The sequence below is a fragment of the Cricetulus griseus genome, chromosome 6 (assembly GCF_003668045.3).
Source record: "Cricetulus griseus strain 17A/GY chromosome 6, alternate assembly CriGri-PICRH-1.0, whole genome shotgun sequence".
Taxonomy (NCBI): domain Eukaryota; kingdom Metazoa; phylum Chordata; class Mammalia; order Rodentia; family Cricetidae; genus Cricetulus; species Cricetulus griseus.
In genome coordinates this window covers 24,604,095-24,725,990 of record NC_048599.1, presented here as the reverse complement: position 1 = coordinate 24,725,990, position 121,896 = coordinate 24,604,095, and the positions used below count along the sequence as shown (strand labels likewise).

The following is a 121,896-nucleotide window of genomic DNA, read 5'->3' as shown; positions in this document are numbered from 1 at the left end:
CTCACCTCAGGACACAAGACCATCATCTAAAAGGGTGGGGGCCTGGGTTCTTACTTCGTTTGCAACCCTGCCCTACTGGATTCCTTATTGAACGCTACCAGTTCTAGCCACCAGTCATACAGCAGCTTCTGCCTGGGTTTTGACTCCCAAGTTTTGGTAGAGGCCAGGTGCTGAAGGTGGGACAGTGCTCAGGCCCCCCTGGATATGGAAACCCCTAGAAAGTGGCTCACATCCCAGCAACACTTGTATGAGTGGGGCTTTTTAGGTTGTCTTTGTCATGTAGCCCATGCTGTGCTTGAAGTCCTGCAGTCAGCCTGAATGCTGGGATTACAGGAATGTGCCTCACTTTTGTTTCAGCTATACTCTTTTGCAGTATTGGCTATTTAGAGGGTGTTTGTTGAAGGGAGGATAGAGATTTCACAGGTGTTCTGCTAAATTCTTTTTTGTTTTTCAAGACAGGGTTTCTCTGTGACTCTGGAGGCTGTCCTGGAACTAGGTCTTGTAGACTAGGCTGGTCTTAAACTCACAGAGATCTGCCTGCCTCTGCCTCCCCAGTGCTAGGATTAAAGGTGTGCGCCACCACCATCTGGCTCTGCTAAATTCTATAAAAGGTATTGTTTATCCCCTACAGTCTCCTAGAAGTGGTGATAGATCATCCTGTTAACCTACTGGAAACTGACATATTTGTCCAAACTCATGTCACTTGAATTATGCAAATCTCCACTTGCAATTTGACTCTGAAGTACTGCTCCTGGATTTTGAGTCTCTTGGGCTTTCCTCTTCTGTACATTGCCAGTGTTCTTTGACTTCCTCTAATGCCCGTGCCTCTACCCTTTTCCTTTATGGAACCTAGCATATGGCATCACCATACTCTGCAGCAGCTCCACTGTACTATCTTCAGTGACCAGAGTCATCCTACCCTGTCCAGCCCCATTTGGTCTTTTTCTTCATGAATCCTAACCTGGACAATGGCCATCATTCCCTACCCTGCCAATTTAGTCCACATCTTCTACTCCTAATTTTTCCATAGTAGTCTGAACTTTAACTCAGATATGTTCAACTTCTTGACATTCTAACAAGAGGTTACCATCTATAAAGAACTATGTGATTAAGTTACATAAAGGGAAATAATCATGTTTTTAAAGTAAGCTTGTAATTTTGTTGTACCACATTCACAGCCATCTTTGACTGGCTGCTTGCTGGCCCTTTTTCATATTACTTTGATTTTTAAAAAGTTTCATGGTTACTATAACAAATATACAGTCTCTGAGGACAAAAGAGGGCATTGGGAACTGGAGTTAGATAGTTGTGCGCTGCCATGTGAGTACTGGGAATCAAACTTGAGTCTTTTCTAAACTACTGAGCCACCTTACCTTTTCAGCCCTAGACTCTACATTAATCTGGTCTCTTTCATATTATGCACCAGGGCTTTGCTGTTCTGCCTTCCTCCCATTTTTTGAGATGGGTCTGTCTTAAAATCAATCTGTCTTTATCTATTTAATCTATACCATCTATACCCAGGCTGGCTATGGGCTCTTGATGGTATTGCTTAGGTCTCCAAAGTATTGGAGGTTACAGGTATGTGCTATCACACTCAGTTCCCCAATGTTCACCAATATGAAGTTGAAAACTATCGTTTAAATCACTAGCAGATACCAACCAGTCATCAAAATTGCCCCATACCATCCCCTAAGGAGGCCCACCAAGAAAAGAATTGGACAGAACATACATAAACACACAAAAGTAATGGAGCACTAGTTACACAAGAGGCACTGATCCTTGCTTTATTCATGAAATAATAACCAACATTGGGAATTAGGGGCAGAGGTACAAAAGAATGAAAAAAAGAAAAAGAAAAAATTGCAGTCATAACAGTTGTGATCAACATGGCAGTGAGTGGTGGCAGGCAGTTCAGCCAGCGTATGGCACGTCTCTTGACCTACTTGGTCAAGGGGAAGTGCCCTCTACCATTTCACAGCCAAGTTACTTGGTAACACCTGGCCTTACTTGAACCAGGGTCACAGTAATTAAAAATAACATTGTCTTGGCTGAGTGGCTGTTCTTGGGATGTTTAGCAAGATTAACAGTCTGATGGCAGGAAAGTGAGGAGCATCATGTATGTCCTTATCCTGGTGGGTGCAAGTAAGGCAGATTATAGCACAGACCCACAAGGTGGACCCTCCTGTGCACCGATGGAGAATACCTCGCTAGCTCAGTCCTCAGAAGCAGAGCTGGAGGTAACAGCAAGACCACACACGCAGCAGCATCTCTTGGTTTCACAGCCACATTCAAGTTAGTTTAGTACAGAAAAGCATTTGAGGGGGGTCTTTTACTGACCTAGAACACAGGTTGGAGAAGCTTCCTTAGGTGCTGCTACTTAGACCCTAAGATTTCTCTGTACTACACAAGCTTTCTCAACAAACTAACATTAGTATGTCAGGTATAGGATATACTGGCCTGTAACAAGAATTCCAAAGACAGGGAACCTAGCACCTGGTAGTTCCCTTGAGTGACAACAGCTGAAGTTTCAGCTGAAGTCGGTCTCAACTGTTGTCACAGGAGGGAAATGAGGAATCGGCAGTGAGGTAGTAACAACCCTCACAAAAGGAAAGAAAACTTTCATTCTAAAAACAGGCTGATCTTCCAGCCACTCAAGTCATATCTGCTCTAGCCATGTAACTCAAGAGAAGTTGAAAGGGAAAATGGCTGCCCAGTTCCAGTATTTGCCAATACTCAGTTTCTGAGGACAGGGAGAACTTGCCAAAGTCCAGGAACCAAGTTGGTTGTTTTGTATTTTGCTAAATTCAACGAGCATTTTTATTATAGAAAAAAAAAACTGAAGGACAGATCAAATTGAAAGAATCAGTTATAATAACTTTAATTTATCTTGCACTTTACAGAAGTCTATGAACGATTTTAAAAAGCACCTCCTTACCCCATCACGTTTGACAGTTGTTAAAGTGGGCAATGAGTATGTCAACAGCTTGAGTGTCGGCATCTTGCAAGGGTTTCAGATCAATCACTTGCCAAAGAACTTGGCAGCTTTTCTATCTTGTGTTTCAACTCAGTGGTACGTCCACTCTGATGGTAACCTGTCCAGCCAAATCTCCACCACACATTTTGGAAAAATCAATGGTGATTAGCAAATTAGTTAGCTTTGGCACGGAGCTGTGCTCGCTTGCCCGTGACAGCCTGGAAGCCAGTTTTGATGCTGGCAACAGAGCATCGAGAATGACAAGTTTCACACTGTAAGAAATAGAGTCGGGTGTCCTTCTGTAGGATTGTGTCCGGTGATCGGCATGTGTGACAAGTGACGTATTCCTCTGCAAGAAAAACAACACAGCATTATCTGCTAGATACAGTAAGGCAGAGGCTCCTGCTTGCCCACAGAAATGCACCTGTCTCCAAGTAATAGCTCAGAGGACAGTTTACCCTAGCCAGGCAGGGAAGCCTAGCTAAACAGCTATTCTAGGGGTAAGAAAATGCAAACTAAGCTGTCTGCCATGTTTTTTGGCAGTATGATACAAGTTGAAAGGACTTCAAATGCTCCAATTAGGGAAGTTTGCCAGATGCCCATTCTTGGTGCTATCTATGGATAATCCACTTAAGCCTTAGGTGAGAACAGGCAAGGCATGCCAATTTTAAATGTTTTGATAACAAAAGAGGCTGAGGCAGGCCATGCCATAACCAGAGGCAGGTCTTTAGCCCCAGAATCAGTCAGCAGAGGCTGCATCATCTTGGCTTTCTGCCTCCTCCTCACTATCATTTTCTGTCTTTCCCTCCAGGGTTTCTTTATGTAGACCAGGCTGGCGTCAAACTCAGATCTCTTAAGTATTGGGACTAAATATGTGTGCTACCAGGTGCAGCCCCATTGCTTTCCCAGGTTCATTACAATTGGACCTCCTCAAAATACCAGTCTCAAGAGAACATTCAGAATGATACGATAAAATTCAATTATACACTTACTGATATATCTTCTCAAGACATTTTCTATTTGTTTCTGTTGGAATCTTCCTTTGATTACAAGCTGGTTATTACCATCTATAGAACCACTATGAAAGAAAACAAATAAACCCATTACACTTTGGTTCATTTTCCTGAAGGAGCCCAATTCCAGCACCTTCATACTTAATGAACTTAAAACATGTTCAATTGTGTAGGATAATTTCTGGGGTGTGTTTCTGGTTCTTCAAATTTTATTTCTATTTTTTAGCGACAGGAATTGGTGTGTCCTAGGCTGGCCTCTGCCTTCCAAGTGTTAACATTACTTGAGTGAGCTGCTATACTTGGCCTCAAATTTTTTTAAATATTTCTATCTTTTGCAAAGATTTTATTCTTAATTATGTGTGTGTTATCTGTATAGAGTTATGTATGTGCATGGGAGTGCTGGTATCTTCTCTTAACTGCTGAGCCATTTCTCCAGACACTCAAAATTATTGAGATTGGATTTCCTTGAGTAGTCATGGCTGTCCTGGAACTCACTCAGTATTCTCAAATTGGCCTCAGAGATCCACCTGCCTCTGCCTCCTGAGTGTTGTCACTATCAGGCTTCTCAAAATTTCTTACTTTAATGACGTACTCATACTTCTTTTTTTGGGGGGGAGGGGGCAGCTTCGAGACAGGATTTCTCTGTGTAGCTTTGCAGACTAGGCTGTCCTTGAACTCTCAGAGATCTACCTGCCTCTGCCTCCCAAGTGCTGGCATTAAAGGCGTGCGCCACCGCCGCCGCCACCACTACCACCACCTCCACCCAGCTGATTTACTCAGGTTTCTTAATATTTAGTCCAACTTTAGACTTGTAATTGACTTTATGTCCAAAGCAAACTGATCCCTTAACTGTGTAGGTTTGATTGCCTGTTCAACTTAAAAAAAAAAAAAGAAACTTATTGAATGCATACCAACTGCAAATATGAGGGAGGTATAAACATAAAAAAGTTGTACATTATTTTTAAAATTCTGAAGCCAAGCATGGTGGTGCATACCTGTAATCCTGGCATGTAGGAGGCAGAAACAGGAGGACTGCCACTGGTTTACTGGTTTAAGGCAAGCCTGAACTACATAGTGAGACCCTTTCTCAAAAATCAATATATAAATAAATAACCTAAGCCAGACACAGTGGTGTGAACCAATAATCCCAGCCATCAAGTAGCTCAGACAAGAGAGCACTACATGAGCCGAGCCTATGAGTTTAGAGCCTGGTTGGGTAACATAGTAAGACCCTATCACAAAATAACTTAAAATTAAAGCACTACAGTTTGATAGTCACATACAAAGGCACAGCTGAAAATATACTCAAATTGTGAGCTGTATGTCAAAAAACTGTTACCCAAAAAAGTAAAACTGAAATTCATGGTACAAACTGTCAGTGATAAACTCAATGATTAAAGCAGCTGACAAACACTTGGGAAAGTAAAGTTAGACATTGTTTGTTAAAAATGATAAATCAAGCAAAACAAAAAAAGATAAATCACAACGTAAAACAAAATTAAGTCTTACAGTTGAATTTATATTTGTTCCTATCTTAACATAAAGTGGATTTTTGCAGAAACTGATTTTCCTGAGGATTTACTATCACATACCATGAATTGTAATCCTTGATCCCTCCCTATCTAGGCTACCCTGACTCCAATGTAGGACATTTTTCACTGTCCATTAAGAAATGGGAATTTTGCCCAACTTTAAAATATTTAACCCACTGACCTTTTGTTCACCCTAGTCACAACCTGCTAGAATTACCACACCTCTACACCAAGTGCAGGTTATTCTGAGAAGTAAAGAAAGACTTGGCTAGCTTTTCTTATGCTTAAACAATGAGTATAATTAAAAACCATTACTGTAACAATCCTCTGATAATTAAGATGAATTTTTTTCCTGACACAAAAGTAGTTCTTCTGAAGTGTCAAATATTACTCTTTTTGCACACAGTTTCTTACCTTGTACCCAATTCTGCCAATAAAAATGCGAGGAGATGTTTGGGTTGACGATGTAATCTAAAAAGAAAATCAAATACTTAAAATCTTTCTTAGAAATCCTAAAACAAAGCAGAAACCATGCTGTTCATTATTTCACTGTGATTACTCAGTTATTAGGAGTCTCAGTGAATAGCTCACTTGTGCATAGAAATAAGTAGCACTGGCTATAATTTCAACACCCAAGAGACTGAAGCAGGACGATCAACCTTAATTTCAAACCCAGCCTAGGGCAGTGAGTGCCAGTTTCAAAAACAAACAGGCTGGAGAAACAGCTCAGTAGTTAAGAAAATTAGCTGGAAAAAAAAGAGAAAAAAAATTTGCTGTTCTTCCAGAAGATGAAGTAGGTTTGATTCCCAGCACACACAAGGCAGCTCATTCATCTATAACTTCAGATCCAGGGGAATCTGATTCCCTCTTCTGGCCTTGTAATCAACCATGCATGTTGTACACATATATACAGACAAAACACCTTTACACATTAAAAAAATAAAAACCAAAAAAATAATATATGCTACTTTGTAGTTTGGTACTCATAAACTATTTATTACATGCTATTTCTGTTTTTGTTTTTTTGAGACAGGGTTTCTCTGTGGCTTTGGAGGCTGTCCTGGAACTAGCTCTTGTAACCAGGCTGGTCTCAAACTCGGACTAAAGGCATGTGCTGCTCCCCCCCCCCCCCGGGCTATTTCTAAACACACCTACCAAGTAAATATCTAAAATCGTGAAAGCATAACTTTAAGATCATAGTTAAGCTATGATTATCTACCTAAGTGAATTTACATATAACCTTTCATTTTTGTACTGTATCTTTTCTAATTTCTAGTGAATATATACTATTGCTGCCATCAAAAAAGTAAAGTATGCTGAGTAATAAAAATGGATTACCTAGCCGGGCGTTGGTGGTGCACACCTTTAGTCCCAGCACTCGGGAGGCAGAGACAGGTGGATCTCTGTGAGTTTGAGACCAGCCTGGTCTACAAGAGCTAGTTCCAGGACAGCCTCCAAAGCCACAGAGAAACCCTGTCTTGAAAAACCAAAAGAAAAGAAAATGGATTACCTGTTCTGTAACAAGCAAGTATGATTTATGAAATTGAAAAACCAACAATAGGATAAAGTGGGTGGCTGGAGAAAACTTGCCAGAAAGGGCAGTAACCCCAGCCCAGGGTGCAATGGTGAATAAAAACTAAAAATCTCATCCACTGGGTCCTAACAATCCAGGAAGCTTCAATTCAGCTTAGAGTTCACTGCTTACTTGGCAGGACAACCCCTGGCTTGAGAATTATATCCAGTCTCTTCATTCCTGACTCTGCTTAGGAGCTACTCCATCCCCAACCCACCATGTGTGTTCAGGTGTTTTGCCTGCATATCATATTCCCTGGAACTAGAGTTATAGACAGCTGTGAGTTGCCATGTGGGTGCCAGAGTCATCTCTCCAGCCCCTAGGATCTACTCTCATTATTCAGTATTGACTTACCTTTAGATGCCAATATAAAATGAGCTCTGATAGGCAGACATGAACTGTGACTTCCCTCAATCTATGCCCTATGTACTTTTATGTACTTTTTCAACCTACAGAAAAAATGACCATAAAAAAGAAAATGTGGTATTCGAAATGAATGGTCTCCACTAGCTCACTTACAGTTTACAGATATCTGTAAAATTGACAAAAGAAGTTTTCTTGGTTCCTACTCGGACAACCTGTGGAGGTTTCATAACAAATTTCCTCTTCTCTCCAGCAACCATATCCGGATTCTTTTCTCTCATGATGTTGAACACTCGGTTCAGCAACTATAAGGAATGGGAATTCAATCACATCCTTAGTAATAGCAAGAGCATAAAACTTCTATTTGGGTCAATTTGCCTTAATAAAGCTATTGAAAGCAGCAGTTCATTACTTACTAAGATCTGGCCTTTATGGATGATGCTCAGTTACTCTACTGATTTTACAGGAAAGCATGTGACACAGGGGAAAAACTGAAGAAACCACAAATGAGCAAACTCCAGACTACCCTGACCTCAAAGTGGACACTTGTCACCAAGGTCCCACTGATTCCCAGAGGGCTCCATACTATAGTGACAGCCACACTCTGAGCAGGCTGCCCCATAAGTTGGTATCAGGAATTGCCATGCACTGGCCACATGGCCTACTATAATCTGGTTTATCTCCAATCTGTATCTCAGTGGCTCTTCCAATGCAGGGGGATCTATACCTACTTTTCTCTGAGCTCAAATGATAGCCAAAAAGAAAAAGAAAAAAAAAAAAAAGATTTTGTCTCACCTCCTCATATGTATAGTCTCTTTCTGAGCCTGCCCAAGCAGGCCCAGTCTGGTTACTGAATGAAATGCCATCGTCTTTTTTGCTGTCTTCATCTTCTAAAGCTAGAGATAACAAAGAGTACGAATGAGCAGTGGGCTTTGATCCAACAAGGGGGAGTTCAGAACTAGAGAATGAAAGCTACAGAAACTTCCCTTCCCTTTCAAAGTGATAGCTGCAGTAGCTTCAAGTACAAAGGGACCACACAGAGAAGCCACTTTCCTTTATAGACAAAAATATTACACTTCACACAAGATCTTTAATGAGACATCCATGATAACAGTGAAATGTTTCTTGACAAATACAAGACAAGACATTAAGTACTTAAAGGAGAGTCCAATTGTTTTCAAACCTTTGAGAAAATTGTATATATAAAACCCATCTGTTTAACTATGCTAAAAAAAAACTTTTTAAAAACCTATAGCATATAAAACTATAAACATTAAAAATTTTAAATACTTAAAACTCAATTACACTAATTTTCCTGTGTGAATCAGATGATTTTTCTGTATCATTTTTATCATACTTTAATAAAATGAAATTGTTTTTGTCTAGCATTATCAAGTTAAGACACTCTTGTCAGATTTCATTATCATGCAGTGGAAATAAAAGGCAAGACAAGTATTTTCTAAAAGCTCCTCAAGCTAGTCAAGGAGACCCAGATCAAAGGCTTATGTAACTTAAAAACAGGATGTTGAGTTCCCAACATTACCTTCGTCTTTTTCTAGTATTTCATCTTCATCTGGGAATTTGACATTCTTCTTTTTCTTCTTTTTATTGCCAAGCATAATATCCAGGTCATCCTCTGGCTCAGCTGGCTCTGGAGCATCACTTTCAATCTTAAGATCCTAAGAAATTAAAGTACGTCTCAATATTTTGATAGTAGATTTTTTGTTGTTGTTTTTTGAGACAGGGTTTCTCTGTGTAGTTTTGGAGCCTATCCTGACACTCGCTCTGGAGACCAGGTTGGCCTCTAACTCACAGAGATCCGCCTGCCTCTGCCTCCCAAGGGCTGGGATTAAAGGCGTGTACCACCAATGCCTGGCTTCCATCCTGTATTTTATTCATACTAAATGTTTAGAATAGGTAAATCTACAGAGGCAGTAGATTAGCAGTAGCTGAGGCTAAGGTTGGGGTAACTGAGAAGAACTAGAAAGTGACAAAGATCATGGGCTTTGTTTTCCAGAGGATGTAAGTCTTCAAATTTATGACAGTTACAGAACTCTGAATCTGCTAAAAATCATTTACTTTAAATGGATGAATTATATGGTAAGTGAATTATACCTTAATAAACTTTCTTGCTTCAAAGTGGTGGTTTCACCACTGCATTTGCAGGTATACTTGTTTTGCCCTCAACCGTTCTCCATCCCTTTAAATTTCTAAATATGACAGTGAATGGAAGCAATTTTCCTGACACCAAATATATAATTATTTTTTTGCACATTTCTCTAACTCTGAAATACAAAGTAGGTATAATACTTATTACTTGGAATAATTAATCAGATACCCTATGTTTAAAACTTGGCTTTATAGTTTAAGGGCTTTCACTTCAGACACTAGTAGTTTCACCTACACTTTTGCTAAGCTATAAATTCAAAGACCTTCAGCCTATATTGAGTAATTTGCTAAAACTCACAGCTCTCAGCAAAGTTTTATTGATATATATATATATATATTGAGGAATAGCCAAATGAAAATAATGCATAGATGAAGCTATGAGGAGTAGGGAGTTGAGAAGGAATCAAGAAAAGCCAAGTATCTAAACACGCTACCCTATCATCACTTCTGTGGGGTTACCAACCTGGAAGTTTTGTCCACATTGTCCATCCACAGAAGTAGCAGGGGCCATTCAAAGTTCCAAACCTTAATAATGGATCTTCCTAGTGTCTAACCATCCCGAGAGACTATACGGACACCAGATTTCTCAAGAGCAAAAGATATGTATTACCTTTGAAGACTGCAAGGTTTTCAGAATTGAACGTGGGGTACCAGAGCTAAAGACCTAATTACTTTTTATTATATTTATCACATCAGCTTAGAACCAAACTATGAAGAAGTTACCGGGCATCAGTTCAATAGATGATATCATGAAAGAGGGAAAGACACAACTCATGGGGAATCAGTGCCATGTGACGAACGGATAGACATGATACAGCCTGACTCCAAGGTTACTTGCTTACTTGCTGTAGGCTTGAATGTGAAAAAGGCACATTAAGTCCTAAGAGATGAATCATAAGCTCCACAAAAGAACAGAGGCTCAGCCTGTTTCTTGGCTTCTAGTTTCTGACCAGCTTATCCTGCTCCCTAACCCAACATGATCACAATTACATTTTTTGTGTGTCTATGTCTTGAATGATTATTTACAATGGCTATAGTAATAATTTCACAGATCTTAGCAGATAAACTCAAATAGACAGGGATAAGTAAAACTCAAACATGATATCTTAAATCTAGCTGTGTAGTTTTAGTGCCATATTAATTAACTACACGATACTGTATAGGAGATCAAACAGTGACCTAGTCTCTGTGATGATGATCAGTAAATACATACATCAGCAAGGCTGTAGTCATTCACACTGTCTAACTAGGATACTTGTAACATCCTTTTAGGGTATAACCCCAGAAGCAGAGAAAAGAGTATCACAGCATTTAACAGAAATAGGAACCCATCAGTAACCTTTTGGGACAAAAGCTACTGGAGGAAATCAACCAACAAAAGTATTAACCAAGATTACAATCATTTAACACCAATTCTAGGAGAGTGGATGCCCTCTTCCAGCCTCTGAAGACACTGCATGAATGTGGTACACTATCACATCAAACACCCATACATACAAATAAAATAATCCCCCCAAAATATTTTTTAAATAGTCTAAATTATCCTTGAAATACACCTCTGGGGGAAAAATAAAACAAACAAAAACCACCAATAAAAAAATCTTACTCATTTCAATGCAAAGTAAGCACACAGACTCAATTTGCTGAATGGATTGTCATCTAAACTACGACCTTGTTTCCAAACAGATTACTGAGTAAATTACTTATTACATGCAGGCAATACTTCACTTACTTGGGTTTGAGCATCTACCAAAGAAAAACTTCAGTACATACAGTAAAACAGAGCCCTTGATATGTGACTGTTTTCTTTTCAATATGAACATATTTTGTGAATACACAGACACATATACACACAAAATTACTATATGCTCATTTTATAAATAAATGTGTGGGCTTTGTTAAAGTGATTTCTGCATAGAGCCTCTGTGTATGTGTGTGTATATACATGTATGTATCAGTATACACTTGTCCATGTTTGTGTGTAGAGAGAGGCCCGAGGTTGACTTTTGGATATTTTCCTCAATTGCTTCCCCATGTTATTTTTTTGACTGTCTGGACTAACAGTCAGTGAGTCCAGGGAACTACCCCTTTCCACTCTGCCCAGGGTCAGGGTTACAGGTGCATGCTGGCAGGCAGGGTTTTATGACGGTCCTGGTGATCCCTCATGGTTGCCCAGTATCTTTAAAATGGTAGCTCTTGAGCAAAGAAGAACCATCTTTCAGCTACTTTGTTTATCCATCTACCCTCCTATTCACCTTCCTACTTAACTACCTACATTTTATTCAAATAATTTTCAGATTTTGTATTGGAAATCAATCTAAGAGGATGACAATCACAGGGAATCAAGTCCTTACAAGATCATATCAGAGCACTCTCCACAGAATTTCCCAGAGAAGCCTAATTTTCTTATTGAATCTCTGCCATCAGCTACCAACTTCTGCACTGGGGGACATTCTTTGCTGGTACTAAAATTTCTCAGTCACAGAGACACCTTTCCTTAGCTCAACAATTTTAACATGGTTAAAAACAATGTGCATTTTCTGAGTCCATTTTAATGACACAATACAATAAGACCTAAATCCCTCTGAACACAGACACGCACGCACGCACGCTTTTTTTCAAAACAGGGCTTCTCTGTGTAGCCCTGGCTGTCCTGGAACTCAATCTGTAGACCAGGCTGGCCTCAAACTCAGAGATCAGCCTGCATCTGCCTCCCAAGTGATGGTGAAGGATTAAAGGCATGTGCCACCACTGCCTGGCTCCTATTATAATCTTTTATACCATGTAGTCAGATACATTCCTAGGAAAATTACCTTAATAGTGGCTAAATGCTAAACAACCAAAGCAAAGCTACTAAGAGATGAGATGAAGGAGGAAACAGCTATTAGCAGCCTTTCTAGAATTCCAATTTTACCTTCAATAAGAAAGCTACACTACCTTTACACCTTCTTCAGCTTCATCAATGTCAAATATCTTTTTTGTTTTTTTCTTCTTTTTCTTTTGATTAAAGAAGTTCAAGTCATCCAAGTCATCAGATGCATCTAAAAATAGATTAAACAGATTTCCAGTTATTAACAATTAGAAAGCAAGGCACCAAATTATGAGTCACACCAACTCTTTTCATGTATTCTTATGGTGTCCTACTGCTACCACCAAAGTTATGGTTCTGAAAACAATGACAAATCAACTCAAAGCTTTCTAGAAAAATTGTTAGGGGCCTTGGCTGAGAACATCAAACTCAATAATCTGACCATGTAATGACAGAAAGTGCTCTCTGGCACAATCTCCAGACTATCCAACTGTATCTCTTTACTTCCCTCTGTTCTCACCCTCCTTCTATCCCTCAATCTCTGGCTCCAGCTCTACCAAAGCAGTGGAGGAACTAAGGCTTCCACAACAACTGTGACTGACACAACTACTCACCCTTTTTCCTACTGTCTTCTTCATCAGCTTCCACATCTTTGTCTTCAGTTGGTTCTGGCTCCACTTCTTTTGTTTCTGAGGGCTGGGTTTCTTCTGTCTGGGCATCACCTTCTTCATCTAACATAAAAGGCTTCTTCTTCTTCTTTTTCTTTTTGCTCATAGTAGGATCAAAAATCATCTGTTTAAATTAAAAAAGACCAAGGGATTATTTTCAATGATGCTCACATTCCAAATATGCTTTATTCTTTTTCTTCTTCCTTTTTTCCCCCCCAAGACAGGGTTTCCTGGTGTAGCTTTGGAGCTTGTTCTAGAACTAGCTCTTGTAGACCAGAGATCTGCCTGCCTCTGCCTCCCAAGTGCTGGGATTAAAGGCATGTGCCACCACCGTCCAGCTATATGCTTTATTCTTAAAAAACTGGATACATTAAAATCCCAAAAGGGGGTGCTGGGAAGATGCCTTAAATTATAAAGCCACTTGCCCCCAACCACTTGCTTGTTTGCACACTTTCTAATTCAATAAAAGACAAATACAGATAAAAGACAAATACAGACAACAAAAATACAAAACAAAATAGATTTACAAAAAGTCCATCTACCCTCTTTTACATTATTAGACATGGGGAGTACCTCACACATGTCTTCTAATTTATAAGTCAGCACAAGCTATAAATAACTTCATTTTTATTTTCATGAGCAAATTTGGACCTGAATGAATCATGAAGTTTAGGGAAAGGACCTTAGCAATAACCTATGTTGCATTTCTGATTGATGGGTGAGATCAACAATGTCTAGGCAGATAATCTAGAGTGACTAAGACCAGGTGACCTGAGTCTTAGTTTTTAAAATTTTTATCTGCTGAGTAGTGTTTGGAGGAGCTGGAGGTAAATACAATCAAGATATATTGTAACATATATGAAATTGTCAGAGAGTCTAGCAGTGGTGGCACACTCCTTTAATCTCATTACTCAAGAGGCAGATCTATGTGAGTTTGAGGGCAGTCTGCAGAGTCTACAGAGTGAGTTACAGAACAGCCAGGACTACACAATGAAACCCTGTCTCAAAAAACAAAAAGGAGGGGATGGAGAGATGGCTCAGTGGTTAAGAGCACTGGCTGCTCCTCCAGAGGTCCTGAGTTCAATTCCCCACAACTACATGGTGGCTCACAACCATCTATAATGAGATCTGGTGCCCTCTTCTGGTGTATATTCATATATGCAGGCAGAGCACTGTGTACATAATAAAGCTTAAAAACAAACAAACAAACAAAAAGGAATCAAAGAGTAAATAAAATATTGAAGTTCACTGCAATTTTAACTTTTAAGAAAACCTAAAAACACCAGGCAGTGGTGGCGCACACCTTTAATCCCAGCACTCTGGAGGCAGAGGCAGGCAGGCGGGTCTCTGTGAGCTCGAGTACAGCCTGATCTACAAGAGCTAGTTCCAGGACAGCCTCCAAAGCCACAGAGAAACCGTATCTTGAAAAACCAAAAGAAAAAAAGAAAAAGAAAACCTAAAAGTAAGAAAAATTTATCAAATTCTAATAACTTTCTACTTGTAAGAAAATTTCCTTTATTGTTTTTGTTATGGAATGTGAAATGTTCACAAGCTATAGAACAAGTGAAAAATTAATTTCTAACCAGTAGATTGTTTGCAATGATCCCTTGAAAGAGTTTGAACATATAGGGCATATTCCTGCTATTGAAGAAAGCAAAGTCTTTAAACAGAACTGAATTTGAATACAATTTTTTTTTTCCCTTCCATGCTTAAACTTAGCAGTTTGTTCATCGTGTAGTGGCCAAAAGCACAGGTCTGGAGCCTCATTACCTTGAGTCCAATCTTGTCTCAAAACAGTAAAACTTTAAAATTTTTGGCTTGAACATTTCTGAATTCCTGACACCATTAGGGAATCTTCCCCTTCTCATCAAGGAACATTCACATTCCTGTGACATTTTAAAGGTAATGCTTTTGCTAGGCTAAAAGGAATCATGTTTTACTGAGTTTGGGGCTTAATTTCCCTGTGTTTTTTTTTAATGTGTTTACTTTATATCAAGAAATCATTTAAAGAAAAGCTACTTTTTAAAATAGACTCTTATTCTCTATCCTGCCTACCAGTCAGAATAATCCATTCTAATGAGATTTATAAGTCACTTCCAAGTACAGATTTTCAGTTAATCCTTAAGTTGGCAGTCATAAGGGGTTTGCCTGTGACACTTCTCTAGTCAAAGCACTAGGTAAACCAGAATCACATCCCATGTTCATCCCCCCTCTCTATCAGTAAATTCCACCTGAGAATAAAGCCAAAGGAAAGGGTTCTGGTACCCTTCAATTTACTGCATGGCCTAACCTCCTTGGGCCCTAATTTTTAATTTATAAGTCTAAGGATCAAGCTACATACTTTAGATTTTTCAAGAGACTGCTGCTGGTATGAAAGCTGTTTCCACCATCTCTGCTTGATCAAATCATGTTCATTCTCTAGAAATGAATTCTTACCCCACACCTTTCAAAAGATCTCATTATACCAAAAAAATGACCTCTCAACCCCCCCTTCATCACTACAGGTGTTAGCTATTACCTCTTCCTACATACACCACAAGCACTTTGCCATAGATCGAATACAGCAGTTTACAGGCAGTTATTTTTAAGTTATTAAGTTTGGAACATGAGTAGAAAGAAAACAAGGGTGAAACACTTCCTCTCAGAACTTTTCTAATGCATACATAATACAGCAGCTAAGAGCAATGTCTACTATCTCTTTCAAGCAAGAATCATCTATCATCTCCTTCAGACTGAACTACTTAGTAAGCTTGTGAGAGCCTCCTGGTCCATTTACATGGAGGCAGTATCGCACAGATCTGGGATTGTACTACTGGCTCAGCCACTTGGAATTTGATTATAGGCATCGTACAACTCTAGTTTTCTCATTTCTAAAATGGACCTTATTTAAAGGAACTGTAAAAATCAATAAAAAATAGGATTTCGTTTCCTCCAGAATCAATCTCAAATTCCTCAATGCAGTTTTCTAAGCCCTCCATGAACTAGCCTGTGTCTGTTTCAACCAACCTGGTGAATACTTCACTTTCTTTAAGTACTTTTTCCTTTCTTGACCATAAATGCCTTGTAATCCATTTTCTCACTGGTTGAGAAAATCCTGATCCTCTCTAGAGTCTACTCAAAAGCCAACTCTGTAGCGAGCCCCCAACTGTTCCTCTTGCCCCTCCAACTGTAACCCCTTTTTAAGTCGTTTAATTTTATGTGAACTAGGATAAATCTTGGAGGGCAAAAAGTTAAAACAGGAAAGGGGGCTTGATTCAAGCCCGGTGGAGAAAAACCCAGTCAGCTTCGAAGCCGGACTTCCCTGCTCGCTTCGCGTGTTAAAGGAAACTTAGGGACTCGCGCCCGGAAACTTTCCTGGAAGGGTGGTCACCTTTTAAGACTAAAATATCTTTTCCTCTGGCCCTCACACCGTGTCTAAGAATTAAAGTCTCGAGCGAGGAAAGGGAACGAGATTCGCCCGGAAAGGCCAGCCGACAAAGTTTTTAACCACGGTACTCCACCGGAACCAAGGGAAGCTTCTCAGGGCACCTGAGCACTGGGCAATGAGAGCTGCGGCGGCAGTGTCTGAAAAGATGCCGGGGCCGCCGGCCCTAACTGGGTTTAATCGTGGAAACTAACTCGGAATCCAAACCCTTTCAGAGAGGGCGACTCAACGTGCTTCCCATTCCGAAACGCCGATCACCGTAGGAGGCCGGCCTCGACGCTCTCGCCCTGAGGAGAGCTGGGTGCGGCCAAGGCCGAGGATCCGGAGTCCTCGTCGGCTCCACAGCTCCGGGCCGCTTAGGCCCGGCTGCTCCTCCACATGGCGGCCGCCCACCGCTAGGCCGCAGGCCCGGCTTCCCACACCGGTGTGGGTTCGGCTTCCTGCCTCAGTCCTCAGCTCTAGCTCGGTGCTCAGGCTCTCACCTCGTCCCCGGACATGGCTGCGGTTCTAGTGGGTTCGGCAAGGGTGGGACGTCAGACCGGTCAGCTTCAGACCCCGGACTCGGCGAAGCTCCTACCGACAGCTCTCCCAGGCCCGCGCTAGGCTCTTGCATCAGCGAAAGGGAACGACACCCCGCCCTCCTCCCAAACGTTGTAAGTGCGCCTGCGCAGAACTCGCCAACGCGCAGGCGTGCGGCAGAGAGAACCTCGCGTGTTGCTTGTGGCGCGAGTTACCAGGCGACATCCCGGCGCCGGGCATGCTGGGACTTGTAGTTTGCCTAGAAGAAAAGGGCGCTTGAGCTACAGCAGTTTCCGAGGCCGTGAGCGACTGTTTTAGCGCCAGTCAGGAGGTGCGGGTTCTTGTGCCGCTGGTTACCTCAGCGGTTCGGGAAGCGCTGAATTGCTTGTAGAGTGGATTTGGGGCCATTCTTCCGGAGTTAGGTTAGTGAGACTCTGTAATGTGAACCCGTGGGACTTATTGCCCACATGCCCCTGGGGTGTTCTGGCATTCGAGGAATTCTAAGGGAGCTGGAGGCATGCACCTCATTAAAGGCGTTTTTACGTCGTGAGCAGTTTTATGTTGCTGGCTTTTTACTTCAGAAGTATCTTCCCTGGTTCCCCTGAAGTAAACCGAGAAACAGCCCTGTCAGTCTGCCAGGAAGCTTCGAAATACGTCATAACTCGCTTAAGGAAGGGATATGTTGAGAAATGTGTAGAGTAGGTAATTAACTTGTTGATGAACCTCACACCACACAAGGAAAAACACTACAATGTCCTGGTAGATATAATCTGGGACCGTGGTTTTATGTTCTTTTTGGCAAAAGCTTCTTGGTTTTGTTTTTTGGTTTTTTGTTGTTGTTGTTGTTTTTCGAGACAGGGTTTCTCTGTGTAGTTTTGGAGCCTATCCTGGCACTCGCTCTGGAGACCAGGCTGGCTTCGAACTCACAGAGATCCGCCTGCCTCTGCCTCCCGAGTTCTGGGATTAAAGGTGTGTGCCACCAACGCCCGGCCAAAAGCTTCTTTACATGCATGACTACTTGTTTATGAAGTCTTTGCTAGACAATTCTGGATGCATCACCCAATTTCCCTGGGGAGATACAGCTGCCACTTAGAGAGGTCTCATTATCTCCAGTGCCATCCAGTCAAAGATCATGGAGGGCCAGGCAATGGTGGCGTATGCCTTTAATCCCAGCACTCAGGAGGCAGAGGCAGGCGGATCTCTGAGTTCAAGGCCTGCCTGGTCTACATCTCAAGTTCGAGGCCAAACAGAACTGTTACACAGAGGAAACCCTGTCTCAAAAACCAAAGATCACAGAGACTACCCTTGTAGTTAGACAAATCAGGCTTGTGATCACAAGAAACACCAAAGCATCACTGTCTGAAAGAATGCAGTCTGGACTTCTCAGGTGATTGAGGGGATTTAAGCAAGCAGATGCTATCAAGAGGTGGGAGTAATTGTTGGGGTTTTAATGCTTCTGCATAAGAGTCAAGAGAGGATTGGTGAAAACCCCTCATAGTACACGGGGAATATTTAGTTATTTTTGTGGTTGGCCCTAATATTCTTGGTTTTATTTCTGTATTCATACATGATTACAGGGTTTGTTCGTCTCTCTCTCTTTTTTAGAGATTTATTTATGTATACAGTATTCTGCCTGCATGTATGTCTTCAGGCCAGAAGAGGGCACCAGATCTCATTATAGATGGTTGTGAGCTACCATGTGGTTGCTGGGAATTGAACTCAGGACCTCAGGAAAAGCAGCCAGTGCTCTTAAGCACTGAACCACCTCTCCAGCCCTTGTCTTTTTTTTTTTTTTTTTTAATCTACTGAAATCATAGAGTGGTCTGTCTAAGTTTGGCATGGTAGCACTTACCGTCGTCGCACTTGGGAGATAAAGGCAGGAATGACTCTGCATGACCAGCAGAGAGAGAGAGACAGACAGACAGACAGAGACAGAAACAGAGACAGAGAGAGACAGAAGAAAAAGAGAAGAATAAGAAAAAGATCTTCTTAGTGTCTTTTACAAATCACTTTGCTATGCACTAAACTTATCCTAAAAATAAACTGAATTGAAACAGTGTTCTATGAAATTATTTAATTCAGCACACCCTAGATGATAATATCAGCATTCCCCCCCCCCACTATCCAAGGCTATTCTCTTTTTCGTTATGATCCATAATGCTTTGGGCTTTAAAATAACTGAAATAACCCACAAATATTTAGTGCCCCCTAAGCATAGCATGTCCTTGCCTCAGAAGAGCTATAATTTAGTGAGAGAGATATTTTATTAGTTTCCTTTTTTGGATGAAGAAACTGCTTGGATAGCATAGGAAAAATTATCCACACTTATATATACAGACAACAAAAAAGAGAACCCAGGACAATTTGATACTGGTGGCTGCTCATTTACCTTGAGGATTTGAGTTGCTGCTGCCATAGCATAGTCTTCTTTAGCTACCAGCATCTATGTGTGCCAGGATTTCTTACCAGCAACACTATTAGCACTTTGGACCAGACAACTCTGTTATAGGTTGATGTTCTCCTCACTGAGGACATTCAGTGCCTGGTCTATATTCATAGATCCTAGTAGCACACTCCTTCCAGTCATGGCATTGCCAAATGCCAAATGCCACCTCCTGGGAGGTGGGGTAAACATCACCCCTGATTGAGAGCTACTCACATCTTGTCTCTTCCTGGGTTGTTGAGCTAGAACAAGTATTCTTGGCTAGTCCTCAACAGAGTTGGGAGGCCATGAAGAAGAGAGAAGCAAACTGGACTAAGTTTCTGAAAAGCCTGTTCATTCAATGATAAAAACTGAAAGGGGAAACGAAAGGAAAGATGATAGAAATGGAGAAAGGTAATTTACAGGAAGTCACCCTTTCATGATTTAGTTCATGAAAGTTAGTTGATCCTAAAAAATATACTAAGGTGGTTGTGCTATCCAGTTTAAGGTCAACTTGACCCAAGCTAGAATCATCTGAGAGGAAGGAACCCAACTGAGTAAATACTCCTAAGATTAGGCTGCTAGGCAAGCCTGCAGAGATTTTCTTAATTAGTGATTGTTGTGGGAGGGCCCAAACCATTGTGGGTGTCACCCTTGGGCTGGTGGTCCTGGGTTCTATAAGAAAGCAGATTGAGGGCTGGAGAGATGGCTCAGAGGTTAAGAGCACTGACTGCTCTTCCAGAGGTCCTGAGTTCAATTCCCAGCAACCACATGGTGGCTCACAACCATCTGTTATGAGATCTGGTGCCCTCTTCTGGTGTGCAGATATACATGGAAGCAGAATGTTGTATACATAATAAATAAAATCTTAAAAAAAAAAAAAAAAGAAAGAAAGCAGATTGAGCAAGCCCACATAGAGCAAAGCAGTAAGCAGCACTCCCCTACGGCCTCTGCATCAGCTCCTACCTCAAGGTTCCCAGCCTGTTTGAGTTCCCATCCTGACTTCCTCAGTGATGAACTATGATGTGGAGGTGTAAAACAAATAAGCCCATTTCTCCCCTAGTGGCTTTGGTCATGTTTTTTCATCATAGCAACCATAGTACTAAGTATGGCAGCAGTCTTCATCAGGCCTTCTTGTCCCTCCACTCCCTATTTGGGAGATATTGGTATACATAGCAAATAGTCAAATCACTTTGTGAAAAAGATTTTCTTTTCAGCATGATACCCAGTGTAACTATCCTCACATGTCCACTTGAAGGAAATCTTGCTTCAGAGATTTCATCTTTCTTCCAAGGAGTTTGCTTTCCAAGAAAAGCCAGGATCCCCTGGTGAACTAGCCAAAGTCACCAAGCAATGATACCTAAGCTTTTCCAGTTTTCTAAGAGATAGAACCCATTTGGCATCAACACAAATAATCATTGTAATTTTATAGCTTGTTTTATTTAGCAATCACTATAAAACGTATAAAACACAGCCGGGCATTGGTGGTGCACACCTTTAATCCCAGCACTCGGGATGCAGAGGCAGGCAGATCTCTGTGAGTTCGAGGCCAGCCTGGTCTCCAGAGCGAGTGCCAGGATGGGGTCCAAAACTACACAGAGAAACCCTGTCTCGGAAAAAAAAAAAAAAAAAAACAACATATAAAACACTTGGTAATTTTCAATTCATACCTATGAGGGAAATCACTATAGATTTTCTACTTTCTAAATAGAGAAGCCAAATTATGGACTCTACAAAAGTAGTGAGAAGTCTTGAAGTAGTCTACTGGGCTCTTTACTCTGGACCACTCTTTATGCCTAGTGTCAACCCAGTTCTTCAGCTACTGAATGGTAAGTTAATGGTGATATTTAATCAACCCTATACTAAAGTATGTTTTTAATGCCCTTGGAACAGTCCTTATATTATTCCAGATCTTGGGGTACCCCCCAAACCACCATGGAGTCTGTACTCATATGCAAAAGCAAAGAGCCTTTGTTCAAGCTCAAGGTTGGACTCTCTGTCTGTCCAATGTCGTGGTTGAGAGCAGAAAGTGCCCAGCCCAGGCTGGGTAAGGTGTTTATGATAGTAGAAGTTGAGGGTGAGGTGATTGGGTTCAAGGCCCTGATTGGCTGACAATTGTCTAGGGGTGTCTTGGTGAAAGGGGAATAGGTGTGTGCTGGGCTTGAGAACATTTGGTGATCTTATCTAATGGTTGGGATGTTTGGATGCTGACCCTCTCTTGATGGTGTCAGCTTATGCCTTTTCCTGGAACCTGGTGCTGCCTGCCAGTAAACTGAAACTCATGCCTACTTTTCAGCTCACTTTTATTAAGCATGCCATGACAGCAATGTGCCCAAGCTCATTGGGCTGTTCTGGGCTCCACACTTATTCTCTTGAGTTGACCGGTGTAGTATAGCTATTTTCTCCAACCTGAAACATGCCCTTGTAGATGAGTGAGTGCAAGAAGCTCATAGGACTTGAGGAGTTCAGGAAAAATACAAGTCTCTGATAGCACTACAAGGTACAAAGCCCCTCCCACAAAGTTATAAAAGCAAGGAATCATTTCTGGGGAGAGGAAACTTACTGTGACTCCAAGCTCTTCAGGGAGCTCCAAGGATATAGCTTTTGTGAGTGCACACCCATGTTTTGGTAGTCTTTTCAGTGACACAGCTGCCTATGAGTCAACTACATTCTTGTAAGGAACGTCAATCAACTTATTGGTTCAACAAACCAATAAGTGTGTGATCATTTCTTTGTTCTGTCATTGGAGCCCATTTGGATTGAATAGACATTGTTCATGTCTCTCCAGGAAAAGTTACCCAACACACTCACAAAAATAGCAGGTCTGTAGAGACTATGACTTCAAATTGTGACAGTATTTGAATTAGAACCAAGATCTTGGGAAGCTTGCTGGGTGTGGTGGTTTGAATAAGAATGATCCCTAGCAGGGTAGTGGTGGTACAGCCTTTACTCCCAGCAGGGTGGTGGTGGTGCAGCCTTTACTCACAGCAGGGTGGTGGTGTAAGCCTTTACTCACAGCACTTGGGAGTAAGTAGATCACTGAGGGTGATCTGGCCTACAGAGTGAGTTCTAGGACAACCAGGGCTACAGGGAAACCTTGTCTCAAAAAAGCAAACAAAACAACGAAAAAGAATGCCCCCCCCATAGGCTAATAATAGTCATTAGGGAGTGGAATTGTTTGGAAGGATTATAAGGATTAGGAGATGGTGGCTTTTGTGGAGTAGGGTAGCCTTTGGAGGAAATGTATCACTGGGGATGGGTTTGAGGTTTCAAAAGTCCATGCCAGGCCCAGTCTCTCTCTCTCCTCTCTCTCTCTCTCTCTCTCTCTCTCTCTCTCTCTCTGTGTGTGTGTGTGTGTGTGTGTGTGTATGTCTGACTCTATGTCTCTCTGTCTTTTTCTGTCTGTCTCTCTCTTTGTCTCTCTCTCTGCCTATGGATTAGTCTGTAACTCTCAGCTACTGTTCGAGCACCTTCCTGCATGCCACCATGCTCCCCACCATGATGATAATGGACTAAACCTTTGAAATTGTAAACAAGCCCCTAATTAAATGCTCTCTCTTATAATAGTTGTCTTGGTCATGGTGTCTCCTGATAACAACAGAACAGTGACTAAGTCATTGGGCAAACTAATCACCTGAGTTCAAGCCTGGAACTGACTCCTAAGACTAGTCCTCTGACAAAAAGTGCACTATGGCACATGGGTGACCCCCCACAATAATAGTAAATAATAATAAATTAATTTAAAACATGGTTTTTAGTCTATCTTTTGCTTAGTAAGTAAAAAGGTTTTTGGTTTTGGTTTTGGTTTTTTGGTTGTTGTTTGTTTTTTTTTTTCTCTGAGACAGGGTTTCTCTGTGGCTTTGGAGGCTGTCCTGGAACTAGCTCTTGTAGACCAGGCTGGTCTCAAACTCACAGAGATCCACCTGCCTCTGCCTCCCGAGTGCTGGGACTAAAGGCATGCGTCACCAATGCCCAGCAGTAAGTAAAAAGTTAAATATCACCCACACATCTTAGAAATAATGGCAAACATAAGGTAGTGATTCTACCCCACATAGAAATCTAGGCCTATTTACCTCATTTTCATTGTGAATACTGCATTGTATGGGGACTTTAAAAGTTAGTGTTGGTGAGAAAAGAGGAAAGTCACTGAAACATGAATGGAAAACATCTTGTAACTACAAGATTAAATTAATCTTTGGGTTGATCTTGACAGAAGAAAAAGTGAGGCTCCTCACAAGAAGCCTTGGATAAGGTTATTTTATTTTTATTATCTATCTATCTATCTATCTATCTATCTATCTATCTATCTATCTATCTATCATCTATCCATTCATTCATTCTGGTGTTTTGAGACAGGCTTTCTCTATGTAGCCCTGGATGACCTATAACTGTTCTGTAGACCAGGCTGGCTTTGAACTTGGGGATTCACCTGCCTCTGCTTCTGGAGTGCTGGAATTAAACCATGTACCACCATGCCTGGCATGAATGGGATTACCCTGAGAGAAACACATGAATAGGAATTAATTCTTGTTGCTTACTTTGGCTTGTTTGTTTATTGATACAGGGTTTTACTATGTTTCCTAAAATAGCCTCAAACCCATGATCCTTCAGCTTTTACCTTGAATTATTTTTAAACATGTTTACATTTATTCACTTACTGTGTGTGGGGGTGTGAGTACATGCCATACATATGTGCATAGAGGTCAAAGGAAACTTATTTCCAAGGAGGGGATAAAAATCCATTCTTCTATTACTCTATCGCAGCCCTTATCTTATGATGGTGTACCTATCTTTGAGGTCTTGGAGGACAGGATCTGTGTACTACTCATTTTCCTTTGTTTTCCCATAGACAGCACATATATGTGAATGAAAAACTCTAATGAGGTGATAGATATGAGGACTCATAACTAAATCACCAGGACTCTTAGATTCTTGAACACAGACTAATTTCTAAGACGCAGTGGGGAGCTTCCAGCTGCGTTCTATTTGGAATAATTGAGTGTGAATGTAGTCAAGAAGAAAGTGTGTTTTACATCCTCCCTTCATGACTCATTGGAAAAGGGACTGATAACATTCGTAACAGACCAGTGGGCTCTGGAAGGAGTGGTTCAGTTTACCTTGTACACACTCGGCACCTTAGATTGTCACTGTTCATAGCTCACATAGCTCCCTTGCTTTTGATTGGCAACCCCCAGACTCTACACACTGCCCAGTATGTATTAGGAATTCAGTGAGTGGAACTGAAAGAATGTTCAAATTAATAAGTGGAATAAAGAATTTCACTTTCTCTTATCTTAGGTCATTTAAGCCTACCCTCTCAAAATGATTTTAGGCACTAGTTCCTTTTATAGCTCTTTCCTTATCAACCCAGCCTACCACAATTTCACCCTTTTCTGTTATGATTTAATATTCATCAATATTATTGGATAGGCATTTTAATTCTTTTTGCAATTTTTTTTAAAGAGGCTCTGTCTGTGTAGCTCTGGCTGGCCTAGAACCCACTATGTAGAGTGGGCTGGCCTTGAACTCATGGATAATCCTCCCAAGTACTGGAATTATAGGCATGTACCACAATGCCTAACCAATGCATTATTATTTTAGACTCATCTGTCTCTTCTTTCCAACAAGGTTATAAAATTCTCTTATTTTCTTCTTTAGTTTTTTGAGGTAGAGTTTCATGTGTCAAAAGTATGCCCCCTGAAGTGTCTTAAATCTAGTAGGATTGCAATGTTATAAATAGTTGGTAGTATCCAGGGCTACTTAAAGTTTTGCTATCTTAGCAGATGATTTTTTTGTTTGTTTGTTTGTTTGTTTGTTTTTGAAACAGGGTTCCTCTGTGTAGCTTTGGAGCCTGTCCTGGAACTCACTCTGTAGACCAGGCTGGCCTCGGACTCACAGAGATCCACCTGCCTCTGCCTCCTGAATGCTGGGATTAAAGATATGTGCCACCCCCCCCACCCCACCCTCTTCCATCTTAGCAGATGATTTGGGTTTTTTGGGGGGGGAGTTCGAGACAGGGTTTCTCTGTGGCTTTGGAGGCTGTCCTGGAACTAGCTCTTGTATACCAGTCTAGTCTCGAACTCACAGAGATCTATCTGCCTGCCTCTACTTCCCAAGTGCTGGGATTAAAGGCATGTGCCACCACCGCCCAGCCAGCAGATGATTTTTTAATAAAACACAATAAGATTCTCCCTTATAGTCATTAGAATGGTCACTATGAAAATGAAACTGAAAGACTCACACACCAAAAAATGACAAGTGCTAGCGATAATATGGAGAAACTGGAAGCCTTGTACACTGTTGATAGGAAGGCAAAATGCCGAGTCTACTATGGAAAACAGTAAGGCTATTCCTCAAAAAAAAAAAATTAAATAGAAGTACCACAGGGTTCAGCAATTCTGCTTGTTTATATGTATCCAAGAGAACCAAAAGCAGAGTCTACACCCATGTTCATAGCAACACTATTTACAATAGTCAAAAGAATGAAACAGACATTCCATCACCAGACAAATAGACAAGCAACAATGTGGTGTATGCTTATAGTGGAATATCACTGAGCTTTCAAAAGGAAGGAAATTGTGCTGTATGTGACAACATGGATAACCTTGAGGACAGTCTGCTAAAGGACACAAGCCAGTTATAAAAAGACAAATACTGGGGTGCTGGAGAGATGGCTCAGCAGTTCAAAGCATAGACTGCCCTTGCAGAGGACCTGAGTTCGTTTCCCAGCCCCCATGTCAGGTGGCTCAGGACTATAGATAACTCCAGCTCCATGGCATCTGGTGCCCTTTTCTGGACACACACACACACACACACACACACACACACACACACACACACGCGCGCGCGCGCACACACTAAATCTTTTTAAATGATTTTTTGAAATTATATTATAATTACATAATTTCCCCCTTCTATTTCCTCCCTCCAAACCTGCCCATATGCTACCATCCCCACTCTGCTAGCTCTCAAATTTATGGTTTCTTTTTCTTTAATTGTTACATTATTATGTGTGCATGTTTCCTAAATACATAAGTACAGCTTGCTCATTCAGTATAATGTTATTTGTATGTATATGTTTTCAAGGCTGACCATTTGGCATTGGATAACTAATTGGTATGCTCTTCTCTGGAGAAGACCTGTTTTCCTGCTTTCAGTATTTCCTAGTTGCCTGTAATTCTTTGTCTAGGATTGAGATTTCACCACCCACATTAGCTTGTCCATTGGTGCCCTCCTTATTCAGGTCATGTTTAAACGGTCATATTGGTGAGACTTCATGGATGTAACTTCTGATTAGATATAGATATAGATATAGATATAGATATAGATATAGATATAGATATATAAGAGATACAATATCACAACAAATTCCCTGTTCCTCTGGTTCTTACAATCTTTCTCACTTCTCAATGATTTCTGAACTTCAGGTACAGGAGTTGTGTGGTAGATATATCAGTTGAGACTGGGGCTCCACAACCCTGCATTTTGATCAGTTGGGGTTTTCTGTAATGGTCTCTGCTTGTTGAAAAAGGGAAGTTTCCTTAAAGAGGGGCGAGGACTACATTTATCTGTGGGTATAAGTAATGCAGTTAGGGATTATGCAGGTTCAGTAAAGTGGTTGTAGGTTCTTCAAGATCCATGACTCGATAGTCCTAGGTAGTTGGCCAACTTTCCAGTACCAGGCATGATTTCTTTCTTGTTGAGTGTGTCTTAAGTGAAACCAGAGGGCTGTAGTTTAACTGCCAAGGCATGAATGCCACTATCGTACCCTTAGACACAGTGCCCAGAGTCCCCCAAGCTGGATATGACACGATAGCTTTCTCAAGGACTGACTAGCTTTCATGTTACCAAAAGGTACCATGCAAGTTTCCAAAGGAGAGAAGCAACCAACAGTCCTACCCAGCTATGACAACTATGAACCATAACAATGACGAGCACAGTGTGATAACAATAAATCTTTTAAAAGGACAAATATCTTCTTGAACCTTTTATATGAGTTACCCACAGTAATAAAGTTCATATTGGTTGCCAGGGCTTGATAGGATAGGAACAGTGCTAGTTAAGATACATAGAATTTCAGTATGTAGGATGAAAAGAGTTCTAGAATTTTGGATAAGAAAACTTAACTGTGCACTTGAAAATGGACAAGATGATATAGTATGGGTATTGTAAAACATTAAAAAATCAAATTTATTTTATCATTGTATTATTGTATATCCATGTATGATGTGTGTGAATTGTGTAAATTCAGGCATGGATGTGCCAGAGCAGGCATGTGACAGAGGACAATTTTCAGGAGTTGGCTATCTCCTTCCATCTTTATGTGGGTTCTGGGGATTGAACTTAGGTTATTAGGCTTGTATGGCAAGTACCTTTACACACTGAGCCATCTTGCTGACCCTTAACACTCTCAAAAGGGCACAGAACAAGAGGCTGGAAAGATTGCTCAGTTTTTAAGAGCATTTGCTTCTCCTGCAGAGGACCAGAGTTCAGTTCCCAGCACCTACATTAAGTAGCTTACAGTTGCCTGTAAGTCCAGCTCCCAGGGATCTGTGAGTGTCCAGCACGGACACAATGTGTGCATACACACAGAGGAATGAATTATATATGTATATATAAAATTATATACATGTTATACATATAATTTTAAAAGGACACATAACAGGATGTCAAAAAACCACAGTTTCAGTTCTTGGTTATTCCCTTCTCTTTACTCAGTGTGCCTGTTGCTTCACTTAAAATCAGGATAATATGCCTGACAGTTCTGGTTTTTATAAAGATCATATAAAAACAAACAAAAACAACTCTTATGGCAATGTTTTGATTAGTAGTTTTTACAGCATTCCAGCATTTCTAGTCTTACACTCAAGACAAGTTTCGCGTCTTATTTCATAATGCAATGTTCCTAAGGGTGCCTCAGCCAAAGTTTATGACCACTTCAAAGAATATGCATGCCCAACCCCCTCAATTTGGGCTATACACCTTATAATTTGGCTCTAGGACAGCAAATAAACAGCTTTTATGAAGACCATTGATGATCTAAGATACTAATTATCAATGTGGTTTAGCATTAATTGAGGAAATATAAATCCAGGATTCTCATGTTAATGTTCAAAGAGCTAGCCCCAAATTAGGAGGCTAAGAGAAAGAATTAACATCTGTTGAATGGCAGTTAAGTGTCAGGCCCCAGAGCAGGTATGCTACCTGTGCTATTTCCTTTAGTAGCCACTATAATCTTTTCAGGTTGGTAAAACAGGGAACATAAAGTTGAGAGAGGTTGTCACTAACTCAACAATGAACAAGAGGCAGAGATGGACTTAGGATTTAGGTCCAAATGACTGAAGCCTGCACTCTTTCTACTATCTTACACTGCCTCTCAAAATATATTTCTCTATCCTTAGTTACATAGAGTTCATGATAAATGATATGTATTTGTTACACATTTATGTCAATTATCTGACTTGGTCAAACAAGTAAACTAGACTGTGGGGGTTGATTAGCACTGCTTTAGAGGTGAGGACACAGGCAGTCAGGCAAGCAGTAAGCAATCAGAACTTTCCTTCTCTGAATCAGCCTCCTGGGAGCAGAATTTCATTTCTGTGTTTCACTCTAGTTTTTTAATAGGCATGAAGTCTAAGTGTCTTGAAAGCCTTGCACTCTTACGGTGTGTGGGCAGAACAACACACAAACTGCTTCTTGCTTATACTCCCAAATCATTAAAATAGCTGTGAATGAATATAGTTTTTTTTAATATTTAGTTTTTAGCCATGTGGTGGTGGTACAGTTACTTATAAGATAGTGGTAATAAGAGTTGGAACTTGCTATGGAGACCAGACTAGCATCGGACTTACAAAGATCTACTCACTTTTGCTTCCTGAGTGCTGATATTAAAGGTGTGGGACACTATGACAGCCCATTTTTAATTTTTTTTTTTTGAGACAGGGTTTCTCTGTGGCTTTGGAGGCTGTCCTGGAACTCACTCTGGAGACCAGGTTGGTCTCAAACTCACAGAGATCCGCCTGTCTCTGCCTCCCGAGTGCTGGGATTAAAGGCGTGCTCCACCAACGCCCGGCCATTTTTAAGTTTTTTAATAATGAGTATATGTGTGTCTGAGTGTAGGTTTGTCCACTCTAGTGCAGTACCTGAAGAGGCCAGAAAGGCATTGGATCCCCTGGATCTGGAGGTGAGGGTGGTTGTGAACTGCTTGGATGTGGGAGCTGGGACCAGAACTCCGGTCCTCTGAAGAGCAGTACAGCTTCTTTACTGCTGAGCCATCTCTCCAGCCCCAAGAGTTGTGTATTTCTTAACAGTGATATTGGTCACCAGGAGACAATGAAGCAAGTATTTTCATAATTTTGAGAGGAAAATTGTATTTTTAACCTAGAACTTTGCTCAGCCATATGATCAGTCAAGTCTGGGGAATAAAGATCTTTTCAGGCATGCAATGACTTTAAAAAGTGTCTCCTCCACATACATATAACTTTTCTTTGGGTACTGCTGAATGATGCATTTCACTAAAACAAGATAGGAAGGTAAAGACCTCAGGGAACAGGATGAACCTAGGGAAGAATGAAAAAGCAAGTCCCTAAGATGACATCCTCACGGGGACAGTACAGTCAGCCTGGAGGATGAACACCCCTGGGGAAGCATTTTGATTGAACCCTATGGAATATCTGTAATACTTGACTGTATTGAAAATAGCTTAAGCATTTTTTTTGCTTAAGCATTTTTACATTTCTCTTTCAGAGTCTGAAAGAATTAATGATTAATAACATTAAAAAATGGCAAATCAAAAACTGGGGTATTTATTCTAAGAACAACAGAGTAGGAAATATAATTTGTAATGTGAATAATTCATGTAAAATAAGCCACACTTATAAAGTCATAGGCTAGAAATATCAGCTTAATAAAAACATTAAATATTAATATTGGGAGGCTAAAGGGAAGGAAATACAAAATTGACTTCTCTGTTAGGTCTTATTTAACATTTGAAAATCCATAAATTGCAGTATAAGAAATTTTCTTGAGACAGAATTTCTTGTATTCTAGGCTCACATCAAACTTTCTATGTAGCTGAGGATGACCTTGAACTCCTGGCCCTCCTGCTTCCCTTTCCCAAATGCTAGGGTTACAGTCACGCATCACCACACCTGGTTTATGTGGCAATGGGGATCAACCCTGGGGCTTGCTCTGTGCTAGGGAAGCACTTTACTAAACCACAATAGTCCCTATAACTTTAATTCATAGGAAAATGAACAGAAGCAAGGAAGCATTTCAGAGGACACTTCAGGCTTTGGGAGCCCCTCCTCTGCCCTCAACCTCCCCCCATTCCCCAACCTCATCCCTGCTTTAAAAAAATCATTATGAGCATGAACACGGTAGTTGTTCTACAAGCGCTTTGTATGTTGATAAACATTTAACATATCAAAGAAACAGGAGAGAGAATGAATGCCTTGAGTATCTTTCTAGACCTATGATATATAATGTGATGATATGTATATGTATGAATTATATATCATCACATTTATATATACACATGTATGTCATCACATCACATATACCTCAGCTATCAGAAAATAATACAGTACTAACTAGACTGTTTTATTTGAGGCATCACAAATAAAATTTGTGTTTGGCTTACCACAAGCATTGACATCCCAGAGAAGGTGGTCTGGAAAGTGCCAGTCCCTCCTCAGTCTCTTGACTCATGTTCTAAAACTGTGAACTACATCAATGTCATAGAGGCTCTGGAACCTCAATAGGATGTTATCTTGAGGTCAGTGTCCTAAGACTATCTTCTATGTGGAATTAAGAAATTTAGGCTCCTTTCTTTTACTTACTGGCCAGGTGTCTCCAGCCTCCCATTTCTTCTATTTATCACAGACGTCATTATATAGTGAATAATATCCAAAATGAACTGCCTCCGATTAAATGCCTCTCAGTTGCAGGTACGTCCCAGTGTACTTATTAGGAATGATTCCATCTTTTATTAAACTATAAAAACTTTAAAAGCACCAACTTTGTTTTTCTGAAGTTTCCCACACACTGTGACTGCTGTGCTCTACTTTTAGTGGCTACTACATAAGTGATGCTTATTTGTTGATTGGTATCGTGGCAAGGATGTCATTATATATTCTTGAAATTCCCTTTTTAGAAATGACGAAAATTCCTTATTCTCCAGGAAGATACTATTTTGATAGAAAATTTATAATTAATTAGGACAATGAAGAAAGTTTTCTTCCTGAGTGGTTCCTTAATGATTTACAGTTCTATAAAAAGTTAAGATTTTCTTTGTGAGACAGGTTTCACTATGTAGATCAGGGTGGCCTTGAAATCACAGAGACCCTCCTGCCTCTGGCTCTTGTCTTAGTTGGAGTTACTATTGCTGTGATAAAAAAAAAAAAAAAAAGACCAAAAGCAACTTGAGGAGGAAAGGGCTTATTTGGCTTATACTTCCAAATCATCATTTATTATAGGAAGTCAGGAACTCAAGCATAGCGGGAGCCTGGAGGCAGAAGCTGATGCAAAGGCCACAGAGCTGCTTACTACTGGTTTGCTCATCATGGCTTGCTCAGTCTGCTTCTTATAGAACCCAGAGCTTACAGCCTAGGAGGCAGCACCACCCACAATTATCGCTAGGAAAATTTCCAACAAATTGTGCTGTGCTTAAACACCTTTCGGTGGGGGGTGGGTGGGTGGGTGAAACAGTGTCAGACTCCTGTGGTTTGAATCAACACTAGCTACTTAGTTGTATTGAACTGCACTGCCTTCTTGCTTCCATGGATTGTTTCTCTGCTGGCCATGGTGTTTACACACACACACACACACACACACACACACACACACACACACACACTCACACACGGGTTCCTGTACACACACACACACACACACACACACACACACACACACACACACACGTTCCTGTAGAGGCCAGAGGTGTGGAATCCCTGGAGCTGGAGTTACAGCTGACTGTTGTTAGATTTCTGAGGCAGCATAAAAACACAGAAGGCAGAAAAGAGATAAGGGTCTGACTTCCAACAGACAGAATTGTGCTTATTAGCAGACATAGTGAGGGGCAGACTCACTCCCAAGGGAAGTGGAGGGGTCTGCTGGGGAAAAAAGCTGGCTGCAACCCTTTAGAGGGGAGGATGACGGGCTCAGGAATAAGGAAAGTGCTGTGCCTTTCCTGAGTCTCTCTTTCCTAAAATTGTTTGCCCAAGGTAAGACAGGCTGTTCCAACAGACATTCCCTTCAAAGACAACGAATAAGGATGGGCAAAGAGTCTTATAGGAACCCTGTTTTACCACCAAGGCCCTCTATCAGTTGTGAGCCACCAGACCTGGGTGCTGGAAACCGAGCTAGGATCCTCTGCCACAGCAGTACGTGCTGTTAACTGCGGAGCCATTTCTCCACCCTGTAGTCATCAAAAATAAAAACTCTTGTCCTCTAAGCCAGTTCCTTTTATAAATGTTACTGTCTTAGTTAGGCTTACTAGTGGCTATGATGAATAAAAACACATTAACTAAAAGCAAGTTGGGGAGGAAAGGGCTTGTTTGGCTTACACCTCCACATCATAGTCCATCACTGAAGAAAATCAGGGCCAGAACTCAAACAAGGCAGGAACTGATGCAGAGACTATGAGGAGTGCTGCTTGCTGGCTTGCTTCCCCATGGCCTGCACAGCCTGCTTCTTATAGAACCCAGGACCTCAACAGGAATGGCACCACCCATAATGGGCTAGGGCCTCCCTCATCCATCACTAATTAAGAAAATGCCTTACAACCAGATGTTATAAAGGCATTTTCTCAACTGAAGATTTCTCCTCTCAGATGACTGTGTCAAGCTGATATAAAACTAGCCAGCATAGTTACTAAGAGCAGAGTAATATTTTAAAGAAAATCTTGTTGCTGTAGGCACAGAGAATTGGATTCTAGTTTTACATTATTTTAACCCTAGATAATCCCTTAGGTAAATTTACATTTTGAAACATCTATTAAGAAAGAAAAAGAAGCCACCTCAAGTATGTTTGTAAAAATAGCATAAGGCATCAGCCATCTACAAGCAGCCAGAAGGTTGGGATGAGGGAGCTGGGTCACTCAAGTCCATTTGCCTTCACATTGTCAGACAGAGAGGCCCTTAGTGTTAGGGCTTTACAGGAGCCTGAGCATCTTTGGGAGCTAGAGCAGGAACAGGAACAAGAGCTCAAGCCTGGGCCTGGGCCTGGGCCTGGGCCTGAGATAAAGCTGCAGCACTGGTCTTGTTTTGGGCCTTTGTCTTGGGCTGGCAGAGCCTTTCACTTTTGGTATTGCAGGCGTAAACACAATTCCCAGACTTGGGGTGGGCAATGAAAACAACTCCATGGTGTAGAGTGACCAACCAGCAGTCAATAGGGTCAAGATCTCTTTATTCGGATACACCAGCGCAGGCCAAAGTGAGGAGGAAGGAGCCGGGACCAGGGCCAAAAGAAGGGATCATCCACGTGTCGGAGGTCCCTTAAGAAGCTTCCTAAGGTCACCTTAGACTTCCCCTCACCACGCCCTCACGGGTGTGTTCTGGCACACCTGTCCGGGCTACTAGGAAGCGGAGCTACAGTGTCTCCCTACACCGTGGAGCTTGTAATCATGCCATTTGTGATCTTAGGTTTAACCTCAGACTGTACAAGGACCTCAGCATGGGTGCTCATGGCCTTCACATTGCTTTTCTGAACTCTCTCAGGCTCCTTGTGCAGTACTTGGAAAAAAAATGATATTTTTCTGAGGAATACTTGGGGTTGAACCCCTTAAGAAATTAATATCTTTGTGATCAGGGTTTCTTGATGCCATTTCTGTACTGTACATTTGCAGAACTGGTTGTATGTACTTTGGTTCTTGAATTTGACCATGTTTACATGGAACCCACAGCTTTTCCTAGAGGGAAAGAGCTATTTTGAAACATCTTTACAAAATTTTTGAAAATAGCATCAATGCCCATTAACAGACTTGTGACCAGGTGTGTATATGTATTTCAATTGACCATTAAAAGATATCAGCCTGCCAGGTTGGTGTCATATGCCTTTAAACCCAGCACTTGGGAGGCAAAGGCAGGTGGATCTCTGTGAGTTCAAGGCCAGCCTGGTCTACAAAGCGAGTGTCAGGGCTCCCAAAGCTATATAGTAAGACCTGTTATGATAAATCTTTCTGCCATAAGCCGCCGAGCCCCACTATCACATGTGCGCTTTATGCCAGCCGCCCGCCCGAGTTAGGCCCAAATGAATACACAGAAACTTGTATTAGGTTCAATGCTGCTTGGCCAATGACTAGGATTCCTCATCTGTTAGCTCAGTCTTAATTATCATAAATCTATATATTTTATAAGACTTATCTTATCGGACGTCTTATTGGCATCCCTCCTTGCTGGTGGATCACATTGTGCTGCTGGAGGAGCAAGGGGAAAAGGGGACCCTTCCTGTTTCTCCTTCTTTAAATATGAGTCTCCCTGCTATGTCACTTCCTGCCTGGATCACCACTTCTCTACTACATTTCCCAGAATCTTCTTTGACTCCTAGTCCCGTCTAACTTGTTGTCTCATTGGCTAAAACAGTATTTTATTTAACCATCAATAAGATAAACATACACAGTACATTCCCCATCATCTCCTCTTTTCTGTCTAAATAAAAGGGTAACTTGTCTTTGATAATAACTGAAGAAAACTATAACCATAACTATCTGTCTTCAACTCTATCAAAGACCGTAGAAGGACAATATATAAACTCTAGAATTGACAGGACATCTAGCTACCTGGACAGTCATCCAAAGTCCCTCTGTAACGTTGGGGCATCCATCTTCAGCCTATAGGCCACAGTGTGTCTAGCACACTTCTCCATTTCAACAGGAACCCTTCAGTACTGTCTTGTTTTGTAAATTCAGCAGTTACTTTCTTGTGGGTCCTGCATGTCCAGTTTATACAGCAACAAACGGTCCAGGCAAGAGCAGTTTCTTGCCCAAATGGCTAATCTTGCCATGTTGAAAGCAAACTCCATAACGAGTTTCTTTGATGCCCATCCTCCTTTCTGACGTAATTGGTGTGCCAGGAGCAGCTGTGTCTCACTGCCAAGAAAAACCCTAAACCATTTAAATGCCATATTTCTGTAGGTCTTTGAAAGGTTTGAAGAATACCTATCTCAAATACATCTCTATATCTAGAAAACCTAACTAACCTAATTATAAGTTCTGACTATTATAGTAAAAGATCTGTAAAAATACAATACTTAAACAAGAGGAGACATATACATATCACAAAATTGACCTTAAAGTTGTATCAATAAATGAAAATCTATACCAATGTAAAGTGTTCATTCCTATATCCTATTCCGCTTTTCTTTCTTTAAAAAGAGATTGACTATGCTCATTATCATTTATAACCTACTCCATTTAAATGAAAACAAACATTTATAAACAATATTTGGGGATTTGGGCGTCATTCCCTCTAAACTGCTTCCTGATGATTGGGGGCGATGTTCATATACCATGGGGATCATGATAAAACATAGAAATCTGACCAAGTCCTTGTTTTCGTAGTCTGAAAGGCTGTATCGTCTCAGCTTTAGGGGGTCTTGCTTGATCAAACCACATTAGTCTGGAAGGAATCAACAGCTTTTGATTTTCTGTGGAAATACAAGCAAAACCTTTATTTCTAAGTAGCCTGTCATTAGACTTAAATTTTGAAGTCAAAGCATTTTGACTTCAAATGTGTAAGTTGGATTAATTTAGCAGCATTTATAATCAAATGTATGGCATATAGTATCCAGATTCTCTGTGTATTTTCCATCTTTATGTGGCTTTTTATTACTTTATTTTTACTTTCTTTTGTTTCTTTTTTCCTGAGACAGGGTTTCTCTATGGAAATCCGCCTGCCTCTGCTTCCTTCTCTCACAAGCCCATATATATTTTTAAACGCAGTGTAAACCTTTAGAGGTTTCTTTATCTGGATCTGTCTTTATCATCTCAGAAATGCTGAGTCTAAACCCCAGAAGCGCCGGGATGGCGCAAGCATATGGAAGCTGCTCCGATGCCTCTCAGCAGCCCAACAGTGCCCTGTTGGGCTGTGGCAGCAGGTTTCCCTCTTTCTCTGGGAAACTTGGGGCGTGGCAGTCATCCCACTCCTGACACCATTCTGTTACGATAAATCTTTCTGCCATAAGCCGCTGAGCCCCACTGCCACATGTGTGCTTTACGCCAGCCGCCCGCCCGAGTTAGGCCCAAATGAATACACAGAAACTTGTATTAGGTTCAATGCTGCTTGGCCAATGACTAGGATTCCTCATCTGTTAGCTCAGTCTTAATTATCATAAATCTATATATTTTATAAGACTTATCTTATCGGACGTCTTATTGGCATCCCTCCTTGCTGGTGGATCACATTGTGCTGCTGGAGGAGCAAGGGGAAAAGGGGACCCTTCCTGTTTCTCCTCCTTTAAATATGAGTCTCCTTGTTATGTCACTTCCTGCCTGGATCACCACTTCTCTATTACATTTCCCAGAATCTTCTTTGACTCCTAGTCCCGTCTAACTTGCTGTCTCATTGGCTAAACAGTATTTTATTTAACCATCAATAAGATAAACATACACAGTACATTCCCCATCAAAGACCCTATCTCCCTAAATGAGCCCTGATTCTGTTAAAAGCCTAGCAAAATTAACAGGAAACAGAACACATTAAATTATTATTTTTTAATGCTAGCCCTCTTTAAATTTTATTAAAAGCAGTTCAATATTCTTAGAAAGTCTAATTGCTCTGAATATAAAGTATTAAAAATATTAACAGCATTTTTATTAAAGTCACTTTAATTACATATAAATAAATCTTTTTGTCTGGTATATTTCTCTGTAAACCTCAAAAATTATGGATAGCATTTATAGAGGTGATCACTATGTATTTATTAAAAACATAAGTGGGTCCTGGTAGGCACAGGCCTGTAATCCCAACTGCTTGGGTGGTTGAGGTAGCAGGGTCACAAGTTCAAGGCCTTCCTGCTCATACAGTGAGTTCAAGTTTAGCTTGAGCAACTCAGTGAGACTTGTCTCCAAAAGTTTTTTTAAGATGTATTTTATGTTTATGCATATGTTTGTGTGTCTCTGTGTGCATATCATATGTGCAGTGCCCATGGAGGCCAGAAGAGGGTGTTGGATTCCCTGGAAGTGGAGTTACAGATGTTTGTGAGCCACCCAGCATGGGTGTTGGAAACCAAACTCAGGTCCTCTGCAAAAGCAGTTATTGCTGTTAACCACTGAGCCATCTCACTAGCCCCTCAAAAAGTTTTAAAAGATTATGGTGCTAGGGAGATAGCTCAATCGAAAAAGTGCTTGCCTGAGTTCAATGACCAGAGCCTATATGTAAAAAGGTGCCAGTTGTGGTGGTGTGTGTTTATAACACAACACTGGAGACAAGGGGACAGGTGAATCTCTGGGGTCTGTGGGCTACTTAACAAGCTGCAGGCCAGTAGGAAACACTATGTCAAAAAGAAAAATAGGCTGGCTCACACCTTTAATCCCAGTACTGGGGAGGCCAGCCTGGTCTACATAGAGTTCCAGGCTAAACAAGGCTATGTAGTAAGACCCTGTCTCAAACAAAAACCAGAGTGGATGGTGCCTGAGAAATGCTATCTGAGGTTGACCTCTGCTTCCACACACGTATGTACATGTGCACCTGCATGCACACATGTGAACATTACCTCTCATACATGAAGAGGTTTTGGAATCTAGTGTGGTGGTGCAGCATTTATATAGTATGCTGAAAAAGAAAGAAGAGAAAAATAACAAAAAAGAACACTCATTTGAAAAACCATACAAAATAAAGTCTCCAATATTTTCATCATGTTGCATCTGTCAGTGACTTAGACATCATTATTCCATGTAGCATATCACAAGAACACTTTTTGTTACAACACAAATGTTGTGTCTAATGGCCCAATGAACAGAGAGATATAGCTCAAACTTTCTTTTTGTTAGCAATTCTGGGTTCACCTTGATAATTTCACAATGTACATACATACCAATTTAAAAACTATTCAATAGTCTTGCATTACAAAATGTACTATCTCCTGGTAATGAATTAATATTGAGGGACAACTTTATTATTTCAAGAGTTAAATCAGTCCATCTCAACACTGAAAAAGAATTGTAATTTCACATGGAACAAATCCCAGAAACCATGCAAAAGTTTCTGTATTTATAAGCTACTCCTAAATTCATTTCTTAAAATTATATTTTATTTGCTTGATAAAAAAATTGGGAGCATCTCTGAATTTTTCTTCTCTTTTGAACAAGCCTTGATTTTCATCATGCGGCCTCAGATTCTTGGCTCTCTGACTCTGCGTGTGCCTCCAACACTTCCCTGTGATTTCTGCTTCTCAAGAAGGAACATGCTCAACCCTGCACACACAGCACTATTGCAAGCCCTCCCGACTGCTTCTCTGTTTCAGACAGCCTCACAGGGACTTTACAAAACCATCCAAGTCTGCCTGGGCACACACCACATGCAGATTTTCATGCTTCCCCCACAACCTTCTTTTTATAAAGGTAAAACTATCCTCTTGCCAGGGGTTCAAGACACCTAGTTTTGCTAGAGGTTGAATTGTAGGAAAACCTACAACAGTATGTCGAACGTAGGACCATCCCAAGTGCCTCTAAGCACTGTCCCTGGAAGACAAAATTTCTGAACTTTTAACAAAAGAGATTTTATTTTTATTCGCATGTAAATATGTGTGAGTGTGCAATTGTGGATTCGAATGCAGTACCCCCAGATGCCAGTAGAGGGTGTCAGATCCCCTGGAGCTGGAGTTATGAGCCACTTGCTCTGGTCATGGGACCTGAACTCCCGTCTTCTGAAAGAGTGGTATATGCTTTTAACCATTGAGCCACCTCTCCAGCCCCATATTTTAATAATTTAATCACCCTTTAAGTGCAAGATCTTGGCAAGCTTTCTTTTTTATAAGACTTTATAGCATAGTCCTTTTTCTAATACACACAGGGTAAGTTCACCTAGATCCTGAATGTTACCCATTGTGCAGAATGAATCTCCTATAATTTCCAATATGAAAAGAAAATTTAGGATAAACATCATATCTGACAAAATATCTATAATTGTATATGTATCACAGCCTTAATTTTAAAATTTCATGTTTATGAATATTTGTTGATATATTATTCCCAGGAGACAAACACATAGGAATAATCTAATAAGAGGTTTTTAATGTCCATTAGAAGTATTTTGGTTAATATAAAACATGTCATATCATCTCATTTTCTTTTAAATTTGACAACTTAGAAATAAAAATTAACCTCTTTCTAGAATTTGTTTTTCAAGAAAATGCTAATCAAAATAAATGTAGCCAATACAGAATTAGTAGCTAATAGGCTGTGGATGATGGTTCATGCTGTAATTCCAATTAGGAAGTAGAATTTAAGTCTATCCTCAGATACACAGAGAGTCAAAGGGTAGCTTAGACTATATGAGGCCCTATCTCAGCACAAGAAAAACAGCAAATTGTATGACTTAACAAAACTTTTATCTTATAATCCTGAGTAATGCTATTTTATATAAACAAATTGAACTTTCAGTCAAGCATTTTAGCATTGTCCCTTTAAAACACTTGTTTTAGGGGCTGGAAAGATGACTTAGCAGTTAGGAGTGCTTGCTGCTCAGTCATGAGGACCAACAAGAGTTTAGACTGGCAAATGCTTCTAACTCCAGCTCTGGGGAATCTTAACACCTTCTTCTAGGCTACTGGTGTGCACCTGCACACACACACACAAACACACACACACACACACACACACACACACACACACACACACACACACACAGGAATCTGTCTGTCTCTACCTCCTAGGCATGAAGTTATAGGTGTGTGCTACTGTGCCTGAGAATCCAAACTCAGGTCTTCTTTTTTTTTTTTTTTTTTTTTTTTTTTTTTTTTTTTTTTTTTTGGTTTTTCGAGACAGGGTTTCTCTGTGTAGCTTTGGAGCCTATCCTGGCACTTGCTCTGGACACCAGGCTGGCCTCAAACTCACAGAGATCTGCCTGCCTCTGCCTCCCGAGTGCTGGGATTAAAGGCATGTGCCACCAATGCCCGGCCTCAGGTCTTCATTCTTGCATAAGGAAGTATTTTACTCCCTGAACCGTCCCCATAGTCTGTCTTCACGCTGTGTTTCAAGAAACATCAATAGACCCTAGCTTCCCTTTTAATAGATTTCAAAGAAATTAAGATTAAATAGACTTATAAGTCAGTATATAGATTTATCAGTGTTTAAACACTCAGTTAAGTCTGAACTATGTTTATGACTAATTAAGATCATCTTATTTTATTTTAAATCTTTGTTATAAGTCATTTTACTCCTTGTAAATCTTGTAGCAGTTATTTTTTTTATCAGCTTCAGTTTTTAGAATTAATATTTGAAAGCACGGAATCAAAACAAGCCCAGCACCAGACCAGGAACATTCAGCCAGGAAACTCAAAATTAATCTTTTTATATCTACATTTTGGTCTTTCCCCAGCCATCTGCCATGGTGGGTGGATGAAAGGCCCGAGCTAACTTGGGGTTAGCTTGTTAAACAACTGCAATAAAACCTCTTGCTGTGCTGTTTGCATCAAAAAAAAAAAAAATCTACATTTTAGTTAGGCCTGAATGAGACAAAGTCCTGGAACCACTAGTTTTTCTTTCTTTTTTTTTCTGTCCCAAATTCTATAGTTAATGCCTACATTTTTTTTTAAGCTAACCACCTTTTCAAAGGAAGAGAGGAAAAACAAACAGACATGAACAGCTCTTCTGCGTTAATAGAGCCTCCAAATCATCCCTAACACACACACACACACACACACACACACACACACACACACACACACACACAGAGGAGAGAGAGAGACAGACAGAGAGAGAGAGAGAGAGAGAGAGAGAGAGAGAGAGAATACTTTAAATTAGACATCTAAATAAATTTAAAAATGGCAGAAGTTTCAGTCATTTTTTTTCTGGGAACCCTAAGGGTAGATGCCCATTACACATGAAAACAACTGCATTGATTCAGAGTACTCTCTTAGATACATACCGTAAGTTTACAGGTTCCCTGAGGGAGAGGGGTGCACACTAAGATAGTATAGATAATATATTACACAATTAAAATAGAAGTCTCCTCAACACTCTTGTTTCTCTGGGTTCCAAATAGTTCACCAGAACCCCAATAGCTCAGATGAGCCTCAAAAGACCAACACATTCCAACCTTCCCTGTTATACAGCAAACACCTGAACAGTTTATTTGCTGAATTTGCTCAAGCTTCCAGATTGACAATATTACACATATTGACCTAAATGGTTCAACAGAGCCGACTCGGCTCTAATGAGCAGCTTCCAAATCAAAGAAAGTCAAAGCTCAAGGTGCACCGAGCAAGGAGACTTCAGGGCCTGTAGAGTCCAAATACTCACGTCTCGAGTCTCCACTGTACCAGAGGTAGAAAGTAGCTGCTGCCAACTAAAGTGGAAAGGTAAGAAAAAGCCCCTGGAAAAAGGTGATTCCAGCAGCTGTGTGGACTGTTGATTTGCTCTTCTCCTTCCAGGGTAGACCTGCTAAGTGGCTGATACCCAAAATGTGTCTTTTTCTTACTGGAGTTTTTAGAATCAAAACCGAGGTCCTGGTAGTTCCAACAAGTGTGTTTGACCCTCTGTCCTCAAAACACCATAATAAAAAGCAGAGAAATGAGATCTATTTAATGTGACCCCTAAGTCAGGATGCTAACATGATATTTGGCTTAACTAGAGGACAAGGAATACAGTCCTGGTTAGGGTAATGTCCTGCCCATCATTAACCCAGCACCCTCTTAGGCTCTATTCTGTCCGGCAAGGTGGTCTGATTTGTTAGAATTGTGTGAAATCCTTCCCAGGAAGTCGGGCTCCTCCTCTGGCTGATACTAGGATTTCAGCCTTTCTTATCCCCTTGCATGAGGTTCTTGGGGAAATGCCAATTTTGGGGGACGATCCATTGTTTCTCATAGCCAAAGGGAAGGGTGTAAGTGTCTCTTTAGAGTATCTACATTCCTTCCAGAGCTATGAATGGCTGTGGCCTTCTTGCTGTCTTTTTTCCTAAATTGTACTTCAGTTCCCTTTCAATGGTATCATACTCATGCCAGTTTAAACTATTCCAGGTGGAGGCTTCTGGCCTTTGCTTTTCTTCTGTGCATGCAATGACACCAGTCTCTTCTTTATCTCATGCTTTTCTTCTGTGCATGCAATGACATCAATCTCCTCTTTATCTCATGCTTTTCTTCTGTGTGTGCAGGGATGCCTCTTCTTTGTCTCATGCTTCTCAGGTTCCTGATTTCCCAACATTCAGTATCACTGTTCTTCTAGTAGATATTCTTCTAAACAAAAATGAAATTTCAGTTGTTTAATTCTTTTTGAGTGTTCTTCCCTTTTCCTCCATCAGGTTCCCTTTTCTCGTATACCTTCAATAGGACAGCATTTTTTCTCCACCAAATTTCCATCGAATATTTATGATTCTGTTATCATTTGTGGTAATGTCTTCAGCATCACAGTTTTCCTGTCCTAGTTACAGAGCAAACTCAGGGTCTGACTCACAAATTGCGTAGTTTTTATTGCACATTTTTCACTTTAAAGTTATGTTTCATAATATTTAAAAGCTCATTAAAATTTTTTTCCTGCTGGGCGTTGGTGACACGTGCCTTTAATCCCAGCACTCGGTAGGCAGAGGCAGGCAGATCTCTGTGAGTTCGAGGCCAGCCTGGTCTCCAGAGCAAGTGCCAGGATAGGCTCCAAAGCTACACAGAGAAACCCTGTCTCGGAAAAAAAAAAAAATTTTTTTTTCCTATGTGTAGTTGAAAGTTTTCTGACCCTCCTGTCAGTTCCCCCAGCTGCTTATGAAATAACACTCTGAGCCTTAATATCAATTGTTTGGCCAATGTCTCAGACATATTACTGGCTAGCTCTCTCTTATAAATTAACCTATTTCTACTAATCTATGTATTGCCATGAGGCTGTAGCGTACTGGTGATGCTCTGGCATGTTACTCTTTGGTGGCTACATGGTATCTCTTTGACTCCATCTTCTTTTGCTCTATAACTCTGTTTGGATTTTCCACCTAGCTATATTATGCCTGGCCATTGGTCAAAACAGCTTTATTCATCAACCAATAAAAGCAACACATATTCACAGCATTCAGAAGGACATCCTGTATCATCTCCTCTTTTCTGTCTAATTAAAAATGAAAGTTTTAATTTTAACATAGTAAAATTAAATATAACAAAACTTTTCAAGCAAGAATTACAGCTACAATATTTAGTCTATTTGTATTTGGCAAAATTAAAGGAAATACTCTATCATCTATCCTATCTTTGTGAATCTAAAGTTTTATATCTAATTTATCTTTTATCATAACTAAGGAAAACTGTAACAATAACAATTTGTCTTCAACTCCATCAAAGACCCCAGAAGGATATATTACCTAGGTAAACAGGAAGTGCATTGCAAGCAGCTTCCAAAATTTTAGAAATGACAGAGACATCTGGCTGCCTGGACAGTCACCCAAATTTCCTCTGCCTGTCATTCTCTCTGAAGTAATTGGTGATGCCAGGAGCAGATGTATCTCACTGTCAAGAAAAATCTAAGTTCTTAAAATATTTTAAATGCCATATTCTATAGGTCTTCGAAGTATTACCTATTCATCTGAAATATATCTCTGTATATCTATAAAATTTAACATGACTAAGTTTGACTATTATAGATGACTATCTATTAATATGTATTTCTTAACTATACATTACATTTTTAAATGGGCTACATAAACATAATACCTGAAACAAAAGCAGAAATATATACAGTATAACAAAACTGGCCTTAAATTTTGTATTAATAAACCAAAATCCATACCAATATATTCATTTCTGAATCACCTGTGTTATTTTTATTTTGTGTGTGTATATATGAAGTTTGCCTGCAGGTATGTATGTGTACCATGTGCATTCGGTGCCTAAAGAGGCCAGAAGAGGGCATCAGATCCCCTGGAACTGGAGTTACAGACAGCTGTGAGCCTCCGGGTGGGTTCTGGGAACTGACCCCTGATCCTCTTGTAAGATCAGGAAGTGCTCTTAACCAATGAGCTATTTATCTGGCCCCTAGAGAGTTAATTTTAATACAGTTTTATCAGTGTAAATTTTCTGTTATCTGAATTAAGCATATTCCTCCAGAAAGGTTTGCTATTTGCTCTTAAGAAATGGCATCATATACGGCTAACTTTTTAGTTTAATGTGTTGGGGAGGTGGTAGCATTCTTTTTGGTGTTTTGTTTTGTTTTTGTTTTTTTTGTGTTGTGTTTTGAGACAGGGTTTCACTGTGTAGTTTGGAGACCAGGCTGGCCTTGAACTCACAGAGATTCACCTGCCTCTGCCTTCCGAATGCTGGGATTAAAGGCATGCGCCACCACTGCCTGGCGGTGTTTTTTTGTTTTGTTTTCCAAGACAGGGTTTCTCTGTGTATCCCTGGATGTCCTAGAACTCAATCTGTAGACCAGCTGGCCTCAAACTCATAGATCTGCTTACCTCTGAGTCTGAAGTGCTGGGACTAACGGCGTGTGATTGATGACACAGCCATAGGGAGATGTTGCTTTCCTGTACAGCAAGAGTATGAGACATGTGTCCTTCTCATATGTGTACCATGGTAGAAAAGGTCTAGTTCATTCTCTGACCAAATGTCCATGTTCTTCCTGGGCATTCATCCATTTCCTGCTTCATTTTCTGTCCCTGTATTTTCTTGATTATTGTTTGTTTGCTTTTTTAAAAGAATATATTTTATTTATACTATGACAGTTTAAAACACCCAAACATCAGGTCCTTGATTACTGCATAACCTCCACTTCCTCACCCATCCAGTTTCAGGACCCTGTACATTTTTCATCCTTGGAGAGAGAAAGAGAAAGACAGATAGAAGTAACCTGGACTTCTGCTTTCTTACAAGTTCAGTGTGCACTTAAAATAGTGCTATGGTATTGCAGTAAACGATGACTGATGTTCTGTAGCATGAGGGTTTTCAGACAATCTAGATTTACATGTTGCTGGATACAGCGTGACAAACATTTCTGTGCTCATCAAACTATTCCTTTCTCATCTTTCCACAGCCCTCCCCTGGCCTCCCCCACCCCCTGGGAGAAAATGTGGGATAAAGATGTGAGACGTCTCCAGTCACACAGACTTCGATGGGATCTGAAGAGACTGAACAGTGTATCATAACTTTTCTCAATAACATTCTGTTTATTCTTTGAGGATTTTTTATTAACATTTGGTTTTGCTTAATTTTACCCACATCCTTTTTCTCAGAAATGAGCATTATGGGGGTTCTAATGGCTTCTTGAACATCAAATGGCTCCTAAAAGTAACCATGATGGATTGAGTGTGAATGAAGCAAACAAGGGTAAAATTCCTCTTGAATTACATATGGATTTAATAATTAGCAAGAAAGCTCTTCATAATTAGAAAAAACTGTTTAGGGGATAATGTTCAAGATGCTTGAGAATGTGTACTGTACAGTCTTGCTGGAATGCCGATGCCACAGCTAGAAGTTAATACTCTCAACCAAGAGTGAGATGCGTAGTCAGTTTCTGGCACATAAGCAAGGACAGAGTTGGGGTTTTGTTGTTGCTTTTTTAAATTTTGATTTATTTTTATTTAAAATATGTATATGTGTATTTGTGTGTGGTGGTGGGGGTATGTACACACGAGTGCAGGTACTCACATAGGCAGAAGGTGGCACTGGATCCCCCAGAGCTGGAGTTACAGGAAATTGTGAATCTCACAACATGAGATCAGCAACAGTGTCACCTACAAAAACAGTGGGCACTCTTAACCACAGAGCCATCTTTCAGCCCAGATTTCTCTTTCTTTTTTTCCTCTCTCCCCCCTCCCCGCTTTATGTATACTGGTGTTTTGCTTGCATGTATGTAAATGTATGTCTACATGCCGTGCCCTTGTAGGCCAGAAGAGGATGTCTGATCCTCTGGAATTGGAGTTACAGATTATTGTTAGTCTCCATGTGGGTTTTGGGAACTGAACTCAGGTTCTCTGGAAAAGCATCCAGTACTCTTAACTATTGAACCATTTCTTCAACCCCAGGAATATTTTGTTTTTGTTTTTGTTTTTTTTTTCCCAGACAGGATTTCTCTGTGTAGCCCTGGTTGTCCTGGAACTCACTGTGTAGACCAGGCTGGCCTCAAACTCACAGAGATTCACCTACCTCTGCCTCCCAAGTTCTGGAATTAGACCCTGAGTGCTGGGATTAAAGGCATGCCACCGTGATGCCAGGCTCCCTTGTGTTGTAAGTCTCCATTTTGCAAACTATTTAGTTCTGTTGTTTTGCATTGCATGTAGCCCAAGCTGGCCTCCAGCTTGCTATGTAACTGATGACGGCCTTCAACTGCTGGTCCTCTTGTGTTCATCTCCCATGTGTTGGATTACGAGGTTGTGTCATTTCAGGTCTTTGTTGTTTTGAGAACCATATCTAGGGCTTCTCCATTCCAAGGCAGGCACTTTATTATACATCCCCAGCATCATTTTCCAAATGTCTAAACATCCAGAGTTTATTTCTATGAAAGAAAGTTCTTTCATACTTTCTTTTGAGAGTTGCCACTATTGTAAAGAAGTCAATGTACAAAGCAATAAAAACAATAGAGTATTCTGGGTGTAAAGGACAGAAAGTCAGTAAAGATGGCTGTATTCCTCACGCATTATGGCACTGAATAAGAAGAAAGCTTCTTGTTCGGTGGAGTTTGATGGACAGACAGGCAGCCCCTGTAAAGACTTGAAAGTGTTGAAGAGGAGAGGGTGCCCTGAGGAATGGGCTGTACAGCCAGAGCCTGGGGACTGTTGTGAGCTCCTGGGCTTTATCCTGAGATGTCAGTTCAGCCCCTCAGTGCTTGTTATATACAGATATATTGTAAATAACCATTAAGTGGATCTGTTCATGTGAGTGTAGGCCTGAGACTGGTGGTTGATAATGTATACATCTGTGAAATCGCTACCGATACCACTCAATCTCCAGGATTTTACCATTACCTTACATCTTTGCTTATGGCTGTCTAAGGCTACCTCTTGCACACTTCCGGGAAACCAGTACAATTGTGTCTTTTCTAAAGATTCTATTAAATGGAGCCACACAGTATGCGGTTTGTGTCTGCCTTCTTTTGCTCAGCTTGCTGTTGTTGAAGTTTACTCAGGATGAAAGGCTTACTCCCTTTTATGCTGAGCTTTCATTGGGTTTATATAACAGACTATTTATCTCCCCACCCACTGACCGGACATTTGTGTGTGTCTCGTCCAGATTCTGGCTGTGATAACATGCTATGAACATTTGTGTGCAGGCCTGTGTCAGCACTCACTGCAACATGTATTGTAGCTAATAAGTCTAGGAAGACACCACGCCCATCCCCCTAGCCAGAGTATATGTGTTTTGGACTGGGAGCAGAGGAGGAAGAACTTGCCTCAGCACTGGAAAAACAGAGTCTCTCTTCCTCTTGAAAGAAAAGCAGCTGGTAAAAGGAGCAGTCTTGTGAGGCAAGAATGGTGTTCAGAATCCTTTTCTGAAGTGAGGATTTGTTTGTTCTCTTGGGATACTGAAATGCTGCCATGTAAACCTGGAGCTGCCATGCCTGTCTACCCTGGTTACATGAAGGAAAGTTTTGGTGGTGGTGTTTTGGTTGTATGCATGCCAGGGACAGAGAGAGAGAGAGAGAGAGAGAGAGAGAGAGAGAGAGAGAGAGAGAGAGAGAGAGAGAGAGAGAGAGAGAGAGAGAAAGAGAGAGAGCAGAACTTGGAATCCAAAGAAGTCAGTGAGTAAGAGAGGCCCCAGGGGGAAGGACATGGCAGAGACAGTTCAACTCTTAAGTTCTCAATGTCCTAGTTTCCACAGGGCCAGCCTTTCCTTAAACCTGAGGTGAGACAAGGTGCTAGCTTGAGATGGTTACAGAGGCTCTTCATCTGTGAGGAAAGAAAGACAGAAAATGGTTTCCCTGACATTTTAAACAAATATTTTATTTATTTATTATGCATACAACATTCTGCTTCCATGTATATCTGCACACCAGAAGAGGGCACCAGATCTCATAACGGATGGTTGTGAGCCACCATATGGTTTCTAGGAATTGAACTCAGGACCGCTGGAAGAGCAGTCAGTGCTCTTAACCCCTGAACCATCTCTCTAGCCCTTTCCTGACATTTTCTCTTCTGCCCATGCTTAGTTTGGCTTGACAGATGTGTATGGACATGTGCCCGTTATTGTGCCTTGCGATGGAACCTTAGGCTAGGGAGATGCCTTCCAACAGAGGAGGTGAAGCTCGTGCTGCCTGGGCTGAGGGCAGTGGAGACTGAGACTTAGAAGATAAAGTGAGAAGCAGATAGAGCACAGTAGGACTCAAGACACATTCAGTGTTCTAGATGGTATGGAGAAAGGTGGGGACATGCTGGAGATGCCACTTGCAAAGCAGGATCAGTTAGGAAAGTCTCTGAATGCCAGGTTAAGCTTATGTTGTAGACCTTGAAAACTTAACAAGTGTTACAAAGCACCAGAGGCTAGGTAGGTGGCTTCAACAATAGAAAGGTTTCTTCTCACTAGTGTGAGAATTTGATGGCAGATTTGGTTGCTTCAGACGCCTCCTTTGTGTTCTGTGTCTCCATGCTGTCTTCCCTCTCTGTTTGTTAATGTCTGCATTTCCTTTCTTATAAAGACATCAGTCAGAATGAGGTAGCATTCATCCTTCTGACCTCTTTTTAACTTAATTTCTTTTAATTGCCCAATATTGAATACCGAGTCATTCTAAGATACTGGGGGTTGGACATCTGCATACAAATTGGGAGCAGCACAATTTAGCCCACAACAGGAGCATTAAATGATTTTAAGAGGGGAAGGACATGAACAGATTCTACTCTTCTTCTTCCTGGTAACCATGTGAAGGACAGATTGAAGGAGGACAAGACCAGACATCTGAATGTTTGTTCAAGGCTTTGGGGATTGTCCAGGCAAGGTTGTTACACTACAACCAACATGGAAGATGCTGTGACCCGACAACATGTCGGGAATTCTTGCTACATGCTTGTGTACAATCCTGCAGTAGCAGAATCAGCTACATGACCTCATTTAGTTGTGAGACAGTCAACCTGGAGACAGCACCTCTTGACACAGGCTGAGGGCACACTTCTAAGTGTCCCCATCACTCACACACTTCAGATGTCAGTTACAAGTCCTAGGTTGTTTTCCTTGTGGCTCTGATGAATCAGCTACATATGGAGGTTCCCACAATCCTCTGCTTGGGTTTGATTGCTGAGTGCCAGGAGCCCACAGAACTTAGAAGGACACTTAAATTCACCACTTTATTATAGAGGACATGACAATGGATGTAGATTAAGAAATATATGCATGAAGATGTGGGCAGAGCTTCCATGCTGTCTCTAGGCTTGTCATCAAGATACCACATGTTGCACTATCCAAAAGTACTCTTGACCAGTCCTTCTGACTTTATATGGAGACTTACTGCATAGGCATGGTTGTGAATACACAGAACAAGGAGACCTAGCAAGGCCTGTATAACCACGTTCTCCTTGCCCTCTCTAAAACATTCCTTTTTCCTGGATACTTTTAGGATGAGGAGGGTCTGATGACCTATTGTCATGCAAGGTAGGTTAGAGAATTTAATTATGATGAATTGAAGGCAGGAAAGTGGGGGAAATTAAAGTTGCTGTAGCCCTCCACAGGGAAGAAAACTCTAGTGTCTAAAACCTCCCCAGAGAACGGAGTTTATAAGTGAGGAACCATGAGCAAAAACTAAAATAAAAATGATGTCACTGAGATCTTGAAAGCCTAATCCTGATGCTGCCTGATTAGAAAATAACTCACTCAAGTGTAAACTGCTTCTGAGCAGCTGCTGACTTCCAAAAGATGCTTCTGGATATTCTCTCAGAGAAAGGGAGAAAGATACTGTGGGGCAGAAGAGGTCTAGGAAGGGTTGAACTGCATTACCACTTTCCCAAAGCCTTCTAGGTTCTCAGTGTAGAAAATAATTTGTTATTTGTTACAGTTCTACGTTCACTCTGATTTTTGTAATGCAGAACTATTTTTGGTGTAGCATAATGAACAGATCATATGGAGATGGGCTTCTTGAAGTGTACTGGGTGGCAATTAATAGATGGATGGTTTGGGTAATTTTATTTTTTGAACCTCATCTTCCTTATGTGTAACTAAGGATTAAAATAGTAACAGCACTTGCCTTCCAAGTGTGTTGGAAGAATAAAATGAGATAGAGAATGAGATTTATATTTTGTTGTTTTTGATTGTTTTGTTGTTTGAAATGAAATTTCTTTTAGCCCAGACTGGCTTGAGTCTCTCCATGTAGGCTACTGATCTTCCTGCCTCTTCCTCCCAAATGTTGGGATTACAAGTGGGTTTCACCCCAGCCAGTTTATGTGGTGTTAGGGATTGAACCCAGGGCTTCATGTATGCTAGGAAAGAACTCTACTAACTGACCCTTATCCCCAGCTAATAATACTAATTTATTGTTTTGTTTTGTTTGTCTGTTCAAAGACAGGGTTTATCTGTGTAGCCCTGGCTAGTCTGTGTAGACCAGACTAGATTATCTGCTTGCCTCTGCCCCCTGAGTGCTGGGATTAAAGGCTTGCACTACCACTGACAGGCAATAAAGCATTTTAAAGACTTGTATAGCTAATACTTATTGCACTTGGCACCCTTGAAAACTGCATTTATGTCCTTAGGTAAGAATAGGAGGCAGATAATTTTTACAGAACAAACTATTGAGTGGTGCCTGCGGCCGCTGGCTGTGAACTCTCATGTACCTCTTTCTTCTGGTCCCAGATCACAGAGCATTGTTGGTTCTTATTTGTATCAACACATGAGAAAACAGGACTCTTCTCTGGGCTGTTTGAATCAAATTACCAGGAAAGGAAAAAGAAAACAATGAAGCTTGATTTCAGTAAATGCTGAAATCTGGGGAGCATGTGTAATATCACACAGACAAAAGGAAGGGATCGAGTAGACAAAAGCAGAGGAAAAGATGGAGAGAAAGCCAGAGTGGTCATATGAAAGCAGAAGACCAGATCAGAAAAACAGAGGCTTTCCCGAAATGTCTTATTTCACATGTAGTATTCCTGCCTGATTTTCTTAAGTGCAAGAACCCTGGGGGAGAAGGGAGAAGCTGTCCTTTGTAACATCATTTGAGTTTTATGCCTGGTTATCATCAACTCATTATTAATAATATTGTTGTTTGCAAGAAGTGACTCTAAGAAGTTTTGACAGGTTCATCATCATTTATAATATTTTTGTGAATGCTGTAGCTCACTTGGGTCTATCAGATGCAGGAATACAATGCAATGACCTTTAAACTAAAACCTGAAGGCTGAGTAAGGCTTAGTCCTGGCAAGAATGGGCAAAGAATAGTCCAGGCTGAGGAACGAGTTCAACTGTGGATTTCAAGGCAACTACTTTTTAGTAGGCAACATTCAGTACAAGAGATACTTCTCTCTCAAGTCCTCAAAGTTCACACTGATAGCTGCTAAGTGTCTTGGCTCAGGACAGGGCTGAAACTATTGTCAACAGTTGGGCCAGTGTTACCCACGAGGCCAGGCCTAACCCAGCCCTGGTATGAGAACAGACTCTGGGGACGTGAACTGAACTGTAGGAGCCAGTGTAGCTGAAGTGTGTTTAGTTGCCCTTAGAGATGGATACTTCAATGTAATTGTCTAGATCTTCTTGACATACCGCCATTGTTTTTCACTGTGCAAGTTTTGGGGGTGATTTGGTAACCTGTCATTTTACTGCCCCACCCCCACCCCTTCTGTGATTTCTCCTGCTGCTGCCATCCTCATCTCCAAGGACATTTTCCAGGCCAGAAGTGTCAGGGTCACTCTTCCACCATTTGTCAGGAGCAATAGATCTACCCTGGCGCTGTGGCTTTGGTGATTGATTCTCTCGGCCACTGACTCCCCTGTTCTGTTCTCTGGCTCAGGCCTCACCAGCTCAATCTGTCCCTCAGCTCCTGTCACATTTCATTCTTTGATGTCCATCCCAATTCTTCCATCCCTAAGCGCCAAATGTATTTCTCTGTAAAGGAATTCCCATAAAGCTGGCTCATCTTAGATCTCAGGAAGCAGCATCAGCCTTTGTTCTTGTTCTGTCTTCTCCTCTCACCAGCCACTCACTCTCTCGCCATCTTGATTCTACTTGTTTCCAGTGCTTAAGGTGTTCCTCAATTCACTCATTCATCTATTTAATAAATATGAATCAAATGTCTCTTATATGTTGGACAATGAGGCTCTGAAGATACACAGTGAGAAGGGACCCAGTCTCTGCCCTTGTGGAGCCTACATGTTCACAAAATTTGCCAGAATTTTAACCAAAGGACTATATCAAGCCAATGGAAGACAGGGAGATTTCTCCAACACAAGATTAGATAAATTTCTAAGCCTGATAGCTGGTGTTCCCAATCAGATTGTTAAACCAATAGACAAGGTATTCATCATAGGTCTGGAGAAAGTAGTGGGAAATGAGGTTGGTGACATTTAGAACTCTTATGGAGTCTTGAATGCCAGGATTACAAGTTTTGTTTTGTTTTTCATTTTTTCCTGACTCCAAGCAACCTTTATTTATCAGAATACAAATAATATATCACACAACATTTTCCACTTTTTGTCTAAATAAAAGCCTATTAGTTTATGCCACAGGCAGGCCCTTGTAACATCCTTACTGACTCTTCTAAAACGACTCTTCAAAGTACCTAAGAAGCAAAGATTCCATATTTTTCTGTTCATCTTGACACATTCATAGAATTATTTTGGCAAATATATCAGGACTAGGAAACCAAGCTCTATTTAATTGTCCTAACTTAGATCAGTTATTTCCCAGACAGAAATCAGGTATGACTGGGAAAGTAAGATCATTTTAGCCTAAGAAGACAGGCAATAGAAGGGTGGAACTCTATCACCTATTCCTACTTTAGGATCCTACTTTGTTTAAAACTGCCTGGCTGCACATCTCAAGAGAACAGGAACACTGTTGTCCCTGAACTTGACAGCAGGGCTGTGCTTCATCTCTCTCACAGCTCACATCTGGGAATCCCCATTGGAAATCTCTTTGTGCTGCCCACCTTCTTCCCATCAACATCTGCTTTGGAGGGCAGATGTGGATGAAGTCAAGTTTCTAAGCAAGTGGGGCAGGCCCAGAAACAACACTTCAAAGTACAGGCTGCATCCTTTCTCCTCATGCCCTGGAGTCTACAGACTTAAGCTCTGTCCTCTCTGGAAGCTGGTGCCGGTTTCCTCCCATCCAGAAAAGCTGTGACTCTTCAAAGGGATGTGGAAGTTCTTGCTGACTGACAGCCATCTGAGGAGAGGCGGCCTGTCTTGAAGGCAGGCCAAACATCTGTTGATGCTCTCTGCCTCCTCCAGGATAACTGGGCTACTGACAGCTCCCGCCTTGGTCCTGGGGTAAATCAGAGAGACATTAGAGGACAAAGAAGGCCCTTAAGAAGGCCCAGCAGAAAGTTGATATTTCTGTGTTTCTAAGCCTTCTGCCATGTTTTCCTTCCCCAGCCTTGCTGAAGTCTGAGTCTTTGGAACTGTGGGGAACAGGGTAATTCGACTTTTCTATTAAACCTCTTCCAAATGTGTGCAGGAGTCAGGTATTTGCTCTTTATCCTTTTTTAAAAAATTAGGTTGATTTATTTTATGCATATGAGAGTTTTGCTTGCCTACCTGTATGTATATGTATCACTTTGTATCTGGTGGCTTTGCAGTCTTTTTTTTTTTTTTTTTTTTTTGGACTGGTTTAGTTATTTGTTGTGTATACAGTGTTCTGCCTGCATGTCAGAAGAGGGCACCAAATCTCAATACAGATGGTTGTGAGCCACCATGTGGTTGCTGGGAATTGAACTCAGACCTCTGGAAAAGCAGTCAGTGCTCTTAACCTCTGATCATCTCTCCAGCCCTGCCTTTGGCAGTTTTAAGAAGGCATTGTACCTCTGGGGCCTGGAGTTACAGATGATAGTAAAACACCATGGAGTTGCTCAAACTTATTCTGGACCCTCTGCAAGAAGTACTCCTAACTATCTCTCCAGATCCTTGCTGTTATTCTTTTGTTTAAAAAGAAGAAAAGAGAAATATTGAGACAGACATGAGACTTAAGACTATAAGTTTATTATAAGGCGCAACAGAATGGATAAACTAAGAAGAGGAACAGGGTAATGGCTGACCGCCATGGCCGGTCGCCATAGAGAGAGAGAGCGGGGAAACAGAGAGACGGGAAAGCACATAGAGAGACAGGGAGAGAGAGAAAGAGAGAGAGAGAAAGAGGAGTAAAGGGGCAAGAGCCTATCTTTTAAAGGGGTCCTCTGCACCTGCGTACAGACTTCTTTCCCATGGAACCTTGGGCTGACCAGGGTATTGCCTGAGTGGATTCCACCAGGTAACAGGGGCAGGCCAGCATAATGCCTGAACCTTTCATTCCCACCTCTACTTATTATTAAAAAAAGGTGGGGTGTTTAGACATGGCAGGTTAAGGAATAAGGGCGTCGAATTCTTAAGACTGCTTCCTGCTGACGTGGGGGCGTTGACCATCTTTGGGGGACCCGAGAAGGTTGGGGTGCTGCCACGTCCTGGGGAAGCTGGTTGTTTCATTGTAGTCCAGGCTGTATGGAACTCCCTGGAACTTACAAGAATCCTTAGAGTTTGTGGAAACATAAGTATTAGACATGTTAGAATCATATTCATGTTAGAAGCAATTTGGCTGAAAGTATTACCATTTTAAAATAGACAGATTTTTTTTTTGACAATGAAAAGTATCTTAACCTTGACCTTGTAGTTATGATCCTATAGTGGTATTGTTGACTATGAACAGTAGCATGAGAAATAAGAGAAATCAGGAACATTTTTTATTCTTTTTAATGTCTCAACTCATTATCATCATTTAAGCCTTTTTATCCTCAGGCCTTTTTAACTACATTCTCAGACTTTTATACATCTTAGACTTTCTTATATTTATATAGATAAACCCTAAAATACCTGTTACTGGAATCTGTTTTGCTTTAAGTTAGCAAGACTATCAGTCGTCAAAAGCATCAGAGTTCTTGAGAAGGATAAGATTTTACCTGAATCAATGATTAAAGAATAACAGAGACTTGCCAGCAGGCTGCATGGACAGCCATCCCCAAGGTCCTCCATCCATAGTAGTGGGCTTCAGGACACCTGCCTTCTTGCTGATAACTTGTGACCTGTGGATTACAGACTTTGGGAAGACTCGCCTACCGTTGGCCCAAGCAACACCGGGAAAGTCGATTCCGTTGTCCTCTTGTCCATGGTCTGGAATATTTTGTACCAGTTGAGGTGAAGGGCAGGGTTGCTCAGTGACCAGCATTGTCACTGACTCGAGATGAAGCTTCTTCAATGCTCATCAGTCATCTCGGAGGAAATGGGGTGGGGCCAGCAGCTGGCCTATCTCTCTGTTATAAAAAGCTTTTTAACAAAACATTTTAAATGCCATATTCTCTAGATCTCTGAGCATTTGAGGGCTGTCTGTTTAGGATCTTAGTAGTTAAGTTTGTCTTTAGTTAGAGAAAAAATACCTTTTTGTAATAAAAGCTGTACCTTTGTAAACGACTTACAGGATAGACTGAGTGGTATAAATATTTTTTTAATTTGAAATAGAGCTTTATGATTTTAAACTTTTATCATCATTTAAAGATATATGAGTTAAATTTAAGTTGTATAGACTTAGCTTATATTTTAAGTATAGTTTAATTAGACCTTTATGACCTTAAATGTTTACCATCATTTAAAAATATATAGCAATTTAGAAATATGAGACTAAGTATAGTTTAATTTAAGTTGCATATAGAGCTAGATAAGTATAAAGTTAAATTACAGGTACAGAGATAAGCAGGACTGGATAACAGTAAAGGGGGAGTCAGATTGTAATCTCTGATCCGTACATTGTAGCAAACAGACAGGAGATTTAAAGAGACAGAGTAGATTTAAACAGAGGGCCCTGGAAAGGCACAGTATTTAGTAAACAAGCCATGAACAACAGAGCCAGTGAAAGAAGAAAAAGACAAAAAATAAAAAGAAGAAAAAGACAAAAATAAAATAAAAAGCAAAAAGATCTGGCTGACAGACAGGTTTGCTGGCAAAGAACATTGGAGCTGGGCGCGCCTACAGGTAGGTCACATGACCAAAACGGCGGCAACCTTAAGCCGCTTTTGTCTGTTTACCTGCTTGTTGGATGAAACCAGAAAGGTTCCTCTATGCATTTCCCATGGGTGAGGCAGGTGGAGAACCGGCAAAAAGCTCCTCTACGGATGCACGTCTGCCCATGGGAGTTGCCAGGGGCCTGGCCCCGAAGGGGACACAGCTGTCCCGAAACCGAAAAAGGACCCAGCAGTCCGAACTGAGAAAAGCAAAAAAGCACCGCTCCTGGAGCGGGATCCCATGCCTGACCTTTAGGAAATGCACCTAACAAGTGAAAGAAATAAAAAGCAAGATGTCAGGTGGCAGTGCTTGCCGGTGGAAGTCATTGAACTGAGTGGGTAGGCCCAAGCCAGGTCACCTGGTTATGACCAAGATGGCGGCCCCCAGGTTAGCACACGTGGCCGATGGCGACCCCCATAAGCACATTCTCAATTGCCAGAAAAGTTTCAAACCAGCAAACAAACAAAACTCTCAGAGCATCTCAAGCAGACATTGCCAACCAAGAAGAAACAGTCAGAGAAAGAACAAACAGAACAATGAGGGACATTCCCAGGTGAAAGAAAGTTCCCACTGGGAGGCAGAACTCCACTCATTTACCTATTCGCTGCCAGTAACTGAAAGATCCCGTAAAAATGTATTTCCCGTGGGCAAGGCCAAAAAATGTACAGATTACCCTGTCTGAGAGCACCCGGCCCGAAACCAAAAAATGGACCCAGATTGAACAGCGCTGGGTCTGCCCCATAGGAACGGTTTGGGTTTCTTACCGAATTGTAGCGAATAGGCAGATCAGTGAGTTCCAGAAATACTTAGTTGGAAAAGCCGCAAGTTGAGTTCCGGCATCTCAGGCTGTTGCAGGCAGGAGGGAGTGCCAGGAAAAGCGGAGATGGAAGTGGATTGTAAGGTTACCCTTAGCCTAACATGCGCCCGCCAGCAGGTCGCAGAAGGTATAAGGGCAGAGCCTTTCCACGTTGGGTGCCAAAATGTTATTCTTTTGTTTAAAAAGAAGAAAAGAGAAATATTGAGACAGACATGAGACTTAAGACTATAAGTTTATTATAAGGCGCAACAGAATGGGTAAACTAAGAAGAGGAACAGGGTAATGGCTGACCGCCATGGCCGGTCGCCATAGAGAGAGAGAGCAGGGAAACAGAGAGACGGGAAAGCACATAGAGAGACAGGGAGAGAGAGAAAGAGAGAGAGAGAAAGAGGAGTAAAGGGGCAGGAGCCTATCTTTTAAAGGGGTCCTCTGCACCTGCGTACAGACTTCTTTCCCATGGAACCTTGGGCTGACCAGGGTATTGCCTGAGTGGATTCCACCAGGTAACAGGGGCAGGCCAGCATAATGCCTGAACCTTTCACTTGCTATTTATTTATTTATTAGTTTTTCAAGACAGGGTTTCTCTGTGGCTTTGGAAGCTGTCCTGGTGAAAGGCCCGCTGCCTCTCTGTCTCCCCCCGCCTATGCCGATGCTGGGTGTTCTCTCTGGAGCAGCCGGGATGGGCTGGGAAGGATGGGGGCTGGAGAGTGCAGCACGGGCGATGCTGCTTGTCCGGGAGCTGCGAGCTGCTGCGGAGCCGCCCTGTTTCCCCCTCATCCCGCTGTCCCTGCCCCCGCCGGCCTCCACTTCCCCCGCCGCCGCACGCCCGGCTGCCGTCTTCCCTCCCAAGCCGGTTCACCCAGGCGGGGCCGCGACCCAGGCCCACCCGCCTGGCGCCGCGCCCCGGGGCTGGGGCCGATCGGGGAGAGGGCACCCCCGCCCCCACGCCCCCCGGATGGGGAACCTTCGTCCCAAGGTCAGCCACCTGGGCGCTGAGGGAGGAATCAAGTCTGTTGTACCAGACACCAGACCTTGAGAATATGCTGATCTGGAATGGCTCTGTGCCTCATTTGAACCATCCAATAGAATCCCTGTTCCTCGCTTGCGTTTTTTTCTATAAAAAGGCACCTCTCCCTTGGCTCGGGGCGCTTGGCCTCACAGAAGCTAAGTCGCCCGGGTACCCGTATCTCCAATAAAGCCTCTTGCGGTTTTGCATCCAAGATTGTGGTCTCGTTGGTTCCTGAGTACGGGGGTCTCCTCCTACGAAAGTACCTCTTTGGGGGTCTTTCACTGGAACTGGCTCTTGTAGACCAGGCTGGTTGTGAACTCACAGAAAAGTGTCTCTGAATGGACATTTGTTTGAAAGACTTATTCATCATGGTCAAAGAACAGCTTACATTTTCACACCCTCATCATTAAATCTAAAGCTCTAAATTAAGGAATTATACATTTGTAAATGGAAGGTATCTTTGGTAAATTGCCAAAAATATGGGCTTTGGAGTAATGTTTTAATTGCAAATAACTTTTCAGAAGTACAAGAAAATCCTTCCCGAAAGCTTCTGTGGGAAAGAACATGACTAATCCTTATGTCTGGAGCCAATCTCAACGCCCTTTGCCCCTACAGCCCTGAATACTCCAGAAGCACAGCCAGTGTTGCCGCTGCTGTCTGTCTACGGCCTCCATTCCTTTTCCTGCACTACTGACAGAAACTGGGAAAACACTTGCTATACTTGGTCTATAAAACTGTGGCTGCTGCTGTTACCCAAGCTTCTGGAAGGTTGGGACTGACTTTCTTCTCTACTGTGCCTACTATACAGCTCAATGTATGTTTTCCACTGAATGAAAATTTCAAGGTCAATTATTCTTATTTAATAACAGCCTAAACACCCGTTGTGTTGTGACACACTCATATAACCAGACTGAAGAAACCCTATTTATTTTCAGAAACAAAAAAATTCTCATTATCAAGTATTGCTTGGGCTGAAACATGGCTTTGACTTGATTCCCTTTTTAACTCTTTGACTTTCCTGAGGCAAATTTATTAAATCCTACCAACAGTATTCACTAATGGACCTCAGTTTTGTGGGGTTAGTGCTTCTCATTTGTGGGTTTTGTGAATATATAATAATTACCTCTTGTATAAATGAATATCAGATATGCTCCAATTCCACAGAGAAAAGAGCTCTCTTGATCATTGTCTGAAGAGACAATCACTGAGACTACGTATACTGTCCACAGATAGGAACATATTTTACCTTTTGTTCACAGGGTATCATGGTCTGTATGGAGAGCCCAGAGTCCATCCACTGCCAGTAGAGTTGTGGGACTCACCCATCTGAAGGGAAAAGGCAAAGTCTAGGGTTTTATAAAATAACATAGTTAATGTTTAATACTAACTGCATTAGTAGCCATGGATTTTCATTAGTTTGTGTCAAAGTTAATTGAATTATAAATAATAAATTTTAATATTTTATTAACTTAAAAGTAAAAACAAAGTGCCACCTTATAAAGTTGGAGACCTACTCTTGGTGGGAGGGAGAACCACACATAGAGTTATATTATGGCCAGCAGACTCATGACATGTATTGCGTGCACTCAAAGATGATCCATAATGCTAAGATTTCTTTTTTTGTTTTTTCAGCAAAATAAAATTCCGGTTTATTGTTGGACATTGTTTCACACATACATCAAACAGGACAAAAAAATAAAACAGCAACTTCATAAAAAAAAAAGGAAGAAAAAAAAGAAACCCTTTATCTTTGGCCTTTTTAACCATCTCATACAAACCAACTACTTATAGTACAGCTAGGTACATATACAAAAAAAGTTACTGGAATGCTCGGAATAAGATTGGTTTTTGTTGTTTTTGTTTTTTTACAAGTTTTTTTTTCTCCTTTGAGATTATAATGAACATGGTCACACCACAAATAAGGTCAGAAGTAGGACAGAAAACGCTCTGAAGGCTGGTTTGGTCACCCGTTATCATTAAAAATGGCTGACCCTCTAACAATATGTACAAAAATATAAAATGTAAATAAAAAATACAAACAAATTTTCCTTTTAAAGTATTTTTAAGAAAAAAAGCAGGGCCTTGGAAGTTTTGGTTCTTTTTCCCTCCCCTGTTGCAAATTCATGGTGTGGTTTTGGTGGGGTGGTGGAGAGCGCATGCCATTTGTGGGTGGCACTGCCCGCTAAGGGCGGGGCCTGCTCCTCTACTCGAAGGTGACCACGTTTAAATTCTGAGACCGGAAGTGGAGGGTGACTAGGTCACGGTGGCCTTAAGTTTAGCTTTTCCTTTCTGCTGTCTAGTCATCCTCATCGGCCTTCTGCTTCTTGGTGTCAACATCCTCATCATCTTCAGCTACCCGCTTGCCCGTAGGAGCCTCAGCTTCCTCATCTTCATCTCCATCCTCTTCCTCACTGTCACCTTCCTCCTCCTCCTCCTCCCCACCTTCTTTCTCTTCTTCATCTACCTCATTGTCAGCCTCCTGCTCCGCATTTTCCTCATTAGCATTCCCATTGGCAGGCGCGTCTCTTCCATTCTCTGCCTCCTCCACAACTTCCTTCTTCTCCTTCAAGTCCTGGAGGACTCTGGCGAGAGAGCTGCCAGAGTCTGCCCCGGAGGAGGGGGGGGAGGGGGCTGCAGCGCAGCCAGTGGAGCATGCTAAAATTTCTTTATTCAGATAAACAAAGCCCTGACACAGTAGTAGCTCGAGGCTACTAGGAGGCCGGGCTACAGTGTCTCCCTACAGACAAGTTAAAGGTTATCGTGAGCATACCCAGTTTTACCTCATAAAAGTGTTGAAGATGTGTGTCCTTTTGAAAAATGTGTGTGTGTGTGTGTGTGTGCACGTGAGCGCTCGCAACTTGTTTATACATGATCAGCTTTCTGAATTAAGATTTTTTTTCCCAAAAATAGGGTTTCTCTGTGTAACAGTCCTGGAAGTTACATTGTAGAGCAGGCTGGCCTTGAACTCTCAGAAATCCACCTACCTCTGCCTCCCAAGTGCCTCCCAAGTGCTGAGATTAAAGGCGTGCTCCACCGCCCCACCACCCCCGCCTGAATTAAGATTTTCTGGTTCTTTTTTTTTAAATATATATATTTTATTTTTATTTTGTGTGCATTGGTGTTTTGCCTGCATGTATGTCTATGTGAAGTTGTCAGATCTTAGAGTTACAGATAGTTGAGCTGCCATGTGGGTGCTGGGAATTGAACCTCGGTCTTCTGGAAGAGCAGTTAGTGCTCTTAACCACTGTACCATGTTTCCAGCCCTAAGGGGTTTTTTTTGGTTTTGTTTTTGTTTTTTATTACATATACAGTATTCTGCCTGCATGTATGCCTGCATGCCAGAAGAGGGCACCAGATCTCATCACAGATGGCTGTGGTCACCACGTGGTTGCTGGGAGTTGAGCTCTTCTTCTGGAAGAGCAGCTAATGGTGCTCTTAACTGCTGAGCCATTTCTCCAGCCCCTTCAGATTTAAAAACTTCAGATTTCCATCTGTCCTGATGGTTCTGGAGAGATGGGTCATCAGAGAAAGGTAATTGTAGCTAACTCTGATGAGTGCGATCCCAGTGTCTCACATGGTGGAAGCAGAGAACTGACTCGCACAAGTTGTCCTCAGACTTCCACACATGTGCACATACATATAAATAAAAGTAATGAAAATTATTTTAAAGTGAAGGAACCAGCTTCCCTTTTGGCAGCCATAACAGCCGAACACGTGCTTGCCATAAACCTGCCTTGGTCACTTAGAGGTCAGATGCCTGTCTCGTGACAAGGAACCCATCAGAAGTTAGTCACTAGAAAGTCAGATGCCTGTCTCGTGACAAGGAACCAATCGGAAGTTAGCTGGTGGCGCTATGCTTTACGACCCTGGGTGTGCTTTAAGGACAAGCGCACAGCAATGAGGTAGAGAGCATAGCAACCACCCTGGGAGGGCCTATGGGCCATAACAACCAGTTGACCAATCAACACAGGGCAAGCCCTCCAAGCCTGGAAGCACACCAATCGTGAGCCTGTGCGTAAGCCTGTGCGTACCCCTAGACACTCCCCTTACGCTGCCCTATAAGATCTTCCGGGAGCCCCTAGGAGCCCTCTTTGCTAGCCATCCACCATGGTGGGTGGATCAAAGACCCAAGCTAACGTGGGGTTAGCTCGTTAAACTACAATAAAGCCTCATGCAATTTGCATCAAGCTTTCGCCTCCATTCTGTGATTGGGGTGGCCGAGGTCCTGGGCTAAGATTCTGGAAGCCTCAGCTTTCTGAGGGTCTTACAAAAGTACATATTTTTACCCCTAAATGAGAATCCTAGGTCAAAAAAATATGAAAATTCAGGTTGCCTGAGGAATGAAAATAATAAAGTTTTATTGGAAATCATTTGAAAAATCTGGTGTATTTACAGCTTGTTCAATATAGCTCAAAGGCAGACTTGGAAAATGTTAATTGAAATATTTTCCTAGCTTGTAGAGCATATTCTTGCATATTCTTTAAGGGGTAATTTGGTTGAAACAGATCTCATTGTCTTGCTTTAGCCGTTCTTGAGTCAGTTTTGTTTTTCCCTGGAGTTCTTTTGTTTCCAAATCTTTCACAAATCAATTGGGGTCAATTATCTTCTATGCAATAATTCAGATAGTTTGCATGCAGCTGGTTCTCCTTAATCTTAAGCATTTTTCAGAGTCGTTTTGCCTCCTAACCAAAGTTCTCTACTTCTGTGAACTATATAGGATTCTTGACAGAATTTTACAGGGTATACAGGGTTCTTGAGTCTGAAGTGTTTAAGGACAGCTGCTTTGCTGGGCATTGATGGCACATGCCTTTAATACAGCACTCTGAGAGGCAGAGGCAGGCAGATCTCTGTGAGTTCAAGACCAACCTGGTCTACAGAGCAAGTGCCAGGATAGGCTCCAAAACTACACAGAGAAACCCTGGCTCGAAAAAAAAAAAAAAAAAAGAAAGAAAGAAAAAAAGAAAGAAAGAACAGCTGCTTTACATTGTTTAGAGGTAGGAAGCTGGTCTCCTATCTCTTTGTGCTCTATTATCATACATATACAATTCTAATAAACATGAATTGCTTATTGTTTATACAGATGTGGGAAGTGAGCCACAAATGTCAATAAACGAAAGGCACGCACTCATGTGTGTATGTGCGTGTGTGGTGTGTGTGGTGTGCTTTTACATGTGTGTGAAGGTGTGTGCCTGTAAATGCTCATGTGAAGCCAGAAGTCAATATTGCATAGCTTTCTCTTCACTTTCCACCTTATTTTTTGATACCAGTTCTCTTACTGAACTTGGAGCTTGCCATATTGACTACACTGGCTGGCCAGTGAGCCCTCAGGAATCCATCTGCCTCCACCTTTCCCCAAGCTAGGTTATTATAGATGTTGGCTTCCACACCTGGTTCAAGACCTGCTTGGGCTTTGTGAGACTTTTTCTTGAAAAAAAAAGACAGGTGCTAGAGAGATGTCTCAGAGGGTTAAGAATACTGACCACTCTTCCAGAAAGCCCAGCTTGATGCCCAGCACCTAATCAGCAGCTACAGGGATCTGAGCCCTTCTGGCATCCTCAGGCACCAGGTACACAAGAGGTGTACAGACATTCATGCAGGCAAAACACCCATATACATAAAATAAAAATAGAATATAAACCGAAGAAAGGTTGAAATTTGTGCTTTAGAGGATATATAAAATGTCAAGACAGACCACAGAATGAGAACAAATAGTTACAAATTTTGTATCTTCTAAAGGTCTAGTATTTAGAATACCCAGATTAGCATAAAGGCAAATATCCCAATTTGAACAGATGCAAAAATTCTCCACATCATACCCACAATAAAATCCAGTGTTATACTCATTAGGACTAAAATAATCTTTAAAGGACTGTAGCAAGTATTGACAAAGATGTGGAGAAGTAGGAGCCATTATAAGTGAAGGAAACACTGGCAAAAGAAAGGAAAAAGTAGCTAAACAGAAAGTCATGGTTGGAGGTGTCTGCACCTTCCTCTTGGAAATGGAAAGATTGGAGAGTCACAGAATCAGCCAGAAAGTTGTAAATAGCAATGTAAAACGAATGGACCTGACTGCATTTATTGAGTTCTCCACCCCAGACTGAAAAATGCACATTGTTGCCTAATATATCTGGATTATTCATTAATATGTTTGACCATAAAAAACTCAATATATTTAAAATATTGGAATAATACAGTGTACCATTTCATAGCCTAAAAATTGTTCTAATGTCTTTACTGTAATATAAGTTAATTAAATAATGAAAATTATCTGACTCTCCAAATATTTTGAAATTAAACAAATGTGCTAGTTTAGGGCTAAAAATGATCTATAACCTTGAGTTTTTAGCATTCCCCTAAACCTAAACATACTCGTGAACCTATCAGAGAACTTTGTTTACTGAGAAAAGAAAATCTTTAACTTTTAACCTTATAACAGATTACAGAGTTTGGCTACACTAAATAAAAGGGGCCATTTCCTGGCAACCTCTAGAGATATAACTTGAGAGCCTCCAACTTAATTGTAACTCTCCCTTGAGGAAGAAGCCCACACCTGTCCTATTGGATCTAATATATTCACCTTCATTTCAGATTTGGCTCGCCTTGAAACCCATTTCTTCGATGAAACTGTGAATTGCAGTTTTGCTTGGGTGGAAGTCTCTAAAAGAACTCGGGGAGCTGCCAGTGTGGTACAGAGATGTGTTCCTGTGACTGGTGACAGTTTGACAGTCTCCCTCCAGCATCAGAGAGGCAGCACACCATGGGGCTCTGTAGACCACCCAGTGCACAGCCAGGCGTCATCGTAAGAATGGGGCCAATGGTTTGAGACTGAGCTACTCTGAGGATCTGAAACCAAAGAATAATCACAAGTCAGGGCGGATGGGGACACTTGCCCACAGTGTCTGGGTGGAAGACAGCCACAAGAAGCAGTTGTTGTGTTGGGGGGTGTGCTGTATGCAGACCACTGAGAGGTTTGGGCAGCAAGGGGCTCAGGCTGTAGACAACATGGTGGTCAGTGACCCCGACCTTTGTGGTGAGGAATAGTCCCATAAACTGTGGATTACAGTGGAAAATGACAGCTCTAAGATCATAGCAGGGATAACTCAATTCCACATCTGTTTCCCTTCTATAATGTGGTTTACTGTGGGGCTGGAGCTGAGAGAGCTAAGACTACCACGCAGAGCACTTGGCTTCATGAGTTCTGCACTGCAGAATTCAGTGCTTTTATCCCACCATCTGATACATAATAGGAACACCCTTTGGCCTAGATTTTTGCTGCTCCTTTATACATAAACTAAAGGATTCTGGAGTAAACAGGAATATTCCTGACTATAAAGCTCATTGGGGACAGCAGCAATGACCAGTAAACAAATAAAATATAGGTGCTGGAGAGATGGTCAATAGTTAAGAGCAATGAATACTCTTTCAGAGGACCCAAGTTCAATTTCCAGTACCCATATGGCAGCCTACAACTTTCCAGGGGGTCTGACACCCTCACACTGGCATACATTCAGACAAAATACCAATGAGAGAAATAAAAATAAATAAATCTAAATGAAATCAGTCCAGATGCTTGACTGATCCAGTCCCTGACCCACATATGGTACTAACTTCTACAATGGAAATACAAAGGAAGATCAGAAGTTCAAGGTTGTCTTTTTTTGTTTGTTTTTTTTGAGACAGGGTTTCTCCGTGTAGCTTTGGAGGCTGTCCTGGAACTCACACTGTAGACCAGGCTGGCCTTGAACTCACACAGATCCATCTGCCTCTGCCTCCCGAGTGCTGGGACTAAAGGTGTGTGCCACCCTAGGTTCAATTCCCAACACCAGCATGATGGCCTACAACCATGTGAAGACTCCAGTTCCTAAAGATCCAATAGAGTCTGCCAGCCTCTCTTAGAAATTGTGTGTGTGTGTGTGTGAATGAAACAAGCTTCATTACAAAAGATAGCTTAAAATAAGAGAGGAAGGGGTGTGCTGGCTAGTTTTATGTCTACTTGACACAAGACAAAGTCATTTAGGAAGAGGAACTCTCAGTTGGGAAAGTAAGATTGGTCTGTAGGCAAGACTGTAATGTTTTCTTAATTAGTAATTCATGTAGGAGGGCCTAGCCCATTATGGTTGGTCCTGGGTACTATAAGAAGGCAACTACAAGGAACAAGGTAGTAAGCAGCACCCCTCTGAGACCTCTGCTTCAGTTCCTGTCTTCAAGCTCCTGCCCTGACTTCCCTCAATGAGGGACTGTGATGTGGAACTGCAATCTGAAGTAATTCCTTTCCACCTTATGCTGCTTTTGGTCATTGTGCTGTATCACAGGAAAAAGAGACCCTAGCTAAGACAAGAGGACAGGCCTGTGACCTAACAACCCCCCCCCACACACACACAGTGAAAGCTTCCCAAAGAAGCAAAAGATGTGTGGAAGTTTGAATGGAATTGGCCCTCATAATCTCATAGGAAGTGGCACTATTAGAAGGTGTGGTTTTGTTGGAATGGGTGTGGCCTTGTTGGAGGAAGGGCTTTGAGGGGGCAGGCTTTGAGGTTTCATATACTCAGGAAACTGCCTAGTGTCAACTTCCTGTTGCCTACAAGATGTAGCAGTCTTAGCTCCAGCACTGCCTCTTTCTGCATGCCACTATGCTAATTGACTGAATCTCTGAAACTGTAAGCAACCCACCTCAATTAAATGTTTTCTTTGTAAGAGTTGCCATGGTCATGGTGTCTCTTCACAGCAATAGAGACCCTAACTAAGACAAGATGTCAGAAGTCAGGTTAGTGGCAGTCCTTGGGACAACAAGAACCTAGAAGTAGGGAAAAGAGGGCCTATCAGTACTGGTAATTTCCATTTTCTGTTTCTAGGCCTAGGCTTTGTTTTTCTGGTTGGTTCACAGTGAAAATTCATCAAGCTGAACACTTTTTCTGTGTGTTTTCTCAATTAAAAAGAAATGTTACTTACAAGAAAATACAAGCTGGGCATGGTAGCACACACCTTTAAGTTAGCTGTCCCATCCTGTAAGGTCTGAATCCGTTTGTCCTTCCTCAACTGAGGCAGAGTCTTTCTGCTCTTTTCTTAACTACAAGAGAGTCCCTGCTGGTAGAAGAGGCTAGTCTGTTTTGCCAGCAGATGTGGAGTCAATGATGGAAGCCTGGGCAGGCCATGTTATCCTTAAAAGTAATGAGACATGGAGAACAGTAACCTTTGATACAGGAAATTTAGGGGTATCTTTGAGTACATTAGAGACTTTCTCAGTTCTTAGTGAGCTTAGCCTGGAGGTCTAGGGTCCCTGAAAACTCAACAGCCATTCAAGCCACCCTGAGCTAGTAGCTTTTGAGTTTTTGTCCAGAGAATTTGAAGAATGAGATTCATAAACTGTAGCGTATACATTTTAGAGAAGAGTTTCTTATAGATTACAAGGAGGGAGGAAAGGAGAGGGAGAGAGAGAGAGAGAACCCATGTAGCAAGAGTATTAAGTGGAGGCTTTTCTGTCCCACCCCGTCCTGCAGCTGCTTTTAAAATAATCACTCAGAGGCTTAATATTAATTACAAACTGTTTGGCCTATTGCTCAGGCTTGTTGCTAACTAGCTTTTAAAACTTAAATTAACCCATTTCTATTAATATATATCATGCATCTATATATAATAGGCAATACTTGTTCTCTAGTATATCTTGGTGCTCAGGCAGCTGCTGGCATCTCCCTGACCCTGCCCTTCTCCCTGTATCTCTGCTTTGATTTCTTGCCTGGCTGTATATCCTGCTTTGCTATAGGCCAAAGTAGCTTCTTTATTAAGCAATGGTAATAAACCATATTCATATCATACAGAGGGGTCCCAGAAATAGAGTATCACTAAGCTTCTAGTCCAGGTTTGTTTTTTTGTTTTTTACTTTTCTCTTTTCTTTTTTTTTTAAGTCTTAAGAGTAAAACATAGGGAGGGGGATAAGCTGGTAGGCCCAGTTGGTCTAGTCAGATGTCCAGTTGCCTGCTCTCAGTTTTGGTCACATCCTCATGTATTATAGCTCCCAGGCAAGGACAAGAGATAACAACGGACTAGGAACTGGAACTGTCTTTTGATATTCCAGGTCTCCAGCAGGGACATTTGTAGAGCTGATTCGTTGGGGTCTGTATTAGTTACTTTTTTGTTGCTGTTGTTGTGCAGTAAAACACTCTAATAAAAGCATCCTAAAGAAGAAAGCTTATTTAGGCTTGATGTCCACAATGGTAGGGAAGCCATGCTGGTAGGAGCAGGATGCTAAGAAATCACATCAACAGCACACAGGAAGCAAAGAAAGCAAGAACAGGAAGTGGGTCAAGACAATAAACCCTTAAAGCCTACCTCCAATGACCTATTTCCTTCAACAAGGTTCCACCTTCTAAAGGTTACATAATTTCCCCAAACAGTGGCAGCAACTGAGAGACCAAGTGTGATTCCAACTATGACTGGGTCCTTTCCCTAAGTGACTGGTTTCTAACTCCTATTTCCCCGACCTAGGATCCAAGGCTTAAAAAAGTCATAGGGTTGAGCAAAGTCTTGCCCAGGTCCCTAATTATAGTAATGCCAAGGGTGGAGAGAGCATTTTAATGTATTTAATATTTGAATTGGCTTGACATAGATACCAAGCCAGTTGTCATTGCAGATGCTGCTCTAGAAACAAATGGCAAGAAGAGCTGCTATAGGACATAAGGAAACAATTTTAAATAACGATTTTTCCCCCTCTGAAAGCCCGCCTACTGACTGTTGTTTTGAATGAGTCCTGACGGCCCTGGAGAGCAGAATAAGCATGGGAATCAGTCTACAGAACTATTTCAGAATAAGGGAGAAGCCACACCCTTCACCCTCTCACACCCTCAGCAAGATCCAAATGATTAATTAGAACATTTCATATTTAGGACTTTCCCCCCAAACTGACACTTCCTAAAAATACCCATAAAGGAGAGGAATAAATTCTATAAGAACAACTTTGTGTGTGGGGGGCAGGTGAAGATTGAGCAGCTGGATCCCCAGCAGGCAATTTCAAAGCCCTGACACAGAATGAGTGTCACCACACTGTAAAGAATAGCAGCCTATTAAAACCAATTGTCTCCATTTGGCTGCCTGTTTTCTTATTTCTGACTCTGCAAGGGCTCTAAAACAATAATGTCCCATGTTTGGGTTCCTGAACACACAAAATTCTGCTTTGGAAAGCCTCAACCTGAAAGAAGCTGAAACCAAATACTTCCACCTGCAATTTACTTCCGAGTTAAGAGTCAGTCTCTTTTCTTCATCTGCCTGACCGGATATTGGAGGAACCAAATCAAAGGGCTATAATGATCCCCATTTCCACCTAATTGCCTTTGCATGGGCTGTCCTGCTACAGACTGTGTCCAAAGCAAAGCCACCAGCGCTACTGCCCCCATGATGGAGTCCCCATGTCTTCAGAGGATGACACACAGACACTCTGTACCTTCAGTGTGGGGCTCACTCTTTCCCCTTATTTCACAGAGCAGTTGGAGGCTGGTTGGATTTCTGATGTCAGGCTTCCAGGTGTGGGTGGCTCCCTTCCCGCCTGGGTTTGCTCTTCTGATGGTCCGTGTTGTTGGCTTTGCAACATGGCTGATCCCTCCATAAGGGACCTTCTCCTTTCCCCATGTATCTCAGTAGGGCTCTGCATTCTGCCACGGGGTAGGGTTCAATCCTTCATCCTTCTATTTTCTGGTGCTGTTTTGGCTACCTGCCTGCAAGATGTGCTCCATGGCCAGCTGTCTTTACAATGATTTAAGTGCTTACATATTTTGGGAACATTTGTGCCCAAAAAACACCCAGAAAGTGTGATTCTGGAATTCTAATAAACAGAATGCACCAGGGCAAAACCATCTAAAACCAAAACTGGGGGAAAGTTTTCTACAGGAGAAGCAAAGAGGCAAAACTAAATTAAGATGACAAAAAAGAGGGAGAATAAACCTGAAGAAGTAAGCAACTCATGCATTGCTTCATCATATCTATTCCACAGCATAAAACTGTTGAGACGAGACTGTGGAAGAAGTTTCTTCTTTTCCCACTGGGTGGGGCTCAACTATCATTATACAGGACCCGGTCCTTTCCTTTTAGGTGCTTTTGTATTCAGTAACAGATAATTCCAGATGTAAAGAAAGGATCCAAAATCAAGATGTAGGGTTTTTTTGTTTTTGTTTTGTTTTGAGACAGGGTTTCTCTGTGGCTTTGGAGGCTGTCCTTGTAGACCAGGCTTGTCTTATAGACCAGGCTGGTCTGGAACTCACAGAGATCCACCTGCTTCTGCCTCCCAAGTGCTGGGATTAAAGGCCTGTGCCACTTACACTTGCTTTCTTGTTGTTCTTGGTTTGGTTTTATTGTTGTTTTTTTGAAATATGGTCTCATGTAAACCTAGACTGCTCTTTAAATTGCTGTGTTTGGTGAGGATGATCTTGAATTCCCAATGATGCACTTGCTTCCATCTCCCAAGTGCTCAGTTTACAGACAAGTGTTCCAGCTTAAAAAAAAAAATGTTGAAGAGTTATGAATAGTCAGAAGGGATTGGACAAACACCTCAACAGTCTCTGTTTCCCTGTGTGTTTAGCTGGTAAACAGGCAAGACTCTGGCTTTGCTCACAGTCTAAGGACTAAAATTTTGAAACTCACCAATTCATATGAGAAAATTGAAAATCCCATATCTTGAGGACTGGAAGTGAGCTCCCTTCTTGGCTGAGCTTCCTGCTCCCAGTGTCACTGATTCCTGGTCCTGCCTCAACTTATAGTCAGAAGCAACCACTGGCAAGAAGCCCCTGTCAGTGCAGCCACAGCTAAGCTGCCTTTCCTCAGGTTTCTCTTCCAGGGAGGAGGAGCTCAGGTGTGGGCTGAAGGGCAGCCAAGTGAGCTGCAGCCTAGGAAGATCTGGTTTTCCTCATCCTAGCCCCACAGCAAGTTAACCCCAGGAGAGCTGCGATGGCTGCAGAAGAGTTTTGTTAGCTGTCTAATGCCTGAATGTTACCTGCCGGGACGGTAAAGCTGCCAGGCACTGATATGCTCAGATGCAATGAGATCCTCAACTGTTTAAGATAGTTTGAGCCGCAATCGTTTCCTAGAACAATTTCAAAACAGGTGGAGGCCCTACCACTGCAAGTAAGCTCTTGGAAAGTTGTATATTAGAGTGCACTAGCAGACATCATTTACCTGTTTAATAAAGTTGTATATTAGATTGCACTAGCAGACATCATTTACCTGTTTAATAATGTTGCTTATGCAAACAAAGCACTATTTGGCCCAGATGTTTTTACCCAGAAGAGAAGGAAGCAATGCTCTCCACATATCCTTTGATGAGATGAAAAACAACTTTGTTATGATAAATCTTTCCGCCAAAAGCCGCCCAAGTTCTACTGCCACGTGGGTGGTCTCCACCAGCCACCGGAGTTCCCAGCGTGGATGGACAAAATAATACACAGACTTCTATTAGGTACAAATGTTGCCTGGCCAATGACTAGGATTCTCATCTGTTAGCTCAGTCTTAATTATCATAAATCTATATATTTTATAAGACTTATCGGACACCTTCCATTGGCCTCCTTGCTGGTGGATCACATTGCACTGCTGGAGGAGGCAAAGGGGAAAAGGAGATACTTCCTGTTTCTCCTTGCTTAAATATGAGTCTCCTTGCTATGTCACCTCCTGCCTGGATCACCACTTCTCAACTACATTTCCCAGAATCCTCTTTGACTCCTAGTCCTGCCTAACTTGCTGTCTCATTGGCCAACCAGTATTTTATTCAATAATCAATAAGATAAACATACACAGTAGTACATTCCCCATCACAACTTGTTTGCTCTCTGAATTGAACAAAAGAGGAGGAGGAGGAGGAGAAGAAAAAAATACAAAATCAAACTCAACATCTGGATGGAATTTAGTATGTACCTTCTGGGATCCCCGGCTCCTGAATGTTTCGGCTAAAGACTCCCTCTTCCGAGGCTGCAGAGGCTCAAGCCTGGTGGGAAATGGTACTTTGATGCCAGTTCCTGCAAGTTGGTTTAAATAGGTTGTCGGGATGCTGTAGCCCCAACCAAACCCTGCTGAGGGGGAGGGGAGCAAATGCCTTGCAGGCATGCTTACTTGTGTCTGGGTGGACACCTAGCAAGGAGGTGATTTGTCACTTGTGTCTCCAGACCTGGAAGTGCTCTTGTATGTTGTATGGTAACAAAGGAAGATTCTAGCTGGGAAGAGGAAAATCCCACAATTATAATATGAGCCCGAGGGAGGAGTGCCATGATTTCCTTGTCCCCCTCTCTTGCAGCCAATCTCACTGAAAGAAAGTCAGCATTGTAACCCTAGTTATAGTGAAAGCATTAATCCCGTTTAAGTTTGTCTCACTTCACATATCAGAGCAATGATCACATTCAAACACACACAAATAGTATTAGTGTCATGCTTTGAAATGGTAAGGTCTACCCAGCTACATGCTGGGAAAGGAAGGAAGGTATTACATCTATAAAGCATAAAAGTGTACGTTATTTTTAGCCTTGTCAAAAACAGTCCTGCCAACCTAGCCACCTTCTGGAAATTGCTGTCTAGTTTAGTTATTACAATGCTTTACTTTAAACTGAGTTATCTGTATGGTATTACAATACAATACCTTCAACTGCGTTATCTGTAAAGAAAAAGGTGTATTTTAGCTTATGGGACTGGAAAAGTGAAAGTATGAAGAAAGCTTCAGTGAGGGTGTTGTGCCAGAAAACTTCTAGGAGAAGTGAGCCTGTGTGCAGGAGCATGGTGAAATGGGACAGTACCAGTCTCATCTTATGATAGAGAGGTCGCTCAACCCTGTAGTTCCAGCTATTTAGGAAGCTGTGGCAGGGCTTGTAACTTGAGTGGGATGATTTCACTATTCTCATGAGAACTACAGTAATGCCTTCTTGCAGGAGAATCCAACACTATTATGTTACACTATTAGGAAATCACAACATGAAATTTGATGCAGGCAAACTGTATTCGGATCATAGCAGGAGTTTATCTAGAATTTGTTCCTGTTGCAGCAGCTGATAAGAATGAACTATAGCTGGGTGGTGGTGGCACACGCCTTTAATCCAGCACTCGGCAGAGCCTGGCAGGTCTCTGAATTTGAGGCTAGCCTGGTCTATAAAGTAAAGCCCAGGACAGCCAGGGTTGTTATACAGAGAAATCCCATCTCAGAAAAACAAAACAAACAAACAAAAAACCATGATATTGTAGGATTAAACTTATTCTAAAAACCAGCCCTTGGGTTTAGTGGGTAGTTCTTAAAGCTGAGATATAACATTGGGAGATAAATAAAGATTGGCTCCAGCTTTTCTAAATTGCCTGCAAGAGTTGAAGCTTCTAGAACTAGGCCCATGTTTTTGTTGAACAGAATTAAAGAACCTGTTTGGAACCAAAGGACATCAGGAGTTTGCCCCCTTTCTGATCATATTATATAGCAGAGCAAGTCAGTGGAGGTAGGAAGCACACAGGTCTTGTCTTGATCTTGGGATATTATGGTAACTCCAATCTTGCAACTTTGGGGAGACTTGAGACAAAGTCCCACATACAAGTCACATACTCTAGCGGGAATACCCTAATTGGCTTTCTTTTGCAAGGATAAACATCATGACTGGAAGCAACTTGGGGAGAAAAGGGTTTATTTCATCTTACAGCTTACAGTCCATCATGAAGGAAGTCAGGGTAGGAACTCAAAGGCAGGAACCAGGAGGCAGGAACTGGAGCAGAAGCCATGGAGGAGTGCTGCTTACTGGCTTGTTCCCATGACTTGCTTAATTTGCTTTCTTATAAAACTCAGGGTAGCACTGTCCAGCAGAGTGAGTTGGATCCTGTCACAAATATGATTGATCAAGAAAATGCCTTATAGGCTTACCTACAGGCCAATCTGATGGAGGAATTTCCTCCATTGCTGTTCCTTCTTCTAAAGTAACCCTAGCTTGTAGTAAGTTGACTATTCAGCACAAGGAATAGTCTCTTAATTAGATACTTTATTTTCCTTCTTAAAACATGTATGAGAAAGTGAAGGAACCCTGTGTTTGTTGTTTTCTCTTTTTCTTTTTGACCCAAAACATTTCGTACTTCCCCTGTGTCCTTGTTTGATTTCTGCTGCTACTCTAATAAAATATCCTGAGGGTCATAGTTACTGTTCTATTGCTGTGAAGGGACACCATGACCAAGGCAACTCTGATAAAATAAAACTTTTAATTGTAGGATTGCTTACAATTTTAGGATTAGATTGTTATCTCTGAGATGCTGAGACCCCGGCCTTTCTGAGAGTTACTCTTGTGTCACTATGACAGAATACCAGACATAAATTAAAGGGAAGAATTCTTTACTTTGACTCATGGTTTCAAAGGATTCCGTTTGAAGTACTTATCTCCACTGTTCTGACCTCATGGAAACAGAACATTTATGAGCCACAGGATTATGCAGTAACTATTCAGCCATCATTTTATAAGGTCAACCCATCAGAATGAAAGATTCTGTTGGAGGATTAAACCAAGATGTAAGCTGTGTTGGAGTTAATTGCCTTTTGAATGAACTGGCTTTCTTGCTGTAGTTTGTTTCCATCTGTTACAAATTTTGGATTTATTTCCACAGTTTATTACTATTTGATCATTTATTGGGCACATTTTCCCCTATGCATTTGAGGTATATTGATAACACCCCCTAGTTATGTGTGAAAACAGTCACACAGTCAAAAAAAACCTGCTTCCCACAACCAGGTCTTTGTTCCTTTCTCCAATGTAAACGCAGAGATCTGCCTTCCTGCAAATATCTTCATTGGCAGGCGTTTGGTCAGTGCTAAGTGTCCAGGCAAAGTATTTCAAGGACATAGAATTACTACATGCCTAAAAGTATTGATTCATAGTCACTTAGATAGAAATAAGCATGCCTTGGTTTTACCTCGATTGCAGGTAAGAGAAGTGATAGCCTAAACTAACCTCACACTAACTCCTTGCACTTACCTTCATCTCGATTTATTAACCCAAGATTTTAGCTTGGAGATTTATTGCTTGTGTTAACCCTGAGAAAATAGTGAGTTTGCTCATCTTCAGAGGAGAAGTAAACTATCTACAGACCTGCTGAACATCTGCACCTCCACAGTCAGAGTGGCTGGGAGGTGCCAGGTTCCGTTTCTTGTGCAAGTTAAGCTTAAATCCTCTCTTTGTTCTATAACCTTAAGCAATAGATTTTTAGCCACACTTAAAGAATGTAGATAAGCACACAATTTCTCCCATTTAGACTCCCTTGTTGACTTAATCCCTGGAGGAGCCTTCATTAATCACTCTTACCCGGTGCCATAAATGATAGCTGACAGTTATTCTCTGTGTGTGACTCTTATCTGCCTTGGTGACCCTGAGAAACTCAAGCCTCACATTGCATTGCCAGAAGAATTACTGTTGTAAGTGTATTTATACCAGTACCCTCACTGTAGAAGATTTTTTTTTTTTGTAGAACAATGAAGAGATGGATAGACAGAACATGTTGTGAGCAGATTCTTGTCCTTAGCCCTCAGATCTTAGTTCCTTCACTTATTGTAATGTCTCCTTTGGACCCTGAAAGGGTTTTTAAGGCTGGCCCTTATAAGCCACCAATAGAACAGCATGGTAGCAGAAGCGCAGAAAGTCAGGGAAAGAAGGTGCTGGCAGCAGGCACAATTATCAAAGGACCCAGTGACTCCCTTCTTCCAACTAGGCCCCACTAACTTAAACACTGGAACTTCCAAAGTAATACCACTGGGCTAGGGACCAAACATTCAACTCGTGAACCTGTGTGGGACTTTCCTGCTTAAAGCTGACATTTTCAAAACCAAACACAGTATTCATTCACCTCATAGGAGTCAAGAGAGAGTTTATCAGAAACAGAATATGAGTGACTATGGCCTGGGAACACAGGTTTATATCACCCCACCCCACCCCCAAACACATATGTTACAATAAGGTAACAATTTCATGAAGGTTTTATAGTAACAAAACAGAGAAAGTTATAAATGAAGACAGTTTTTAAAGACATTGGTGGGAACAGCAGGCAGGTGTGTTACAGCAGAGCACCATCTCCTGCGCTGTCAGCCTCAGATGGTGTCTGAGGACATTCTTAGCTTTTGAGTTGGTGGACTCTGAGCACCTGTTTGTACAGTTCAAAAGGATTTACCCAATAGTGACACAGATGTTAGGTCACACACAGAGGTGGGCAATACACAGCTAAGATGTTTGGCTCTGGACTCGGGACATTCCAGTCACTCCACAATCACAGAAGTTCTAGTCAGCCAATCAGCTGTTGTTGTAGAATGTTCAATGTAAATGTGACTCCAGGAACTTAGGTTCATAGTTCCCTTGTCATTCAAGCATTATGTTTTGTGCATGTGGGGGCTAGATATTATTTCATGTCTCAACATTGCTAGGATGGCTCATTGGTCGGATCTGATAAAGATGAGGCAGAGTGGGCAGGAAATCAGTCTTTAGAACAAAAACATCGCCTGGTCTTCTGTTTGAGCACGAGGACATGGATCTGTTCCCACAAACGCTACCTTTTGCTTGGAGCCAGTGTAGCAGATGGATGGGTGTAGGTGGGTGAGGCAGAAAGGCCTCTGTAGACCTGGCGTACTGTGCCTTACTCCAACCAATGTGCCTAAAGACTATCTTTGCTTCCTTGTCAGTAAAGACGGGAACTCGCTAGTTCTAACATAAGCACTGGCATTTAAAGTCCCCAGGCAGAGAGGCTCAATGGATAAAAGTGCTTTCTATGCCTGAGTTTTATTCTACACAGTAGAAAAGCAAGTAAGGGACTGATTGCATATTATTTCTGGGGTTTGTCAGTTTATTAAATAAGAAAGGCATTGTGTGTGGCAGGGGTGGGGCGGCATCTGACCAGGAAGACGTAGGGGAGCGTGATGTTTCAGAGAACAGTCAGTCTCATCCTTTCAGCCTTTATTGTTTGAACCTTCCACTAGTCGGGGCCTCAGGAGAGTCCAGCTGGCCCAAGGGTGTAATAGGAATCTAAGGACAGGGAACCCGTGGGGTAGGAGGCCTGCACTGTTCGTAAATACAGGCATGCCAGGATCTTCACTCCAAAGAGTGTGTCCCCTGGCTGGCCCTCCTTTCTTATATTTTTCAGGCTCTGTGATCTTTACTGTAAAGCAAACCATATGGTTTCGATATGGGCTCCTGGCTTACTGAAAGCTTTTCATGTCTCCAGCACCAGGATGCTCTTTAGCCCCTTTAAACAACCACTTGGGCATCTAAGATCTCTCACCAGCTGGGTGTAAGAGCCCACTGGACAGCACTATGTGGGGTACAGAAAGGGGGGTAAGAAATTATCCATGTGGGGAGATACATCTGGGATTCACAGAGGTGAGCACCTGGCTCAGTCACCTGCGAGTGTCAAAATAGGGGGCAGGCTTTTTCCCTCTCCATGCTCCAGCTAGATGTCCATCTGATTCCTAGTGTGACATGGCCCTTTCCTGAAGAGAGCAGAGCCCAGACCTTCTTGAAGAAATTAGGGAAGGAGGTATTATCTTAATAAAGGACCATACAAAGATCCAACCCCATAAATTGGCTCTCCAGTCACCAAGATCAGATTAAGGGATCAGGTACTTGTTGGACGACCAATGAGATTCATTCAAAGAAAACTGTGATTGGAGCAGTGAGAAGGTGAAGGATCAGCCATTTCCCAGAAGGGGTCAAAGCTACTAAGGGCACCACGAAGGGATGATGGAAAGATAAGGAAAACACCCAAGCAATCTCTATGTAGTTGCAGGTTTCCATTGTCAGTCAGTTGTTCTTATTCAGGGCCAGTGTCCCTGTTCACCCCTCTGCAAGGAAGCCTTTCTTAGCATATTCCCATATAGCTGGACCCTTGCCTCCAAGATTCCGTCCTTCTCTGTATCATGCAATCTCCCTTCCTTCCTAGAACTCGTAGTTGTTGAAATTACCTTGTTTAGTTGTTTTGGTCTCATGCTCTAACCATAGTGTAAGTGCTAGGAAAGTGTCCCATCAATGCTGCCGGCTCAGGGTCTAAAATGTCACCCACGGCTCAGGGTCTAAAATGTCACCCACGGAGCAGCAGGTTGAGGAACATGCTCAACAGGGAGGGGTGTGAGCAGAGGGTGAGGAGGGAGAGCTGACACTAGAAAGCCAGATGAAACTGGGATGGGATTCATATGGCCAGAAGGACTATAAATGATAAGGAGAACAACCACATTTTGCCTGATGTCTTCCAGTTTTGATCATAGCCAACAGGGCTGAACACTGAACTTCCGGTGTGCCCAGTGTTATGCTAAGAACTACAGCTAAAAAGACAGATGAAGTCACAGGCTTAGATAATGAGGCAAAAGTAAACTGGAGACTAGCTCTTTCCTGAGTTTTTAATCCCTACACTGAATTGATCATCTAATGGGGAGGAGACACATATAAAAAGCTCAGCTACATGAAATAGGAAAGGAAACATGAGAGATGTCAACGAGCTTCAAGGGGAACATATTGAGGGAACTATAAGAGAAAGTTTTTGTTTGTTTGGGGGTTTTTGAATCCAGGCTGGCCTTGAACTTGCCATACAGCTGGCTTTGATCATCCTTCCTCTATTTCCTAAGTACTGGAATTGCAGGTGTGTACCACTATGCTTGGCTGGATGAAATTTCATTTTGGATGCAAAGATGAGTGACGAGTTCATTGGGCAGAGACAGGAAGTGTATTTCAGATGAAGTGACCACATGAGAAGGGGCATGGAAACCTCAGAATACTTGCTACATCCAGAGAACAACAAGCAGCCATTCCAGAAAAGAAAGAAAAAAAAAGAAAAGAAATCAGCAGGACTTTTGTTTCTAAAAATCATCCCAGGGTGTTAGAACTGGAAACTGTTTTTGACTAAGGGAAAGAAGGGCTCTTAAGGTTAAAGGAATGCAGTGAAGAAAGAATTTCCCGTGCTGGGCTATGAGATGGTGCTGGAGAAAGGTGTGTCCTTGTGAGGCTAAGTCCCAGGGCAGCAGCCCTTTCACAGACCTCTGGGGTCACATGGCATTGAATGGGGTGCCTGTGTACTCGGAAAGGCCAGTGAAGGCATTGCTGTTGGGAGCCTCCACCCCAGGCCTCATGGCTCAGACAGACCTAGAGAAGAGTCTTGGTGTAACCACTGGGAATGGAGCACTAAGGACAGCAGGCACTGACTCAGACTGTCTCCCTAAATAATTAAAAGCTTCTGAAAGGGGGCCAAGATTTTTTTCTATCCATTGTTCATGAAGAGCCAAGAGCAGTTAGAAAACTAAGAAAATGGGGCATTTGTTGACGGTGTTTAACACCAGCCTTCACTCTTACCTTTAAATCAGTGTGTGCTGGCCCAAAGATGCCTCCAGCCTTATTCAAGTCTGCCTCTTAAATTGGAGCCTTGACACATTCCAGGGTGTGTGCATATGGATGTGCAGTCTTCCGTGTGAGTAAGCCTCACCCAGGCCTCAGATTCCAGTTCCTCCGGCAACAACCCAGTGAGGACTGAGACAAGGGTGAACTCAGACCATGAGCTCACTTGAAGAGAAAGGGAAAGAAACTGGCAGAACTGACATAGAATCGGGGTCCCCACACTCTGCTGTGAAACTTATCCACAAGACTGCACTGCCCCCAGGTGGCCACAGCACTCTTCATGCCTGACTTACTGTGCCAGTCTTCCAGGTGGATCTCTTCCCAGACTCAGGGGAGGGAAGAAAAGAGCCAAAACCTTGTATATTCCTTTCTGGGCCTGTGCTGTGTTATCCACTGTTTGTCTCCCTCCCACCGCACTCTCTATCTATCTACCTTCTTCCCTTCCTCCCTAGGAGTCAGTTTTCTCCTTTCACCATGTGGTGAAAGGTTGTCAGCCTTAGCAGCAAGCACCTCCACTAATTAAACCATCTCACTACCTGTTAACAGTTTTCCTATCCATCTTCTTAGGTGTGTGTGTGTTATACACATGATATGCAGGTGTGTCTTCACATGAGTATGGGTGTGTATGGAGTCTAGAGCTAAGTTTTGGGTACCTTCCTCTATTACTACCCACCATATTTTTTGAGGCATAGTCTCTCATTGAACCTGGAGTTGTCATTTATGCCAAACAAGCTCCCAGAATTTGCCTGTCTCCTGCCCATCCTACAGTGCTGTGGTTATAGACATTCATGGGCTGCTGCACTTGACTTGATATGTAGGTGCTGGAAATACAAACTCAGGTCCTTATGCTGCCCCAGCAAGCACTTAGCCCTCTGAGCAAGAGTGGGAGTGTGTGTATACACTCTTGGTTAAGAGCATGGCTGGCCTATGTCTACGGGTTAGGAAGACTGTTGGAGGGGGCTGGAGAGATGACTCATCACTTAAGGGTACTGGCTGCTCTTTCAGAGGACCCCAGTTCAATTCCAAGCACCCACATGGCAGTTTACAACTGTCTGTAACTCCAATTCCAGGGGCTCTTATACCCTCACAGACATACATGCATGCAAAACTCCAGTGCACATTAAATAAATAAATAAGAAAAAGAAGGAAGGAAGAAGGAAGAAGAAGAAGAAGAAGAAGAAGAAGAAGAAGAAGAAGAAGAAGAAGAAGAAGAAGAAGAAGAAGAAGAAGAAGAGGTTTGTTGGAGTAGTGACAGTGCTGACAGGAGCTCTCCAGGGGCCTCATCTCCTGTTCTGCCTGACTTTACACGCCCTGAAGACAGCAGCTCAGTATCCCCCACTTAGGACACTTTCAGACACAAAAATGATACAGCAAGAGTCCCTGCTCCCCCCTCAGTTCTGGGGTCTAGTGGGAGACACTGGCCACCCTGGCCTTATGAACATCTGTGGGACATGGCAGGACGGAGAGATGGGTGCTTCTAGGTGACTGCCATTCATGCGGTAGAGTCCTCACTTTCTCTAAATTCCTGGGCTCATCTAATCTGCAATTTTTCAGTCTCACTGTACTTTATCGTACTCTGCTTATTCACACGCTTTCTGGGATTCCTCATGCGAGTTCTCCAGGCTTTGCCCCACACTTAGAGGAAACAGGTAGATGACCATGAAGCAGAGGTTATGAGTGCCAGAGGGAGAAGGTGATGTGGGAAAATCTTGGCTCTGGTCCTCATTGATCGAATGACCAAATGTAAGTTATTGGTTTTTAAAAAACACACATAAAACAAACAAAAAACCCCACCTTTTCTGAGGGGCTGAGGAGATGGCTCAGTTGGTAAGATTCTTGCCAAGCAAGGGGGACATGAGTGACTGTGATCCACAGTACCCACATCAGACAGGCAGTGCCTGGAATCCCAGTACTGAGGAGCAGAGACAGGGTCATGCCTGGGGCTCTGTGGCCAGCCAGAAAAAAAAAGGGGGGGGTGACAAGTGTTAAAGGAAGTCACCCAGTGTGGATCTCTAACCTACATAGACATATGCAGATTACCCAGAGCAAAGCTCCCTGAGTTTCCATTTTCTCATCTGGAAAATGTCCCATAGGGTTGTTATAGGAGAACATACTCAGAAAGTTCAAATAAGTGGCAGGTTTCATAGCATCATTGTTATAATAGGTTCATCCTCTACAATTGCTTGTCCTACTTATCTTTTAAAAAAATGTCCCACCATTAAAAGATTCTTATTAGGTTCAATATTCAAAAGCCCTGTCCACTGTAATCTCTTTAGGGAGAAATATTATTCCTATCCATTATTACTCACTGTCATGATCCTGAATCAGTTCAGGTCAAACAGGACAGGAATTGGTCACAAGCACTAATATTGTGTGGGCAGGAATGAGGAAAAGAAATGTTTACTAAACCTGGTATAAGGACTTCAGTCATATCTCCATCATCATCGTCGTCATTGTCATCATCATCACCATCAATTTGGTTTGTGTGGATGTGAATGTGGACATGATCAGAGAACAACTTTGGGAGTTGGTTCTCATTTACCACCGTAGTGTCTCTTTGTGTTTCACACTCCAGGCTAGTTCGTTCAAGAGGTTCTGGCTGATTACAGATGTGTGCCACCACATCTGGCTTTCTGTTGTTGCATTTGTTTGTGTGTAGAAGTGGTGGTGTATGTGTTCTCGAGGGGGCTATGGTGCACACGCAGAGGTCAGAGAGCAGTTTATGGGAGTTGTTTCTCTCCTTCCACCATGTGGTTCTGGGGATGGAGCTCAGGTTGTCAGGCTTGAGCAAGCACCTTTACTCACTGAGACATCTTGCTGACCCCTCCCCTCCAAATCCAACTTTCTGAGTGGGTTCTGGGGTCAAATTCAGGTTGCCAGGCTTATGTGGCATGCCCATTTACCTGCTGAGCTGTCTCCCCAGTCCCATATTACTAATTTTTAATAATATATTATTGTTTTTGCTGTGCTAAGGGTTGAACTTAGGGTCTCATTCATGCTAGTCAAGCACTCCACCACTGGGATATGTCCCTGCCTCACCTAATACATATTATTGTTTACTGGATATTTTAAAAACTTAAGGACATTCAAGTACAAAGGGAAATGTACGTTATCTATCTGTGTCATTTTTTCATAATCAGAACATAATTCCAGAGGGAAAAAAACAGTTGTTAAATTCTAAATAATTACTGATACCGGAAGTAAACATTTTCTGATTTAAAATGAAGTAAATGTTGGCATCTGGTAATAGTGCATCAAACCTGAAAGTGATGTTTTCTAGATGTAATCCAAGCTGGAGAGCAAACTGGAGAGGCACCTTGCTTTCTCATGAGGATATAATTATTTGGAACACCTTCTGTATCTTTTTATTTTTTAATTTTATGTGCATTAGTGTTTTGCCATGGGTGTTGGGTCCCCTGAAACTGGAGTTACAGACAGTTGTGAACTGCCATGTGGGTGCTGGGAATTGCACCTGGATCCTCTAGAAGAGCAATCAAGTGGCCATAACTGCTGAACCATCTCTCCAGCCCCCACCTTCTGTATCTTATACATCTCATACATGACCTGCACTTTTGCAAACAAAAGATGGGTGTATTAGAATAAATCAGGCCAGGGAGCTGGGCATAGTGGCACACACCTTTAATACTAGCACTTGGTAGGCAGAGGCAGGTAGATCTCTGTGAGTTTGAGGTCAGCCTAGATTACTAGTGAGTTTCAGGACAACCAGAGATACATAGTGAGACCTTTGAAAAAACAAGACAAAAAACAAAAGAAAGAAAAATGAGGTCTGAGGAATGGGCCTGAGGCTTGGAGGCTATCCTCACCTGTTTAGCAATCTAGTATAAGACTTGCATTTTTGCAGTACCTTTGATGAACAGGCTAGATTGGCACATACAACACGTGTTCAATAAATAGCTGGAGACTGGCTTCATGAATTAACTAGCATTAGACTAACTCAATCCAATTCTTGGTCTCTGGGAAGCCAAGAAGAAGATACATTTTCTGAATATGCTCTCTCAACTACCGTCTACACCAGTAACAGACTCAGCCTAAAGTCTAAGCAGGTTACCAACATGCCACAGGCCAGCATATCAGAATGGGTTCTATGCGCCAAACCATACAAATAACAGTTCTTTCTCCTCTTTCAAACTTGGGTATATGACTTTCATAACTGCATTTAGTTTTGGAATGGTGTTACCCCACTAAGCAATAAGATAATTTCCAAGTAACCTTTCCTCTTTAAAAATGTGTTTTATCATTACATTTGTTTATTTATGTATGTGTCGGGGGCATATATTCAGAAGATAACTTGTGGGAGTTGGTTCTGTCCTCCCTTATATGGGCTCAGAAACCAAACTCAGGTCATCAGCTTGTGGCAAATGCCTGATCTTGCTGAGCCATGTCAGCAAATCTATAACTTGCCCTCTTTTTTTTTTAAAAAAATAACCTCTTTTTTTTTCTTTTTAAGATTTTATTTATTTATTATATATACAACATTCTGCTTCCATGTATATCTGCACACCAGAAGAGGGCACCAGATCTTATAACAGATGGTTGTAAGCCACCATGTGGTTGCTGGGAATTGAACTCAGGACCTCTGGAAGAGCAGTCAGTGCTCTTAACCTCTGAGACATCTCTCCAGCCCCCTATAACTTGCCCTCTTAAGCGTCATTTAGAGAAAGTGGAGTGCTCTATGAGTGTGTCTTACACTGAAATAAACCACACTACTGATCCAGTCCTCATGGTTGCTTGCCAAGCACCTCATCCACTGAGTCATCTCACCAGTCCCTTTATTTATTTTGTGGGATGGAGGGTGGGGCATGCCTTGCTACAGTCTGCATGTAGAGGTCAGAAGGCAACTTGTGGGAAATGGGTCTCATCTTCTATCTTGTGGGGCTGGGAATTGAACTAGATCCACCAACTTAGCAGCAAATACCTTTACTCAGAGTCATCTCCCAAAGTCCCCCTCCATTGTTTTTCTTCTTCTTCTTCTTCTTCTTCTTCTTCTTCTTCTTCTTCTTCTTCTTCTTCTTCTTCTTCTTCTTCTTCTTCTTCTTCTTCTTCTTCTTTTTGCGACCTCTAGCTACTGGGTTTTCTGGGTGGATTTTGGGGCCAGTTGGAACTCAGCACAAGTTTCCTTAGTGTAAATTCTCTTTTTATTTGTTTTGGGGTTTGTTGCGGGAGTTTTGTTGTTATTGTTTTGCTTTGTTTTTTTGTTATTTTAAGACATGACCTCACTATGTAGACCAGGCTGGCCTCAGACTTGTGCCAATTCTCCTGTCTCTACCTCCCAGGTTATAGCATTATAAGCATATGCAACCACAACCAGCCTGGTGTGAGTTCTTTTGCCTATGAAAACTTAGTTGTTACACTTCCAATTAGGAAACTTCCTCAAATTACGGTGCAGATCACTAATTGTGGAGACCAGAGGCATTTGGTGCCATTGAACTTCAGGCAGTATGTGGGTCTCTGTTAAGTCCAGTCTGCTTGTGTGGGAACACCTGCTCATGTTTTGGAGCAGTCTGGCAATTTGAAATGTCTCTTAGGCATGGCAGACCTCAGGTAGAGCTGACAGATCTCTGAACTGGGACACCATTAACTGTCATTGCCCATATCAGAACCATGGCTTTACCAATTATAAATCAGGGGACCTGAGTCAAGTTAATTAACTTTCTTGGGCTTCACTTTGCTCATCTGTGAAGTGGGGAAGTGATAGTTATTTTACAGTACTAAAGTGAACTTTAGATGAGATATAAGATCTCATGCAGGCAGATGCTTTGTTATATTGAGTTCCTTCAAGCCTATCTTCAACACTCTAGAGGGAATGTATTCACTTGCTTTTCTTTCCTTATGCTTTATAAACTGGAGGCGGCTTGAGCTCAGGAACTATTACTCAGAGGCAGGTTCAGAAAGGGTGAATACCATAGGAAGCCAAAGCAATGGATGCCTTTCTTCTTTGTATCTCAGCATACAATGTTAAGAACAAAATGAGTTCTCATCGACAGGTGTGACCAGGACTCTTCTCTAACATAGCTCAACCCGGAATTTCATAGACTGATTTTTTTTCTGGTGCTGGGGATTGAACTGGGGGCCTTGTATGTGCAGGGCAAGTGTCCTACACTGACCTGTGTGCCCAGCTTGCTAATGGAAGTTAATACTTTGTCTCTGCAGCCTCCTCTCCATCCCTTGAACATATACCAAGCTAGTTTAAGCTGGCCAATGTGTGGAATGTGGGATACTTTTTTCTTTTTCTTTTTTCTTTCTTTCATTTTTTTTGTTTTGTTTTGTTTTTAGACAGTGTTTCTCTGTGGCTTTGAATGTTGTCCTGGAACTTACTCTGTAGCCCAGGCTGGCCTCGAACTAACAGAGATCCTCCTGCCTCTGCCTCCCGAGTGATGGGATTAAAGGTGTGTGCCACCATTGCCCGGGATACTTTTTTCTACGTGATACTAGGGATCAAATTAAATTAAAAATTAAACATTATATTAAAAATGAACTGAAAATTGCTCACAAGTAAGGTGCAGAGTGACACACAGACACACACACACACACACAGAGAGAGAGAGAGAGAGAGAGAGAGAGAGAGAGAGAGACTGAGGTAGATATCTTCTGTACACCAGGCTTTGCTCGCCTAACTCTTATCTGTGGACTTTCATTATATGTTACAAAGTTATCACTATCTTCATGTGGGAATATGTGCTATTGGATAACTGACAATAACTGGGCTAAACATAATGGTCTTATTCCTGGAGCCATGCCTAGTCAGCAGAAAATGATGCCCTCTACTCATGAGACAAATTAGGACAATTGTATGCCACTTGATATTCAGTACTGCCACAGGAATAGGACCCTGGCTCAAACCTCCTCAGCATGGGAAGAAGGGCATAAGAGAATTTAAGTTGCAAGGCAGCTGTCAGATGTCTCCTCTGTGTTTCATCATTGCATCTTACGGAATAGTTGTTGATATAATGCCTTTGTATGATTTTTTCCCTTCTGTAACAACTGAAATGGAAGTGTTCCAAACTGAGGAAAAGGAGAGAAAGTGACTTGATCTTGGATGGAATATTTATAAACTGATGAGGAATTGTTTTCACCCTTGGGTTTTAGCTGTGATGGTCAGGCTGCGTCTTACTCATCTCTGTGTCCCTATTGTAGAGGAAGTTCAGTAAATGCTTATTAATAAACAGGTCAGATAAAACGCTGCAAAGTATGAAAGTGGTGGTGCCAGTAATAAGCACTAGAGAAGCCCCCAAAAGAAGAGATCAGTGGGAATCTAGGAAGGGAATCTAGCTAGGAAGGGATCTGTGGGAAGGGGAGGAGTCTCAGGGAAGGACTGCACTGTTTGGGCAGAAATGGATTAAATATGGAACGATCACAGACTTCCAAACCACTTAAACTCAATGAGCCTCATTTTCTCACCAAAGCAGCACAAGTGTGTGTGGGAATTTTGTTTTTTATTTAATTTTAATTATTTTTTGACAGGGTCTTTCCACATGCCCCAGCTGTCCTGCAACTAACTCATGGTGTCTGAGTTCTGGGCTTAAAGGCATGTACCACCATGCCTGGCAATAAAGAAAATAAACTTACATCATAGGCAAAGGAGAAATGGGATCCTTGCAGGAGGGATTGATGCAGAATTGGTCATTTTTCCTTTCTTGGCATATGTAGCCATTCCACTGATTTGAACATTTTCCTGACAGAGTTCTGGAGTTCTTAGGTTGCTGAGATTCTAGTCTTCAGTTTAGTGTATTTCCTGTCTTCCTACCTCACAGCAAGCATTTTCCAGAAAATGTCAGTAGGGACATGGGAAGCATCCAACCACTTCCCTGGACACACAATATAATAAACTGGGGAATCTTTGAATGCTCCTCTTCTGTTTTTGTGTTTCTCCTGTTTTAGTTAGTTGCTTTGTTTTTAATATGGGACCTCATGTAGCCCAGGATGGCCTCAAACCTGTGTAGCTTAGGATGACTTGATCCACCTTTCTGCACCTCCCCAGTGGTAGGATTACAGGCATGCACCACAATGCCCAGCTCAAGCTTCTTCCCAGCCGGAGTCTTCCTTTGCCTCACTGGGTTCCCCCAGGTTCAGATGCTGTTCATGTGTCTCAGGCCACATCAGAAGCTCCGTTCACTCTGCATCAGCTCGGCTGAGGACTCTTGATTTGCCCAAAATACTGACAAAACACTGAGGGTCCAAGAGGACAGGTAACTCGTCTCAAGATCACAGAGTCTACGAGGGGCAGTTAGATCTGAAACCAAAGCTTTGACCCTCTGGTCCTCTTTCTTCTGTGCCCTGGGTGTCCAGAAACACAAGCCAGAACAGGAGCCAAGGATGATCTCCCAAAGTCATGAGCACAGTCAGGACTTTAAGACCTGCATGAGGTAAAGCCACCATACAACACAGAAGAGCACTTCCAGGTCTGGAGACACAAGTGACAAATCACCTCCTTGCTAGGTGTCCACCCAGACACAAGTAAGCATGCCTGCAAGGCATTTGCTCCCCTCCCCCTCAGCAGGGTTTGGTTGGGGCTACAGCATCCCGACAACCTATTTAAACCAACTTGCAGGAACTGGCATCAAAGTACCATTTCCCACCAGGCTTGAGCCTCTGCAGCCTCGGAAGAGGGAGTCTTTAGCCGAAACATTCAGGAGCCGGGGATCCCAGAAGGTATGTACTAAATTCCATCCAGATGTTGAGTTTGATTTTGTACTTTGTCTTCTTCTTCTTTTCCTCCCTAATCATACTTAAAGAGTGAACAAATTGTTTTCATGTTATCAAACAATGTAGGAGAAGAACGATGGTTCCTTCTTTTCTGGGCAGGTCTACACCGAATAAATGAACAAGACACTTACAGTGTCTGGGTTACACAGACAAGCATCTGAATTCGAAATTAGCATTCTGTATATTCAGCAGAATTACCAGGTGGATGGACTGTATTGCAAACACTTCAGTAAAATGCAACCAGCAACCGCAAGTCCTCTGTACTTTACAGCTTCCAGAACAATTTACCTGTGCTGTAGTGAGCCCGTCTATTTTTAAATCCTTCTAGAAAACTACTGTTGTACAAGTACTGTTGTACAAGTAGATCCAACAGTAAAATGTACATGTTACTTTATTAGAAAGGGAGACTAAATGAAACTTTCTGGTGGCATCTGAGCATCTCAGTGCCTGGCAGCTTTACCATCCCGGTAGGTAACATTCGGACACAAAACTCTTCTCCTGCTGCCAGCACAGCTCTCCTGGGGTTAACTTGCTGTGGGGCTAGGATGAGGAAAAACAGATCTTCCTAGGCTGCAGCTCACTTGGCTGCCCTTCAGCCCACACCTGAGCTCCTCCTCCCTGGAAGAGAAACCTGAGGAAAGGCAGCTTAGCTGTGGCTGCACTGACAGGGGCTTCTTGCCAGTGGCTGCTTCTGACTGCAAGCGGAAGCAGGACCAGGAATCAGTGACACTGGGAGCAGGAAGCTCAGCCAAGAAGGGAGCTCACTTCCAGTCCTCAAGATATGGGATTTTCAATTTTCTCATCTGAATTGGTGAGTTTCAAAATTTTAGTCCTTAGACTGTGAGCAAAGCCAGGGTCTTGCCTGTTTACCAGGTAAACACACAAGGAAACAGAGACTGTTGAGGTGTTTTGTTGAACTCCTTCTGATTATTTATGGCTTCCTTCAACAATGGTTTTTGTTGGGGTTTTTTGTTTTTTTGTTTTTTTTTGTTTTTTGGTACTTTTAAATTTGATTGAACTCTTCAGTGGAAAATAGGTTTTAAAGAAAAACAAAACGGAGCCACCCACTGCACTTCGGGTGCCTTGCATTTTGACCCAGCCCACAGAATGATTCGGAAGAATCTCTGCAGACCTCCAAGATCCTTGAATTCTATATGAAGGACCATAGATGTGAAAACTCCGTCTTCATTTCAGTGCCCTTCTTTTTACCTGGAATTATCCTCACTGACCATAGAGAGCAGTTACTGATGAATCCTGGGACAGGCCCTGTGCAGTGAGAGGTGAGCGCATCTGGAAGAAGAAATTTATTCCTCTCAGCGAGTGTTTTAATTAATATTGTGTCTATACTGTAGTTCTATAGCTAATAGGAGGCATAATTATTTCTTTTTTATTGTCAAGTCCTCTCAACCTTTCTCAGTATTTAATTTAGTTTTGCCTCTTTGCTTCTCTTGTAGAAAACTTTCCCCCAGTTTTGGTTTTAGATGGTTTGCCCTGGTGCATTCTGTTTATTAGAATTCCAGAATCACACTTTCTGGGTGTTATTTGGGCACAAATGTTCCCAAAATATGTAAGCACTTAAATCATTGTAAAGACAGCTGGCCATGGAGCACATCTTGCAGGCAGGTAGCCAAAACAGCACCAGAAAATAGAAGGATGAAGGATTGAACCCTACCCCGTGGCAGAATGCAGAGCCCTACTGAGATACATGGGGAAAGGAGAAGGTCCCTTATGGAGGGATCAGCCATGTTGCAGAGCCAACAACACGGACCATCAGAAGAGCAAACCCAGGCGGGAAGGGAGCCACCCACACCTGGAAGCCTGACATCAGAAATCCAACCAGCCTCCAACTGCTCTGTGAAATAAGGGGAAAGAGTGAGCCCCACACTGAAGGTACAGAGTGTCTGTGTGTCATCCTCTGAAGACATGGGGACTCCATCATGAGGGCAGTAGCGCTGGTGGCTTTGCTTTGGACACAGTCTGTAGCAGGACAGCCCATGCAAAGGCAATTAGGTGGAAATGGGGATCATTATAGCCCTTTGATTTGGTTCCTCCAATATCCGGTCAGGCAGATGAAGAAAAGAGACTGACTCTTAACTCGGAAGTAAATTGCAGGTGGAAGTATTTGGTTTCAGCTTCTTTCAGGTTGAGGCTTTCCAAAGCAGAATTTTGTGTGTTCAGGAACCCAAACATGGGACATTATTGCTTTAGAGCCCTTGCAGAGTCAGAAATAAGAAAACAGGCAGCCAAATGGAGACAATTGGTTTTAGTAGGCTGCTATTCTTTACAGTGTGGTGACACTCATTCTGTGTCAGGGCTTTGAAAGAGGCTCTTTCAGGTTTCACAAGACAGTCTGGAGGAATCTCAAAGTAGAAAGAATTCCAACATGCCTTATGTCACTTGCACAGGGACGGTTTCTCTCTATCAAGCACTGATGCCTGTGGTTAAGCATTCAGGCATCAGGCAAACTTGCCAGAGGTTACAGTAGGACTCGGGAAGCAGAAGAGCCAAGCAGACTGGACATAAGTAGCTGAGAACCAGAGCCAGGATGAAATATTCCTATAGGAGAGAAATGGAGCTAGGAACCAGCAAGCTCCGATGTCTGCCACAGGGGTTCAGTCCATGTGGCACCTTTGTCCGAGTCAAGAAGAGCTGAACTCTAGAGGAAAGTGTTCACAGGCACGGGACTTCTTTCCACGGGGTGGGGAAGACTTATTCAGCTTTGGGGGAAAATAAGAAAGCTGCACAGCCAGAGTCTGCATCCAATCTAAATACCTGTGTAGCTGGCTCTGCGGCAATTTGTGGAACCTGTCGAGGACTGCTTTGTGCTCACAGGCAGCTAGCTTGAGGAAAAAGCAGAGGGATGGGCACTGCGACAGGGGAAGGGTTCGATCCACTCACTCCTTGACTGGCCTCAGCAAAGGTAGAGAGGATCCCATTAAAAATCGCCTGCTGGGGAGCCTGGGGCTCAGTCTTCACCTGCACCCCTACAATATTGTTCTTATAGAATTTCAATTCCTTCCTCTCCTTTATGGGCATTTTTAGGAAGTGTCAGTTTGGAGGAAGCGTATTAAGTATGAAATGTTCTAATTCACCATATGGATCTTATTACACATGTGTCGGGATGCCAGGTGTGACACTCCTTGGATTTAAAAATAGTTTTGCACTGCCTCTCTACCTTCTATTGCCTGTGAGGCTTTTCTGCACTCATTGACCTGCCCAGGCCTCCATCTTTGTCTGCATCAAGTGTAAAGTAAAAATGAGCTGCTTCTGCTGGCAGGGATTCATGTAGGTGAGATGAGAGCAGAACGAGAATCTGTCTCAGCTGCAAGAGACGGACAAGTTCCCACGCTGTTGGTGGTGACAGGTGGTTATTCTACAATCACTTAATTTTAAAAGCCATCCTCTTATCCTGCCACCCCCAAACTCTTAAATATTCTGAGAATATGTAGACTTTCTTTTTTGTTTTTACTTTGAGAAATGGTCTTATTTGGGCCAGGTTGGCCTGGCAACTCTATGACCTTGAATTCTTGGTCCCCTGGACTTCTCCTGATGAGAAATGTGCAGATTAAATTGTGCAACCCACACTTGGCCATGCTTTAAGTAAAAAACTTATTGAGAGAAACACACAGTGTTTGACTAAGTGAATTTTCACTGTGACTCCTCCCAGAAAAAGAGAACCTAGGCCTAGAAACAAGAAATGATAAGCATGGAGAACCCTTCTCCTCTGGTCAAGACCCACCTCCTCCTAAGAATAGCCATAACCCACCCAGAGTGTTTGGGATCTGTGGTGTGTGTGTGTGTGTGTGTGTGTGTGTGTGTGTGTGTGTGTGTGTGTGTGTGTAAGCGCATGTGTGCATTTTTATGAATGGCTTCATGTGATTTTTGCAACACATCAGCCCCATCTCATTTTGTGCTTTATATATTGGAAAGTTCAACTCAACTTTCCTTTATATTAGCAAAATAAGGATTCAGGCATTCCACATTTTGGTGGATATATCTCACTAAATGTGGCATCTATGTGGAACTGTTGGCCCATACAACAAATGTCTGGAAGGATCAAATGATTAATATAAGACATTCCTTCTCATTCATAATTTCAGACATATAATGCTCTTAATTCCAGGCGATTTCTTGTATTTCAGTACATTTATTTGGGGTATGAGTCTTGAGTTTAGAGGTTCGTACATGTTAAGCACTCTGGCCTGTGTATCTTAATACTTCAGAATCAGGCATTTATTCCCATGATAATTTTTTTCTCAGCTCATGTATCAGATCCTTCTAAAAATTTCTAGGGCACTTATACATATGAAATGGACTAAAGGAATATGTTCCTCTACTGTTTCCTATATCCACTGAAGAATTACTGCCACCCTTCTACCCTCAGAAGGTGGTTCATTCTTTCAACCAACAGTATTTACTGAGTGCCTTCTATATGGTGGTTCTATTCCAGACCATAGGAATACAGTGTTTTATTTTCAGACAGGTTTTTATTTATGTAGCTCATGCTGGTATTAAACTCTCAACAGTCCGTCTGCCTCAACTTCCTCAACATGAGGACTATGGGGATGCCCACCATCCTCAGCTTACAATTCAGTGTTAAAGAAAGAAAACTCGGGGGTAGACTCAGTTAGAAAAGCACTTGCCATACAACTGAGCCTGCACATAAAAATCTCAGTGCCGGAGAAGCAAAGACAGCACGATCTCTGGGGCTGAAGTTCAGGCTCAGTTAGAGACCCTGCTTCAAAAAATAAGGTAGAATGATTGAAGAAGACACCTGATATCCACCTATGGTGTGCCCATGTGCAAGTGCGAAAGAGTGAGTTTGAAAGAGCGCTTGTGCTCACAACACACACACACACACACACACGAATGCACACTTGCATAACATACACACAACTTGCACACGAGGTGTACACACAGAAACATGGACATATGCACAAAAAAGAAAGCATTGAAAATGGAATGTAAATACATATATAACTAGTGTACAAAATCCTCAAAAAATTTAAATTAAAAAAAAAGAAAAATTGAAGAACAAATGACACAGGGCAAAATTTAACAGATAATGACAGTGCTAAAATGGAAATAAATAAGATAAGGTCAAAGGTTAACTGGAAGGTACTTACTTTGGAGGGGGCAGGAAAACTCTGAGGTAATGTATGGGAATAAGACTTGAGGAATAAGAACCAGCTAAGGAAATGGCAAGTCCCAGGGCTAGCATGAGAAAGAAAGACCAGTGTGGCTATAAGTCTACTAGGAGGATAAGAATGAATTATCCTGGAAAAGACAGTTAGAGGCCAGATCATATAGGCCCTTATAAGCCATGGTGAAGAATTTGGACCTAGGCAATAAAAATCATAGAGTTTTCAACAGTGTTCCAATGTGTTCTCAGTTTTCCTTTTTTTTTTTTTTTTTTTTTTTAAACATGCAGACACAGTTCACAGGTAGGGGACAATGTAGATTATATGTGTGAGTATGATGGGTTCTGACAGCTGCACAGGCAGTTTTCCAAAATGGCTAACATTTTTATTGTCACTTTGAGTCAGGTTCTTATGTTGCTCAGGCTGACCTGAAACTTCTGATCTCAAGGGATCCTGGTCTCCAAGTAACCAGTACAACAGGATCCTACTGCTGCCTCTGGCTACAGTATATTTTTAAAGTCCTGTCAGTATATGTTAAGAATTCTCTTGCCAAGTATGTTAGCAGAGACTGGGATGAGGGTAAGATTTTGAGGCAAACCTGAGCTACATAACAAGAATCTGCCTCAAAAAAACAAAGTAATACAAAAAGCAAGCAAGCAAACAAACAACTCAAAATTCTCACAAACATTTGGTAATCAGAGATTTGGGGTGGAAGTGTTTTGTTTGTTGATGTTGTTATTTATTGTTTGTTTTAGGTATTCTAATGGATACAATTGATGTCTCACTTGGCTTTGTTTCTTTGCTGCATAATTTTTTTTTTTGCTTTGTTTTTGGAGAGAGAGTTTCTTGTGTAGCTTTGGAGCCTATCCTGGCACTTGCTCTGGAGACCAGGCTGGCCTCAAACTCACAGAGATCCGCTTGCCTCTGCCTCCCGAGTGCTGGGATTAAAGGCATTCACCGGCTGCTGCATAATGTTTATTGGTCATTTATGTATCATCTTTCACTGTCCCTGTCCCAAGGTTTAGTACTTAAAGAAAATTGTGTGGGCACACATGCATGCCATGGTGTCATCGTGGGCGCACATGCATGCAATGGTACACATGTGGAGGTCAGGAGGCAGCTTTTGTGAGTCAGTTCTCACCTTCCACCTGTACATGGGTCCCGGGATCAGGTCTTTAAACTTACACAAGTGGGGTTACCAGTTGAGCCCTCTCACTGGCCCTGCTTGTTTGCAAAGATAGGATCTTGCTGTGCACCCTGGGGTGGGTTCAAGCTCCTCAGCTTAAGACATTCTCCCACTTCCGCTTTCTGAGTACCTAGAACTACAAGCATGCACCATCACACCCATTGGAGCTTTAAAAATTGTACCTGTTTGTCTTTTTGTTATTGAATGGGTGTTATTTGTATATAGAGGTTTTTATTTCATCAGACATTGTGTGTTGTAAATATTTTCTCCAGGGTATACTTTGTGTATTTATCTTATAACAGTATATTTTGAGTCTGAGAACAAAACAGAAATAAGCAAATAAACCCTTGTAGTTAGAAATAATTTTAAAATTATTGAAAAAGTAAATGCACGATTCTTTGTGAGTTGACCTTTTTATAATGCAATACCTTTGTTTCTGTTAGTTCCTTTTCTCTGAAATCTACTTTGGTTGCTATTGATTCAAACATTCAATTGTAAATAGAATTCTTAATTGGTCTAAGTAAAAAGAAAAAAAACCTGCAAGATATCACCACATTCAATTTTGTTTTGTTTTGTTTTGTTTGCCTAGTGTTTTCATGCTATGAAATTTAACCTAACTATGACATTACATTTGAGGTTATTATTATTATTATTATTATTATTATTATAGATAATATGTAGTTGGTTCATTTAAAAAAATTCTCCTGGGGCCTTTAGAAATGACTCAGCAATTAAGAGTACTTGCTGCTCTTACAGAGCACCTGGGTTCAATTCTAAGCACGCACATTGATGATTCACAACCATCTGAAACTCCAGATCCAGGGAATCTGATGCATATATATGTATGTGCAGGCAAAATACACATAAAATAGACTTTAAAAAATCCCATTCTGACAATTGTGCACTTCGTAGTGTTTGATATAATAATGTATGCTAGAATTAAGGTCTATGGCTTTATTTTTTTCTCGTATTGACCTTTGTTTCTATTTCAGTTTCCTATGTATTGGTTTATCATCTTGGGCAGTTTTGGTGAGTGATGAAGGTATTATAACATATACATTTAAAATTGCAGTCTGTGTACAATCAGTGTTTCAATCAGGGGAGTATTGGAACATACCATTAGTATGTTTTTTTTCCTTTACTTCCCACTTTACAATGCAATTATCTGTATTTTTTTTTTACACTTACACATAGAAAACCCCAACAGAGAAAAATCATAGCCTTTGCTTTTAATCCTCAAGCATTTTAGATGTTTTTAAATTATGTTTATTTTGGGAGGAGACATATGTGTCATAGCACATCAGACGACAGCTTGCAGGAGTCCGTTCTCTCCTTCCACCATGTGAGTTCCAGAGATTGAACTCAGGTCATCAGGATTGGCGGCAAGCACCCTTCCCTGCTGAGCCAGCTCACTAGTCATCAAACAGTGGGAAAACCTCACAGAGTAGGAACTGAGAAGTGTTTTTACCTGGATAGTTCCCATTCTGCCACTTCTCCTTCCTCCTTCTGGCATCATTTCCCCTTGCTCTGAAGAAACCCTCTCTCAGCAGCTGTTCCAGAGGGAGTCTCCTAACAGTGTGTTCTCATTGTCTCCTGCTACCTAAGGGTATCCTTATTTCATGGTCATTTATCCTGGCTATAGTCATCATGGCACATAGAATTCAGGGAGAGCGTTTGTTTATCATGTTAAAAATGTTTCACTTCATTTTGGTGTCAATGGTTGTTGTCGAGAAATACACAGCCATTAAATCAGTTTGCCTGTCAGTAACATGTCGCTTTTGTGCTGTCCAATTTCTTTTGTTGTTGTTTTCCATTTAAAATTTTTATCTTATTGTATGTTTCCTCCGTGTTGTGTGTGTGTGTGTGTGTGTGTGTGTGTGTGTGTGTGTGTGTGTGTGTGTGTGTGTGATGTTGTGTGGCATAAAGTGAGGCTGGAAAAATGGCCTCATTTCTTAGAGAACATACTTCTTTTCCAGAGGAGTGGGGTTTGGCTCAAAGACACCAGAGGGTTTACAGCTTCCTGTAACTCCAGCTCCAAGGGACTGATCCAGTGTCTCTGGCATCCTTCAGCACCCAAACTCACATCCACATACCTGTGTGTGTGTGTGTGTGCATGTGAGTGCCTTCATGTACACACACACATACATACACACACATGTACACACACGTACACACGCACACATACATACACACAGAGTTAAAATAAGTGTTTTTTAAAAAGTACCCATTTCCTTCCAAACACTGTTGCATGTCCAACCCACTCATGTCAATATGTGGTTTCAATTATTTTTCCTTTCAAGTAGTTTCTATTTTTGGACCTATGGATTGTAAGAGACAGGTGTGTTTGTTTTCAAGACATTTGGAGAATTTTCCAAATAACTTTTCATTGTGGTTCTTAATTTAATACTGTTGAGGCTCTATCAGACTCTGTATTATTTCAGTCTTTTAAAATGTACTAAGATTTTTTTATGGTAAAGCATATGGCTTACATTAATGAATAGTCCAGCTATATTTGAAAAGAATGTGTTCTTTTCAGTTTGGAGTAGAGGATTCAATAGCGGCAGGCAGGTCCATTTGGTTTACATTGCATTATTCACAATTTCCTAACTGATTGTGTGACTGTCCAATCCATCTAGTTCCAGGAGGAAGGTGCAGACACTGGAGCAGCAGCTGTGTATTCACCTACTTCTTCCTTTCCTCTGGCAACTTTTACTTCTTATATTTTAAAACTCTGTTGTTACATGAATATGTTTTTAGAAATGTTACGTTTTTAAAAAAATTGTTTGTTTGGCAGTATTGGGAATTAAACTCAGGGCCTCATGCATGCTAGGCAAGTGCTCTGCCTCTGAGTTACAGTACAAGACTAAAATGCTATTGTTTAAATTACACACTCTTCTATCATGAAGAAATATTCCCCGTACCTATCGCTGTGCTCCTGTGCCCTCAGGTTACTTTACGGGTGTTTGTAGAGCCACTTCAGCTTTCCTGTGACTCCTCAGTACCCTTCTCCTTTTCACTGCATTAGCATGAGCCTTTCTTGAGAGCAACATCCAGTTTGGTCTTGCTTTTTCATCCAGTCTGGGACTGTATTGATATTAGAGTTCTATTGCTATGCAACGAAAGACTGTGAATTTAGGAGCTGTTAACTCTCAGTCTTTCGTCAGAAGTCTGACCTGGTATATGTAGTCTGGCTCACTGCTACGGGTCCAACAAAGCTGAAATCAAGGTGGTGGCTGCTGGTGTTCCCATCTAAAGGAAGGTTCTACTGCCAAGTTCGTTCTGGTTGTCAGAATTCAGCTTTCCTACTATCTCATTGACCATTGGCTGCTAGTGACTTCCCTCACCTCAAGAGGGCTGTATGCATAAATCTTCTTGTGACCCTTCCACAACATAGTAGCAGCAGAATCTCCCTCTCAACCAATCCCTCTCAACCTTTGAACCTCTTTGACTTCTACCACCAAAGGGAGAAAATGCTTCTGTTGCTCCTGCCACCTGAAAAGCATCCTTATTTTAACATCAATTGAATGGTAATACTGATGGCAAGCAGGAAGTCCCTAGGGGGCAAAAGTCATGGGACCATCATTGAATTCCACCTACTACATCACTCCTATTTTTAATGTCTTTTTATTTTGAGATAATTTAGGATATTTATGCATGTGTGAAGTATGTGTGTACCTGTATGTGTGTGTGTGTGTGTTTGTATGTATGTACACATGTACGTGTTTGGGTACAGAGGCCAGGTGTTGATGTCTTCCTCTATTGAGCTCCATCTTACTATTTGAGACAATCTCTTTGCTGAACCTAGACCCGATCAATTTGGCTAGGCTGGCTGACCAGCTAATGAGCTTTAGGGAGCCTCTCCTCTCTGTCTTCTCAGTACTGGGGTTACCAGCTTTTATATGGGTGATAGGGAACCGAACTCAGGCTTTTTCAACAGGCTTTTGACCTACTGAATCATCCCTGTGGCCCCTAATTTATAATTATTTAGGGAAAGCTGCAAAGCTTTCATTTCTGCACACCTGTGGTCCTACTTTTCCATTGTTCTCTGTGTGTGCATGTATGTTTCTGTTCGTATGGAGGTCCAAACGCAACCTTGGTGTCAGTCCTCGCTCTGCTTCTTGTTTGAGATGGGCTCTCTTGTCTGCATCTGGGAACACCAGGATAAGTGACTCATGATTCTGTGGAGTCTCCCATCCCTGCCTTCCATCTTGTTGAGGGAACCATGGGATGACAGCAGACACTACCTAGTCTGGCTTTTTATGGGTTCTGGTGCTGTGGAATATTGTTTTAACTGTGTAAAGGTGTGCTATATTTTTCTGCTGCTTTTGTTAACGATGGGAAGATGTGTTACAATTGTTTGATTAAATAAAATTAATCTGGGGTCAGAAGGCTGAGTCAGCAACTAGCTGACAGGAAGTGGTAGAGAGGAATTAAGTGTATTGAGGGCTCTTTAGTGGGGCTTGAGCCAAAGGACACCCTGTTTTGGGGAGACACAGCAAGGAGAAAAGGTTAACTACTTGCTCTTCAGCCTCTCTGAGCAAGCAAAATTTCACCTCAACCTTTGACTCCTGAGTTCTATAGACATATAGAAATCTAGATAAAGTTTCCTCTAGTGGCCACAATAGAGATGTGCCTGAAGGAATAGAGTTCCCACATGGCTGCGGCCAGTGTGGTGGAAATGCTGCTGGTAGCTGCAGAGATGAAAACAATGTCCTGGGGATCATGTTTGCTTGGCAAGCACTTTACTGAGATGTCTCGCAGCTCTGTTTTTGTTTGTTCTCAGCTCTGGGAATTGAACCAAGGATGATTTTGTTTTGTTTTTGAGGCAGCACCTTATTAAACAGCCCAGGCTGGTCTGGAACTCAGGCTCCTCCAGTTTCAGTCTCTCAACTTCTGGGATTACAGGCACGTCTCACCACACTTGGCGTCGCTTCCTTTAATATTAACAACTTACAGAATCATAGCATAGTGATCAAAGCTAGCACGTTTGTATTGAGGGAACAGTGCAGTCAGTGACGTTCTATCGGATCTCACCGGTTTTTCTCTCCGACATCATTTTCATAATCTGAGAGCTGGTTGAGGTTTGCATATTGCCTTTAGTTGTCATGGTACCTGTTATCCTCTTAATTGGTACATCCTCTTAATTAATACAGTTCCTCTGGAATTTTTTTGGGGGGGGTCTCTTCTGACATGAATCTTTGAAGAATACTAGCCACATATTTTATAAAATTTTCCTGAGTTTAGGTTTCTCTGATGCTGCCTCAACATTAGGTTAAAGTTATTTTTAGTAAGGACAACACAGAAGTGATGATGGCCCTTCTACCATGGAATCCATAGCCTATTGTCTTATTGGTGATATTAATCCAAAACTCCCAGTTAGTTAGATTTGAGAAATCCGAGTTTCTCAACTTTGGAATTATTATTATTATAACCTTTATAATAGATATTTTGTAGGAATATTTTCTTTCTTTCTCTTTTTGGGGGGCGGGTGTTTCGAGACAGGGTTTCTCTGTGACTTTTGAAACTGAACCCAGGTCTTCTGCAAGAGCAGCAAGTACTCTTAACCTCAGAGCCAGCTCATTCCTTTTATTTTTATTTTTAAAAGAGTTATTTATTTTTATTTTTGTGTGTGTCTAAGTTATATATGTATGCCATATGTGTGCAGGTATTTACGGAGTCCAAAGAAGGCATTGGGGCCCCTGAAACTTGTGAGCTACCTAATGTGGGTGCCAGGAACCAAACCAAAGTGCTCTTAACTGCTAAGACATCTCTGCAGCCTGAAAGGAATTTTAAAATGAGAAATAGTTCGTCATTGCTTGAAATATTGCATTTATTTTTCTTTTCTAAAACCCATCTCTCTCTCTATCTATATATCTATATATAGATATATAGATATATAGATATATAGATATTTTCATTTTAAAAAAATGAGTATAAAGCAACATTTTCTCAAACCCAGAGGTGTTTGGGGGCTGCAAAAACAGAGCAATTAACACTGCTATGAAAGGGAAGACCTTGAAAACCTTTCTCTGGGGTTTTGATTTACAAGTGCACTTGCCATAGGACTGGAGCTTTGGTTAAGAGAGAAAGGGGCCCTGCAAAACGCCGGAGATTAAGGAGAAACAGCTGTAGTAAAAAGCATTTGACTTTAATTGTGTGGAAGATAATTGGGCCCGTTTGATTTCTGAAAGATTTAGAAACAGAGGGCTCCAGAGGAAACAGATAATGACTGGAGAATTGCAGTACAGGACCGTGAGCTTCCAGCCTAAGTTATCCTAAGGCGGATTGTCTGCAAACTAAGAAAACACTTCAATTAACATCTTCCAAATCTGTCTTCAGGCTTTATTAAAGAAGCTATAAATATATCAGATTGTTCAGAATGGTCTCCAATAAAACTTTAATTATTTTCCTCATAAACAGACTTTATGTCCTGGGTTCTTTTTTGTTGTTTTGTTTTTTCAAGACAGGGTTTCTCTGTATAACAGCCCTGGCTGTCCTAGAACTTGCTCTGCAGACCAGGCTGGCCTCGAACTCACAGAGATCCGCCTGCCTCTGCCTCCCAAGTGCTGGGAATAAAGGCATCTGCCACCACGTCGAGCATGTCCTGTGTTCTTTGGCTTAAGATTCTCATCATTTACATGTCAGAAGTTCTGGAGATCTTTTTTTTTTTTTTTTTTTTGCTTCTCCCTTTCCTCAGTCCTTCCTGACAGAACAAAGCCTTAGTTTAATACCAAACTACTTTGGACTCATTGCAAGCCATATTCAATTATGACACGCAAGACACCAGCACCTGCAGGTCTCAGTCATCCATTTTAGGCAAATTCCCCCTGGAAGGCAGGGGTCTCCTCAAAGCTGGGTATTCTGCAAAGATAAGGAAACATTTGCTTTAGTGACCTCTTCTTGCTCAGATCCCTGCAGCTAATTTTTCATTTTGATTTCACGTTCTCTTACCTACAGAAAGCTTACAAAGGCATGTAAGCTTCAGAATCTATGAAACCTGGATCTGCCCCTGGACTCACCAAAAAGCCCAGCACTGAGTTTTTATTGCCAAATCATCTGTCCCTCACTATCCCATCCCAGTTGTGATTGGTCAGTAGGCTTCATTCTATTATTCTGATTCCGTCTTTCACAGGACAAATGTATAAATATTTAGATTCTGTCTCTTCTCCTATTTAGAGAGTTAACTTAGTCAGAGGGGGCCTTTCCCAGTTTCAGGGCTCATCCTGTCTGGCCTCTTACTGACATCTTGCCCATCTTTTCTCTCTTCTGCTTCCATTCTTTTTAAAACTATTCTCGCCTGTCAGTGGTGGCACACACCTTTAATCCCAGCACTCGAGAGGTAAAGGCAGGCCGATCTCTGTGAGTCTGAGTAATCTACAGAGGGAGTTCCAGGACAGCCAAAGCTACACAGAGAAACCCTGTCTTGAACCTCACCCCCAAAGTATTTATTTTTTCACAATTTCATACATATATAATGTACTTCAATCATATTCATCTCCCCCATTATTCTCTCATGCCAAGTCCTTCTTCCCGACAAACTCCCTTGCACTTTCCTGTCTTCTGTGTGTGCAGGTGTGCACACACTGAGTACCCACTGCATTTAATTAGGAGTGCTTGCACTAACACAGGTGAGGTTATGTACTTGAGCAAGGGCATTTTACCAGTGGCTACTCTACCTAGGATTATGACTCCATACCCCAGCAACCACTAACTCCCTATAGCTCCTCAGGGAGGGAAGGGGCCTCACAAGCCCTCAGACTTCTTTGTGGAGACAGAACATCTCCTTTGCCCCTAGACTTGAGATTTAAAAAGAACAATTAGCAGAATAAACCTTTTTCGTGACTATGTAAATTAGAGAAATCTTATGACTACTGTTTTGTTTGTTTTATTTTGTTTTGTTGAGATAGAGTCTCACTATATCACCTTGGCTGGGCTAGAACTCACTAAGTAGATCAGGCTCACTCACAACTCACAAAGATCCACCTGCCTCTGTCTCTGCCTTCTGAGAGCTAAGACTAAAAGCATGTACCACCACACCTGGCCCATGGCTACTTGCTATATGTTAAACATCTTAATTCCTAGTCCATGTCTTCTCCTCTCACATGGGCATACTCTACAAACTAAGTCAGTGAATGGATCAGCATTCTCCACATATGACTGTAATACATGTCTTAGGGATCTCATTGCTGGGATGAAACACTATGAACATAAATGACTTGAGGAGGAATGGGTTTATTTCAGCTCACAACTCTCAAGCATTATCTAACTTTCTGTTAATCTCTCCAGCAAATTTTCTTTTTCTCTTTCATTCCTCCTTCTTAATTTTATTTTTTACAAGGAATCACTGTGTAACCTGGCTGGCCTGGAACTCACCATTGGTAAATTTATCAGGGATGCCTTCCATGTACAAATACAAATGTAGGTCACCTTAATTTGGAGCTTCATATTTAATGATGAGGGTGTGGGAATGCAAGCTGTTCCTCAGCTATGATAAGTCTTTCAAACCAACATACCTTTCAGAGACACTTTGCTTCGCATAAGAATAAAGAGAAAATAGCTGGCTCCTGTGCTCATTTGAAAGGGGTTTTGTAGTAGCAAAGCTGAGTTACCCTGTGTGACAGCAGAGGCTGTGGGCTGTGAGGCACTCACATTTAGGATGTCCACATGAGATTTGCCTTTTGAATATGTTTGGTTTATTCACACAAGCATTCCTTACATTACCATGCTGTTGTAGAGATTATGGAAGTCTCTTGAAAACAGGCTTTGGGGGGGGGCGGGGGGAGGTTAGGAAATCCTGCAGGATTCTACTAGGGAGTCCTCTCCAGTGAGAGCACATTGGGAGGAAGCTCAACCAGCATCCTCTGGGAGGCCCTTCAGCTGTGGAAGGCCAGGATGATGACACTGTCTGAAGTGCACAAGGTCCTTGAGAGCATTGGACAGTGGTTAGCACTGATTTCAGAACATTGCCAGGAAACTTGACTGTCACTAGTCACTAAAGTTAGAGCTACAGTTGTCAGTCTCAAAATCCTGTTACCAGTAGGGATCATTGCAGAGGTTTAAGAAGCCATATCTCTGAAGCCTGGTAGAGCCATCCTAGGGCTGCCTCCAAAGTTTCAGTTTTTGTATTGTTCCCATGAGCTTTAAGCTTTGTATTATCTTGGCTCACAGATAAGAGTTTATTTATTAACAAATGAGAGCCACCTTGGGTGGTTCATTGACATATCAGAGCATGCCTTAGGCTTGGCTCATATTGGAACTGCCTTGTAGTTCACTCCTTACCTAGAAAGCATTGCATTAGTTCTAGATACACAAAATAGTTTTCAAGGTACAAAACAATGGTTCCACTTATGTTACTAACACCCTGTTCTCCACCAACTACACATATTTCCAAAGCGCTCAGACTTCAGCAAGGCTGGGGAAGGAAAACATGGCAGAAGGATTAGAAACACAGAAATATCAACTTTCTGCTGGGCCTTCTTAAGGGCCTTCTTTGTCCTCTAATGCCTCTCTGATTTACCCCAGGACCAAGGCGGGAGCTGTCAGTAGCTCAGTTACCCTGGAGGAGGCAGAGAGCATCAACAGATGTTTGGCCTGCCTTCAAGACAGGCCACCTCTCCTCAGATGGCTGTCAGTCAATAAGAACTTCCACATCCCTTTGAAGAGTCACAGCTTTTCTAGATGAGAGGAAACCGGCACCAGCTTCCAGAGAGGACAGAGCTTAAATCTGTAGACTCCAGGGCATGAGGAGAAAGGATATAGCCTGTACTTTGAAGTGTTGTTTCTGGGCCTGCCCCACTTGCTTAGAAACTTGACTTCATCCACATCTGTCCTCCAAAGCAGATGTTGATGGGAAAGAAGGTGGGCAGCACAAAGAGATTTCCAATGGGGATTCCCAGATGTGAGCTGTGAGAGAGATGAAGCACAGCCCCGCTGTCAAGTTCAGGGACAACAGTGTTCCTGTTCTCTTGAGATGTGCAGCCAGGCAGTTTTAAACAAAGTAGGATCCTAAAGTAGGAATAGGTGATAGAGTTCCACCCTTTCTTCTATTGCCTGTCTTCTTAGGCTAAAATGATCTTACTTTCCCAGTCATACCTGATTTCTGTCTGGGAAGTAACTGATCTAAGTTAGGACAATTAAATAGAGCTTGGTTTCCTAGTCCTGATATATTTGCCAAAACAATTCTATGAAGGTGGCAAGATGAACAGAAAAATATGGAATCTTTGCTTCTTAGGTACTATGAAGAGTCATTTTAGAAGAGGCAGTAAAGAGGATGTTACAAGGGCCTGGCTGTAGCATAAGCTAATAGACCAGGTTAGAGAACAGAAAAAGAGGAGGCTCATCTACACACTGCTTGCAGGCAGCTTTCTAAGTGACTCCTCGATATTTGAGGTCCATTATATGATCAGTGGATATTTTAAACTGTGTTTAAAACTTATAACCTTGGCATTCAAGACCCCCATAAGTGTTCTAAATGTCTCCAACCTCATTTCCCACTACTAACTTTCTATTAGTTGATGAATACCCTGTCTATTGGTTTAACAATCTGATTGGGAACACCAGCTATCAGGCTTAGAAATTTATCTAATCTGGTGTTGGAGAAATCTCCCTGTCTTCCATTGGTTTGATATAGTCCTTTGGTTAAAATTCTGGCAAATTTTGTGAACATGTAGGCTCCACAAGGGCAGAGACTGGGTCCCTTCTCACTGTGTATCTTCAGAGCCTCATTGTCCAACATATAAGAGACACTTGATTCATATTTATTAAATAGATGAATGAGTGAATTGAGGAACACCTTAAGCACTAGAAACAAGTAGAATCAAGATGACCAGAGAGTGAGTGGCTGGTGAGAGGAGAAGACAGAACAAGAACAAAGGCTGATGCTGCTTCCTGAGATCTAAGATGAGCCAGCTTTATGGGAATTCCTTTACAGAGAAATACATTTGGCGCTTAGGGATGGAAGAATTGGGATGGACATCAAAGAATGAAATGTGACAGGAGCTGAGGGACAGATTGAGCTGGTGAGGCCTGAGCCAGAGAACAGAACAGGGGAGTCAGTGGCCGAGAGAATCAATCACCAAAGCCACAGCGCCAGGGTAGATCTATTGCTCCTGACAAATGGTGGAAGAGTGACCCTGACACTTCTGGCCTGGAAAATGTCCTTGGAGATGAGGATGGCAGCAGCAGGAGAAATCACAGAAGGGGTGGGGGTGGGGCAGTAAAATGACAGGTTACCAAATCACCCCCAAAACTTGCACAGTGAAAAACAATGGCGGTATGTCAAGAAGATCTAGACAATTACATTGAAGTATCCATCTCTAAGGGCAACTAAACACACTTCAGCTACACTGGCTCCTACAGTTCAGTTCACGTCCCCAGAGTCTGTTCTCATACCAGGGCTGGGTTAGGCCTGGCCTCGTGGGTAACACTGGCCCAACTGTTGACAATAGTTTCAGCCCTGTCCTGAGCCAAGACACTTAGCAGCTATCAGTGTGAACTTTGAGGACTTGAGAGAGAAGTATCCCTTGTACTGAATGTTGCCTACTAAAAAGTAGTTGCCTTGAAATCCACAGTTGAACTCGTTCCTCAGCCTGGACTATTCTTTGCCCATTCTTGCCAGGACTAAGCCTTACTCAGCCTTCAGGTTTTAGTTTAAAGGTCATTGCATTGTATTCCTGCATCTGATAGACCCAAGTGAGCTACAGCATTCACAAAAATATTATAAATGATGATGAACCTGTCAAAACTTCTTAGAGTCACTTCTTGCAAACAACAATATTATTAATAATGAGTTGATGATAACCAGGCATAAAACTCAAATGATGTTACAAAGGACAGCTTCTCCCTTCTCCCCCGGGGTTCTTGCACTTAAGAAAATCAGGCAGGAATACTACATGTGAAATAAGACATTTCGGGAAAGCCTCTGTTTTTCTGATCTGGTCTTCTGCTTTCATATGACCACTCTGGCTTTCTCTCCATCTTTTCCTCTGCTTTTGTCTACTCGATCCCTTCCTTTTGTCTGTGTGATATTACACATGCTCCCCAGATTTCAGCATTTACTGAAATCAAGCTTCATTGTTTTCTTTTTCCTTTCCTGGTAATTTGATTCAAACAGCCCAGAGAAGAGTCCTGTTTTCTCATGTGTTGATACAAATAAGAACCAACAATGCTCTGTGATCTGGGACCAGAAGAAAGAGGTACATGAGAGTTCACAGCCAGCGGCCGCAGGCACCACTCAATAGTTTGTTCTGTAAAAATTATCTGCCTCCTATTCTTACCTAAGGACATAAATGCAGTTTTCAAGGGTGCCAAGTGCAATAAGTATTAGCTATACAACTCTTTAAAATGCTTTATTGCCTGTCAGTGGTAGTGCAAGCCTTTAATCCCAGCACTCAGGGGGCAGAGGCAAGCAGATAATCTAGTCTGGTCTACACAGACTAGCCAGGGCTACACAGATAAACCCTGTCTTTGAACAGACAAACAAAACAAAACAATAAATTAGTATTATTAGCTGGGGATAAGGGTCAGTTAGTAGAGTTCTTTCCTAGCATACATGAAGCCCTGGGTTCAATCCCTAACACCACATAAACTGGCTGGGGTGAAACCCACTTGTAATCCCAACATTTGGGAGGAAGAGGCAGGAAGATCAGTAGCCTACATGGAGAGACTCAAGCCAGTCTGGGCTAAAAGAAATTTCATTTCAAACAACAAAACAATCAAAAACAACAAAATATAAATCTCATTCTCTATCTCATTTTATTCTTCCAACACACTTGGAAGGCAAGTGCTGTTACTATTTTAATCCTTAGTTACACATAAGGAAGATGAGGTTCAAAAAATAAAATTACCCAAACCATCCATCTATTAATTGCCACCCAGTACACTTCAAGAAGCCCATCTCCATATGATCTGTTCATTATGCTACACCAAAAATAGTTCTGCATTACAAAAATCAGAGTGAACGTAGAACTGTAACAAATAACAAATTATTTTCTACACTGAGAACCTAGAAGGCTTTGGGAAAGTGGTAATGCAGTTCAACCCTTCCTAGACCTCTTCTGCCCCACAGTATCTTTCTCCCTTTCTCTGAGAGAATATCCAGAAGCATCTTTTGGAAGTCAGCAGCTGCTCAGAAGCAGTTTACACTTGAGTGAGTTATTTTCTAATCAGGCAGCATCAGGATTAGGCTTTCAAGATCTCAGTGACATCATTTTTATTTTAGTTTTTGCTCATGGTTCCTCACTTATAAACTCCGTTCTCTGGGGAGGTTTTAGACACTAGAGTTTTCTTCCCTGTGGAGGGCTACAGCAACTTTAATTTCCCCCACTTTCCTGCCTTCAATTCATCATAATTAAATTCTCTAACCTACCTTGCATGACAATAGGTCATCAGACCCTCCTCATCCTAAAAGTATCCAGGAAAAAGGAATGTTTTAGAGAGGGCAAGGAGAACGTGGTTATACAGGCCTTGCTAGGTCTCCTTGTTCTGTGTATTCACAACCATGCCTATGCAGTAAGTCTCCATATAAAGTCAGAAGGACTGGTCAAGAGTACTTTTGGATAGTGCAACATGTGGTATCTTGATGACAAGCCTAGAGACAGCATGGAAGCTCTGCCCACATCTTCATGCATATATTTCTTAATCTACATCCATTGTCATGTCCTCTATAATAAAGTGGTGAATTTAAGTGTCCTTCTAAGTTCTGTGGGCTCCTGGCACTCAGCAATCAAACCCAAGCAGAGGATTGTGGGAACCTCCATATGTAGCTGATTCATCAGAGCCACAAGGAAAACAACCTAGGACTTGTAACTGACATCTGAAGTGTGTGAGTGATGGGGACACTTAGAAGTGTGCCCTCAGCCTGTGTCAAGAGGTGCTGTCTCCAGGTTGACTGTCTCACAACTAAATGAGGTCATGTAGCTGATTCTGCTACTGCAGGATTGTACACAAGCATGTAGCAAGAATTCCCAACATGTTGTCGGGTCACAGCATCTTCCATGTTGGTTGTAGTGTAACAACCTTGCCTGGACAATCCCCAAAGCCTTGAACAAACATTCAGGTTATTCTCCTTCAACCCATCCTTCATATGGTCACCAATAATGTTTCAGAAGTGTAGAATCTGTTCATGTCCTTCCCCTCTTTTTTTAAAAAATTATTTATTGTGTACAGTGTTCTGCCTGCATTTATGCATATCAGACAATGACACCAGATCACCAGACCTCAGTATAGATGGTTGTGGGCTACTGTGTGGTTGCTGGGAATTGAACTCATGACCTCTGGCAAAGCAGCCAGTGCTCTTAACCTCTAGCCTGCCCTTCTCCTCTTAAAATCACTTAATTGCTCCTGCTTTGGGCTAAATTGTGCCCCTCCCAATTTTATGCAGATGTCCAACGCCAGTATCTTAGAATGACTCAGTACTGAAGATTGGTAATTAAAAGAATAATTAAGTTAAAAGGAGGTCAGAAGGATGAATGCTACCTCATTATGACTGATGTCTTTATAAGAAAGGAAATGCAGACATTGATGAACACAGAGGGAAGACAGCATGAAGACACTTGGAAAGCACAGCCAGGTACAGAACAAAGAGAGGGCCCTCTGAAGCAACCAAACCTGCCATCAAATTCTCACACCAGTGAGAATAAATATTTCTGTTGTTTAAGCAACCTACCTAATCTCTGGTGCTTTGTTATGGTAGCCCTTGTTAAGGTTTCAAGATCTACAACATAAGCTTAACCTGGCATTCCAGGACTTTCCCAATGATCTTGCTTTGCATGTCCCCACCTTTCTCCACACCATGTAGAACACTGAATGTGTCTTGAGTCCTACTGTGCTCTATCTGCGTCTCACTTTATCTCCTAAGTCTCAGCCTCCACTGCCCTCAGCCCAGGCAGCACGAGCTTCCCCTCCTCTGTTGGAAGGTATCTCCCTATCCGCAGGTTCCATCACAAGGCACAGTAACGGGCACATGTCTATACACATCTGTCAAGCCAAAACTAAGCATGGACGGAAGGGAAAGTGTCAGGGAAACCATTCTCTGTCTTTTTTCCTCATAGATGAAGAGCCTCTGACCATTATGTCACCACCTCAAGCTAACACCTTGTCTCACCTCAGGTTTAAGGAAAGGCTGGCCCTGTGGAAACTAGGACATTGAGAACACAACTTAGGAGTTGAACTGTCTCTACCATGTCCTCCTGGGGCCTCCACTCTCTTACTCACTGACTTCTTTAGATTCCAAGTTCTGTCTCAACAAGGATGCTGCTGTCAAGGGGGTTCCTGGGGGAAGAAGGGATTCTCTCTCTGTCTCTCTGTCTCTGTCTCTCTCTATCTGTCTCTGTCTCTGTCTGTCTCTGTCTCTTTCTCTCTGTCTCTCTGTGTCTCTCTCTGTCTCTCTGTCTCTCTGTCTCTGTCTCTGTCTCTCTCTCTGTCTCTCCCACTCCTTGGCCTGTATACAATTAAAACAACAACGTTTAAACCTTCCTCCATGTAACCAGGGTAAACAGGCATGGCAGCTCCAGGTTTACATGGCAGCATTTCAGCATCCCAAGAGAACAAACAAATTCTCACTTCAGAAAAGGACTCTGAGCACCATTCTTGCCTCACAAGACTGCTCCTTGTGCCAGCTGCTTTTCTTTCAAGAGGAAGAGAGACTCTGTTTTTCCAGTGCTGAGGCAAGTTCTTCCTCCTCTGCTCCCAGTCCCACACACATCTACTCTGGCTAAGGGGATGGGCGTGGGGTCTTCCTAGACTTATTAGCTACAACACATGTTGCAGTGAGTGCTGACACAGGCCTGCACACAAATGTTCATAGCATGTTATCACAGCCAGAACCTGGACGAGACACAAATGTCTCGTCAGTGGGTGGGGAGATAAATAGTCTGTTATATAAACCCAATGAAAGCTCAGCATAGAAGGGAGTAAGCCTTTCACCCTGAGTAAACTTCAACAACAGCAAGCTGAGCAAAAGAAGGCAGACACAAACCGCATACTGTGTGGCTCCATTTAATAGAATCTTTAGAAAAGACACAATTGTACTGGTTTCCTGGAAGTGTGCAAGAGGTAGCCTTAGACAGCCATAAGCAAAGATGTAAGGTAATGGTAAAATCCTGGAGACTGAGTGGTAGCGATTTCACAGATGTATACATTATCAACCACCAGTCTCAGGCCTACACTCACATGAACAGATCCACTTAATGGTTATTTACAATATATCTGTATATAACAAGCACTGAGGGGCTGAACTGACATCTCAGGATAAAGCCCAGGAGTTGGGAATAGTCCCCAAGGTTCTGGTTGTACAGGCCTTCCCTTATGGTGGCATATTATTTATGATTTATTAAAGTTTGCCTGAGGATTCAAAAAGCAAAGTCAGCCTCAAGCTATAGAGATCAGGCAGTGGAGGCACACATCTTTAATCCCAGGACTCAGGAGACAAAGGCAGATGGAACTCTCTGAGGTCAAGGCCACCCAGGGCTACTTGAGACTGAATCAGTCAAAAAGAGTAACAGAGCTCACGCCTTTAATCCCAGCACTAGAGAGATATAAAAGATAGAAGCAGATTCTTAAGGATTCAGTCTCAGGATTCTCCAGCCACGTTGAGGAGAACATAGTAGTCTGGAATTACAGTCTGGTGTTTGGTGGAGCCAGGATCCCCTTTCAGTCTGAGATAGAGATAAGAGCTAGTGGCTGGCTCCTTTGCTTTTCTGGTCTTCAGCTTAAAGCTTGAAGCTTGAAGCCCAATATCGGTCTCTGGGTCATTTATTTTTCATGCTACAATCCCTCAGTGCTCCCTTGTCGTCTTCAGCACTTTGGCACCATGATAATTACAGTTCTTCAGCACTTCTAAGCTGCCTGTCACCTGAGTCTTTACAGGGGCTGTTCCTGCTGCTCATCGTAGTCCACTAAGCCAGAAGCTTTCTTCTTATTCAGCCCCAAATTCTGGAGGAATGGAAGCATCTGTGCTGCCTTCTTTAAGCAGAATGCAAAACCTATCCCCCTTTTTTCTATAACAGGCCACAAATGTTCTCTTTTTAAAATTTTCTTGTGCATTGACTACAATAGTGGAAACTTCTAAAGACAAGCGTGAAAGAAATTTCTTCCACAGAAATAAACGTTGGCTATTTGAAGTAAACATTTGGAAAATGGGAATTAAGGAAAACTCCTTAATGACTTACCCTGTGCCTCAGTCTGTACTATCATTCTTTACCTCCCGGTCAGACCAATGACATCACAATTTCAGAGGAAAGCTGAGGTCTGGCACAATTATGGTCCAGGACATTCTCCCCTTCTCAAGCATCTTAAACAATATTCTCAAACGTTTATTCTAATTATGAACAGTTTTCCTGCTAATTATTAAATCCATATGTATTCCAAGAGAAATTGAATCCTGGTTTGCTTCATTCACACTCAATCCATCACGGTTTTACTTTCAAGAGCTATTTGATGTTCAAGAATCCATTAGAGCCCCATAATGCCTCTTTCTGAGAAATAGGATATGGGCAAAATTAAGCAAAACCAAATGCTCACAAAATCCTCCGAGATTAAGTAGAATCTTAACGAGGGGAATTATGCTACACTATTTGCTGTTCGGACTCTTCAGACTCCAAGGAAGTCAGTGTAACCGGAGACGTCTCACATCTTTATCCCACATTTTCTCCCGGGGTTGCAGGGGGAAGGGGACTGTGGAAAGATGAGAAAAAAGAGTAGTTTGACAGGATAGAATTATTTGACATTCTGTTTCCAGCAGTATTTCAGTCTAGAATTTCTGAAGACTTTTTGATATGAAACATCTAAAATTGCTAACCTTAGTATCATCAACATTAAAAAGTAAAGTAGAAGTCCAGGATATCTTCCCCTCAACTAAATAGCTAAAAAACACAAAGGGAGATAAGACTGGGAGAAAACCAGGAGTTGATCCTAAGCAGGGGTAGTAAAGGATGGCTATTAGTCAACAGTGAAAGGTCTGCTTCTGGGCCTACTCTTGGGTGTGTACTACTGTGTTTGATATGTGTGATGACTACTCTTGATTGTCAGCTGCTGGGATTTAAATCACCGTGCAAACTAACTTCGGGCAAGCCTGTGAGGGGGTTTCTAGGTTAGGTAGTTGATGTGGGTAGACCAACTATATGTGAGTGGTGCCAGTCCCTGGGCAGGGGTCCTGGACTGGTAAAAAAAAAAAAAAAAAAAAAAAAAGGGAGAAAGACAGGTGAGATGCAGCATTCCCTGACCTCTGCTTCCTGGCTGTGGACACAGTATGGCCAGCTTCTTGATATTCTAGTGCTATAACTTCCTCCACAAAATGGACTATATCCCCCTGAACTGCAACCAAAGTAAACTTTTCCTTCCTTAAGTATCCTTTGTCAGATATTCTGTCATAGCAACAAGAAAGTTAACTAATATAATAGTAAATTAGCCAATCCAAAAAAAAAATGATAATGCATGCATTCTAGGAGCCACTGTCTTCTTCTTCCATCATCCCAGGATCATGTGACCAAGAACCAGTCTGTAGCTTAGAGCTTGCTTAGACTATTCAAAGTAGCCAACGAACTGCATCCTGCCCTTGTCTTCGCTGCAAAGCCCCCTCCAAAGGCTCTTCCCTAACACTTTCCCCTTGCCCTGCTCTCTGCACCCTGAGAACCCTGTGTATTTTCAACAAGGCTCCTGGTTCTAGGACTGTGTCCCTGACTCTCTCCTTTGTCTCCTCATGAGCTGCACCTGACTGCCCACCACATTAAAAAAATCCAAACATTCTCTAACACACCATGGGACAACACATTGAACATACCATAAGATATTGAACATATTTTGTGTTGCAAATAATATTGAAAAATCAATTTTATGTTCTAATTTGCCTATTTTTCCAGACTTTATGGCCCCTGTCTGTTATGCAATTTTAATAGTAATAAGATAGATCTGTTGGTACTGGCATGGGAAAAAAACCACAATTTATTAACTGAGGAAAGTATTGACTAAAATGTATCTTATGATGACAGTCTCATAAAAAGAAAAAACACAATCTGTGTGTATTTGTATGTACATAATAAAATTCTGGCAGAGTTTCATTTCTTATTTCTGTATATTGTTCCATTTTTATGAGTCTTTATTTTCCTTATAACAAGAAAAACAATATAAATTTCTAGTTAGAGAATCCTGAATAAGCAATAGGCAAGACCACACTTGGGGCTGAGTGAGGATGTGTGATCACTGTAAAGTGGCCAATGCTTTGTCCCAAGCCATCTCTTCGGGTGCTCAAACTGAGGCTTAGGGGAAAGAGGTACTAGTGTGGGTGAAAGACCTATGGTTTTCATGGAGGAAAGAGTTAGAGAAGAGAAAGTGCACACTTTCTCTCTCTCACCTCGTAGTAGTAGAGCCAGAGTATGGAGAACATAGGTCTACCTGGAAAGAAGACAGCACTACAAGGATATTAGGTTATCAGATGATGTTAACATGAGTCTCTTGGTGTTACTGTTGTCATCATCCCTCTCCTCCTCCCCTTCCTTCTTTCATTTCTCTCCTCTGTCTAATTACATGAAAATCTTGCTAAAAGGTGGAAGAGATACAGCTGGTCTGACCCTTCATTCTACTTTATATGTTCCGATCCAGACTCAGGACTAATCAGATATTAGCTGGTGAAAGAAATGAGATAGTAGGGAGATCTCTTCATGGCCTCCCCAGTGATCATCTCAGATACGTCTGTGTAGTCAGCAGGGAACTGTCTGGTACAGAAGTCTGTAAGGACTTTTTCAGCCTGTTCCTCTGGGATCCATGAGGGTTGCTATCCCATCCCAGGCAACCACTTATTAAGAGAAGGATTTATTTTGCAGTCATTCACACCAGATCCTATTTGTAATTTAACAGCTTAGAATTAGAATAATAAATTTCCTATCTGCCTAAGTTCTCTGTGTATACTCCTGTGTAACTTCTCTGGGATTTTTAATTCATGTGTCATCTACAAATGTAGTCAAAATGCAGCTCATTGTCTAGATAAAAGTAGATTTTCTATTGCAATAATACCAGGTGTGTGTGTGTGTGTGTGTGTGTGTGTGTGTGTGTGTGTGTGTTATAATCTATGGATTTAAGACTATTTTTTGAAACAATGTCTCACTGTGTAATCTGGGCTATCCTAGAACTTACTATGTAGACCAGGATAGCCTCTAATTCACAGATCCACCTACTTCTACTTCTTGTGTGCTGGGATTGCAAGTGTGTGCCACCACATCCAGCTTTAGTTTTTTGTTGTTGTTTGTTTGTTTGTTTGTTTGTTTTTAGTTTCATGTAGCATAGGAATGACACAAATTTGCTAGGTAGGTAAGGCTAGCCTTGCATTCTTGTTGCTTCTGCTTCTGCTTTTCAAATACTAAGATTACATAGGTTAGCTGCCATGTCAAGACACAGAGTCCAACTGTTGGATAGTAAACTGGCTGATTTGAGACTAAAGAAAGACAAAAGCAAGGAAATGGACAAGTGTATAATCCTATGACTGGGAAAGGGTTAGGGGTGTGCTCAATGCTTATGGACAAGCTGAAAAGTAGAATAGGGAAGGAGAGTAAACTTATTCTAGGCTCTATGAATGATATCTTCTTCCATATGCTTATCTAATGAAAATGCATAAAGAAAGGAATTTAAGTATTTTAGCTGTTCTGATAGCTATTACTGCTCATAAATAGTCCAGATTCTCTCCCTGTTATCTTCTTCCCTGTCAGAGGATTGTGAATTCTGCCTTAGTGAACTCCTAAATGAACCTATGTGTTAGTCACACTGCTATGTAACATATTATTCTAAAACCTAGATTTGAGAAAACAAATTTTATCAGGGCAGTGATCTCTTGTTTACTGGTGTATTCTACTATCAAGAATAGTACCTGGCACTTAGTAAGAGCTCAGTGGTGTTTACTGAATGGTAAATCCTGCTTCCTATTTTCTCCCATTAATCCAGTCTAGTTTGTCTACAGATTTTCTGAATGTTTTTGGTTGAGTCTGATCAGCACAGCAGTTCCTAAGTAATTCTGACCTCAGAAGTTAAATGTGTCTGTTGGCTCCTGTTCTCATTGCTGTGACAGAATGTATGACAGAAGGAACTAAAGAGAGGGAGAGGTAACCCTGGCTCATGGTTTCAGGGCAGATAGTCCATTGTGTGTGGGGAGTCATGGAAGACTTCATTGCAGTGAGTGGAAGGAAACAAATGAGCTTCAGACAGGACAGGCTTTCAGCCAAGGCCTGTTCTCAGCAACCTACTTTAGCTAGCTGGACACACCCCTGAAATGTCCCACAACTTCCCCAAACAGCTGGGGACAAAGTGCCCAAGCATGGAGCCTGGGAGGCTCATTTGTCATTCAAAGTGTATTTATAAGCTCTAACTGAACTCTTCAGTAAATCTACTGGATCTGGTCAATATTTTCATGATAATCTTCTGGTTGTCACTAGTTGCAAGTTGTAACAGAAACTTCCACATTCTTTTTAGATATCTCTCTGCTGTCCTTATATCTATTTTTATTCTCCCAGGGTTGTGAAATTATTTGAGTACTTGTGCATTTTAACAAGCAACTTGATATCAGATAATTAAAATAAAAGTAAGGCTGGGTGGTGACACATGCCTTTAATCCCAGCTCTTGGGAGGCAGAGGCAGTTGGATCTCTGTGAGTTCGAGGCCAGCCTGGTCTACAAATCGAGTTCCAGGACAACCAGAACTGTTACACAGAGAAACCCTGTCTTGAAAAACCAATAACCAAAAAAAAAAGAAAGAAAAGAAAAGAAAAGAAAGAAAGAAAAAGTGAGTATTTTAGGCAACAGAGTAGATTCTTGAGGAAAATATTGCTAGCTAGCCATGTCACCTAGAAGAGACAGTGGCAACACTTGTCTGTCTGACATTCACTAGTTCTTAGAGACAACACAAAGATGTTGCAAATCTGTCCCTGAGCTTTATATAGGATACTTTAATGAAATACATTCTCCATTTATTAAATATGGTTTTACAGAGCTAATAAAGAAACATTAAAGGCAAACCTTTTTTATATCCAATAACACTCAAGAGTGGGATCTGCCTTTTCTCCCCAAACAACTGCTTAGTTAAATTGATTTGTAAGGAGAACAGAGCCTAGAGAAGACTGTGTTCTGTTTACTGACACCCTTAGTAATGACTACAGCCTGTGGAGAATTTATGGCCATCCTTGGAGCTGTAACAAGGAATGGAGGAAGATAAAACAATATACAATGAAGTCAGTGTATTAGAGTGAGAGAAGAAAAGACTAGAAATCTAAGATCTGCAGTCTGGTCCCTGCTTTGCCGCTACATGTGTGGCATGAGCAAATTGCCTGTCTTGTCCAGATCTCAGTTTCTTTATAAGGTGTTAGGTTTAGAATGGATGGCTCAGAAAGTCTTTTACATATTAGTGTGAATGTGGGCATGTGACAGAGGATAACTTTCAGGAGCTGCTTCCCTCCTTCCACCAAGGATTGAACTTGGGTCATCTGGCTTGCACAAAAAGTGCTTTTTTTTTTTTTTTAAGAGGACTGTGTAGCCTGCTGTGTAGCCCTGGCATGGCCTGGAATTTACTATGGTTGTATAAACCAGGATGTCCTTTAACTCACCAAGATCCATCTGCTTCTGCCTCCTGAGTGCTGAAACTGAAGACATGAGCTACCATGCCACATCAAGTGCTTTTATCTGTTGAGTCACCTCACTGGATCTCTGTTTGTTATTGGTATTATTACATAAATCACTTTATTATAATGAACTCTCAAACAAAAGCATCACACGGCTAGAGTAAGGTAAGCACTCACACACCAAACTCTGTCCCTCTCAGTGAACAGCTATACAGTCCCAGTGGCCATTCTGAAGCAATGGAGCTTATATACACATCTCTGGTATCAGAAGGTATGTGGAGATATGCCTGATTATCATCTAAAATCTTATAATTTCTGGGTCTCTTGGGGAAACACGTGCAACAAAAATGGCATAGCTGTTTCCACTATGGTCAGTTTTCCTTTCTTTCATTCTTTTCTTTGGTTTTCAAACTATTAATAGCCCACTAGCAAAATTCCTGAGACTCTAACCAGAAGACAATGAGAGCAGGCTGTTGAATATCACTAGACACCCATCACTCCACTTATTTAATTGACTGTTCATTCATTCCCTCAGCAAACATTCTGCGTTTCCTATGTGCAAGACACGAAACAAAATAGAATACATAATGGCTCTTGTCCCCCAGGGGCTCAGCCTCTAATAAACAGAAAATAAACACAGATAAGTAACAAACCAAAGAAAACAAGACAAACAATATAAATAAGATATAAATAAAAGTAATTAAACATTCATGGAACAAAAAGAATATTTCCTACCGAGGTTATATGGGGTCCTTGACAGGAGGAAAAGAGAAATTCAAAAGGAACTGGTTATTTTAAGGGGATTTGTTTTGTTTATCTAGTAGAACGATAACACTATTTTAGGAAAACAGGAACCGGAAGAAAAAAAATGCTTAGAGGAAGCTAGAGATAAAGAGGCCAAGAGGCGGTTATATACCTGGAAGAAAAATAAACACTACCGGGTGTGAAGCTCCCCCACAACCTCAGACCTGAACAAGCCGACCAGCACTGAAAGGGCATTGGAATGCAGTTTAGAGAAGGCCATTTGAGAGTCACTCCAAATGGGTGTAGTTTGTTCTTTAGAATTTCATCCCAGGCTTCTTAAGGGTTTTACCAATGAGATTGTAGATTTGCTGTTAGTAACCCCCAGGGTAGAGACAAGAAAACATGGCCACATTTTCACACCTTAAAAAGGGCTAGCCTGGTAAGTAATTTGCATTCTGATCAATATTCTAAAATCCAGCCATCATTTATGAGCACCAAGAGAAATGTGAACTATAGAAATGAACCAAAGTGAAGTAAAGCCAGCCACATGAGATAACCTGCATTTCCTTGATTGCTGTGGCTGGGGAAGTTGGATGAAAAACATCCTCCAGAACCTGGACAAAAGTTTTTATGAAGGGCATGTACTTGGTCTTACCACTTCAACAGCTTTTTAAATTAATGTTGGCAATATATTCTTCTCTCATAAAATACATCCCTGCCACAGTTTCCCCTCCCTCTACTCTTCCCAGCTCCCCACCCCACCCCATTTCCCTCTCCCCTAGATCCACTCATCATCCATCTCCCTTCAGAAAAGAGCAGGCATCCAAGAGACAGTCAAACATGACAAAACAACATACAATAAGGCAAGGCAAAAGCCCTCACACCAAGGCTGGACAAGGCAACCCAATAGGAGAAAAAGAGTTCCAAGAGCAGACAAAAGAGTCAAAGACACATCACTCCACAGTTAGGAGTCCCACAAAAACACCAAGCTAACAGCCACAGCATACACATAGAGAACCTGGTGCAGACCCTTGCAGACACCATGCTTGCCTCTTCAGTCTCTGTGACCTCATATGTTCCCTGCTTAGTTGACTCAGTGGCCATGCTCCCCTGGTGTCCTCCAGCCCCTCTGACTCATACAGTCTTTCTGCTTCCTCTTCCATGAGATTCCCTGAGCTCCAAGAGGAGGGACCCAATTGAGACCTTCAAGTAGACTCTCTCCGGTAACATCTGACTGTGGGCCTCTGCATCCACTCTCATCTGCTGCCAGAGGAAGCCTATCTGATGATGACTGGACAAGGCACCCATAATGTTTGTCTTTCTGGATCTGGGTTACCTCACTCCAGATAATTTTTTTCTAGTTCTATCCATTTGCCTACAGATTTCATGATATCATTTTCTTAAACAGCTGAGTAGTACTCCATTGCATAGATATGTACCACATTTTCCTTATCCATTCTTTGGTTGGGGGACATCTAGGTTGTTTCCAGTTTCTGGCTATCATGAGTAAAGCCAAAATGAACATCAGTTGATCAAGTACCCTTGTGGTAGGATGGAGTGTCCTTTGGGTATATGTCCCAATGTAGTATAGCTGGGTCTTGAGGTAGATTGATTCCCAATTTTCTGAGGAACCACCATATTGATTTCCAAAGTAGATATACAAGTTTGCACTCCCACCAGCAGTGCAGGAGTGTTCTCCTTGTTCCACATCCTCGCCAGCATGAGCTGTCACTTGTGTTACTGATCTCAGCCATTCTGATAGGTGTAAGATGGAATCTCAAAGTATTTTTGATTTGCATTTCCCTGATGGCTAAGTTTGTTGAACATTTTGTTAAGTTTGTTAAGTATTTCTCAGCCATTTGAGATTCTTCTATTGACAATTTTCTGTTTAGATCTGTACCCCATTTTTCCTCTTTAATTATTCTGTGTCTTTTATACCATGTATCTTGATCCCATTCATTTCCCCATCCCTTTGCATCCACCCTCTGCCTCTGCATCCCCCCCCCAAAAAAAAAAATAAAGAAAACAAAATTTAAGAGAAAAATGAAAGCTGCAGCGTGACATAGAAGCCATAGTGTGACACAGGTCTGGTTCCAGGCCTCTGGTTTCTACTACACTATCAATGCTGGCCCTCACTGGGCATCTTCTTGGACATCCTATTGTTGTCCTGTGTTGTGGAGATCCTGCAGCTTTGGGTCTGTGAGTCAGGTCCTTTCACTTGTTCCAGTAGATCGCAGATGGGGTGGATGTTGGGACAGCCCAAGTCCTAACCCTGGGTTCTGGGCCTGGGCAGCTGCAGGGTTGGTCTGACCACCAGTTCTCCCCTGGCCTCACCACCAGGTTGGGCTCTCCAGCATTGTTCTGGCTGATTCACTTTTTTTAGAAATGAGTGAGGGGTGGAGCCAGTTCTCCTGCTTTTATATCCTCAGGGTTAGCTCTGCCACACCTATCTATACTGTGTTGCCCTGGCGAGGTACAGGATCTATGCTCCAGAGTGCTGCAGCTGGTGAGGTGCTGAACAACCCTCTGTTCTTATGGTCCCATGGCCAGCTCCTCCACCTGTTGCAGGCACTGATGGTCAGAGGGTGGGGGTGAGGGAAAGGTTGCTCACAACATCGGGCCTGGGTCACCATCTGGCCAGCTCTGTTGCCTAGGCAAGGGGCAGGGCCCGCTTTCCTGAGTGCTGCAGCTGGTAAGGTGGAGGATCAGCTCTCTTATCTGTTGCAGGCAGTAAGAGGCAAGGGGGAGTGCAATTTTCCCTTACCCATACCGCCACATGACAGACAGGTACTGGGAAAGGCTGACCCATGCTTACAACTTTGGGGCTCACTCACACCTCCACCGCAGGTTGACTCTATTGTGTTACCCAGGTGAAGTTCAGGGCCTGCTCTCCCAAGTGTTACAGCTGGTGGAGAGTAGGGACAGTTCTGCTCTTGTGACCTCAGGGCCTGTTCTCCCACCTGCCTCAGTCTTTGATGGGTGGGAGAGAAAGGGCATCTCTCCCCAGTCCATGCCGCCGTTTGGCAGATGAGAGGTGGGGCCAGGTCTCCTGTAATCACTACTTTCGGGGCTGACTCATCCACACCTCTGTCAACAGGGTTGGCTCCATAGTGTTGTCCAGGTGCAGTGCCAGGCGTGTGCTCCCAAGTGTTGCAACTGATGAGGGTCAGGGACAGCTCTCCAGTATAGACTGAGTTTTCCTCTCCTGGCAGCCACTCCCAAATAACCAACATAGAGACTTAATATCAATTATAAATGCTCAGCTGATAGCTTAGGCTTGTCTCCAGCCAGCTCTTACAACTTAACCCACTTAGATTCATCTACATTCTGCCACATAGCATTACCTCTCTTTCATATTGTACCTCCTGTTTCCTCTCCATGTCTGGCTGGTGACTCCTCAGACTCTGCCCTTCTTCTTCCCAGAATTCTCTCTGCCCCCAAAATTCTGCCTTGATATCAGCCAATCAGCTTTTTATTAACAGCATGAGCAACACATTTTTACAATGTACAAAAGAATTATTCCACAACACTCCAGTTCTTATGCCCACAGGAGCAGCTTTCCCGTTGCCTCAGGCATTGATGGGTATGGGGAGGTTG

At 41.9% G+C, this 121,896-nt stretch overlaps 2 protein-coding genes and 2 long non-coding RNA genes across 4 annotated transcripts; 1 reads left to right on the top strand and 3 right to left on the bottom strand.

Annotated features, from left to right (window-relative positions):
* Positions 1 to 2,848: 2,848 nt before the first annotated feature.
* On the bottom strand, positions 2,849 to 17,167 carry Eif2s2 (eukaryotic translation initiation factor 2 subunit beta). The gene is made up of 9 exons (XM_027421416.2): positions 17,008 to 17,167; positions 13,048 to 13,225; positions 12,562 to 12,665; positions 8,999 to 9,134; positions 8,251 to 8,351; positions 7,612 to 7,760; positions 5,934 to 5,990; positions 3,967 to 4,052; positions 2,849 to 3,323 (listed from the first exon to the last, which is right to left on the bottom strand). Exons 1-9 carry the CDS (start codon positions 17,020 to 17,022, stop codon positions 3,148 to 3,150), a joined length of 1,002 nt encoding a protein of 333 aa, XP_027277217.1. The 5' UTR covers positions 17,023 to 17,167; the 3' UTR covers positions 2,849 to 3,147.
* A 100-nt stretch (positions 17,168 to 17,267) lies between these two features.
* On the top strand, positions 17,268 to 45,804 carry LOC103159636. The gene is made up of 3 exons (XR_003486475.2): positions 17,268 to 17,466; positions 21,178 to 21,295; positions 45,625 to 45,804. It is a non-coding gene; the product is annotated as an uncharacterized LOC103159636 (long non-coding RNA).
* Positions 45,805 to 60,411: 14,607 nt separating this feature from the next.
* LOC113836432 (prothymosin alpha) lies at positions 60,412 to 61,436 on the bottom strand. Its single transcript, XM_035447028.1, has 2 exons — positions 61,425 to 61,436; positions 60,412 to 61,303 (listed from the first exon to the last, which is right to left on the bottom strand). Exons 1-2 carry the CDS (start codon positions 61,434 to 61,436, stop codon positions 60,863 to 60,865), a joined length of 453 nt encoding a protein of 150 aa, XP_035302919.1. The 3' UTR covers positions 60,412 to 60,862.
* A 1,331-nt stretch (positions 61,437 to 62,767) lies between these two features.
* On the bottom strand, positions 62,768 to 80,143 carry LOC118239091. The gene is made up of 3 exons (XR_004770591.1): positions 79,869 to 80,143; positions 72,460 to 72,560; positions 62,768 to 71,044 (listed from the first exon to the last, which is right to left on the bottom strand). It is a non-coding gene; the product is annotated as an uncharacterized LOC118239091 (long non-coding RNA).
* Between the last annotated feature and the right edge of the window lie 41,753 nt (positions 80,144 to 121,896).

What these genes read in the sequence shown, in the direction of transcription:
- Eif2s2 (XM_027421416.2), bottom strand. An exon ending in AGAAGACAGTAGGAAAAAGG is followed by an intron (nt 12,666 to 13,047) that starts GTGAGTAGTTGT and finishes ATCTATTTTTAG; the next exon opens with ATGCATCTGATGACTTGGAT. An exon ending in TGTCTTGAGAAGATATATCA is followed by an intron (nt 3,324 to 3,966) that starts GTAAGTGTATAA and finishes TTTTTCTTGCAG; the next exon opens with AGGAATACGTCACTTGTCAC.